The sequence below is a fragment of the Dasypus novemcinctus genome, chromosome 6 (assembly GCF_030445035.2).
Source record: "Dasypus novemcinctus isolate mDasNov1 chromosome 6, mDasNov1.1.hap2, whole genome shotgun sequence".
Classification (NCBI taxonomy): Eukaryota; Metazoa; Chordata; class Mammalia; order Cingulata; family Dasypodidae; genus Dasypus; species Dasypus novemcinctus.
The window spans coordinates 117,962,260-118,105,050 of record NC_080678.1 but is presented as its reverse complement, the minus strand read 5'-3'; the positions used below and the strand labels follow the sequence as shown (position 1 = coordinate 118,105,050).

Sequence of the window (142,791 nt, the reverse complement as noted above, 5' to 3'; positions counted from 1 at the left end):
AGAATAAGTATTCCTTATTCCTGATTTTATAGGGAAAGCATTCCATTTTCATCATTGTCTGTTAGCTGTAGGCATTTTGTGAATGCCTTTTTGCATTGCTGCAAGTTTTATAAAGTGTGGCTGTTGAATTTTGTCAAATGCTTTTTTCTGTATCTATTGACATGATCATATATATTGACATGGTGATTTACTTTGATTTCAAATGTTGATACCCCACTTGGTCTTCAAAGATTACTATCATTTTTACATATTGCATGGCTTGACTTGCTAGTATTTGTTGAGGATTTTTGCATTTTTGATCATAATGGCTGTTGATCTGTAGTCTTCTTGTTTTTGTTAATATCTTTGCATTTTTTGTCAGGGTAATGTTGCCTCATAAAATTATTTGGGAAGTGTTCCTCCTATCTTCTGGAAGAGTTTGTATTATATTGAAATTATTTTTCCCTTAAATGTTTGGTAGAATTCACCAGTGAAGCCTTCTGGGTCTGGAGTTTGCTTGTGAGAAGAATTTAAAATACATATTCAGATGTATGCCTGTGGGTGTATAGATGTACATACTTATATATGTAAAGGCATGTTTATATATACACTTGTATTAATAAAATCTCCTATGGGTTCTGTTTCTCTGGAGAACTGTGGCTATACATTATGTGATTACCGTCTTCTTCACAACATGCCAAGGTAATACATGATGTTAGAAGTTAGCACAGAGGTTAACCATGATGTGTGTAGCAACTCAAGGGAATTATGAGGGGAGGGGCTTTTAGGGTACAAGTTATATATTGTTTTTTGATCTGGGTGCAGAATTGGTGAAAATTCATCAATGTATACACTTATGTGTACTTTTCAAGTTTATTTATTTAGACAAATAAAATGTTTTTTTAAAATAAAAATTGCAGATTCAGTGTCTTTAATTCATATAGGACTATTCAAGTTATCTCTTCTTTAATGAGCTTTGCCAGTATACATCTTTACTTGAATTTTCTTATTAATGAAAGTTTTCAAATTTATGGGCATAGAACTGTTCATAATATTCCCTTGTTAATCTTTTAATTTCTGTAAGATCTGCATTCATGCTCTCTCTTTCATTCCTGACTTGGTAAAATATATCTTCTGTTTCTTGATTAATCTGGCTAGAGATTTATCACTTTTATTGATCTTTTCCAATTTTAGCTTCATTTATTTTTTTCTATTGTTTCAACTTTTTTGATTTCTGCACTTATTTTTATGATTTTCTTCCTTCTTACTTTGGGTTATATTTACTCTTTTCTTAATTTCTTAAGGTGAAAGCTTAGATCATTGATTCGAGTTCTTTCTTCTTTACTAACATAAGCATTTAATACAATGTCTTCCTCTAAGCACTCTTACCTGCAGCATCCTACAGATGTTGATGTTTTATTTTCATTCAATTAAAAATCTTTTCACACTTGCAATGATCAAAGTCAGAACAGTGTGAGCAACAAATTAAAGTAGTAGTGGATATTTATATAATAAGTATCCATGAATCCATAGTAATTAAGTAAATGACAGAATAAATTGATAAATGAAAAGACATATCTCCCATGCAGAAGAATTCCAAATAAATGATGTAGATACTCCACCATGGGAGGACAGATAGCATAACCCCCTTCCCTTAAGGGTGGGCTGTGCATGAAGACTTCCTCTCAGAGCACGTGTGAATGGGGGAGTGATGGAAACAAGAAAATGGTACTTCAAGCCAGGTGTTCAAGGTCAGCTCGACTGTCATAAATCATGCTGATAGTACATGCCCTGGATGTGATGTCTTGAAAATGGACTTTTTAACTCTGCAGTCTTCCTCTCCACAACCCATAATTCTAGTCTAATCATAAGAAAATCATCAGACAAATTCCATAGAGGGCCATCCTGCGATAAAACTGACCGGGACTCATCAGAACTGTCAAGGTTGTCGAAAACAAGGAAAGTCTGAGAAATTGTCAAAACCGAGAGGAGCCTATGGAGACACCAAAACTAAATGTAATGTTGGATCCTGGGTGGGATTCTGGGACAGATAAAAGGTAGTTGGTATAAAACTTAAGGAAATCTGAATAAAGAATGGATGTTAGTTAATAATAATGTGTCAGTGTTGGTTGACTAATTGTAACAAATATACCATACTAATGTAAGGTGTTCATTATAGTAGAAACCATGTGCATGTATGTGGTGGGACTCTCTGTACTGTGTGCTTAATTTTTCTGTATATGTAAAACTGTTCTAAAAAATAAAGTATGAATTTTAAAAATCTGTGTCTAATTCCTCTTGTGACTTTCTCTTTGATCCATGGGTTACTGAGAAGTATGTTTTTGCTTTCTGAATGCTTGAGGATTTTCTTTCAGTTATTGATTTTTATCTTAATTCCATATTGCCCGGGACCGTACTACGTTGCTACGGTTTGCTCGGTCGGTAGAGGTGGGGTCTGGCTGTGGACGAGGGGTCGGTCCAGCTTGGGACGAGGGGTCGGTCCCGCTTGGGATGAGGGGTCAGTCCCACTTGGGACGAGGGGTTGGCCCGGCAGCAGACGAGGGGTCGGTCTCACAGGGGTTGCGTGGTTCGGCTGATAGGGTCGCCTGGCGAAGCCGGCAACGAGGGGGTCGCCCGGCGAAGCCGGCGACGAACTGGGGACAAGGGAGGCCAGGCCCTTGTCGGGGGCTCTCAGGACTGGAGGGCGCACCGCAGAAGAACTACCGCGGAGACAAGGTAAACACGCAAGTCCACTTTATTGAGGGAGAGGCAACAGTTTTATAGGGGCTGGGGAAGGCTGATTGGTCGAAGCCATGCCCTGTTCTGATTGGTTGCCAGAGAAAGGTCAGTGGGCGGTACTGGATTGGGGAGGGGTGGTGATTAGGGATTGGCTGTTGCTGTTGCTGGGGGAAGTGGCAGGGTTTAGTGATTGGTGGCTGCTGTTGCTGGGGTAGAGGGCAGACTGGAGTTTCCCACCCACGCCTGGCTGTTGCTGCTGTCGGGGGGAGGGAAAAGGGCAGACTGGAATTTTCCGCCCTGTGCCTGTGCAGGGAGAAAGAAGAAGAAGGGTGCTGCCCCACAAGGCATCGTGTGGCGCCATCTGGGAGGAGGGGTGGCCGTGGAAGCATGGCTGCCGAGAAGGGGAGACCTGAGGGCACTCTGCGCCCATGCCGAGCTTCCTTCAGGGGTGGCGGTGGGCCTGACCAATCACCCTATTATGGGGGCAGCGGTTTGGAATAGGCCTACCGTGGCCGCCGCCCCTCGCCAGGCCAGCAAACCACACTTCAGCCCGAGGGGTGACCGCACTACGTGTTATTCTAGTACTTTCCAATTTGTTAAGGTTTGATTTTTGGCCAGAATATGGTCTATCTTGGTGATGGTTCTACATACACTTGTAAAAGAAATGTTATTCTACTGTTTTTGGAAGCAGTATTTTATAAGGATCAATTTATTCAAGTTGTTTGATAGTGTTGCTTAGTTGTTCTATATTCTTACTGATTTTCTTTGTACTTCTATTGGTTCCTGAAAGAAGAATATTGAAATCTTTAATTACAATTGTGTATTTTTTTGTTTCCTCTTTCAGATCTGTTTTTTGCTTCTGCATTTTCACACTCTGTTGCATGCTTACTCATTTAGGTTTGCTACATCTTTTTGTAACTTGATCTCTTTATCAGTATATAATGACCCTTTTATCCTCTTAATGTTCTTGTTCTGAAGTCTGCTTTTTCAGATATTAATGTAGCCACTCTGCTTTGGATTAATGTTAGCATGCTATATAGTCCCCGTCTCCTTCCCGCCCAGTATTGGCACCCGGTGCTGCCCCTCCTTCTCCCCTTCTCCGTCTTCCGCCTAGCCGTTATCTAGACAGCCCACACTTTCCCCTTCCCCTCCCTTGCTCCTAACCCCTTAGCCAGCTTACTGTCCAGTAACCGCCTACTGTCCAGTAACCGCCTACTGTCCAGTAACCGTCTACGCAAGCAACAGCACCCGCCGGCACCAATCAAGTCCCTTTACGTATCCCTAGACCCTATAAAACCATGTCCCCTTCTACAATAAAGACAGACTTGTGCCCAGACCTTGTCTCCGTGGTGTTCTTGCTTGCACCGCGCGTCCTCCGTGCCTGAGTGGAGAGAGCGAGGGCCCAACGGCTTTGTGCCGACCCCCCTCCTCTCCTTTGACCGTGAGGCAGCCCCCGTCCGGAGAGCCTGCCCGGCCATCCACGTCGACCCTCCCGGAGGCCCGCTGCTGCCCACATTTGGCACCCAACGTGGGTGGGGCCCACTCTGACGCCTACCCCCCACCCTTCGCTTAAGGTAGGGACTCTTCGGCGCCTTCCATTCAAACCAGAATGGGTGCTTCGCTCTCCTCCCATCAGGTCCCACAGGTTCGGGCCCTGGCTGCCCTCCTGGAAACTAACCAGGTTAGAGTTTCCGTCCACCAGCTTCAGCGCTACTGGGACTTACTTCTCCCGTTCAATCCCTGGCTCATCACCTGCCCGCTCTGGAGTCCTCAGACTTATGCCCGGCTAATCGAACGAGTAGCCTCAGCCATGGAACATGAGGGCCGGGTCTTTCCCCCCGGCCTCCTCCCTGCTCTTGTGGCCATTCGCGCTTGTTTGCAAGGCGTGCCCGCTCCCGAGGCCAAGGCCTTCCCGTGCGATACTGTGGATGAGTCAGGGGAAGGGCGCGGCCACCAAGACGGCGCTCCCGGTAACAACTCCGATGCCGAATTGCTCTCGGCTCAGTTGGAGGCCGTGCTTGAGCTTGACCCCCCTTGCGCCGCTGATTCTGACTCCGACCAGGATGGCGCACTTCCGCCTTCTTCCTCACAAAACAAAGAAAAGCCCACCCAAGAGGGCGCGCTCCCTCCTTCTTCCTCCCAAAAGAGGAAGAAGCCGCACTCCCCGCCCCTTCCTGCTTCTTCACGGAAGGACTATCCGCCGTTGTACCCTCCCTTTCCTGCCTCGGTGCCATCTTGCCCCTACCCGGAACCGGCATCATCTTGCCCTTACCCGGAACCGGAAGCGCTTCATCCGCCATCTTCTGATGACGACCTAGATGATGCGTACGAGCGCCCGCCATCTTATGTGCCGCCGAATAGACACCCCCTCCCGCGCTCTAATAATCTTCTCTTCGAGTGCCCCACTGCTCCAATCACTGATATGCATCCGCTAAATCCCAATCGTTCTCGAGCGAACCCCCAAATATGGGTTCCCTTCTCCCCAAAAGACGTGCAAACCCTCTGCAGCGCTATCCGAGAGGATGGTCTCACCAGCCCCCATGCTCAAGACCTCCTTGAACGTATGACCTTTGCCCGCTGTCTCCCCAATGACTGGATATCCCTCGCGAGAGGCATACTTCCCTCAGGGTAGTTTATTGACTGGTGCACACATTTCGCTGCCGAGAACGAAAAACAAATCGCCGAGAACGCCCGCGACAGCACCCGATATCCTGCCAACGCGTTCCTCGGACTGGGGCGCTACGCCATGCCACAGAGCTACGTCACCCTCCCTCAAGGCTTCTACATCCAGCTAAGGCAGTGTGCCCTCCGTGCCTTCTGCAACTGTGCCACCTCCACGCCCGAGCCACTCACCAGACTTTTCCAGAAACCAGAGGAACCATTCTCCGACTTCATGGTGTGTGTCCAGGCTGCGGCCGAGCGCAAGGTCGTCGGCACGCAGGCCCAGACCTCCTTCATCAAGGACATTGTTCAGGAGGGCACAAACCCAATTTGCAAGGCGATCATCAGGCCGCTGAGAGACAAGTCCCTCCACGACTGGGTCCTCGCCTGCTCCGGAGTCAATGCCCAGGCCTCCGCCATGGCCCAGGCTGTCCTCGCTGCCGTCTCGGCCTCCAACGAATGCTTCCACTGTGGCAAACTCGGCCACATCGCTCGAGACTGCCCCAACAAGCCACGGCCGCCGCCGGACGTGCCCAACATAGGCCATCCACCACGGCCTCCTTCCACTCCGTGCCCGCGGTGCGGAAAAGGATACCACTGGGCCCGTGACTGCCGCGTCCCTAACTCCAGCCGCAAGCCTTTAAACGGCCATGGGGGCAGGCCTCAAGCCCGCAACAAAGAGGCCGCAATGACTCAGCACCCCTGCCCATGAAAGTACTCTGGTCTATTCCCATCGCACCCTCCACCAGGCCTCTTCTCTCTATTCAAGTCTCCGGCTGCTGGCTCACAGGGCTACTCGACACAGGAGCAGAAATTTCCTGCATCCCACTCGACCAGGCTGGGCACCTCCCTCTGACCAATGGCCCCCTAGTGGTGGGAGCCACCGGCCAAGCGCCCTCCCAGCAAGTTGCCCAGGACGTCGTCTGGAGAGACGCAGAAGGTCGACAGGGAACCTTCCGCCCCCTCGTTCTGAAGGAAATCTCGCAAGTTCTTTGGGGCCGTGATATCCTGCATCAGTCGGGAGCCATTCTCACTGCCACGCCACCGCAGCTGCCCCCCCAATAGTTTTGGCCATTGCTCACAATCAACCTCCAGCACCCGTTCCTCTGCAATGGGATACAGAGGAGCCCATTTGGGTGGAGCAATGGCCTTTCCCAATCCCTAAACTGGACATTCTTAAGGGGCTTGTCGATGAGCAGCTTCACGCGGGCCACATCGAGCCCTCCACCAGCCCATACAACTCGCCAATTTTCTTCATTCAAAAGAAGAACGGGAAGTCCCGTCTACTTCAAGACTTAAGAGAAATCAACAAACACATCAAGCCTATGGGATCGCCACAGCCCGGCCTCCCCCACCCTACCGCGGTTTGTTGCACCCTACCACCGGCATTGGTTTGTTGCAGTGAGAGATATTAAAGACTGCTTTTTCTCCATCCCGTTGCACCCGGACGACCGACCGAAATTCGCCTTCACGGTTCCTCAGACCAACCATCGGGAACCGGCACTGCGATACCACTGGCGCGTTCTGCCTCAGGGCATGCGAAACAGCCCTGCCATTTGCCAGATGTATGTACGCGAAGCCATCCAGCCACTCGTGAAGTACGCTAACATCATCCACTATATGGACGACTTGCTCGTGGCCCATCCCTCAGAGTCAGGCTTGCATGCAGTCCTGGAGCAACTGCTGCGCCACCTTCGAGACCTAGATCTCAAAGTCAATACACAGAAGCTAACGGTTCATCCACCCTACCAGTTCCTAGGGTTCTCCATCACTTCCACCGTTGCGCCCCAAACGCCACACATCAGAATTCCTGACCTGCTTACACTGCTCGAATTACAACTCTGCGGACAGATCAATTGGTTGCGCCCAGCGCTGCCGCTTACCACAGAGCAACTCCAGCCCCTGTACCGGCTACTCTGCTCCAACGCTCCGCCATCATCCGCACCCAGAAAGAGGATTTGCCTCACCAACGAGGCCAAAAATGCCCTGGCCCGGGTAAATAGAGCCATCGAACAGTGCCAACTCCAGCAACATGAGCCTGGGAAACCGTTGTTAGGCCTAGTCTTACCTACTCGGGGAACACCTACTGGCCTTCTTTGGCAAGACAGACCGCTCCTCTGGGTCCATATGGCAAAGAGCAAGCTCCGAAAGATTGGACCTCAAACCACCCTACTCGTTCAGCTCGCCACCGCCCTAGTCACACAAGCCACCCATCATTATGGGTGCCCACTTGACACCATTGTGTGGCCCTTCACTGCCGGGCAAGTCACCACCCTGCTACGCAGCTCCATTGATATGCAGACTCTTATGGAGCTTTATCATGGCAACTTCGATAACCACTTTCCACAGCATCGGTTACTGCAGGGCCTTCCCCTGCTAGAAATCACCGCCCCCGGCCATTTCCCTTTTCCGTCCAGCAAGCCTCTTCCAGATACCACCATCATCTTCACAGATGCCTCCAAGACTAAGTTTGCCGCCGTTGTCTTCGCACCCAGCGAGCACCAGCCACGTTCACATGTGCGCCTCCATCAATCCTCTGTGCAAGTGGCCGAACTGCGTGCTGTCATCTTAGCACTCCAAACCCATCCCCACTGTCCACTGAACATCTTTACAGACAGCCTCTACTGCCTACAAGTCTGCCAAGTCATCGCCTTTTCTGCGTTTTTTCCGCCCGACAACTCAGCGAGTGAAAGCATCAACGTCGCTCTCCTGGAACTTCAAGAGCTCATAGAGAACCGCCGACAGCCTTGGTTCATCGCTCACATCCACAGCCATTCCAGCCTTCCCGGGCCCCTGGCCCATGGCAACCACCTTGCTGATCAGGCCGTTCACCTGCTTCCAGCCGAGACCACCGTCGCAGTCGGAGACCTCATCAATCAGGCCAAGCTGCTGCACGCCAGATTTCACTTCTCAGCAGCTGGCCTCCACAAACTCTTTCCAGACCTCCCAATCCATACCTGCAAACACCTTGTGCGGTCATGCCGAACATGCGCTCCATTGCTGCCCTTGGGGCCGCTCCAACCGCAGGGAGTTAACCCTCGTGGGCTCCGCCCCAATTCCAGATGGCAACTGGACGTCACTCATGTCCCCCAGTTTGGCCGATGGAAATACCTCCACGTGGCCATCGACACCTTCTCCCATCTCTGCTACGCAACCGCGCTCACCGGAGAAACGGCCAAGCATGCCATCCAAGCGCTCAGAGAATCTATTCTTTTCATGGGCGTTCCATAGGACATCAAGACAGACAACGGACCTGCCTACCGGAGCGCCTCCTTTGCCGAATTCCTCAAACTCTACGACATCACCCATCACTTCGGCATTCCCTACAACCCGCAGGGACAAGGCCTAGTAGAGCGTGCTCACCAGTCTCTCAAAACCCTCATTCTCAAGACATCTGCCGACCAGCCGCGTCGCACCCCTCGCGACGTCGTCACAGAGGCCCTGATCCGACACAACCTGATGAACTTCAATGCCCAAGGCTTTTCACCGGTCCACATGCACTGGGGGCCTATCTTCTGGCCCACCCCTGCACCGCTTGTCCTCTGGCATGACCCACAGAACACCCAATGGCATGGACCTGCCCCTCTCTTAGCCCAAGGACGGGGATTCGCCTGCGTTTTCCCTGAATCAGAGCCGCAGCCCATCTGGGTCCCAGGATGTCTCATCAAGCCCCACACCACCAAGGCTTCCGCTAACGCTGACACCAATGATCCTCCTAAGGAGTTGCCTACCTAACTTGCCTCCTTCCCATCGCTGTTTTCTTTGTAGTTTTCTCTCTCTCTTTTGTCTCCACAGATGATTCGCCGCAACGCGGGTAGTTCCATTCTTCCCATTGCTCTCATCGTCATGCTTCCCTTCATCTCCCCGGCCATTGTCAACTCGGCCCATCAATGCTCCAATTGGACCCTCCAGCGCTGGCAAGAGGAAGCCTTCCTCATCATCAGAAAACTACTGCCCATGCCTGAATCCCCACCCCTCGCCGTTGGCCCCAATAAAGTCCTCAATCCCCCCGCCTTCCCCCCCTTCTAGCGGCACCCCCCCCTCATCCATCACTCCCCAGCTATGGCCCCCCCTACCAAGTATTCCAGTCCCCTTCTCCCGTTAATCTATGCATCCTACTTATCTCTAAATACTTCTCAACCCAACCTCACCAAGAACTGTTGGCTCTGCCTCTCCCCCTCCCTTCCTATCTATGAGCCTGTCGCCGTTAACTTCACGTTCAACGAATCCACTTCAGTAGCCCCAGCCGAGTGCAACTGGAACACTTCCTCCGTCCCCCTAACCCTTCAATCTGTTTCCTCCACAGGACGCTGTGTTCATTCTCGTCAAGGTTCCCACCCCTCCCTTAGTGCTTGCTCTAACTACTACTCTCCCAGCGCTTGGGCCAAGTTCTTAATCCCCCTTAACACCTCCCAATGGCTTTGCACCTCCACCGGGCTAACCCCCTGCCTCAATGTCGCCACCCTCAATGCTACCCATGAGACTTGCCTGCTCATCCTTCTCGCTCCTCGAGTCGTTTACCATTCTGACCACGAATTTTTCCGCTGCGTGCTGAGCAGACAAACCTCCCTCCACTTACAAAGGAGAGAGCCTGTCACCGCAGTCCTGACAGTCGCTACCCTTCTAGGTCTTACAGGGGCAGGCACAGGTATCGCCGCCCTCGCCACACAGTCCTCTGCCCTCTCCTCTCTCAGACAGGCCGTCGATGAAGATATCACCTACCTTCAAAATGCTGTAAAACATCTAAAAAAATTCTCTCAATTCTCTCTCTGAGGTAGTCCTCCAGAACCGCCGTGGCCTCGACCTCCTCCTCCTTAAGGAACGGGGTCTCTGTGCCGCCCTTGGAGAGGAGTGCTGCGTATACGCCAACTCCACCGGCTTAGTCAAGGACAACCTGAGAAAGGTCCAGGAGGGATTGTATAAGTGCCGCAAAGAGCGAGAAAATGCGAACTATTTTTCCAGTGTTCTCCATACCCTCCTCCCATACCTCCTTCCATTTTTAGGCCCACTCATCATCATCATCTTAGCCCTCACTGTAGGACCCTGGGCCGTCAAAAAAATAGTCCGCCTCGCCAAAGACCAAGCCAACGCAGTATTCAGCTCCTTTGTGCAGGTTCATTATCAACGCCTCGCCACTAAAGAGCCACCACCAAGCCACCCACCGTGCTCCTCCTGCCCCCACTGCAAACACCGAACCGCATGCCTGTAACCTCCTGTCTCCCTTTCCTCACTCATCTCCCTCCTTCTCCCCCAATCTGGCGAGGGGTTCAGGAACATCACGACCCTGTTTTGCTGGCAGAGCTCGGCGCGCGCCAGGCGCCGGCGTGCGCCGACCCCAGCAGCAGGCACATGCGTCCTGGCCAGACGCTGTGTCCTCTGCAGCTGAGAGCAGCTGGGAGGGCCCTCTGCTTCTCGCCGCCAGCCGGTCCTCGTGGTCTCCCTCCTCCCCTCGTCTTACCCCAGTACCCCGCCCCATACTGCCCCTGCTGCCACCAGTTCACCTCCCCCGAAGCACATACTTTTAAACAAAAGGGAGCAATTGTCCCCGTCTCCTTCCCTCCCAGTATTGGCAGCCAGCGCTGCCCCTCCTTCTCCCCTTCTCCGTCTTCCACCTAGCCGTTATCTAGACAGCCCACACTTTCCCCTTCCCCTCCCTTGCTCCTAACCCCTTAGCCAGCTTACTGTCCAGTAACTGCCTACTGTCCAGTAACCGTCTAGGCAAGCAACAGCACCCGCCGGCACCAATCAAGTCCCTTTACGTATCCCTAGACCCTATAAAACCATGTCCCCTTCTACAATAAAGCAGACTTGTGCCCAGACCTTGTCTCCGTGGTGTTCTTGCTTGCACCGCGTGTCCCCCGTGCCTGAGCGGAGAGAGCGAGGGCCCAACGGCTTCATGCCGAACCCCCTCCTCTCCTTCAACCGTGAGGCAGCCCCTGTCCGGAGAGCCCGCCCGGCCATCCGCGTCGACCCTCCCAGAGGCCCGCCGCTGCCCACAGTTTATTTTCTGATTTTAGTATAGCCACCCTAACTCTCTTGGTTACTATATACATGGATTTTTTTTTCATCCTTTTATGTTCAACTTATTTGTGTCTTTGAAATTTAAGGTGTATTTCTTCTAAACAACATATAGTTCTATCTTGCTCTTGTATCCATTCTGCTAATCTCTGTTGACTGGAGAGTTTAATCCATTTGCATTCAAAGTAATGGCTGATAATGCAGGATGTAGTAAAGCCATTTTGTCATTTTTTTCTTGTACATCTTATACCTTTTTTGTCCCTCATTTCCCTGCTTCCTCTTTTGTGTATAGTTGATCTTTTGTATTGAAACTGCTTTTGTGTTGAAATTCTCTTCACATTACCTTTTTTGTATATTTAAAAAATATTTTCTTAGTGGTTACTATGAGTTTTATATTTACCATCCTAAGAATATAACAATGTAGTTTGAACTGATAAAAACTTCAAAACCATATGCAATCTCTGCTTCTCTACCCCTCTGTTCCCTCTTTTTAGTTCTTTTCACAAATTAGCTCTTTATATTATGTATTTCCAGTAACCTGAAATAGGATTATTTTTATGCCTTTGTAGTTTAGATTATGTGAGAGAAAAAAAAGTAGAGTTACATAGCAAGAGTGTAGTAATCCATTATTGTTACCTTTGCTGGAGAACCTTTATTGGAGAACTTCGTTTCTTCCTAAGGCTTCAAGCTACTGCCTACCTTTCCTTTCAACCTGAAGACCTCCTTTTAAGATTTTTGCAGAGCAGATTTAGTAGTTTTTGAAATTCCTCAGCTTTTGTTTATCTGGGAATGTCTTACAGTAAGACTCATTTTTAAAGGTCAGTTTTGCTGGATATACATTTTGGGGCTTTATTTTTTTCTTTCAGCACTTCAAATCCTGCTTGCTCTTTCCCCTCATTTCTGATGGGAATTAGGTGCTAAATCTTATTGAGGATTCCCATGTATGTGATGAGTCACACCTCTCTTGCTACTTTCTGGATTTTCTCTTTCTCTTTGCCCTTGGACAGTTTAATAATAATGGGTCTCTGTGTGGATCTCTTTAAGTTTACCCTATTTGGAATTTATTGGTCTACTTGGATGTGTATATTCATGTCTTTCATCAAATTTGAGAAGCTTTTGGTTATTGTATTAGTTAGCCAAAGGGGTGCTTGCGGCGGCTTGCTCGGTCGGCAGAGGTGGGGTCTGGCTGCGGACGAGGGGTCGGTCCAGCTCTGGATGAGGGGTCGGTCCCGCTTGGGACGAGGGGTCGGTCAGGCAGGAGATGAGGGATCGGTCTCACAGGGGTCGCGCGGCTCGGCCGACGGGGTCGCCCGGCGAACCCGGCGACAAAGGGGTCACCCAGAGAAGCAGGCGACGAAGGGGTCGCCCGGAGAAGCAGGCGACGAACCGGGGACAAGGGAGGCCAGGCCCCGCCGGGGGCCCCCAGGACTGGAGGGCGCACGGCAGAAAAACCACCGCGGAGACAAGGCAAACACGCAAGTCCAACTTTATTGAGGGAAAGGCAACAGTTTTATAGGGGCTGGGGAAGGCTGATTGGTCGAAGCCACGCCCTGTTCTGATTGGTTGCCGGTGAAAGGTCAGTGGGCGGTACTGGATGGGGGAGGGGTGGTGGTTGGGGATTGGCTGTTGCTATTGCTGGGGGAAGGGGCAGGGTTTAGGGAATGGTGGCTGCTGTTGCTGGGGTGGAGGGCAGACTTGAGTTTCCCGCCCACGCCTGACTGTTGCTGCTGTCGGGGGAAGGGAAAAGGGCAGACTGGATTTTTCCACCCACACCTGGCTGTTGCTGCTGTCGGGGGGAGGGAAAAGGGCAGACTGGATTTTTCCACCCACGCCTGGCTGTTGCTGCTGTCGGGGGAGGGGAAAAGGGCAGACTGGAATTTTCCGCCCTGCGCCTGCGCAGGGAGAAAGAAGAAGAAGGGTGCTGCCCCACAGGCATCGTGTGGCGCCATCCGGGAGGAGGGGCAGCCGTGGAAGCATGGCTGCCGAGAAGGGGAGACCCGAGGGCACTCTGCGCCCATGCCGAGCTCCCTTCAGGGGTGGCGGTGAGTCCGACCAGCCACCCTATTATGGGGGCAGCGGCTTGGCCTGCCGCGGCTGCTCCCACGCCAGGCCAGCAAACCACACTTCAGCCCGAGGGGTGACCGCACCCAGGCAACAGAGGCACAAACCCACTTGCCTCTGACTCCCTCCCCACCACTGTCCAGGTTGAAGGCGTCCAGGGATGTGCAGGGCCGGCCTCCCTCGGCATCTTCGAGCCGTTTTACTTTGTTTTACTTTGTTTTACTTTGTTCCTCTCAATGGACCATCTCTTCTGTTTCTTTGTATGCTTTGTGATCTTTTGTCAAAGTCTGGGCTTTTAATTCCTTTGGCTTCTTGACTCTGGAATTCTACCAGATGTTAGGGTATATTGGCTGTGTGTTGAGATTCTTCTTCAATATCCAGCCCAGTTTATACTGAATCTACAGATCAGCTTATGGTGAAAAGTTAGATTCTTCACAGGGTTTCTAAGCATGCATCTTGCCCTGGCATGTTTGGGACCTTTCAAGAATTTTTCAGTATGTGCAACTGTTTTCTCTCTACAAAAGGATTTTCTCTTCTCCGGTTCTCCTCTTTGGGCCCTGGATTGTGCTGTTTGTATCAATTACAGTCTTTCACCCCAGGCACTGCAGTCATCTCAGCTCTGTTCCCCTGCTCTGCTCCTCCTTTCTGCACTGTTTCTCCATCCTTGGCAAATTCCATGTTAGGCAAAACAAACATGTGCTTTAAGTCAGTCTTCGAAGAAGCAGATTGGAGCTGATGTACAAAGACATATAATGTGTGTGTTTGGGTAAGAGAATCACCAGGCATCAGGGACCAGAACTTCAAGATGTGCAGGCTGCCAAACCATCAAGCCTAAGATGCTGGGCCAAGCCAACAGCTGGGGAGGGGCTCACAAGTGAAGGTGTTCTGCAGCTTTCCAACCAATTTTAGGCTTTCTTTTTCCTGATTCATTGTTTATTGAAAAGTTATCTATTGCCAGTCAATTTCCAGAATTCTGGGAAAGTTGTTTCTGACAGAGTCTGCCAGGTTTCCACTATTCTAGGAAGAGCCATTCACCAGGAACATCTTATTCCATTTTGCTGATGTCACCACCTCAAGTTTTGGGTTCTTATAAATAATTACTTTTTTTAAAGTTTATTATTATCTTTAATAATTTGGCATATTTCATGGATCTGACTCTACAGTTGATATTCAAAAGGATTTGGCAGTTGATAAATCATGCAGAAGTGAACAAAAATTTGATATTGTAGAGGAGCATCGTAGCGTGTTGAAAAAAAGAATTTTTTCACTCTAGCTCAAAGAATGTCAGAAGAAATCATAGTTTTATATGAGGAGCTTTGATTTAGGAGACTTATTTTTTTGGATTGAAGAGTTAAATTGCCTTTTAAATCATTAACCAATTTATCATAATATTGGGGGGTGAAATGCATGCTTTCAAAGGATCTAGAATTGTCATGTCTGCTTTGTTTAACAGAATATTTCCTCAGAAATACCAGAGGTGGCATTAAAAACAGGTAATCAGACCAATATTTAAATATAAACCTAATTCTTGAGCTGCAATGCTTTTAAACTTCTCTTCCTTCACTAAGTAGGTTATGTCTCTTTTTAGAGCATAGTGTCCTTCTTTCTAGTAGATGAGGCCATTGTTGGCCTGTGGGAGGGTCTGGCTGAGTAGACTGATGTATGAACCCTGGACTTTCCCTTGCCAGCATGCGCAATTAAGGAACCCATGCTCCCATCAGTAAGAGGAGGCTGGAGGGACACACTGGGTATGCCTATGACCAGAACCACATGCATGCTGTCCATTCCCTTTCATTTATGGTTCCATAAGCATTTAGATGTCACTTTCAGGAGATAAGTTCAATAATATTGCAAAATGCAGATAAAATGAGGATGAGATTAGTTTTTGATTCAGAGAGATATTCAAAACAGGAATTACAAATAGACGCAGGTCTCCTGAGTAGGGGGTCCTACACCTGAGCCATCCAATATGGGAGCCTCGAGCCACGTGTGGCTGCTGAGCACATGGCTGGCCCAAACTGAACTGTGAGTGCAAAGAATACACTGGGTAGGAAGGTTTGGTATGAACAAAACAATATAAACATCCCATTCACTTTTATATTGACTGTGTGGTGGTTTGCAGCTGTCTGTACACCCGGAAACATGTTCTTAAATCTGACCACGTGGGTGTGGACCCAGTGTAATAGGGCTCTTTGATGAGGCTTCTTCAGTTGAGGTGTGGCCCAGCTCCCTCAGGACAGTCCTTAATCCTATTACTGGAGTTCAGAGAGGGAGCAAGAAGCTGAAATCAATGAAACCCAGAAGAGATGGGTGCCACCATGTGCCTTGCCATGTGACAGAGGTGCCAAGGATCACGGGCAGCTGGTCTTTTGGCGAAGAAAGTTTCACCCTGATGAGCCTTGGGTTGGACATCATCTTGGCTTCAAAACCATGAAGCAAAAATTCCCATTGTTCAAACTATGAGCCACTTCTTGAAATTTGCTTTGAGCAGCATAGGAAACTAAGACTGCATTTTGAAGGGAACGTATTTTGGACACAGTGGGTTAAATAAAACATTATTAAAAGTAATATCTGTTACTTTTAATAATAGAAAACTTAAATGCTGTGGCGGCTTGCATACGTGGCTCACATTCTATTACTGTTGGGTCATATGCAGTCCTGGGGGGTTGCAGACCCCCAGGGTGTCCCCACCACCCAGGCTGCCCTCCCCTCGAGTACCCCACCCTTTTGACATGCTGGATCCAATCACAGCCACCACCCACACTGCGCTGCATTTGCCATGCTTCTCACCGACCTTCTCCACCTGCCAAACACCCATGTGCTCCCAGGCTCAGAGGCCACGTGCTTGGGGAAGCCCCCAGCTCCATCTGGCCCCTCCCTGAGCCCTTTTTGACCCCCGCTGAATCACGCCTGACACCTCCTGACCTCTCACCTCCTCCCTGGCCTCTGTCCCCTCCTGACCTCTCAGCTCTTCCCTATCCTCAGGCACCCCATTCCTCTCTCCACATTATCAGCCCCACCTCCTCCCAGTCCTCAGGGGTGGACACTGTCCTGGGCATGTCCCCTTCCATCCCCAACCCCTGCCGGGCACACAGGACAGGGGACGGCTCAGCTCAGACAGCCTGAGGGAAGGCAGGGCCCAGTTCCCAGGAAGGGCGAGGCTGAGGGGGATTTGCCTGGCCCTCTGGAGGGCTGCAGGGAGTGAGGCTCAGCAGGATTGCAGGAGCCTGAGGCCTCCCTGTCCAGGTGGGCAGGGACAGGGGTCCCGGGAGGCCCGGCTGGGGCGTGGGTGGGAGCATGGAAGATGAAGGGACTGGAAAGGCCCCGAGTGCTCGGGCCTCACCCAGGCAGGGCCTCAGCCGGCTGTCTGGGCAGGGCCCTCAGGGGTCCATCCTGGGACCGCAGGATGGAGGAGGGGTCTGGGGAATGAGGGGCCATCTCCCCAGAGGTCGTCCCCAGGGAAGGGGAGGAGCAGGGGGGCTGCAGAGAGGACCCAGGGACATGTGAGACAGAGGAGAGCCAGGCCCTGCACCAGGATACTGCGGGCAAGGGCAGGGTGACCAGACGGCGACGACCACCCGGGACCCGGGTGTGACGGGTCTGGGACTGGGGCTGGGCGCTGAGCCGCATCCAGGGAGTCTCCGTGGGGAACAGGCCACGTCTCTGCTGGACAGCGCATGGACAGAAGGACAGAGCACCTCACCTTCAGGGCCTGGGGGCTCAGCCCAGCCCCGAGGCAGGGGGCCTGGAGAGCTGGGGAGCGCAGCACCCAGAAAGGCCATGATGTCCCCGGCACCTGCACCCCACCTCGCCCGGGGTGCGCTGCGGGAGGAGCCCGTGGGCCCCCAGCCCTGCTCCCCTCCTGCTGGGCGCACCTCTGCAGCCGCCTCCCGTGGGCCCGGGCCCAGGACGGCCGGGTCAGCTGTGGTGAGGTCCCCGCTGCCCACGCGGCCTCAGGCCCGAGAGGAGTGGCCGAGGGGAGGCGCGCGGCCCCGCAAGCTCCTGGGGAAACCTGCCCCCGCACGCCCCCCGCCTGGGCTGCCCTGGTGGGAGCCCCTGGCCACGGCCCTGAAGGCAGAGCCTCCTCCAGGCAGCCAGGGCAGCGGGGCGAGGCCCACGGCGTCCTGCCGGGTGACTCGGGGGGGAGCGGAAGGCAGGCGTCGCCTCGTCCCTGCTCCTCCCACCCGCCCTGCCCCCTGTCGGGGCGTTTCCAGTCCTCTCTGCTCAGAGCTGCGCCAGCTCAAACATCGGAGAAGGAGGTTTTCAAGGAAAGGGTTCCTCTAGGGATTTTGCATCTTGCTGCATGGTCTTTAGGCCTCCCAGCCTGCATCCTGAAAACTGAACCAAAATTACGCGAGTCACCCATCACCTCCCCTCCTGGAGAAGCAGCCTGCAGGGGGCCTGCCGCCCCCGGGGGTGCCGCCATTTCCAAGGCCAGGGAGGTCCCGGGCGCCCTGGGAAGGGCCTTGCTGATGCCTCACCCCTAAGCCGGGTCTCCTGCGCCCGGGGGAGCACGGTGCTCTGCGCGAGTTCAGAAGCCCCCGGCGCAGCTGGGCCTGCTGAAGGCTAGGGCAGAACAGAGTTGGGGTCCATGCCCTCCCCCAGCAGTCCACAGCCGCCTCCCCCTAAAGGCCTCATTTCCGGCCTCCCCCAGCCTGCCATCTGCCGGTGCCGGGAGCTGCTGCCCCGTCTCCCAGGACACGGCACAGGCGCCAAGGGCCCACCCCCAAGCAGGGGGCTCCTCGCACCTTCACCAACCTGTGGGATAGTCGTCTGGTGGTCAGAACCCCGGCCGGAAGGTTCTGGAATTGGCAGGTAGTCAAAATCTGGAATCCTGGCCTCGTGGTGTTTTATTTCTCTCCCACATAAAGATGGAAAGAAAGCCAGTTCTTGACTAAAATGGATCACTAAAATTCATCTGAAATCAAAATGTCTTATTCTAGTCTCATTGGCTCATTGTGGCAAATTTCAACATCTTAATTTAGCCGCTCATGCTGGAAGATAACTTATTGAGATGTGATTTCATTTTTCCAGGTACATATTTTCCCTCCTCTGTTCTGTGAAGTGAGCCACGCCCTCAGTTCTGCTCAGTACAGGCCTGCAGACAGCTTTGCAGAGACCACCACCACCAAGGCCTCGACCCTCTGGGAGGTGGAGGGGCAGGACAGAGGGCTCTGGGGACAGGGACAAAGAAGAGGAAGCCCAGGAGCTGCCTGCAGGTAGGAGAGTGTATTAGTCAGCCCAAGAGGTGCTGCCGCAAAATACCAGAAATGGGTTGGTTTATATAAAGGGTATTTATTTGGGGTAGGAGCTTGCAGATACCAGGCCATAAAGCCTAAGTTACTTCCCTCACCAAAGTCTATTTCCATGTGTGGGAGCAAGATGGCTGCCGACGTCTGCGAGGGCTCAGGCTTCCTGGGTTCCTCTGGGCTCAGCTCTTCTGTTTTCTCCACAAGGTCAGCTGTAGACCACGAGGCTCTCTAGACTTTGCCTCTCTCCACAAGGTCAGCTGTAGACTCTCAGGAAAATAGCTCAGTCTCTCTCCCTGGGGCTCCAGCTTCAGCATCAAACTCCAACATCAAAACTCCAATATTAAAAGGCCCCCCAACTCTGTCCTTTGCCACACCTTTTATCTGTGAGTCTCCACCCACCAAGGTTGCGGAGACTCAACACCCTAAAGACATGGCAAAATTAAAGCCCTAATCAAAACCCAATCATGCCCAAGTACAGATCAGACTACAAACGTAATCCAATATCTATTTTCAGAATTCATGACCATATCAAAGTGCTACAGAGAGGATGGGGTGGGGGGCTGCCTGAGGGTAGCAGAGGATGGGGAGTCCATCCGAGGCTCAGAGTTAGGTTAAATCCTTGGGGTGGGGCTGCTGGAGAACTTTCCAGGCACCAGAGAGACAGGGAAAAATTCAGTGATGATATGGTCCCACTGGAACCATAGGATTGGGATTCAGAGTGATTCAATTGGATAGAAGGGATTTATGGGATGTGAGCAGCGTATCCCAGAATTGGATTACAATTCACGCCTGCTGACGCGAGGCTTTGTGACAGTCTCACCTGCCGTCACTTAGCTGGGTGTGAAGGTGGCAAGGGCCCTCTGGTGCCGACAGGAGGGCAGGAGCCCCAGGCCCAGCGCCTGGTCCATAGCCACGGGGTGTGGGCATCGGTCACCCACAGTCTCCACAGCACCACGGGGCTGTCGCTGGCTGAGCAGCGTGGCCTGATTGTCCTCACGTGATGGTCACGGGGAGCAAACCCAGGCTTTGGCCGAGGGATGGGAGGGGGAGCAGGTGCCGTGGAAGGTGGAGGATGTGGGTTCCAGGCGTGAGGCAGGCACTCCGGAGGGTGTCGTGGGGGGACGTGGGCTGTGAGGAGAGCATGGGGGAGCTGGTTGGGAAAGGGGGACTGCGGGGACAGGGGAACAGGAAAGCAGAGAACCCGAGGGCTTGGGCGATGACGGGACCAGCTGGCCTGTGCGGCTTCCAGGACTCAGCTCCGCACGTCGCCTGTGGTCCTGCATGTCCCTGGAACTAGGGTGGCTGCAGGGGGCTTGGGAGCGGGGGCTGTGGCCTGGGGCTGCTTCCCATGGCCTGTGCGGTGAGCTCATGTGTGAGGAGCCTCACGAGGGAGCCTGGGGTTCAGCAAAGAATGTGGAGTCAGGCCCTGGGTCCCCAGGCAGGCACTGACCCCCTGGCCTGACCTTGGGCATGGGGACCTGCAGAGGGGCTGGGCCCACCTGGGGGCTCAGGGTCGGGCTTGCTGATCCCAGCAGAGGCTGAGCTTTGGCAAAGGGGCGCCATAAGCCTGGCGCCTGCCTGCAGAAAGGGGAAAATCAGCCTAACCATGGAAACGTGGTGAAATGTGTGACACGACGGTCAGGAAACCACCTCTAGGTGAGACAGAAGTCCTAGTCCTGTGTGTCCCCTGACTGCAAACACTGCGGTTTTGAGGTTTTGAGATCTGCTCTTTAAAAGGGCAAGGGATGACTGCAAGCCATGAGCGCCATCTTCTGGAGCCAACTGCACATCACAGGGGACTCCCCAACCCCCAGCCCCCACCTGGGCACCTGGGCATCTGGTGCTGAGGCAGGAAGGCGCTGGGGGGTGACCCTCAGCCCCAGGCCTTCTGGCCCTGCACCCTGGCTCAGGCTTCCCAGGCAATCTCTGAGACAACCCCCATCCAGGGCAGGGTCCCCCATCCCCAGTCTCCTGCCTCTTGTTGGTTTCCGGGTCCCAGGGAACACCTCCCAGGGCCGGTGCTACAGGAGCCAGAATCGGCTTCCTGTGGAGGCCCCACCCAGTGGGGTGGTGAGGTGGGGGGGCCAGTGGGGGGGTCCCAGACACAAGGAATCCTGTCCCTCGGGCTTGAGGGCCCCAGGTCACCTTTGGGCTCAGGAGCTGCCCTGCTGGTCATTCTTCCACAGGACGTCACTGGGGCCCCACCCCATCCCACCCACTCTCCTGCTCCCACCTGAGCCACCTGAGCCACCTGAGCTGAGCAGCGGGGTCCCCGTCCAGCCCCGCCCCCGGGCCCCTCATCTGGGGGTTGCTGGGAGCTGTGCAGAGCCTCGTCCACCCTCAGGACCACCGGGCTCCACTCCCCCCTCCTGGTGGTGGCTGCACAACGTGCCTGGGGCCACGGGGTCAAGCCTTACCGTTGCCAAAGCTCGGGGGTCTTTTCAGAGGTCACCTTTACCCCCAGTACCTCCCACTTCCTGAGGGGCTCCTGAGGTGTGGGCTGAGCGCTGACCCCCACTTCCTGCACGTGAGGGACAAACCGCCCTCGCCTCCCAGGCAGCACAGCCCTGTGGAGGCTGGGGCAGCAGGGGGGACTGCGGGGGGGCAGGTGCTGGGCAGGGGGCAGAGAGGAGCTCAGCGTGACCCCAGGGCTCAGCTTGCCATGAGGAGGCGCAGCTGTGGGAAGAGAAGCAGGAGGGGGAAGGGCACCCCAAGAGGACAGAGGCAGAGGCTCCCCAACATGTGCAGAGAACTCCGGGAGCGCCTGACAGTCCCCGGCGCCCCCTCCTAACTGCCCCTCCGCCTGTCTGGGCCCTGACAGCAGCTCTGTTGGAGTCACGTGACCAACGGGTCACCAGGAGGGACCCTGATGAGTAGGGGCACCGGGCAGCTGCCTGGGAGCCCCTCAGTCCTCCGTGCAGGGGCTGTGGTGGGGGGAAAGGGGTGCGGGCAGCACCCAGAGGGCAAGAGCCTGCAGGAGGAAACGCTGCTGGTTCCCAAGGCTTTCCAGCTTCTGGAGCCCTGGGCCTGGCTGCTGCCACGGCCTGGCCCTCAGGCCCCAGGCCTTCAGCCCCCAGGCCCTGCTGCCGGTCTCCGCCTGGCCCCCCAGGTCCCGCCCTTCAGCTCCACCCAGGACCCGCCCCCAGGCCAGAGACCCTGCCCCAGGCCCCGCCCCTCGGTTCAGTTCTAGGCCCGCCTAGGCCCCACCTCCAGTTCACTCCAGGCCACGCCCCTCGGTTCAGCCCCAGGCCCCGCCCCCTCAGCCCTGTCCTCTGCTCTGGGGTCGCTGCCTCTGTGCAGCCTGAGGCAGGTCAGGCCTGTGCTGCTAGAAGCGGCCTTTGGCAGGGCTGCTTTGATGTTTCCATGGAAACGCCCCTTGGACAGAGGCACTGAGGGACACCGCAGGCTGGGGGCATCTGGAAGTGGCCTGTGGAAAGTTGTGCAGGTTTCATGGTTCCCTGGAAGCTTCCATGTTAGGCGATAGAAACCCCCACATTCAAGATGCAGCCTTCCAAGCTCCTGAAGCCCCCCTCCCATGATGGGGGTTCCCCCTCCCCAGGCTGGTGTCAAAGTCCAGAGGGGCCTGGCCCTGCTCCCGTCCTTGGGGCTGCCCGGCTCACCTGGTTGTGGCCTGCTTGGGCCTCAGGCCCTGGGGCCTCTGGGAGGGCAAGTCCTGGTCACCACACAGCCCTGGGACCAGTGACCTGCTCAGGGTTCAGCCCTGGAGCCTCAGGCTGGTTCCCTCTGACACCTGACCTTGACCTCTGCCCTCTGTCCCTGTTGACCCTGCCCGTGTTTAGAGACACAGTGTCCCTTGGGATGAGCATCAACCTTGGTCCATGCTGGGAGGGGATGCTGACCCTAGGCCTCTCATTCCCCTGCCAGCCTGGGCCACCTGCCTGTCCCATGGATCAGAAGACAGAGGACAGCAGTGGCCCAGCTGCCACTGCCTCGCCTGGCCCAGGCTGCCCAGCATGGCACAGGCAGAAGCATCTGTGCACATTTGAGAAAAGCAGTTTCCTCTGCGAGTCCTGACCCCCACTCCATCTCCATTCTGGGCTAGGCCTCGATTTGGACATTTTCTCAGCCTCAAGCTGTAAGCTGACAAACTTCCATTGTCTAGGCCACCTGATTTCATGGTATCTGCTTTTTAGCAGCCTAGGAACCCAGAACAGATGTGGGTACCAGGAGAGAGGGGTGCCTCTATTGCAAATGCAAAAGAGTGGAAAGGGCTTTGGAATTGGGTTGGGCAGAGGTTGCAGGAATTGTGAGGTGCTTGAAAGATAAGCCTTAAATTTATTTGAAGAGCCTGTTGGTAGGAATATGAATGCAAAAGGTATTTCTGATGAGTCCTTAGAAAGAATGCATGTGTTATTGAAAATTGGAAGAAAGGTAGTTGTAGCAGTTTGATATGTTTATGAATTCCAATAATAGATATTGGATTATGTTTGTAATCTGGTCTGTACCTGGGTGTTATTGAGTTATGATAAGGGCTTTGATTGGGCCATGTCATTAGGGCTTTGTGTCCCCACCCATTGGTGGGTGGGGACTCACAGATAAAAGGCATGGCAAAGGACAGAGTTGAAGTTTTGATGTTAGAGTTTGATGCTGAAATCTTAAGCTGGAGTCCCAGGGAAAGAGACAGAACCCTCCACTTGATATTCTGCAGTTGACCTTGTGGAGAAAACAGAGGAGCTGAGCCCAGAGGAACCCAGGAAGCCTGAGCCCTCGCAGACATCGGCAGCCATCTTGCTCCCACATGTGGAAATAGACTTTGGTGAGGGAAGTAACTTATGCTTTATGGCCTGGTATCTGTAAGCTCCTACCCCAAATAAATATCCTTTATAAAAACCAACCAATTTCTTGTATTTTGCATCAGCAGCCCTTTGGCTGACTAATACAGCAGTCTTTGTTTTAAAATGGGAGAGAACTTGGCAATATTGAGTCCTGATGACAGACGGGAGAACTTAAGAGCTATGAACTTGAGGATATTTCCAAGCTAAGTGTGGGTGGAAGGTGCAGCCTGCTTCTCCTTGAACCTTATAATAAAACGTGAGAGGAAAGGGATAACTGGAAACTGAACTCTTGGGTACAGGAAAAAAAAAAAGAAATTGATGATTGGGAAAATTCTGAGCTTTGAGAAAGCAAGTCCCAGAAAATAGCGCTCCCTGTGAGGGTTTAGCTGAGCATGGAACCGGGCAGTGGTTTCCTTCCAAGTCAGGACTGGAAATGCGGCTCTCCAGGTCGGAGCTGGGAACGCCCTGCTGCCTGATGGCTGGGACCCCTGTGCAGCACGTGAAAACCAACAAGCTTCTGTGAGATCCCTATGAAAGGAACCCCTGCCAGCCTGGGCTGGAAGGGACAGAAAAGGACAGATGGAAGGAAAACCCCTTCAAGGGCAGAACATGGGAGGCTGAGGTCTGGACCACAGGCATCCACTGGGGCCCAGAGAAGGGGCCACCTGTGCATGTGGGAAGGGCGAGTGTGCCCACAGCTGGAGGCTGCGCCTTCCCCCCGTCGCTCAACCAGCGCTGCTGCCCCCAGTTGCTCAACCAGTGCTGCTCCTCTCTCCTGAGTGGGCGGAGCCCCCACCCAGGATTGCGGAGGGTCTGGCCCCCAGCCCAGGGCTTGAGGGGGGGGACAGTGAATGGGCACTGCAGGAGCCCGGCCAGGCCAGCGCCTGAAGAGGAGGAGGCAGTCGGCGAGCCCGAGGCCCTGGCTCTGGAAGGCGGGGGTTCTCAGGGTGCAGGGGACCCCGGGCTGCGAGGCCAGTGGGGCCCATGGCTCCAACCCCATCACCGCCCCTCCCTGGGCTGGTCTCGCCCCTGCCTGTGGAGGCCTCAGCAGGGAAGGCCCTGCGGGTAGGGTGGGCGTGGGTGGGGGACCCTCAGGACTCACCTTGCCACCAAGCCCTCAGGTTCCAATCCCCTGCTGCCCTCCCCATGGGGGCTGTTGGGCTGACAGGTGCAGTGCAGGGCCCAGGAGAAGCCCCTTCATCCGCGTTTCCACACAGGGCAGCCCCCGTCCCCCACCACCCCTTCCCTGGCAGGTGATTTGGGACGACAGCCACGTCACATCCTGCCGCCACCTCTCCACGGGGTCTGGCTCCAACTGTGCCTCCCCTCAGCATTGTTCCCAGAGCACATCCTGACACACTAATCACCCCCTGGCCTGCCTGCATCCCCGGGTCTCCTCTAGCTCAGGTAAGCCACCTGGAAGAGGTCAGCTAGCACAGGTGTGCTGACCTGGTCCACCAGGCCCCGTGGGTGTCACTGCCATAGCCCCTCCGCGTGGATGCCAGGGTGACACCAGGAGGCCGGCTCTGAGGTCCTCCTGCTCATGAGGGGTCTGTGCCAGAGCCTGGGGACTCTCCACGTGTCCCTCCTCCCTACCTGGGCTCACGGCTGGACTGAACCCCAGGGCCTGTGGTCAGGTGGGGCCACATCTGAGCTCACGTCAGGGCACATGGCCAGGCAGGCCCCTGCCAGCCTCTCCAGCTCTTCCCCCTCCTGGGTGACGTTCCAATTGGCAGGGCCGCCACTGTCATTGGCCTCGAGTGATCGTGTGGCGGCTCAGCACCCACCGTGGCCAGGAGCCCCTCTGTCCTGTCGGGGTGAGGGAGTCCTCCCACATGGCATTTCATGAGTGGGGCTATTTGTTCCCACACCCATTCCAGCTCATTCTGACTCTGCAGGGTCTGCTTCATTTCTGCCTCTTGGGAAATGTGCGTTTATTGCTCTGATTTAAAATAAGGAGGAAGAATTCCCCAGGAGAGTCCCCCTTTCACTCCTCTCAGACGTGGGCAGCTCAGAGGGAGGGCTTGGTTTCTCCAGCCCCGAGGACTCAGGCAGGGGGGGTCACAGAGGGCTGCACCCCTCCTCCCCCCACTAGGGTTGAGGGGCCCCCAATCAAGGCCCCAGCCAAGGGTCAGCTGAGGGGAGGGAGGGTGGGAGAGGGCCAGGGAGGGACTGTCCATGAAATCCTATTTTTCTGAAGCCTCATGTTCAGTTCTCAGCAGAAGCCGAGGTCTGAAGTCCCAGGTGTGGCCATCAGGGGGCCCGGTGACCTCACAGATGACCTCTGACCTAAGCCTGATGCTGCCGCTGTGTCCTCGTGTGCAGGGACAGGGAAGGCATGAGGGGCCACACCAAGCTCGTGTTGGTTATACTAAGAGCGCCCTCAGCCTCCACTGTAGGAGGACGTGGTGGCTTCAGCGGGACTGCGTGGAGTCTTTAGGAGGGACAGATCCATTTCTCCAGAGTCCAGAGCTCCAGGCATGGGCAGGGGTCTGCTCGGTTCACACAGGGTCAGGGGAGCACAGCAGCCAGCTGAGGCACACCAAGCCTTCGGGCACAGCCAGCTGAGGCACACCGAGCCTCGGGGACAGCCAGCTGAGGCACACCGAGCCTCGGGGCACAGCGAGCTCTGAGGCACACTGAGCCTTGGGGCACAGCCAGCACTGAGGCACACCGAGCCTCGGGGCACAGCCAGCTGAGGCACACTGAGCCTCAGGGCACCAATTATGGTCGATCCAATGTGTCTGCCAGAGAAGGAAGAGAGGTCTCTACGCTTCCAGGTGATTGCAACCCCCTTGCTATACTTTTCTTTTTTCAGTGCAAGTAGTTTGGGGGCTGATCCCAGGAACCACCTCAGGAAGGGGGGGTGGAGACGGGGATGAGAAGGAGGCAGAGAGCACAAGGCAGTGGGTCTCAGCGGATGACTGCTGTGGGTAGGACTGAGCCCAGGGGCTCTTAGGAGACAGTGTAGACCACTCGACCGAGTTTTCCCTGCAGAAGTGGATAGGACTGGGGCAGTGGCCCACCAGCTCCTGTGTCCCGTGTGTCTCACTGCAAGGGGCACTGACTCCCTGACATTTCCAGCACGCCCAGTGTGTGGACAGGGCAGGCTCAGGTGACTTGAAAAGCCCCCAGGTGAGACCTGCAGGTGCTGGCAGGTGGAAGTCTTGTTTTGGGGTTTGGGTACACAGTGGGGTGCTGAGGGGACATGGGGGGCAAAGCTACAGCATCTGCCACATCTTTACTGAGTGCTTACTGTGCGACGAGGCATCATCACGGTATAGCTCCCAATCCAGAAGATTAGAACCTAGTAAATTAGAGGCAGCGGGACACCCAGTGAAGCAGGAAGGGGACAGTTTAGTTACAGCGGGTTAGAGCAGGCTTCCGGAGGAAATGGCATCTGAATCTGAATGTTGAGAAGATCCAAAATCCAGACAACTTGGGGAGCAGCATTTTAGGTGCAGGACAACCAGCAAGGAAGGCCTGAGAGGACGGAGGCAATTGTAAAGATGAAAGGAGCTGATACCTTAGAGGACTCTCGGCTTTCCATACTTTTGATCCTAGTTCTGCCCCAGTCCCCCAGAGCCATAAATCCAAAGTCAGTCCTTGAGAGGCATCTGGAAGGGTTTGGACTCCCCCATCCAATTACCCCCACTCCTCAGAAGCCCTTTCACCTTAGACAAGGCCTTCAGCTCCGAGCCTTATTTTCCTCCTCTGCAAAATGGCAGGGACAACTGTGTCTACCTTGTAGGATTGGGATGCAGGTTGGGAGGCTCCCTTTCTCCCAGGCAGAGGAGAAGGGTTCCCAGTGCATGTTACTCTTGTACCCAGGTTGTTGAATTTGTTATTGGCTCTATTACTTTTTTTGTGAATTCTTTGGGATTGTCTATACAAAGGATCCTGTCATCTTGAACAGAGTTTTACTTCTTCCTTTTCTATTTGGATGACTTTTATTTCTTATTCTTGTCTAATTGCTCTGGCTAGAACTTCCAGTACAATGTTGAAGAACAGTAATGAATGCAGAAACCATTATCTTATTCCTGATCTCAGAGGGAAAGCTTTCTGTCTTTCATCATTGAGTAAGATATTAGCTATGGCATTTTCATAAATGCCCTTTAGAATGCCAAGGAAGTTCCCCTCTCTTATTTTTTTCTGAATGTCTTCATCACAAGCAGGTGTTGGATATTTTCAAATGTCTTTACTGTGTCAATTGAGATGACTGTGTATGTTTTTTTCTTTCATTCTATTAATGTGGTGAATTTGTTTGATTGTCTTCTGTTGAACTAGCCTTGTATTCCTGGGATAAATCCTACTTGGTCTTGGTGCAAAATAATTTTAATATGCTATTGGATTCATTTACTAATGTTTTGTTGATGGTTTTTGCATCCACATAAGGAAAATTAGCTCAGGGTGCCCCCACCTCCCACCTACTCCCCAGGCACTGAAGCCCCTCCCCGATGCTTCACGCTGCAGGCTGCAGGGACAGAGCACAGGACGCAGGCGCTGTGACCAAGGGCTGGCTCCACTGAAGCTCTCACCGGGTTAACTACTCCCCCCAGAACCTGGGTCCCTCCAAGTTCAGCCCCACAGTCTCGGGGTGGAGGCAGGACCCAGAGCCCTGATGGAAATTCAAGCTCCAGCTCCCACTCGTTAGCCCCCCAGCTCCCAGAGACAAGGCCAGACACCCCCAAATCCACCGTTGCCAGGCCTCGAGCCAGACCTGGCAGGGGGTGTTGGGGTCCTGGGTTGAAGGCAAAACCGCTGCTCCCACTCCCGTGCCTGAGCTCCGCTGCACCCGTGTGAGCCCCCGCCCTGCTGCCACCGGCCCTGCCGCCTGCTGAGCCCCCACGCTGCCCCTTGCAGGTGCCAGCTGTTGCGAGGGGAAGCCTGCTGCCCTTTCTCTCCAGCAGCTTCCAGGTGACAGGCCTGGCGACGGGAGGGGCCCCCACACTCGCAGACCCACCACCAAAAGTCACTGCCGAGCAGGTCCCCGCTGGCCGCGCTCAGCAGGGGCCCACGGAGGTGGCCGGGGAGAGGGCTCCTGCCCAGTTCCCGGGTGGGCGCAGGGCTCAGGATTCCACCTCGGGGAGGAGGCAGCTGCCAGCTGATGAGCGGGCACACCTGCCAGGCTGGGAGGCCCTTCTCCCCCTGCGCTGAGCTGGGGCATCTGGACGTCGGGCTTGGCCATGTCTTTCCTCCACGCCTGAGCCATGCTTGTCGGGCTCCCCGTCCTCTGACGCTGTGACTTGCTGGTTTCAAATGGCCGCTCAGTTTTTTTTTTTTTTTTTTTTGAACTTTCTCTTTTTTTTTTTTTAATATTTATTTATTATTATTTTTTTAATTACATTAAAAAAAATATATGAGGTCCCATTCAACCCCACCGCCCCCGCCCCCCACTCCCCCCACAGCAACACTCTCTCCCATCATCGTGATACATCCATTGCACCTGGTAAGTTCATCTCTGAGCATCACTGCACCCCATAGTCAATGGTCCACATCATAGCCCAGACTCTCTCACGTTCCATCCAGTGGGCCCTGGGGAGATGAGATGTGGAGGCGTTTTCGGGACGTGGAGTTGTCCTGGATAGTGCTTCACGGACAATTATGGCCGCTCAGTTTTGCGCGGCGGGGATGATGGCTAATTGCTTCTGTGTGACTTCCGTCTCGTGTGTTCCTGTAGTCCTCCCAGAGGTACCTGGCACAGAGTAAGGGCCATATAACTGTTATTATCCCTGCTGCTTCCTCAGGCCTCAGAGCTCTGCAGCCTCTCTCTTGCAACTCGAGAATCTCTGATGACGTGCTGTGCTTCAGCACCTGAAGACCAGAGACGCCCCTCCCCTCCCTTCATCCTCTTTTTTTTTTTTAATTAATTTTTTTATTGACTTTGTAATAATGTTACATTAAAAATTTATATGTGAGGTCCCATTCATCCCCATCCCCCCACCCCCCCTCTCCCCCCTCCAACAACACTCGTTCCCATCATCATGACACATCCATTGGATTTGGTAAGTACATCTTTGGGCACCTCTGCACCTCATAGACAATGGTCCACATCATGGCCCATACTCTCCTCCATTCCCTCCAGTGGGCCCTGTGAGGATTTACAATGTCCGGTGATTACCTCTGAAGCACCATCCAGGGCAGCTCCATGTCCCAAAGACGCCTCCACCTCTCATCTCCTCCTGCCCTTCCCCATACCCATCGTCCACCATGTCCACTTTTCCCAATTCCGTGCCACCTCTTCTATGTGGACATTGGATTGGTTGTGTCCATTGCACCTCTATGTCAAGAGGAGGCTCAGATTCCACATGGATGCTGGATGCAGTCCTCCCATTTTCAGTTGTAATCACTCTAGGCTCCATGGTGTGGTGATTGTCCTTCTTCAACTCCATCTTAGCTGAGTGTGGTAAGTCCAATAAATCAGATTGTAGGTGCTGGAGTCTGTTGAGGCTCAGGACCTGGCTATCACATTGTCGGTCCAGAGATTCAAATCCCCTAAATATATCTTAAACCCCAACGTTAACTGCACCTCCAGCACATTAGCATGAAAGACTTATGAAGGGAGATCCCATCTGAGTCCAGATTCATCACACATAAACACCATTTCCAAAGAGGGGCCATCTGCCCTGATAGTTAACCCCATCGGCCATGACCATAACTCTCATGGGTCTCTTTAGCCTTCAAAGGAACCATTATCTGGGGGTTGTATCTGCTTTATCTATCCTTTAAACCCATCGCTATATGCCATTCCCTAGTAAGGGACCATGACATTATATTGGGCCTCAAATTTCGGGGAGTTCTGGATCACAGAGTGTTTCAACAATGGCAAAGGAGGAATACTGGTATGGGATACCAATTACAGGTGATATATGGCTGACAGGGAGCTATGCAGAACATATGTCCAGGGTGCATGGTAATGATTGGATATACTCATGGTGGCAACAATTGGAAACCACAGCAGGGGGGGTACTGGGTTCCTGGCCAGTGGTGCTCTGTTGTGGTCCCTAGGGGAGCAGCGACAGTCTCCCAGGTACAGCGGTGGGGACCGGGAGGGAGTGAGGGTTCAACGGTGAGCCCCTGATGCTAATGACTATGCTTGTGAGCTGATAAACCTAAAATAAGAACAAGGCCTAGAGCAACATTGTGCCTGGGAATTTCCTCCTGTCAGCCTTCATGTTACTCAAATGTGGCCAGTCTCGAAGCCAAACTCAGCATGTAAATGCAATGCCTTCCCTCCAGCGTGGGACATGACACCCGTGGATGAGCCTCCCTGGCAACGAGGGACCACTATCAAATACCAACTGATGATGCAACTGGAAAAGGACCTTATACGGAAGGTTCAATGCGGATCAGCAGAATATCCATGTCTACATAAAATACCATGACTTTAAAATGCTGTTTGACCTAAAGTAAGGGGGAAATGGAAAGGAGAAATGAGTTTATATGGCTACGAGTTTCTAAAAAAGAGTCTGGAGGCTGGCAGAAGGATTGCCCTCATGCACAACTGAGCAGAGTCAGAGAGACAGATAAAGCAGATACAACCCTTCATCCTCTTGTTTGCGCTGGGGTGAAAAGGTGGCGAGGGATGGGGGGCTGTGTCCTCTGGCCTCGAGAGGCTCAGGCTGGCCCTACGAACCCCGCAGGCCCCCTGGAAGTCGGGGAGGCAGGGAGACAACTTCTAAACAGATGCAGAAGCCCCTCGAGGGGCTCTGAGTCCTTGGGCCAACTCCCTTGGTCTCTGTAAGTCTCATTTTTTTTATCCCTACCTCGGAAGGCTGGAAGCATATAATCTCCCGTTTTCATCCCTTTAAGCTCTCACATTTTAGGATCTGCCTTATGCTGAAAGGTCTCTGAGTAACCTGTGGATTTTAGAATCCACAGAACCTAAATTCAGGGACTGTGGAAGATACCCGATAGATATGGGTTACTGTGGGAAGGCAAAATCTGAGTTAATCAAAATCAGCATCATAAAAGGGCTGGTTTTCCAGATAGCTAACCTTCACTTTTCTAAAGCACCAAAACTTGGAACTCATTACAAAGGAAGACAGCTTGAATGTTTTCAGCATCTACTCTCTCTCATCTAAACCCCCCTTAAGGGAAATTTTCAGAAAAACCAAGTTACAAACTGAATTTTAAAAAGCTGTAAGTGGAGAGAGAATACTGAGGTGCATATGGAAGGGGCTTGTGCGGGGCTGCTTGACACAACCCTGGGTACCCTGGTGCGGTCACCCCTCGGGCTGAAGAGTGGTTTGCTGGCCCGGCGGGGGAGCGGCCGTGGCAGGCCAAGCCGCTGCCCCCATAATAGGGTGGCTGGTCGGACCCACCGCCACCCCTGAAGGAAGCTCGGCATGGGCGCAGAGTGCCCTCAGGTCTCCCCTTCTCGGCAGCCATGCTTCCCCGGCCGCCCCTCCTCCCGGATGGCGCCACACGATGCCTGTGGGGCAGCACCCTTCTTCTTCTTTCTCCCTGCGCAGGCGCAGGGCAGAAAATTCCAGTCTGCCCTTTTCCCCTCCCCCGACAGCAGCAACAGCCAGGCGTGGGCGGGAAACTCCAGTCTGCCCTCTACCCCAGCAACAGCAGCCACCAATCCCTAAACCCTGCCCCTTCCCCCAGCAACAGCGACAGCCAATCCCTAATCACCACCCCTCCCCCGTCCAGTACCGCCCACTGACCTTTCTCCAGCAACCAATCAGAACAGGGCGTGGCTTCGACCAATCAGCCTTCCCCAGCCCCTATAAAACTGTTGCCTCTCCCTCAATAAAGGGGACTTGCATGTTTACCTTGTCTCTGCGGTAGTTCTTCTGCCGTGCGCCCTCCAGTCCTGAGAGCCCCCGACAAGGGCCTGGCCTCCCTTGCCCCCAGTTCATCGCCTGCTTCCCCGGACGACCCCTTTGTCGCTGGCTTCGCCGGGCGACCCCGTCAGCCGAACCGCGCAACCCCTTGTGAGACCGATCCCTCGTCTGCTGCCGGACCGACCCCTCGTCCCAAGTGGGACCGACCCCTCGTCCCAAGCGGGACCGACCCCTTGTCCAGAGCTGAGCCGACCCCTCGTCCGCAGCCAGACCCCACTTCTACCGACCGAGCAAACCGTTGCAGCCTGGTATGCTCACTTCATGATTTATTGGTTGTACAGTTGTATTCCCTCCACCTCCATGGTTCCTTCATCTGTCTGCTCGCTGTGCCTGCTTTTGTCTGTTCTTTTTTTTTTTTGTCCCTGCTCCATGTGCCCACTTATCTTCTTTAGGAGACACTGGGAACTGAACCCGGGACCTCCCATGTGGGAGGCAGGTGCCCAACTGTTTGAGCCACATCCGCTCCCTACAGTTGTATTTCTATACATTACTATGCATATAATTCTTCCCAGTTATTAAAAGACTCAAAAGAGCAGCAAATAGGTTACTTGGGCAGTTTTGATAGCCATTGTTTGGTATAAAATACTTGGTGTGTGCAAAGTAGCACTGCTTGAAAGCCACTGACCTGGCCCCACCCTCGTTTAGCCAGCATGTCGTGGTGGACAGGCCTTCTTCAAGAGCACAGATGGACAGCCCCCAGCTCCTGCCCCAGTTGTGTCCAGGCAATGACTGGGCACTCGGAGGTAGCAGCACCGGCCGCTTCCTGCCGGACACCAGACTCTTCTAAAGAGCTATTTGTGCTCGTGGCCTCCCCATTGGCCTGGGTGCCATTTTCTCAGAACTGCGCTGCAATCGAGGCTCTTCCTAGTCCGTCTGTCCTTCCCTCTCTCTCCCTTTGCAGGAGCCTGATGTGGCTCCAGTGTCAAGCCTTCCTGGCTGTCTCTACCATTCACAGGCCATGCTCCCAATAAACCTCTCATATGTCTAATCCCATCTTGGCATCTTCTTCTCAGAGGACCTGAATGGACTCCTTTGTGAATATCAAGGTTTTTTCCTTATGCATATTTTTTTAAATTGAGACCATCCTGGTGTGTATTTTCATATAACATTTTGAGCATTTTCCATACTATTAAACATTCTTCAATATAGGCTTATAAAACTGGCTTAATATATGTTATGAATGCACCATTATTTATTCTTCCTATTTGGGACATTTAGATTTGTGGTGTACACATGTGCTTGAAGCTGCCCAGCATCCTCTGAACATGTTCCTCCATTTGGGAAGTTTCCCAAATTAACAGGCCTTGCCTCCCTACCTAGCAGCCCAAATTTGCTTTCCCAGACTCCCTTGCAGCTAGAGTGCAGAAACACGACTCTGCCAGACATGCCTGCAGGGACCCTGAGTAAGAAGGAGAGCAGTGAGCTGGGAGTGGGGTGGGGGTGGCTTTTGTTGATGATGGCAAACAGAGATGCGTGGCTTTCCAGGGCAGCAGTCCCTGTTTGTTCTTCATCCTTCAAAGTCACCATCTTATTGGTTGTCAGAAAGTAGCAGCCCCCTTTATAAAAAAAGAAAGTAAAATTTGAGGAGATAATTAAGGGTTCAAAGTGACCCAACCATTGTGAGCGAATCCAAACCAGTACTGAAGTCCTCTGACTCCTGACCAAGTGTCCTAAAATTATACACAAGGTGACTGATTAGTCTCTGGGAGGCTAAAAAGGCCAAAGAGGGGACACTAGAGGAGGCATCGGGTTTATGAGAATGGTTTGGCAACATGGTATTAAAAAAAAAGATCCCAGGGTTCTAGAAGCAACACGGTGCAGGCTTCAGACCTGTCTCTTCTCTTGGCTGTCTTTGGTCGAGGCACTGGCTCAGTTCCCTTTACCACCTCTCCATGGTTTCTTTGAGAATAAAATTAGATTATGCTTCTCATAGCAGAAAAGCTAAAAACCAACCAACCAACAAAAGCTAAGTCATTAATATAGAACTGACTAATGACAAATTCATCCAAACAAGAACCGTGCACAGTTGTTTAAAAGAAAGAGGTAGAGCCACATGCTCTGACACAGGAAAACCTCCATGGCTTTGGGTGGGGACGAAATTATCAAGTAGGTTAACTATGATTTTGGTAGGCAAAAATATGGGGGGAGGCGTTACACAAGTTTGTTTTTTCCCTTGCGTAGGCATAAAACTATAACAGTGATTACTTCACAATTGGAGCACAATAGACTCTTCCCTGAGCTTTACTATAAAACAGTCTAGTCTGATATTTTTTTGAAATGGAAACCTAGATCGAAAACTGACATTTTGCCAAGTCATATTTCCATTTTTGGCTGACCCATTTCAAAGGAAATGGCATTAGCCAGTCCATCTCTGAAGAGTTGAGCATGCATCACCACAACGTATTCCCCTACACAATTCCATAAGCACCCGAACATAGCAACCCCCTAGTATAACACCTAGTGTAGTACATAGTCAACTTCCCCCTCTTGTCCCCCGAACATCCTCTGCAACTTTTCTCTTGTATTTGGTTATTAGTCTTTCAGGACTTTTCCAGTCAGGTGCCACTGGTGAAGAGCTTGCGCCTGCACCCGCGTGCCCTCCAAGGGCCCACTGCATTCTGGGCGGGTCTCAGGAGGCAAGGAGACAGCTGCACTCGTGGCACCCTGCACACGGGGCAAAAGCTTCCTTCCACTCGACACACTCCATTTTTTTTATCCATACCACTGAAGAGACCAGGTCACTGGTTTGTAGAACCTGTATTTTAGATTTGCCTGATTGTTTCTTCATGGCATCTGTAGTATCCTGTTCTTCTATTTCCTTAATTTCCTGTAAACTGGCAGTTGGACTTAAAGGTCTGGTGAGGGCCAGGTGATGGATTTTTTGCGGGAACACATTGCCTCATCTGATGCCACCCCCCCCCCCCAGTGATTTCGTTATTACTGATGCGGGATGATCACAGGCAGGTGGAAAGCGCCAGACCGCTCACATTGTCAAAGATTAGGGCCTCCTTTACTTTTCATTTCAAACTCTGCTATACTGTTTGTGTTTTTGCCATGTGCCTATATTAATATTTGCCGTAAAAGGATGATTTCCTTTTTAATCAGAAGTTATTTTAATCTAGAATTTATTTTAACCTGAAATAAGTGCTCCCAAGGATGTAATTTTAAGTCGCGTTTTGAATACCTGGCTTGATAGATCAAAACAACCTTGTTTTAAAATGACAAGGTTTGGCCTTCTTCTCATTGTTCATTACATTTTGGTTGAATAAAAGAATAGTATAAATGAATACTGATCATTAAAAAATTTTTTAACCATGGGGAGATTTCTAGTATATGAAAGTCACCTAGTATGTGGCACACAGTAGGCGTCTTACAAACTAGAGTCCATTCTCTTGGCAGTGCATACCCCACAAGACGGCCACTCAGGTTACATTTGGTTACGACCAGGTGTCCTAACGCCACCCCCCCCCACACACACAGCCGTGGCGTTGCTGAGCTGCCGTCAACTTGTCCCAGTCCTCGGTGGCATCGGCGCCACCATCGTCCTCCTTTTGCGGCCATCATACAGCCTTTCCCTTTGAGAAGGAACACTTGGCGTCCCTTTCTCCAAGCCTCTTCCTGTCTCGAGGTCTCTCTGGCAGCTCCAGGTGCCAGCACAGCAGTGAACACAATGCTGGGGCAAAAGCCACCCCCAATATTTTGGGATTTTGTGTTATTGTGAAAAAATTAAAACACAGAACACCGAATGCTACCTCCGGGGTGGGAATTCATATTTGACTTGGCTTTGTACACACCAAGCAGCAAGAGGAGTGAAGAAACTGATTTTAAAATGTGTAACTTTCTGGGCTGCAGGGTGGAAGAGAATCCTCTTTCACTGCTCATTTTTCCACATCTTTTTTCACTTTTGCCGCAACCTCTGCCCCTTCCCCCACCTACCCCCCCCAAACCCTTCAGGGAGGTCTGACCACGAAATCCTTCCAGAGAGAGGTGTCCTAAGCCAAGGCGCAAGCCCCTCTCAGCTTGCCTGCTGAAATCGTGAGGGCCTCGATTCACCTCGCCACCGCCCCCCCTGCCCGTGGCCGAGGGTGAAGAGAGACAGGACGGAGAAGGCCGCCCGCGTGCCTGGGCCTGGGGAACCAGCGAGGCCTGCCGTGGAGAAGCCATGACAAAGAACTCCAGAAGCCTTTCCTCCCAGCACCTCCCACAGGGGCCACGGGCTCCCCCGCGGCCCCCACAAGGGGACACGCACCTCCCCGCGGTCCCCTCCAGCTCTCCCTCATCTCTGCATTTTTAAGGACCAATTTCCCGAAGTAAGGAACCTGGCTTCTCATCTTCGAGGGTAGGCGCAAGAACACATACCTTCTAGATTCAACTCTGAGCGTTCTGGTTTAAAACAAATGAAGAGCCCCTCAAGCAGCAGCCTGCTGGAGGGTCCTGGGCATGGCCCGCGCAGTCCAAAGATTTAATACACTCACGGGAAAGTTACAAAAAAATGCAATTTTCAGGGAAAGTTACAAAAAATGCAATTTTCAAAAACGCACTGGTTTTATGAACAAGGAAATTGTTCAGAAGGCATCAACTATGTTGGTGAAAGTAAATGGTTAATATATACTTCAAACACAAAAATGTAAAACCATGTCACTGAACCTCAAGTTAAATAAATGTAAACTGGGGCAGAGGACTTGGCCCAGCAGTTAGGGCGTCCGTCTACCACATGGGAGGTCCGCGGTTCAAACCCCGGGCCTCCTTGACCCATGTGGAGCTGGCCCATGCGCAGTGCTGATGTGCAGGGGTGTCCCCCACGTAGGGGAGACCCACATGCAAGGAATGTGCCCCATAAGGAGAGCCGCCAGCACGAAAGAAAGTGCAGCCCCCCCAGGAATGGCGCCGCCCACACGGAGAGCTGACACAACAAGATGATGCAACAAAAAGCAACACAGATTCCTGGTGCCACTGATAAGGATAGAAGTGGTCACAGAGGCACACACGGCGAATGGACAAGGAGAACAGACAACCGGGGTGAGGGGGGGAAGGGGAGAGAAATAAATAAATCTTAAAAAAAAAATGTAAGCTTGCAAAATGCAAAAGTTAAACAATATTCTCTTTGTTCTAATTATTGAAGGTAATTTTCCAAAAAAGTTAGTTAAAAAACACACTGTCCCTTCCAGTCAAACATCTGACAATTTTAGTTTTATCATTTTTATATTTCCGTGGAGAACCAATACCAGCACACATTGTTGCTCAACTCAAAGCCGCTCTGGTTCTGTTCTTTAAAGAAAAAAAACTAAAAAGATCATTCCATGCTCAGAGGGGCAGATGGACGTCAGCCGTGACTCCAGATGTGCTGGGGGAAGGAGGGACCCGGGCCCTTCATCCCACTGCTTGACGGCAGTCACAGAGTTCCCAGCATCTCTGTGCACCTTTACTTGTCTTAAATGGTGTGCATAAAAATAGCTAAGGTGGTTTACTTCCTCAGAGCAGCTGATGACTGCTGCTACGATTTTCTTGCAAGGATCAGCATCTGAGAGGGGCCAAAGAGGCCCACTCCAAAGCAAGCACATGTTTTCTCTCCTCCCTAAAGGTGCCAGGACATCACGAAAAGGGCTTAGGCAATCTACCCTGACTGCTCAAAGCCTTGGCGTGCTTGTCTGTGAACTCCTCACAGAAGCTTCTATGAGGATAAATTTAAATAAGTCCATCAACACAAAAACCACTTGATCCCAGTGCCTGTTTGTTGGGAACAGTGAAGTTGTTAAACCCAGGTGATGGCTGCTGGACATGGGCCTTGCCAGGATCCAGTGCCCAGGTCCTCAGGCGCCACGCTAGGGGGTGGTGGGGAGGCGCTGCGCAGTGTCGCTGGAGCCCCTCATCAGCAGACTCGGGGTAAGCGAGCATCCTGGATAACCTCGGTGAGCCCGATGCAACCAGGCAAAAGGCCTTCCACGCAGCAGAGGGATCCCCGGGAGGAAGAAATTCCACCCGGGGACAACGGCCTCGGCTGTGCTTGTGGGGCCCCACGTGGCTTGTGATCTTCCTTTTCTGACATCCTGCAGACAACAGCTTCGGCCAGCGCCCGAGAGCGCCACCCTGCCCGTGACCCTCCTCGCCTTGCCCGCCAACCCTCGGGGCTTAGGAGCAGCTTAGCCAGCACCCGCACTCACGCAGGCCAAGTCCTCGCAAGAAATCCACACGCATAGCTTATCTATGCTGTACAGGCTCTTACTGGTTCTCCTCCTCTGGTTGAACCTGACAGACACACCTTCCAACTGCAACAGGATGCTGCTGTTAAAAGAATGAGGCGTGCCTTCCAGCTCTGTCCAAGACCCCAGTAAACGATGAGCAAAGTAAATAATAAAGGAATATAAAGAAATACAAAACTTACTTCTGGGTTAAGGAAGCAGATTGATACATAAACTTAATTTTGTGCCTCCTAAAACTCTAAGAAAACACAGAAATACAGTAAAAGAACTGCTTTTAAAAAGACAAACCTAGAAATATGAAGACGGCTGGGGAGGCAATGACTGCAAAATCATTTCAGAAACTGAAAAGTAGATGGGCCAGTGATGAATTACTCAGCAGATCGGAGAATGCCAAATCCCAAGTCTGCAGAGGGCAAGGAACTGTTGCGTGGTTACTTCTAGAACTTGGGGGAAGAAATGAGGAAGAGCTGGGTGGGAAACAGACCCAGATTCCAAGCTACAGGGCTCCTGGCTCCCCCTCAACTGAGCAGAAGCATGGAGGGTTCTCCTTGGAGTGAGAGAGGCTTTCTGCAGTAGGGCGCCAGGCACAGCTGGCAGCGTGGGTACCACACTGAACAACAGGACTGTGACCACATGCGCCCCACTGAGTGCTGAATGCAAAGCGCCCACTGGGCTCACAGAACGCTGCCAGCCTTATCCTCCAGTCAGGAGCGGAAAGACTCCTCTAGGGAATCTGACAAACTCCAGAAGAAAAACCTAGAAAGACCTTCACTGAGATTCCCCAACAAACAGTGCAGCCAGGTCCTTAGCGTGAAAGGCAGAGATGACAATCCTACCGTGCGTTCTGGAGCTTCCCTCTCTCATGCTTATCAACCAAGGCAACCCAGGAGTACCAGATACCTGAGGTTAAAGCTTCTAATAAAGAAACGAGCAATTAAGAAAGAAAACAACCTCGGAGGAATTAGAAATATGGTGGGAAGAGGAAGGAAACTAAACTATGCTCAGATGAGAACACGTCATAATTGAAACAATTACAAGATGCTAGAAAAATGGATATTCAGAAAATGAAAGAGTTCTTGGAAAATAAAAACGATAGCAAAACCAAAAAACCAACTGAAGGATTCAAAAGATGAAAAGTTGAGGGAATCTCTCTGAAAGAATACCGTAAAGACAAAACCTAGGGGACGGGAAAATGCGGGGACCAGTCCAGGGTCTCCAACACGAGCAATCAAAGCTCCAGATCCAGGGGCAGCTCCCCAGGGGTCGGTACCGAGGCCCTCGGGAGCCTGGGGGGGCCTGTGCATCCTCTCCAGGGCTTCCCAATGCCCACGTACATATGTAGGCAATGGGAAACACTCGGCGCTGCCTTCTTCTCGGCCCAGAGCTTTCCCAGAAAACAGTCCTGGGAGTAATCACCTTTCCGTGGAGAAGGAATTTGGATCTGCGTTAACCTTTTGTCTTCACACATGATGCAGGCAACAGGAGTGTGACAAAGAAGAGCAAGAAGGGAAAATCAGAAATAGATGGTGAAAATTCCCAGTAAATTCTCAGGAAGTGGGGAGAAGTACCAGGCTGACAGCTGGCACCAAACCCGGAAGACAAACTAGCCAGTTTGGGGCAGGGCCTCAAGCCAGGATGTCCCGAGCTGCCTGCACCGTGGCCCCTGCAGCCTGGGTGTCTGCTTAGCACCAACGGTGAGGCGGTCGCAGCCCAGTTCTGGACTTCTATCACGTTGGCCTTGACAATGGGCTGATGAACTCCCTGCTCTCTAAATAAATCAGCTGCAGGTCCTCCTCTCCTCCCACAGGAGAAACCTACAGGGCAGTTGTAGCGGGTGTAAAAACAAACAAAAGCAGCCCACTCCCTCTGACCATCTTTCTGCCAGACAACCAGTACCTGGTCTGGGGACTGTGCTGGTACCCGCCCCAACAGTGGTGGCCTTTTGTTCCCAGGGCCCACTCAATCCCCCGCTCACTGACTTCTCCGTTAGCAGCTCTTGTCAATTACCAGGGAAGCTGAAGTCCACTGTGACCCCGAGATCCCCTCGCCTTCTCTGGCAGACTTCATCCAATGGTGCCAACTAGGGCATTGTCCCCACATAGCTGGGTTTGTGCCTGAAGCTCAGTTTTCAAAACTGAGCAATATACTGTTCCAAGATAGCTCCACAGGGGCGTAGATGATACCCCTAAGTCAGGGCGGGGCTTGCTTTGGTGGAGAAGGCGGGAGGGCTCCCGAGGCAGTGACAGTGTTCCACCCCCTCACCTAAGGTGTTGGGTGCCCCGTTTGTTTCCTTCTTCGTGCAACTGCCCATTTGGATTGTAAATGCTCTTCTGCACGCATGAGAATATCATTTGGGGGGGGTTCAGATCAAAAGGCATAGACCCATACTAGCAAGAACTGAAGGGGAAGGTCTGACAGCAAGAGGCCAGAGAGGAAATCCCAGAGGGTGCGAGCAGGTGAGCGAGCACGTGGACTAAATACGCTGAGGAAACCCGCGGCAGGGGAGCCAGGGCCAGCAAGCAGCAACACGGGTCCACCCTGCTCCCAGGATCCTCTTCGCATGCCCCTGCCCCGAGAGGACCGTCATTCCAGCGCCAGGCCCTGCTCCGACTTTGAATCCATGCTTGCTCTGGCCCCACCCTGCCCTGCCTACCTCTCTCCAGCCTTGACTCCCCTGGCCCAGGTGGCCCCCTGCCCTGTCAACCCCCAAGGAGGCGCAGCTCGGCTTCCCAGTGCCGATCTCCGGGCTGGTCGGTTGCCGTTTGGCCTCAGTCAGGCCTTCATCTTAGTGGCCGCTCCTCAGCGTTAGGTATGTGGGCGTCTCCTCCACCTCACAAGAAAAAGTCAGGTGAGTCAAGGCTGCCGGGGTTTTCCTCAGCCTCTGCAAGTCCACTGCTGCCTCCCCGTACCACAGAGTCATAGGTGTCTGCTCTGATCAGCAGAAGGCAGAGATGCGGAGGCGCCGTTCGTCCAAGGCCTCGTGGTTAGAGCCGATCATCAGCTCTGCCTCTCCGACTTCTTGGCTGGGCCCTTCTAGAATGATCTAGAATGACGGTGTTCACATGAGACACACACCAACTTGGGGCAGGGCCCATCTGGCTGTGGAACCAGCACCCACCAAGTGCAGTGTCTGGGGGGTTCAGAGACGAGCCTCTCACATGGGTGAGGCGAACCCCTCCTCTCAGCACTACCCGGCAGGGCCCCCGGCAAGGCCTCAGCGGGCCCAGGTGAACGACCTGTGATCTCAGTGATGTAACGGGCCCTCCATTTTAAACAGCTGAGCATCTTTCCCCTTGCAATTATAAAATAAAACCAAGTTCACTGCAGAAAATTTGGAAAATACAGAAGTCTAAAGAAAATAAAATCTCATCCGCTGCTAAGGTTTTGGCATGTAACCGAGCCCTTCCTAAACAAGTAGCCATGCCCCCTCCCCCTGCACTACCCCCCACCCCCTAGCCCCATTTGCTGGTGGGGGGGGCTTAAAATCCGTGGAGCAGCTGCCCGCTCTGAGGTTGGCCCTGGGTCATGGCAGTGCAGGGCCAGGCCCCACGGCCGAGGACACCCGGGCAAATGCAGGGGCTGAGGATTTGCCCCAGCTCCCACCCACTCAAGAGCAGAGCCCAGCTCAGTTCTGTAGCTCCCGTAGCCCCCAGGGGGCCAAGGCTGCAGGTCCACAGCGGAGGGAGGGACGAGGGAGGTGCCAAAACCAAATCTTCCCCCATGGGCCCAGCCACCATGCCAGCAGTTGGTTTTTCTAGAACATTCTGCCCTCAAGCCCCTCCAAGCCCAAAGAGCAGGGAAGGCGGCCTCTGCTCTGCCTCAGGCCTCTGTCCATCTGAGGCCAGTGCTGGCCTCCCAGGGGCCTCCCCACCACCCCGGCGCAGGGGCTTTTGGGGCCAGGCGGCTGGAAGCCCTGCTGACCCTGCCTGGCAGGCTGGGCGTGGCCTGGGCCTGGTCCCCTGCAGATGAAGCGCTGACTGGACAGCAGGACCTTGGCATCCTGCAGGGCCCCCGAGCACTCAGCTTCACTGCCCCCTTTCCATTTTGCCCCCCCCCGCCCCCCCAAGCCCACACCTGCAGGCCAGAGGGCAGGCTCTAAGGCCCCAAATCCGCTGCCTGGGGCAACGGTGGCCTCGGCCACCATGCCTATTCAATGCTGGACAGAGGGGAAGGATGACACAGGCTGAGGACGCAGGTCCGAGGGCCTCCTGATCGTCCTGAGCTGGGAAGAACGTCGCCCAGCAGCCACGCTCTGCAGAGGAAGGAAGCTGTGGCAAGTTTTAGGAAACCGGCGAAGCTGAGGGCGCAGGAAGGCACGAAACCAAGGGAAACACAGGTGTCTGCACACACAAGTTATAGAAATTGACCTTTATTTGTCGTACTAAAGTCTGTTTAACTTTTGATACAAAGTAACATTTTAGTACAGAAAATCCCAGTCTGCCAGAACAGTACCTGTCTGCTCCCGCGTACCACCCTCAGCCCGAGGCAGCCCGAGGCTCCGAGAAACCACCCCCGAGGGGCCTGAAGGTAACACGGCGAGACCTAGTCTACAGTTTTTCTTAATTGTGTGAGCTAGAAAACTTGTACCTATAAAACAAAGGACAGCATTGAGGACTGAAACTTCTTTTTGAACAACTGTGCAAGAAAATATATCCCTTTAAAAAAAAAAAGTCAGTAATGGTTAAACTACAATCTAATGTCTAGAATTACAAAGAATAAAATGAAATCGGATTTCTTGCTAGGAAAATGAAATGTTAGGAACAGGATGAAAAGGCAGGGCACGCTCCCACAGAGCCCCGTACAGTACCTGGGAAAAGGACGCACAGCTTTAGGAGGACACCTCAACCCTTCCACCAGAGACGCCCGGCATGGGCAGTGCAAGCCAGCCCCAAATGGAGACACCTCCATGGGGCCCGGTGCAGGCAGGGACGGCTGCCACCTAGACTGGAGAGGCCCTTGTTTCAGTTTTAGTTTCAGCATAGAATGCGCCAATGCACTCGCCACACTCTAGAATGTAATAGCTTACGAGGCACCCCGCAAAATCTCCACTGGTCAAGGCTGTCGCCAACTACAGAACCTAAAAAGGACCCTGCGGTCACCCCTCGGGCTGAAGTGTGCTTTGCTGGTCTGGCAGGGGAGCGGCCGTGGCAGGCCAAGCCGCTGCCACCATAATAGGGTGGCTGGTCGGACCCACCGCCACCCCTGAAGGGAGCTCGGCATGGGCGCAGAGTGCCCTCAGGTCTCCCCTTCTCGGCAGCCATGCTTCCGCGGCCGCCCCTCCTCCCGGATGGCGCCACATGATGCCTGTGGGGCGGCACCCTTCTTCTTCCTTCTCCCTGCGCAGGCGCAGGGCAGAAAATTCCAGTCTGCCCTTTTCCCCTCCCCCGACAGCAGCAACAGCCAGGCGTGGGCGGAGAAATCCAGTCTGCCCTTTTCCCCTCCCCCGACAGCAGCAACAGCCAGGTGTGGGCGGAAAAATCCAGCCCGCCCTTTTCCCCTCCCCCGACAGCAGCAACAGCCAGGCGTGGGTGGAGAAATCCAGTCTGCCCTCCACCCCAGCAACAGCAGCCACCAATCCCTAAACCCTGCCCCTTCCCCCAGCAACAGCGACAGCCAATCCCTAACCACCAGCCCTCCCCCGTCCAGTACCGCCCACTGACCTTTCGCCGGCAACCAATCAGAACAGGGCGTGGCTTCGACCAATCAGCCTTCCCCAGCCCCTATAAAACTGTTGCCTCTCCCTCAGTAAAGTGGACTTGCGTGTTTACCTTGTCTCCGTGGTGGTTCTTCTGCCGTGCGCCCTCCAGTCCTGAGAGCCCCCGACAAGGGCCTGGCCTCCCTTGTCCCCAGTTCGTCGCCTGCTTCTCCGGGCGACCCCTTCGTCGCCGGCTTCGCCGGGCGACCCCTTCGTCGCCGGCTTCGCCGGGCGACCCCGTCAGCCGAACCGCGCAACCCCTTGTGAGACCGATCCCTCGTCTGCTGCCGGACCGACCCCTCGTCCCAAGTGGGACTGACCCCTCGTCCAGAGCTGGACCGACCCCTCGTCCGCAGCCAGACCCCACCTCTACCGACCGAGCAAGCCGCCGCAGGACCCAACGGTACACAGTGGCCCTAGCTGAACAGAACCTGTCACCGGGAGTCTACGAAGCTCCAAGGGACCAAATGCTTAAAGGATAAACCCAGATGGAGGAAAAAACGAGAGGCTGTGGAAGGCAGGAGAGGAGGAGAGAGGCGAGTTTACTGGACTGCTAAAGCAGTCTTCCCTCCCCAGGGGGGGACGCTGCCGCTGGCGAGGCGACTCCACAAAGGCACTGGATCTGCCACCTCAAATGGCCTGAGCACCTGCGGTCACGGGGCCCTCCCTGGACAGGAGGAAGGCTGCCACAGCTCTGGTCCCACCGAGAACCTCCCGGAGCAAAGCAGCCGCTAGTGAGGTTCCAGAGTCGTTTCGCTGAAAGCAGGAAAAGAAACAGATGGGGCAGAAAGATGGAGGGGAGGCGGGGCAGGGGCTTGGCACCAACAACGTGAAGCCGTTCAAGTAAACAGAAACCGCCAAATACTTAGAAAAGGCTTGTAAACTTGTGATCTGGAAGGTTCCCTTTGCAGCATCTCTGATTGGCTGGAGAAAGAAAGGTTGGTGTTGAACCCCTCTGTCGAAAGTCTTTTGTGTGTTTTTGTTCAGTCGAGTCTTAAGCACACAGGTGCGAGGAGCGCGGTCCGCTGCCCAGGCCTGGATCCATTTGGCCGCCACCCTCCGTCACCCGGGCGGGAGCTTCCGGAGCCTGTGCTCGTGGGAGCCTCCCCTTCACGCTCCCGTGCAGTTTTCTGGTTTTAGTCGCTAAAGAGAGCTGAGCCACGGGTTCACGCAGGCAGAACATGTGCAGTCTCTTCACAGGACGAGGTTTCCCTACAACGGGCAGGCTGGGATCCACAGGACTTTATTTTGTTCTTGATTGACCGTTGCCAGGATTTGCGTGCAGATGCTTGAGAGGGCTCCTCCCTGGACGACCCCTGCAAAAGAGCCCCCCAAACACACATTCAGCTCAGAGGGAGGGCCTGGGGTCTTAAGGCCCCTTTTGCTGCCTGCTCTGAGCTTCTGTGGCACCCCTGCCCCCCGCCCACCCCACTCTCCTCCACCAGGCAAGAAGGTGGGGAGGAGAAAGAATCATGAAAAAATAAATAAAAAGATAGAAGACAAAAAATAGAAGAGTGGAGCGCACATCAGTTCCGCATCCCCCCTGTCCCTCCAGCGGCATCTGGTCGGCTCTTCAGCAGGTGGCTGGAAACACAGGCTCCAACAAGGCTGGGCTGGGCCCCGGTTTATCCTGCAACCCAGGCGGCCAGGGCCTGGCCCCGCGCACACACTGCCCACCGTCCCAATAACTCCCCGGGCTGGGGGATCCCAGCACATGGAAAGCCGCTTAGGGGAGGAAGGGTGGGTGTTGTGTGGCCCAGTCGGTAGAGGGATTCTAAAGGGAACTAGGATGAGTTTAAGGGGTCAGGCTTCCAGGCCCAGAGAAGATTCCAGCAAAGCCAATGAAATGCATTCCACTCTGGCCCAGCTCTGCCCTGCAGGCTTCAACCACAGGTTCGGTGGACGTGGATCGGGGCGACGCACCTCCAAGCTGCGCAGAACAGCGCTGGCCACAAGCAGGCCCCGGCTGCCAGAGGTGAGAGTGGAAGCAGACAGTGTGCAGAAGCCGCCAGAGACGGGCAGGATAACTTTGTGTCAGTTGAATGCAATAAAAAAGAGAGCTCGCATTTTCCAAGTCTGGGGGATTTTTAAGGTTTGTCTCTAGTAATTTGCTTTTAACGTGTTTGACAAAAGGACTGGTCTGTGATGGACTATGGACTGGAAATTAAAACACACGGATGCACCCCTGACCACGGGGGGGCAAAAGAAGGAAGCCCTGTTCTAGATCACAACCCACTCCACGATTCAAGTTCACTGCCCCTTTCTTCCCACGACCAAAACGTTAACCCCCTACGAGTGTCTGATTTTACTGAAGAGGCTGAAAACCAGGAAGGAAAAAGGCAGCAGGTAAGTTGGAGCCATGGTTTTTTTGTTTTGTTTCAGAGCCCAGAGATGGGTTTTCTTCACACAACCCCGTGGCCGAAACTGACCACTGGGGGGACAGACGACCACGGCGCACACGCTGCCTGCTCGCCAGGGAGTGCTCGGATCCGGGGCCGCAGGGACCCAGGAGCTGCGCTACGTGGTTCCCAGGCCCCGAGACGGACCCACGGCTGCCCACTAAGAAGGTGGGTGAGAAAGACCAGCTGGCGACCAGGTGCGCAGCTCAGAGAACTTTACATTTCCATCTTAAAACGCCCAGTGTCGCCCAGCGACGGAAACTCCAACACCTCAGCTGCGGTGAGAGGTGCCTGCAACCAGGCCCGGGAGGCGGCCCGTGAGCCCGGACTCCTCCTGCTCTCAGGAAAGACGCCCTGGAAGCCTCCGGCTCCTCCTCGCCGTGCCTGGCACCTACCTGTGAAGTACCTGCCATACTCCTGCTCGATCTTCTGCGCCGTCTCAAACTGCTCTTTGGAATGCCTCTGAGTCACCTTGTCCCTCAGGTAGATGGGGTCCCTCTGCTCCCTGGTGGGACACTCAGCATAGGCTGAGCCTCTCCCCTCCAAGGCCCTCTTTTTCCTCTCCTCGTCCAGGGGAAGGGGCATCCCCCAGGCTGTGGGGCGCCCCAGGAGCACCTCAGAAAGCAGAGCAACAGCCCGCGGGTCCTGTCGGGGCTCTAGGCAGAGGGAACAGTGGGGGGCCCAGTGTGTGCACAGAGAGTGACAGCCAGCTGGCCCCCAATGCGTGGGAGCCCAGGAAGGTAAAAGGAGAAGCAGCCTTGGCGGGCTGAGGACACCCCGAGGAAACGGCACCTCAGCGAGAGCAGAGCTGGCCTGAGGCCGATCCGGGTCGGCCTGGCTCTGCCGGCCCTTTGTGTCCTCTGAGCCCCAAAGTGAGCAGAAGAGGAAAGGGGGGCGGAGAGGTGGGAAGGGGCTGTGCAGACAAAGCTGGGTGTGCGAAGGAACCGTGTGGCCCCTGAGCAGGGCTGAGGGGCTGCCTGGAGGAGGGGACACAGTTAAAGCGGCCTGGCTGAAATGGAACAGGGCCCACGAGGGGCACGGCCCCTCCCTTCCTCCTCCAAGCACCTCCTGCCTCTCCTTCGCTGCCCCCCGCAACCAGGGCCACCGGCCCCCAGCCCTCACCGTCCAGGCCGAGCCCTGGGGCAGCGGCACCTACTTGATCTGCTTTGCGCTCTTGTAGTGGGTGAAGATGACGATGGGGTAGATGTGCATGTTGTGCAGCCGCTCGATGGCGTGGGGCGCGACGTCCAGGAGGCAGTGCCAGTTCTGGGGGAGGAGGGAGCGTGAGTGCCACAGGCAGGGGCGAGGAGAGGGCGGCGCAGCCCAAATCCAGACTTCCTTCCCTGCCTTCGCCCAGGTGTGGGGAACTTCTGGGATCCCAACCACACCCCCAGCCCGGAGGCCTTATTTCTGCCAGACCCAACAAATGAAGAGCTGGAGCGTCCTGGAGGGGAGTGTGGCTTTGCGTGGTGGCTGTGACTGACATACGTTCCCTGGGTCCCCTGAGCCTCCAGGCTGAATGGGGGACAATGAAAGGCCACAGGCTTGTGCCTGGGCCGCCCGCCCCAAACACCCCTGAAGCTGCACCAAACACCCCTGAAGCTGCACCGGGGAGTCCCTTCTTCCGCCCCCACAGGGCAGTGTGCACTTAGAGCCGCAAGAGGCCAACTCCTTCAACAGGAGGAACCAACCCAAAGAGGTGGACTGGCCAGCCCCAGTCGCAGAGACTGAGAAGGACAAGTCCTAAGGGGACCCCGAGTCCCCTGCTCTGCCGGGGTCTTTCCAACACGCCTTGCAGAGCCACCAGTCTTTTTCTCGGGCTTCCCGACAAATGGACCTGAGGGCGTTCAAATGCATACAGAGCTAGATAGCAACGGTATGGAGGCAGGGCCCCCCAGGCGGCCGTGCTGGAAGCTGCGCACCGGCCTCCAGACGAGGCACACAAACCTAAGAGTCTGCTCACAGGTTCAGCAGAATCTGTTTCAGAATTCCCTGCAGGAGGCTCTTCCCTGGAGTTCAAAGCTCTCATCTACCTCCTCGGAGGGGGAGCGGCCACAAGCTTGCCCTGGCGCCAAGAGCCAACGAGGGCAGGCCGCAGGCAGGTGGATTCTGCCAGAGAGCATGTGGATGAGCTCCGTGAAGCTGTGGGAAGAGCTGGGGTTGGGGGCTCTAGAGACACGCAGGGCAGGGATGCACAGGCAAAGGGCCCTGACGCAGCCAGGGGCGCCCAATCCCGACACACAGTCGGGCCTCTTCCCCGCGGCCTAACGCGGGGGATACCTTTTCTGTGATTTCTTTTATTGAAGCCACCGTGGTGACGTCGAAATGCCCGCTTCTCCGCTTGTAGTCGACAAACAGGCAGTCTTTGACGCCCCGCTCGATGGCCTGCTGGGAGGCCTTCATCACCTCTGCAAGGCAGGCACGTGGCATCAGGACTCTGCACCCCAAGGCCCCTTCCAGGTACTGGGCACTGTTAGCCCTCACAGCCTCCCCCGGAACGAAGCCCGCTGTGCACCAGCGCTTCAGGGACACGCCACTGCCCTCGCCCCGGGGGAGGCAGGGCCGGGGCCGCACACTGATCTGACCCAGTCTGTGGTCGCCTGTCCTCTAGGGAAGGCTCCGGAACAGCCTGCTCTGGCTGACTCAGGGACAGACGTGCCCGGCAGGTGAGGGGGCACCCCTTACCAAGGGGGCATCTGCAGAACTTACTGGGCGCCTCGTTCACCAGCATCTCCTTCACCACGTCCAGCAGAGGCCCCAGAACCAGGACGGGCCGCAGGGATGTGCACTCGACCTTCTGCACCCGCTGATAGGCCAGGCTGCTCGCCGGATCTGAAGGAGAGAAGGCGGGGGCATCACCAGGCTCCGTCACTCCCCGATGGATCTGTGGGGTCCGTCACACGGATCCACAGCCCGGCTGGGGACCAACTCGTCCCTGCTGCCTGGGACTCTCCTGCAGGCAGGGGCAATGGGGCCCCTCTGTTGTTCCTGGAGACCAACACAGTTCTCTCCCCCACATGAACAGCCAAGTGTCCCCCAGTCCTTCAGCTCTCACATGCTTCCTTGTGTGCCCCGTGCCTGCTTTCCTTCCACCCAGTATCCAAGCTCCTCTTGAGATAAAGTCTGAGCTTAGCCAGGCCTGGTCATCGGGGTGTGAGCAGCTGCAGCTGCCACTTCCCAGCTCCCTCCCCATCGGCTGGGATGAAGGGTGCTGGAGCCAGCCCTGGCCAGAGCCAGCCCTGACCACCAAGGTGAAGACAGGCCTTTGGAAACAGCCGCAAGACAGAAGGGAACTGGGCCCCTGGACGGACCCCACAACACAGCGCCTCCCCCAGGCAACCCACCAGCTTGGACAGTTAGAGGTGACAGAAACAAGCTTCTCATCAAGTTTAAGACACGGTTGTTCGGTCTCAGTGAAGGCAGTTGAAGCAGCATGCACTGCACCCTGCGTCCCACATAATGGACATAAAAGCCCTGGCAGGAGAATACTGTGCCTCAAAACCTGCAAGCATCTTCTTTGCATCCAGCTGGTTCAAGTCACCGCGTTGGCATCTCAGAAGTACAAAGAGTGCACAATAGAAAGCTCAGACTCTGCCTGGCACCAGGAGATAACCGATGTGAAGAGACAACACAAGAGCTGCTTAACAACACTAGGCAGCGGAACAAGGGCCTCCAGATAGCAGCAGGGGGTGGAACAAACGCTAGGGGTTGGAGTAGGGGATGAAGAGGCCACCAGAAGGCCCGGGAGTGGGCGGGATGACAGCTGGGCCCGAGGCGGAGCATGGAGGGATGTGCAGGGCGCCAGGTGAGGGCGAGGGCCAGCGCCAGGCTGAGCAGCAGGCAGGCCTGAGGGCGAGGCTGAGCAGGTCTCCCCGCTCCCTCAACCTGCCCCAAGCGCGGCTTTTTTGACTGCCAGTTGTCCACGCCCATCCATGTGGCTCTCTAAACAACCTAGTGTTCCACAGAAGGCCAGAGTCACAAGACAATCTGTTTTAAAAAAAAGTGAGGGAGGATGTGGTGGTCAAATAAGCTTGGGAAACGCCACACACATCACATTCACCACCTGAGAACCTCCACGCATTTGGGAAAATATCTAAGGAGTCCCCGGAAAAAGATCTTCCTCCAAGAAGAGACGAACATCTTCTTGCGTAAAGAAAAAAAAAATTACAGATAAAGCTAAAGTCCTCTTTGATGCCCATTTCCCAATCCTGGTCCCCTACTGGCCTCTTCAGAGGTGACTAATATTATGGGATGGAAGCATATCCTTCCAGTCATTTTGTTATTCTCAAACGTTGATTTTTATATATTCATAAAACTATATATTGCTATTGCATGTGTTTGACAAAAATAGCATGATAATATATTCTGCAACTCTTTGACTTAGTGTTCTGTTTCTGGAATGCACCCAAGCTGATTCAGACATATCTCATTTACTCCTTTTGAGCTTCACGAATATGCATCCATTCCCCCGTTTCTGGACATTAAATCAGTATTTCCCTTAACTTACTTGAACAAGAACCATATTCTCTTAACTACTGTTAACACCCATTTAACAGATGCACGTTCCTCCCTGACTAATCCCCATCAGAAGTCCTCACAATTACAGAATCGTAGGGCTAGAGAGCATCTTTCCTATCACTGAATCTAACCAGGTAAGTTAGAGGCCCAAAGAACTGTGGGTGTTCCGAGGTCACAGCTAACCAGGGCAGAGCAGAGGGGTGGTCTCAGGGGCTCCGTCTGTACCGTAATGACCTCTTGAAAAGGAAGCACCAGTGCTCAGTGCATAGCCCTGAGACATGCCTGCACAGGTCCCTAAGGGGTCAGGGACAAGGCCAGCCCGTCCTCCGTGGCGGTGGACAGCCCATGATGGTGGGTGTGCAATCACGAGGAGGAGGCCTTCTGGGGACACACGCGGCAGCTGGAACCAATGAACTAAAGCAGGAATTCAAATGCCACATAAAAGAAGAAACACCTTTCTGGAGGCATCACAGAGCTGTTGAAGCAACCAGGAATTGAGATGCAAGATCCTGGGGAGAAGGGAACCCCGAAACAGTAAGCCTCCCTCCAACACAGCATTTGCAGTTTTTGGAGTATAAGCGAGAGGCAAAGAAGCCAGCAGAGCTGTTGGCAACCACCAAGCAGGTGAGATGAAATATAGTTTAGGATTGCCAAGGCAGCCAGGGCTTGAGGGGCCAGGATTCCAGAGAGAAGGGAGAGGCAAAGAACTAAGCCTGATATTCACCCGTTTTTTCTTAAAGTCATTTGCCAAATTCCTAAGCAGAGAAAAGAAGCTGAGAGTTTAAGAAAGTCACTAAATTGCAGAACTGAGGTCCCTGCAGTCTCATGGTGCTGAGGAGACAGAGTCAGGGAGTCAAGGACAGCTAGCAAGGAGGGGCCTAAATGACACCCCAGGCTCAGACGGGACCACTGAAGGGCCATGCCTAGATTTCAGGATGAACCTCCAACTGCACAAAAGCTGCAGCTCAGCCTCAGGTCCGTTCAGTGCCTGCCTGCAGCAAGGTGACCCGCCACTGCTCTGGAGGACAGGGCCCCAACAATTTCCTAAATGCTGACATTTCAGCCAAAGATGACCAGGTATTCCAGGAGAAAAAAGAAAGACAATAGGAGACTCACAGATAACCAGGAAGAATGATGACCCAGTCTTTAAAATTAATGTGATTGATACGTTTAAGAAAACAGATAACAAGAAGGAAAATTTCACCAGGGAATTAAAATCTACTAATGAAGAAGCAAATGAAAACGCTAGAATTAAAAGATGCAATTTATGAAATTAAGAACATACTGGACACAACAGAAGAGGAGATTAAGGAACTAAGAAAAAAGGCCAGTAGAAAACATACATACTGGAACATAGAGAGAAGAAAAGAGACAGAAAACGGAGAAAAAAACATGTCAAAGATAAACGGGCATGGTCAAAAGCACAAAGGAACAGGAGTAGAGCAGAAAGGTAGATAGTGGTTAAAGAACCATGATTTTATTTTATTTTTTTTAATGGTGGAAATAATTGAAAAGCCTAAAACCTAGGGCCATTCAAATAACCAACAATTATTTGAGTGACATTCTGCCAGGCACTGTCAGGGAGACCAACCTAGATCCTCATGACGTGAAATTAGGAAGCTCTGATGCTTATGAATGTGGGAAAGCACTGATGAAAACAGTAAATATTAAAAAGGATATTGAATTGTACACACATGTATATATGTAGTTATGTATGTATGTACAAGTGTGTTTAATACATTACAATAACTATGCAAAAAAAAAAAAAAAACCTATGGAAAGAAGACACCACAGTAAGATATACGAAAATATTACAGATTTAAAAACAAAAAAGAAACAATGGCCAGAATTTTCCAAAACTGACCAAAGTGTCAAGCTACGGTATTCAAGAAAATGTTAAGAACTCCCCAAGCAGGATAATCATAAAGAAAACTGAAGACAAATCTTAAAAGCAATGGGGGGTTGGGGAGCAAAATATTACCTTCAACAATAAGGGTATGAAAAATGACTTCTCTCCAGAAACCAGAAACAGCAGGCTCTTCAAAACCATATTCAGGTCCTAATCCCCAGAACTTGTTACTATTACCTTATATGGCAAAAGAGGTGACGCAGTTAAGGATAGCAAGAGGAGGAGCTTACCTGGGTGAGCCCTAAATGCAATCACGGGTGTCCTTGTAAGCGGCAGATACACATGGCAGAGAAGATGGAGCAGAGGGAGAAAGATGCAGGTGCTGTGGTCACAGGCCAGGGAAGGCCAGCTGGCACCAGACCTGGAAGAGGCAAGGAAGGACCCGCCCCAGAGCCTCAGAGGGAGCCTGACTCTCCTAACACCGGATTTCAGTCCAGAGATGCTGAGTGGGACTTCTGGCCTCCGGGCTCTGAGAAAAGTGTGTATTGTTTTCAGCCACATGGTTTGTGGTAATTTTGTTATGATGGCCCAAGGGAAATGAATGTATCATGAAAGCCAGGAGACAGTCAATAACACCTTTAAACTGATTAAATAAAACACCTGTCCATCTAAAACTCTATACTGTCCCCAGTGAAAATCATCTTCAGAAATGATGGCAAAACGGACATTTTCAGACAAACTGAGAGACTTTATCAACAACAACAAACCTGTTCTAAAAGACATACTGAAGGGAGGTGTTCAGCAGAAAGAAAACAAAATCAGAAGTAAACACGTAACTGCAAGAAGGAATGAAGGGGGAAATGGACCTGGCCCAGTGGTTAGGGTGTCCATCTACCACATGGGAGGTCCGTGGTTCAAACACCAGGCCTCCTTGATCCATGTGGAGCTGGCCCATGCGCAGCGCTGATGAGCGCAAGGAGTGCCGCACCACGCAGGGGTGTGCCCCACGTAGGGGAGCCCCATGCACAAGGAGTGCGCCCCCTAAGGAGAGCCACCCAGCACGAAAAGAAAGTGCAGCCTGCCCAGGAATGGCACCACCCACACTTCCCCATGACGCTGACGACAACAGAAGGGGACAAAGAAACAAGACGCAGCAAATGGACACAGAGAACAGACAACAGGAGGGGGGGGATTAAATAAATAAATAAATCTTTAAAAAAAAAGAAGGAATGAAGGGTAATGGAAAGAGTAAGTATAAGTGAACAGTTGGCCGGCAAATCAATAATACTCTCTTGTGTTTAAAGTATACATAGAATTAAAATGCTAATATAAAAGGTGGGAAAGAGGTAAATGAAATTACAGTATTCTGATGATCTAGAATCTTTCCTTATAACTTATATCAGTAGTAAGTCAGTGATGCATGTTGTGTAGTCTACTGTAACCCCACAAAGGAATAAAATGAAAATGAATAACTTTAAAAACTAAGAGATGAGGAAAGGGGTGGGATGAAATAGCAAATATACTTGATTAATACAAAAAAAAAATAAGAAGGGAAAACAGGCAGGAAAAATAGAAAACAAATAGACAATAAATGTAAATCCAAATATATCAGTAATTACATTTCATGTAATGGATGAAATACTCTTATTGAGTGACCAGAACAATTACATGTATGTTCAGGCTGTGAAAACTCTCTATGTTGTTCATGTCTCAGTAAATGTATGTGCCCTTTTCTGTACATATATTTCAGTAGAATTTTTTAAAAAGATATATGGTCACAGTGGATTAAAAAAAAAATCCACATGCTACTTATAAGAGATATTTAAATATGAAGAGACAGGAAGAATTCAAAGTAAAAGGATGGGAAAAGATGACCCAGAAGAAAACTTGTATAACTGAATCAGACAAAATAGATTTCAATGCAAGAAACATGACAGACCTAAAGACATTTCATAATGATAAAAGGGTCAATTTACCAGAAAGATATGTATTAATTTAAAATGTACTTAATGACAATTTCAAAAATTATCATGCAAAACTGAAGGACTAAAAGGAAGATTTGACAAATGGCTGTTTTTCAAAGATATATACATATCTAGGACATACCCCAAATGCACTGGAGACGGTGCCTGCGAGAGGGAAGAAGGGGACAGGGGAGAGCAGGCAGCGAGGAATGAAGGAAAACCCAAATGAGGGAGAAGCGTAGCCCTAGCCCTAACTGAGGCGCTGGCAAACTTTTCCTGTGAAGGGCACGGGAGTATGCATTTCAGACAAACGGCAAAGCTGAGCGAGACTGGGGTAACAGTCCCTTTCACATTTTATATTTAAAAACATAAAAACCACCCTTAGCTCGCAGGCCGCGGAAAAACAGGCAGGCAGACCTGGCCCCCGGGCTCTAGTCTTAACGGAGAGTAATGGGGAGCCCGGGACCCAGGGTGTGGGTAACTCCACTCTCTGAGCCCCAGGCCTCCATTTTAAACACAGAGGAGAAGGGACAGGAAAGGGAGGGAGGAAGGAAACCACCCCCCCTTCTGTTCCCGCCGGCCCCTGCACGCCTTTCCCCTGCCCGTTGTGCCCGCCCTGAGCCATGCCCACCATGCCCCATGCCCGTCCTGCCCCTGCCCGCCCTGCCCAGCTGGCACACATCCTAGGGCTACAGGCCAAAACCAGAGCAGCCTTGGGAAGGGCCTGCTTTACAGGACAAATGCACCCTACCCTCGAGGCCATCTGCCAGGGTCCACCTGACCTTCCCTGGTACTTGATGCCAAGGACCTGTGGAGATGGGTGGCCCTGGGTCACCACCAAGCAGCCTGAAATGCAGCCATTCTGGAAGGAACATCCCTGAGCAGAGACTGCTTTTGGCCTCCCCACTGCCCATCTTTGTCTCTCCCTTACTAATAGGGCTTCCTGTAACATTGAGGCCACAATGCACCCAGCCAAATCCCTCTTTCCCCATGTCCCTGGCAGATGAGAGTGGTCAGTGAGACACAAGTGGAAGCCACAGCATGGGGCTGTGATTTAAAGAGAGTTGTCAAGCAGAGGTCCAGCCTCCTTTCTGCCACCTGAAACAAAGACATGATGACTAGAGCTGCAAGGACACACATGGTGACCACAGGGAAGCCCCAAGACGGGAGCCACACACTATGGGTGGCAAGCAAAATGATCATAGACTCTGAAAACTGCAGCGCCACCCAACCAACCCAGATGCCTGCCGCCAGCCTTCTTGCATTTGAAAGAAAAATAGACCCTGTGTTGCTTAAGCCACTGTCTTGAGGCTTAAGTGATAAACCTCAATCCAAATCCTGAGAGTCCACTGGAAAACCAAGTTTAGCCACTTGCCTTCAAAGAGTGGAATGGAGTCATTGGAAAAGGCGTCCAAGGCCAGAAGATCCCTCCCTTCTTTGGACCCACTGCGCTTGTGCTTATGTTTCCTTCAAAAGAAGGACCTGAGTGTGGTGGCTGACAGCGTCTTTGCAGCGTTGTTATCATCTTTGACTTCGGACATGCTGAGCCTCCTGGAGAATCCTTGGTCCATCCTGTGGCCACAGAGAATGGCAGCGCTGGGCAAGGCCACTGGGACCGTCTCCCTGCCCACACTGCTCAATGAGGAAGGTGAGAGCCGACACAGGACCAGGGCCTCTTCCAGGGCTCCCCTTTGCAGGTTTCATAGATACTTCACCCAGCCCACCACCGAGGACCCCTTCACGCACCTTTGCAGGGGGTTGCACAAACACCAGTGCTAGGGGCCAGCTCTTAGGAATTTCTACCACTTTCTACTCAGATCAGTGTCAAAGGAACTGCCACGAAAGCCCTCGCTTAATAGCATTTTCTTGAGCCTGTTTTTCTTCTTTTCTTTTTTTTTTCAGAAGGTACTAGGGATTGAACCTGGGACCTTGTACATGGGAAGCAGGTGCTCAAACCTCTATGCTACAGCTGCTCCCCAGCTTAACAGCGTTTAAAGTTATGCTTCCTGAGTCACCACTGTCTCTCTGCACAATTCTGATTTATGCCAGGGGCAGTTCCTTAGATAATTGATCTTGGCCAACCAGAGGTGGGAACGAGCAGCTTAGCCCTCCCCGCAGCCCAGGCCCCTGCCCTTCATCCCTGGGACAGCTCCATGGCTGGCAGCCCACTCTGCCCCTGCCCGAACCCCCGGCCCGGGGCTGGAGAAGACGTACACATATTTGCTGGGAATCTGCCCGCGCTGGATCTTCTGGGCGTTCTCGTCCATCTGCCAGGCCATCCAGTAGCCAAACGTGCCCTGGGGCAAGGTGTCATCAATATAGAGGATGTCATCCTTCTTAAAGCTCAGCTCATGCTCCACCTCTGCCAGCCGGTCGTACAGGGCCCTGGGTGGGTTGAGGACGCAATCAGGGGGAGCTGCACCCTGAAGGAGCCGCCCCCCAAGACTGCTCTCCTGCACTGTGCTTCCCCCAGACCAAAAAGTCATTCCAGAAACTGGAGCTGGGCCTTCCCACTCTGCAGCGGCTCCCCGAAGGCGGGCGCCCGTGCTCTGCACAGGAGGACGAAGGTGGTGCCTTGCCCTAGAACTAGGGCAGCACCATCTCCCTCAGACTGAGAACTTCTGGCCAAGACCTGAGTCCCTACCCTCCCCTTCCAAATGGGTCTTCTTGCATGCCTTCCCTCCTGAAGGCAAGGGCCACGGTTCCTACAGACTAGAGACCCCGCAAGATGGAAATAGGCCATGGAGACAGGGAAATGCACCACATGGTACTTCACGATCAGTGGTTCTTAATTTTGGGGGGGCTCTCAGATCTGAGGGATCATGAAGAAAGCTAAAAGTCCCTCCCAGGAAATGCTTAATCCTGTGCCTGCACCCACACCATGTCACAAGGCACCCCAACGTCCACATGCACACTGCTGGGCAAGACAGGAAGAGGAGTGCAGACCAGAGGGAAAGGGGGATCTGTGGCCTCCAAACCCCCCAGGCCCTAAACCCCAAATAAGGAAGCCCACCTGCTCCTCAAAGCCCGCAAGGGTGTTTCGAAGTCACGAGCACCGTGCTGTGACTTGCAGATCAGGCGGTCAAGTAACAGCTAACACGGCCCTACCCTTAGGAGGCAGGAAGCACAGGGGCACTGACGAGGAACGGAGCGCCACTGGAGGCCCCTCCACTGGCCCCGACCCCCCAGGCCCAGCACCTGATGTAGAAGCTGTCGCCAGGCAGGCCCTTGATCCTGGTGAACTCCTCGGGCCGGTACTGCACCTTCAGGTGGACGCTGTCCTTGGGCTTCAGCATCTCCATGTAGACCTCCTCCACCGTCTTGCTCCGGATGTCCAGGGAGCCGTACTGCCCGGGGATGAGGGGGATTGGGGTCAGAAGGGCAGAAACCAGGGGGCGGCCTGGACAGCCGGGAAAGGCCAGTGTGGCGAAGAGGCAGAGAACCCACATCCCCCTACCTGGGAGCCCCCCTGCCTCCCCTCTGGAGGAAGGGCTGAATCCTTGGGGTCTCCCCCAGTGCCCAGGAAAAGCCACGTTCAAGTCCCCGTGCAAGTATGAGATATTCAAAATACAGCACTCCCTCTCGTATGCACTTGAACCTTTAAATATCTATGCACCAACTCTCCCATCAAAAGGGGACCCTGTGCAGGGGAGGTACAACTCTCCCCGTCAAATCAGAGGCTGCTGCGCACAAGAGCAGATCATCTTCCCCTGGACCCCCGCAGCCAGGCTGGGGGGCTCTGCCCACAGCTTCGCAGAGGCCTCCCCGGCTTCCCAGGGGTCTACCCAGAGGGTCTATGCAGCACCCTGGGTTTATGAGGGTTTAAAATAAAATCACCCAGGGGTCACCCGGCATCAAGTCTGCACTGTCTGTCCCCGGGGCCATCTGAGACAGACCCCCAGGGTGCAGCTAAGGACTCACCTCGAGGAGGAGGTCCCCTGGCACGAGGCCGTCGGGAACCCTGGCAGGGCTGTCATCCTCCACCTCGGCCACGAACACCCCGTGCAGGTTCCCGCCACATAAGTGCACCCCGAGCTCCAGCTGGGACTTTTTGATGAAGATGACTCGCAGCTCTGGGGTCTTCTTGTTGGCATCTCCCACCATCCTTTTGGGAAGAAAATCAAAGTTGCTCGATCATGCACAGACGGGGAGGCGGGCACGGGCAAGTCAGAACTGCGGCTGATCCGGACCCGGGCTCTACTTGCCTCACGGTCTCCTGCCTCCCCCTGCCACCCTCCTGTAGCCTTTCAACTGCGCCACTGAGCCTGTGCCCAGTACCACCGCCCTCTAAACCAGGCACTCCCTGGGGGTGAAACTGCTCTGACGGCCCCAACCCCGAGCCTGATAAACAAGTGAGGGATAAAAGGAAAAGAGAGAGGAGAGGTGGGGCAGAGAGGGAGTCAATGGGAAAATGAGAAAAAAGAAGGGGGGGAGGAAAAGAGCAGCTATGGCATGCACCTCCCCGCCCCTACCAACACCAAAGACCCGGTGTGCGGCTGGGGTGGCTGGGGTGGCTGGCAGCCGGTGGGGACGCAGCAGCTGGGGGGTGGGGAGGGCTGGCAGCAGCCCCCATGCCCATGCGCTCAGAGGAAGAGCTGGGGCTCACAAGGACCCCCCGCCTGGCTGCCCGCACAAAGGGAGGGCTCCCAGCCCGTGCCGGCTGGCTGACCTGGAGCTGGGCGCACTCTGCTTGCACGGGGGCGTGCCAGGGCCCTCGTTCTGCTCCATCAGGGGATCGATGGCAGAGGCGTGCTCCGGGGTGGTGGCACCGTTTCCCTGGAGCGCGGAGTGGGTGCTCGCAGGGTCCAGGTGGGAACTGGAGCGAGGAGGGGCAGGGAGAATGAGGGGCAGCCGCCCAGAGCCACACCCCTCCAGTGACAACGCGGGTCCTAAGGGGGGACGGGGTCCACGTGGGTCCTACCCCGAAGCCCAAGGAGATGCAGGTGCCTCGTAGCTTGGACGCGCATGGCCGGTCCCCTGCAGGAGGTGCCGGTCCACCTCTCCCCTACCTGTCCAGGGCCCGCTATGTCCTCAACCCCGAGGTCCTCTCAGACAACTTCTGGACTGATGCCTGTGGCACCCTGGTGACACATGAATTCTCTGTCCCTTTTCCTTGGCTCATGTCTCGACCCCCCACTAAGCTGCAACGTGCTAGGCTACTGGAACCCTGTCTCCCCCTTCTCTCACCTGCCCCATGGCCCACAGCCCGGGGTAAGACACAGGCAGGGGTGCAGGGTCTGCTCAGGACAGAGTGTGCCTGAGAATCCGGCCCTGGGCTTCAGCCTCTGGCTACCCAGCGCGACCCTGGCCCACAGTTAACTCGCCCAGTGTCAGGAGGAGACAAGTCCCTTTAAATGTCTCTCTCATCCAAAATCTAGGCTGGTCAACTCTCCTCCTCCCAGGAGCGGGAGGCCCAGGAGATGCAGCTGGTAGCCCTGCTCTCCAGCAGCTCGCCGTCCCGCCCACTCCCCAGCCCACAGTCCAGGGCCTCCGGCCTCACCTGGAGCGTGAGTGGCTGCCCAGCTGGTGCATGTGTGGGTTGTACTGGGCCAGGATGGTGACAGTGTCACACTGCTGCCCAATGATGAGCCGGGTCTGCTGCTCCGTGGCACTCTGCAGGTTTATGCCATTGAACTGGGGAGACACCCACAAAGGGCTGGGGACGGGATGTGGGGGGTGGGCTGGGCAACAGGGACGTGGGGGGTGAGCTGGGGGATGGGCACATGGACGTGGGGGGAGAGCTGGGGGACAGGCACATGGGGGGCGGGCTGGGGGACGGGCACTTGGGGTGCAGGCTGGGGGATGGGGATGGGGATAGGGACGTGGATGTGGGGTGCAGGCTGGAGGATGGGGACAGGGATGTGGGGGGTGGGCTGGCAGATGGGGAGGAGAGGAGGCCGAGGAGGAAAGGAGGGTGAGGAGGAGAGGAGGCCGAGGAGGAGAGGAGGGTGAGGAGGAGGAGAATGCTGCCACGAACATGCTATGGAGGGCAGCCCTCTCTCACCTCAAGTAACTGATCTCCGTACTCCAGGCCGGCCTGGTGGGCGATGCTTCCCCCGGTCACCTTGGAGACGTAGATCCTGCCCTTCTCACCACTCACGATGGAGACCCCCAGAGGCTCCAGGCCCTTGTGCACCTTGACGTGGCGTGGCTCCTCCACGTAAGGCCTTGGAAGAGAGCCAGCAGTTTGGGGGACTCAGATCCAAAGAGTTCTGGGGAAGGGTCTGTGCTCAGGCATGCAACTGGGCTATGCAGAAGAGGCCAGGGAGCGCGGGTGCTCCTGGGGTGACACAGCCGGGTGGAGGAGTGGCTACTCCAACTCTCTCATGACAAATGATGCACGTTCCTGCTACCTCATGTAATGTGAACATGGCAGCAATGGACACCAAAGCACCCCATCCCAGAGACACGAGAACGGTCCATGTGAACTATAAACACTGATACGTGCAGGGGAAAACCCTGAGATTCTCCACGTGAGCCGAGCTGCCTCACACAGCATGCAATTTACAAACTCCAGCAGGGTCCCAAGAACCCCCTCCTGGGAAAAGAGATGGCTTCTGGGGTGACATTCCCTTGAGGAAAGACAGTATAAAATATCAGTTTTTATATTTATTGGCTACCCAGGGTGATGCAAATTGATCATGGCCCCCTTTGGACGGCTTGGGTTTGCAGCGGCAGTCGGCATGGAAGCCATGGAAAGACCATGCACTTGCTGCGCCCCCGGGGAGCCGCCCCCCGCGCCACGGGCCACGGGGGAGAAGGACCTGGGCCCGGCAGCCACAGGCAGTCTCAGAAGAGGTCTGTGGTGGTACAGACATTTGGAAGGCACAAAAGGTTGACAGAGAACAGAAGGAACGCTCCGAGGAGGAAGCTGGCACTGCCGCCCAGCGAGAAAAGACGACCGTGTGGGGCTGACCGCTCCCCCAGGACCGGGACCGCACACAGCCGAGGCTCCACTCTCCAGGGCCTGGAAACCCCTCTCCTCCTCTTCCCAGGACAAGCTGAGGCAGGCAGCAGGCCTGACCCCCTCTTTGGAGCCCCTCTAGAGCACAAGGTTGGAGACCCTGAGCCCCCCCAACTCCACGAGCTCAGCGGGCTCAGGTGGGTCCCCGCCGCCCACAGCCAAGCCCTCGCAGGAGAGCTGAGATTACACCTCTGCCGGCACGGCCCTTCCCCTGGCGCCCTGCAGCGCTTCCCTCGGCCTCCCCAGCTCAGACCAGGCCTGGTCCATGGCCAGGTCCTCTCCATGACTCAACCTGCATCCAAACGCAGACGGTTTAGAGGTGCAAGACCTCAGAGAGCAGGTGCCCCCAAGAGGAGGTGCTCCAGCCGGGGACGCCACAGTCCTCCCTTAACACGCCGCCCTCTGTGCCACTTCTAACCAGTACCCTTTCCTCAAAAGAGAAAAGGACAACTGTAAAATAACAGCCATTCAACAGAAGCCATGGAGCCATCACAACTGACGTATCGATCACAACAACTCCTCTGGAAAGACAAACAGGACACACTGGGAAACGAGAAGGCAGGTCCGTACAGCACAATTCCACTTCCACAAATGTGCACGTGCAAACTTACATGTATGCACACGCATGACGACATCACAGAAGACCACCGACATGTTAACAAAGTGGACCTCTAAGTGAGGGCATGTGTGGTGATTTTGCTTGTTAATTTTCTGATTTTAATTTTTTAACATAAGCACAATTAATTTTTCTCAGGATAATGAGGTTGCATTTTTGTGAGCGGTTAAAACACTATTTCCTTGAAATCTTGTTCAATTTTTTAAGGTTCCTTTTAAATAGGTTTATGAAGTATACTTCATGTGACAAGGAGCTTAGAGTAAGTAAAAGATGTGACTATATATAACAAATAAATAATGAAACAGGAATAAAATACACAGACATACACATCACAAACAGTTAGCAGTTATCAAATCTCTGGTTGATGAGATTAGTTTTTTCCTTCTCTCAGGAAAAAAAGGATTATTTTAAATAAGTAAAGTGTTCTCTACTCTGATGACTTGTGTTTTTGTCCAGTTTTCTATGAGTAGTTATATGACAGTATGCTTCAAAATCAGGGGTAAAAAGGATTTTTTTAGGAGGTACCAGAGACTGAACCCAGGACCTTACACATGGGAAGCGGGTGAGCTACATCCGCTCCCCAGGATTATTTTTCACACGTGTTGTCTGTTCTGGTTGCTCGTGTTATCACATTTCTCTGATGAGGCCGTAAGCTCACAACACTTGTGTCCTTCCCAGTGGAGTCCCCAGCTCTCTGCACGGCACAGGGAGCGAAGGGATTACTGGACTGCGACATGACGAAACCCCCTCTACTTCTAAGGACGCACTGACTTCAGGGGAAGGTCTTGGTCTCGCAATGACCAGAGCCGGGGTCGAGAACCTCCAGCCCCGCCCCACGCCTGCAGGCCGTGTCCCTGTGTGCACACATGGGAAATCCCCGTGGGTGAGGACCGGCCCTCCCCGTGGACTCACACTGTCCCCTAACGGGCCAGGCGCTGGTGAACGGGGACACACCCCTCTCCCAGGCTCTCGGGCTGTTTGACAAGGTCACGCTTTCAAGTCAAACACGAGATTTTCTTAACGGAGCCGCCCTCCCCGACCCTGCCGGCAAAGGTCACTTTTGAGGCTCACGGCTACGGAGGGTCTTCAGCTTTTTGGTCTCGCCTGGACAAGGGCAGCTGTGTTCTTTTTTACGTGATTAAATAAAGGCAAGTTCAAGTTTAATGAGATGGCCTAAAGACCCACACTCTGGACAGGACCTTCTAAATGTAAACACGATCCACCAAATCCCATTTGGAGGAACGACAGAGGGGGACGAGGTGTGTGTGGGCAGCGTGTCTGGAGGGGAGTACGGACTCATAGACGGGGTGGCCTCGGACAGACATGAGGCCTACAGTGAACCTAAGAGCGAAGCAGGGACTGGCCTGCACTTAAAATTGAAACCACGCTGGCTTAGCTGTACATTTAGGCTTTATATTCTTTCTTTGCCCCTTTATGTATATTTCACAATAAAAGGTAGAAATAATAATAACCAAGAGCTATAGCTGTTCTGGGACCAAAGAACAAGGCAAAGAGTGAATCCCAACGCCCACTGCTAAGACGTGACACAGACAAAACACTACAACTTCCCAGCCTCAGTTTTCTCATTTGCAAAATGGGGCTAATGACAATCATAACAACGTCACTCACACTGGGGTTAGTCTGAGGCTCTCACGACTTAATGCACTCACGGTGTTTACACAGAGCGACAGCCGCGGCCGTGGAGCCACCCTCAGGCTTGTGTCCAGCACCCTCCCCGCAGGCCCACCGCGCCCCGCGGCACTCCGTGGAAGGAGCCCACCCTGTTCCTTGCCTTGTCACCTACACGTGCCCACCCCTGGGGGCACAGCAGGCTGGGCTACGGCTCCCACATCCCAAGGCCCCGTGGGTGGCACTAGGGACGCACCAGAGCAAGACACGACCGAGCACCAGCGGAACCCAAACCCAGGTGGCCCAGTCCTGGGATCAAATAACAACGGACCCCGCCAACCCCTGCTGTGTGCGCCCACGAGCCCCCGTTGTGGGATGCACCACCCACCAGTGTGGCCATGACACGGAGCCCAGGCAGTCCTCACCGGTCCTTCCTGCGCTCCCCAAGGGATGCGGGGTTGACTGTGATCCTTGGCAGCGTGGAGGCCGAGGCCTGGGACTGGCTGCAAGAGGACAGGGTGTCAATGTTCAGGGGCGACCGAGGCGGCGTGCTGCACTCAGAATGTGACAGGGAACCTGCAAGAGAGCGTGGGAGCTCGTGGGCCACCATCATCTCCGGGGGCCCCGGCTGCCACGGCCAGGAGGAGGACGTGTCCCCGCCGCTGTGCCCCGCGGGGCCTGACTGCACCACGGGGCCTCCGCAGGGCCTGACTGCGCCGCAGGGCCTGGGTCCATCCCAAGTCGCCAAGCCCAGGGCTGACTCGGCAAACACTGATCAACGGAAGCAGGTGCAAGTTATCAGCTGTACCCAGACACTCAACAGTGAGGAGAAAGGGAAAGAGCAGGGCTGGCAAGGACGGGGCTGCGAGAGGCGCTTACCTCGATCAGAGCCCATGACAGACCGGGGGTATCGGGGCGTCGACGGGATTTTAATGCGTTCCGCCTTGTACTGCAAGTTACTCGAAGACCCTAGAGTTCCAAGGGGACGAAACTTTAGTCCTACGATTAAACACCAGCCCTCACCACCAATTTGGAAGACCAGAGAGATGTACAATCACAACAAAAACTCTGAGCTGAGCCTTGCCATTCACCCCCTAGAGGTCTAAACAAGAGGAGATGGAGAAAGATAGGCGCTGAGCCCCTGTCCTTGAACAAGCCACACAGCCGACGGCCACTCCAGACAGGACCGCACAGGCAGGGACAGTGACCCAAGCCATGCAGCGGCCGCTCCGTCTTCTCTCCCCAACACCGTGAACCACCCCCTCAGGGTGTCTAGGGGGGACCTGCGAGACCCTACGTGGGGCTACGGTCCCCACAAGTGGACAGCAGAATGCCTCCCCCAGGTTGCGTGCAAGCTTGGGTGCCCAGAGCGAGGCTCCCTAGCCACGGGATTCCTCTGGAGCTACTGCAGCAGGAAGGCAGCAGGGTCACTGAAGGAAGCGAAGAGACACGGGGAGCGGCTCTGAGCGGGGCGGGGTGGGACCGGCCCGCAGGGCTGCGTGGAATTGAGCCGGCCTCCACGGGGGGCGGGCGGAGGCAGCAGGGAGCAGGCCACCAGGAGGCTCTGCCCACAGGGAAGGGGGAGGTAAGCGAGGGTGGGGGCCAGGCGACCGCGGCCGGCGCGGTTACTGAGGCGGGCGCTGGAGGGCAGCGAGTTGGAGCCGTGGGAGGCCCTCATCTCAGGGTCGTCGCTGCAGACCCAGGGGCTCAGGTCCAGGCTCAGACGTCCTTGGTGCTGGACACTGGAGAGAACGAGAGGGGCGAGGGGGCTCAGGGAGGAAGACCTGAGCGGGGCGCCCGGGGAAGACGTGCGCGCGACGGGCGTCACCGACACCCCCTGGGCTGGCAGAGGGCGGCCCGCGGCCCTGGGACTCTGCTGCTCACGGGCAAACTGCTCCCGGGCAGAGGGCCCCTCAAGCAGCACAGAGGGCCACACAGCCGGAGCCGCCAGCCAAGTGCACTTCAGCCAGGGCTCCCGTGAAAAAGGGACTTCCGTATGGGAAAAGAGGGGCTCCCGAAGCCGGTGGGCTCAGGCGGCTGGAACCACTCCTCCGAGGATGTGGGCCAGGAGAGGCTGGCCCGGAGAGGGGGCTCTGTGCCTTGTTCAGAGGGCATGGCAGGTCACAGAAGGGGGGCTGGCCTGAGCGCAACCCAGGGACGGCTTCTTCCAGCTGTGCAGAGAGGACGCCTCTTGCTTATGCCCTCCCTCCCACAGACCCCACCGGACTCGGGACAAAATCCAAACCTTTGCTTTCAGGCCCCTATGACCTGTGACCCCCTCCTGAGCCACTGTCCCCCACCACACTCCAATCACTCTGCCCCCCAAGCCAGTGCACTGCCTGCTACCCCCCACCCTCAGCCCAGGCACCTACCTCTCTGCTCCCCTGGGGCGCTCCCCAGTCTTGGGACAGCCAGCCTCCCCTCCCGCCTCGCAGTCACTGCAGCACCCCCCCATCAGGCGGCCCACCCTGCCTTCGAGTCACAGTCCAGCCTGTTGCCATGTTTTCCCGTCTCCAGAGCCACCACCCTGCCTGCCTCCCCACACGTGAACACAGAGCACTGCCGGGCCAGCAAGCTCATCCTTCAGTGCCCCGCTGCATCCCCTTGAAACTAGAACAGTCTGTGGCATCTAGGAGGTGCTCAGTAAATACTTGTCAAATAACTAGATGAATGAGCCCAAGAGTGGCCTCCACCCAGCCCCCTCCTATGCGGCCATCTCCTCCTCCACGACAGGGTCAGTGCTGGCACTTAGGGCACAAACACGCTGTGGACACAAAGCCAGACCTGTAGGGAGGTCTGGGCCTCTGTGGGGTTCAAGAGCTTTACAGACCCTGTGCTGGTGGAGGGAGGGGCCACCTTTAAAGCTCACCTTCCAGGGGACCCCAGGCTGCTCTAAGCCCCTTCCTGGCCAAACTGCCCACGAGCTCTGGGTGCCCGGCAGCCCGGGTAGGCTTGGACAGCAGGGGAGCCAGGGAGGCATGGGGGGTTCGCATACCTGGGGTGCAAACCCTGGGGGCCCAGCTCTCTGGGGACGGGGAGCTGCAGGGGCCGAGCCTGTGGCTGTGCACGGTGTAGATGGGGTTCCTCAGGATGGAGCTCACAGCGGTGCTCGGTGTCACGCTCCGGGGGATGGTGCCTGGAAAGGGTCTGGGTGAGAACCACTGCCCCAGAGCCTCCCATCGGCCCCGTACCCGGCCCCTGGCCCTGAGCACCACCAAGAAGCTGCAGAGTAATTTGGGGAAAGGACTCACAAGTCCAAAAGGGCGCCAGCTGCCAATCCGCTACCCAGCAAAGAGCTACCTGCCTTTCTCCACCAGTAAAACGGACAAACCCACTTTAATGCTTCCACATCCCGGCTCGGATGGGGGATAAAGTGCCTTGAGAAACGACTGTCACCGATGCCAGACAAAACATCACAGGCAGGGACCACCTCCAGTTCTTCAGGCTGTAAGCCAACGCCCCCCACCCTCCCAAGTCTGGGCAGACCCATGCGACCACATGGACCTCTGCCCCCACCCGCCTCATCAGCTCACCCACAGACACCCTGCTGGGGTAGAGCAGGGGGTTGCCGTGCCGACCGGAATGGCCTGGAGAGTAAGGGGACCACTCCGGGAGCTCCGGGGAGAGGTCACCACCTGCCGGGACACACTTCTGATCCTGAGGAAACAAAGGCAAGAGGCGACTGCTGGAAGCAGGCAGCGACGTGGGCGCGCCTGAAAGCTGACGTCTGCTCGGGAGCTCCTCCCGACACCAAGGCGCTGCTCGTTCACGTTGTGCAGACATTAGCGGAAAGGCAAGAGCTTCCCTTAAAACCAATTCAGAAGAAAACCAGAGACAGAATCCCTGTTCTTTCAAATAAAGAGGGCTTATGTGTAGAAATGGTGAGAACACGGGTGCTTCCAACACACAGTCACAACCCGGCTTGCACCGTGTCGTGCTTCCTGTCCGCCAGGAGCGGCACAGCTTCCCTGAATGCTGCCCGCCACCTGTGGCATTCTCTTCCTTCTGGAAACGACTACAGCACACACCAAAACAACCACACTATCCCAGGCTGGCTGAACAGGTACGCCAGCCTGTCTCCCTAAACCTTTCAAGGCAAGTCTGCGCCACCGTGTTTTCTCGCAGATGCTCAAAAGCTGTTTGAATAAGCAAATCAAATGCTACTCCTAAGAAAGGGCTCCTCTTTTAGCTCCGCATTCCCACCTCCCATTGGGGCTGCTTCCCCCCTCCACCTCCTCCACTCCTTTCCCTCCCCTCGGGCGAAGGAGCCAGGGCTAAGCAAGCTTGGGGACCTGGTGCAGGACGCCTTGGTGTGGCTCTCGACTGCTATGACCCCCCATTCCCACCAGGCCCCACTCCCAGGCAGAGCTCTACCTCCAGGAACGGAGCGGGAATGACCACCGGGGCAAGTTTGGGCCAAAAACTGGGAGCAGACTTGGGTCTGTGGCGCTTCTGGCCCAGCTCGTCAGCCTTCTGGGAGGTGAGGTCCTCGTCACAGGACTTCTTGGCCGGCAGGTAGGAGGAGTCCCCGTCACCTTCAGGGTAGTAGCTGGAGGCGATGCGGACCTTCGCCTTACGAGGGGGCGAAGTGCACGTGGGCTCCCCGGGGTCCGCGCCAGGGGGCAGGGCCGCCGGGAGGCTGGTGGATGGGGAGCTGCCCACCAGAGTGGCCTCTGACTCGGAGCTGGTCTCCAGTCTGTGCTGAAACTTCATGGAGTCGCTCCTCCTGGGAGGTTTTGGGGGTGTCAGGGGCCCCACTCTCTTGGAGGCCTGGGGAGAGTGAGCAGGGACGGGGAGAAGGCAGTCTATCTTGGGGGGTGTCTGGGGGCATTTGAACGTGTTCGGGTCAAAGATGAACTTTCTTTGCTTTGGCTTCTTGTACACAGAGAGCTTCTCGGGCTCCACCACGGAGCTGAGCATGGCCTTGGGCCACGTCCCGCCACTGTTGGAGCTCTTGGACTGTGCCTTATCCAGGGGGGCCTCGGACATCCCACAAGGGCCCGCCTCTGTCTCAAAGGGCAGCAGGGGCCGCCAGCTGCACACATCCACCAGCCCATAGCCACGCTCCCCGGAGAGGTCCGAGCGGAAGGAACTGGGGCTACGCTCCGCGGTGCCTGGGCAGGCCTGCGGGGAGCCCGGGAAGGGCCCCCCAGGGAACGGCTTGTGCAGGAAGGAGCCGCTGCCCCCAGGGGGGCCTGGCTCCTTCCTGTCCTCCAGCCTGTCCACGGAGAAGATATCTGTCTGTGTGGAGTTGTTGTGCTGCATCAAGTTCTGTTTATTGTAAGCCTGGACCTCGGGGCCCTGCGCTTGGAAACTCAACATCTTATCCGAGTCCTTGATATTTTCAAAGATGTTCTGGCCGTTCCATGAGGAGCTCTGAGGGAACACCTAAAGCAGAGGAGTGAGAGCAAGGGAGATGAGACTGCAGGACCTGAAATGGGCCATCCAAAGACCTAGAGGGGCTGATGCACACACCTGTATACACACTCACACACCCCTGTCTCCCTCTGGCAGGTGCGGCTTGCACCTGCAGTTCTCAGTCCTGGCCCCTTGGAACTCACATGAGCCACATGGTTCCTTTGAATCTGAGCACTTTCTGAATTTACCTGTACAACATCCTACACATTTTTTAAAAAATTATTAAACATAAAAGCAAAATTGCAGTGTTAAAAATACATAGCTCTTATCGAAACAGACAAGTAATTTTGTTCTATTATAAATTTTGCCAACTATGTAGAAAAATTAATAGGAAAGTACAATGAGCACCCATAAACCTACCATCTGGATTCAACATTTTACCAAGTTGTTTTTTCCTGTCTGAAAGGAAGTTGCAGATATGACATTTTACTCCAAACAACTTCAGCACATACCTCTCAAAATAAGGCTATTCCCTTACACAAGAAAATAATTCACTATTATCATCTGAATAACTAGATATTATTATATGATAACATCATATTAGATGGTATTCAAATATACCCTACTGCCCCCAAAATATACTTTTGTATATAAATATACAGTTATAGCTGCTTTTTGTTTTAAGCCAGGATCCCATCAGGGCTCACGCACGCCCTACATGTTGTGAAACAAGCTTCCGGCAATGCTGAGAAGTAGAGCTGGGGTCCGCAGAGCTGAGGCTTTGTCTGTGTCCCAGACAATGAGAGCAGAGCCAGGCACAGGGAGGGAGCCTCACCTTTAGGAGAGAGAGGGTCAAGGAGTCCTGGCAGCTCCGCAGCAGAGATTCACATTCGTTCAGAGACTTGTTGTCCAGTGCAATGCCATTGATCTAGGACCAAACAGAGAGCCCATCAAGCTCACCCGCAGGGCGGCCCCGGGCAGACCCCAGGCAGGGGCATGGCCCGGCTGCCATCCTAGGGGAGCAGGCCTGGTTCTGTAAGGCCACACCTTCTGGAGTGGGCAGATGAGAGAAAGCCGCTCAGTGGTAAGACACAAGGAGCCAGGCACAAGGAGCCAGGCAAAGGCTTCTGAGGCCAGTGAAACACACACCCTTAAAGTTACTCCAGGGAAAAATGCCTGTCCATCTGGGGCCAGAGCCCCAAAGACCTTAGGGGGTCATTTCTGTCCCACCACTTCCTGCTGCATGATGCTGGATGCAGCTCAGAGCTTCCAAGTCCCATTCCTTCATATTAAAAAATGGAAAATAAACTCAAACCCCTCCCAGAGGCAGTGAGGAGACTGGAAACACGGTTGCAAAAGACTTTGTAAACCGAAAGGAGCCACGTGAAATGAAGGCTCATCTCTCAACCCTTGTCCCTGAATCTCTGCCAACAGCCCTCCAGGCATGTCCAGACCTATTTTTTTTTTTTTTTTGAGGTCCTGGAGCTGGGGATTGAACTCAGGACCTCAGGTGTGGGAAGCCGGTGCCTAACCACCGAACCAGACTGGTTCTCCTGAGTGCTTTGTTTGTTATTTTGCCCAGGGACCAAGCCCAGGACCTCCCTGGGCTTGTATGAGAAGCAGGTGCTCAACTGCTTGAGCCACATCCACTCCCCTGATCTTTTTAAAAAGGGCATGTACAATGTGTGAATGGTTAAACAAACCGTGGTACTTTCATGCCATCAATTAACACTCGGCAATAAAAAGGAACAAACAGCCGATACACAGAGTACCCTGGATGGCTCTCAAAGGCATGAGCCTGAGCGGAAGGAGCCAATCTCAGAAGGTCACATACTGCAGTTCAACTGTACAACATTTTCAAAATGGCAAAATCACAGAGATGGAAACCAGATGAGTGGTTGCCAGGTTTAGGAATGGTGGGAGGGGAGGGCTGGCTGTTACTACAAAGGGTCAACTCGAGGGCGAGCTTTGTGCAGATGAACAGTTGTGTGTCTTGACTACACTCGTGGTTCCATGCAACCACACGTGCTGGAACGGCACAGAACCACACATACACATCGTACAGCTGTCCACTCCCTGGTCGAGATGTTCTAGTTGTGTAAGATGTAGCCCTGGAGGGAGAATGGGTAAAGGATACATGGGAGCTCTCTAGGTTCTCTTTGCAATTTCCTGTGACTCTATAATTATTTCAAAATCAAGTTAAAAAAAAGTATATGGAGGGTGATTATCAAAGTGGAGGATTAATTTGGTTATTGCTCTCCTTGTAACTTTTCCACGACTTAACATTTTTCACAATGGTCGTTTTAATATGCTTTTAAACCCCAGCTCAAAAGAAAATCTGAGAAAAACTGGCAAAGATGTGAAGCAGGGAGCTCTCTCATATACTGCAGGTGGGACTGAAAAGGCCAGGAGTGAGAAGATCCTATCAACTGCTAAATGCACAGGGCTCCTGGCCGAGCAGTAACACCAGGAATTTACCCCATCGTACACTTTCCAGGACAGCCTGGAGCCCTCTCCAGCAGTACTTGTAAAGACAAAGATGTCTTCAAAGGAATGCAGAGTGCTGCAGGCACTATAGAAAACAGTGAAGAAATTCCTCAAAGAGTTAAACAATGAATTACCATGACTACAACTGCTCTCCTAGGTATACACCTAAAAGACCTGACAACAGGGACACAAACAGATATTTAGACACATGTTCACAGCAGCATTACTCATTGTTAGCCAAAAGGTAGAAGCAATGCAAGTATCCATCAGCAGAGCAATGGGTAAACAAATGTGGTCTAGACATACAATGGAATATCCTTCAGCCATAAAAAGGAATGAAGTTCTGACTCATGCTACAACATGGGTGAACCTTGAAGACATCATGTTGAGTGAAATAAGCCAGACACAAAAGGACAGATATTGTAGGATTCCTCTTAAATGAAATATCTAGAATAAGCAAATTCTGAGGAACAGAAAGTAGATTACAGGTCACCAGGGCTGAGGTGAGGGGGTGGGGAGTTGTCTCAAGCGGGCACAGAGTTTCTGTTTGGGGTGAGGGGGGAAAAGTCTTGGTAGTGATGGTGGTGATGTCAGCATAACATTGTGAATATGATTAATGCCACTGACATGTACTTAAAAATATTAAAATGGGAAATCTTATATATGTTACCAACATATATATTTAATTTTTAGGGAAAAAAATGTCCTAATGACCATCAGGAAGAGACTGGTTCCACAGCTTGTGCTGCTGCCGTCAAGGAACACCATGAAGTTAGCAAAACGGGGAGGCAGACCGGGACATGCAAGTGTGCAAGGACCTCCAAGCCACGCCGCTAGAAACTAAAAGCAAGGCTGACACCTGAGCATGCTCTGATCCCATCTGGATGAAAAGGCAGAGTAGGAAATACCCATGTTTTAAATATTTCTGCAAGAAAACCCAATCAACTGTTAACAGTGGCTGCCGTGGGAGGTTGCCGAGGGAGGTTGGTAGATGCAGAGTCTGGAACTGGAGGAAGAGTTATTTTCACTGCCAGCACTATGACTGGAATTTTGTGGGTATATCATGAAAAAGTTTAAGACATTTTCAAGTTCAGAAAGTGAGTTTAAAATATTAAATGTGCATGCCCTATGACTCAGAGTAGAGTCGCCAGAGAGAGAATCATGTACCCAAAGCAGCTATGCACACAGGTGACGTTTGGTGTAGAACTGTGCGCAATTGCAAAAACTGGAAATGATGCCTATGTCACCGGCAAGGGAGGGGGCTTTACATTACACATAATCCAACAGAACATCACTGAGGGGATAGAAATGAGACTCGATATGGAAAGACAGCCACAATGTAGAGGGCAAATTGTAGAGTAACACAGTATGAGCTCACGTACTCAGAAAGAAACACACACCCACCAGAGCCCTGTACGTGCACACGTGGGTTTGTATAAGCACTTAGGGTCTGGGGGCACATCCAGCAAGTGGGGGCAGAGATTAGCTCTGGGAGCAGGACTGAAGGAAAGAGCCGGACCACTTTTCACTGTATGCATGTATCTATCACTTGAAGATTTTACAGCAAGTCTTACTTTGACAATAAAAAAATGAAAGAAATAAAGGATATAATGTTTAGTATGAAAGATCCAAAAAGTTACACACCAATGACATCAACTTGTGAAAAAAAAGTTCTCCTAAATGTACATTCATGCATAGAATACAGGCTGCAGGGAAATTCATAAAAATGTTAAGGAAGCTTTTCTACAGGTGGTAGCTATACAAGTGACTTTTATTTCCTCCGTTTTCTGTATTTCTTAAGTTTCTAAAATAAATAGAAACACATCATCAAGACATCAGGATCAAAAATCTTTTTTTTTTAGAGGTACTGGGGATTGAACCTGGGACCATGGCAAGCAGGAGCTCAAACCACTGAGCTATACCCGCTCCCCCCAAAATTATTTTTAAATGTTCACACAGAGCAATGCCCAAGAACATTTCTTTCTCAAACCTTCCAACTGTAATTCAACTGTCTGTCTGCAGCGGGTCACCCTGGCCCTAACCTCGTCCCAGCAAGACTTGCCACCACAATCCTGTCTCCCACTGCAAGAGACCCTTCCTTGGCAGCAGGGCTCCCAGGTACCACGGCGGCGGCGTACACTCCATTCTCCAGGCTGACACCGCTGTCTGCAAGCACAAGGCAGACCGCGGTCACCGCCTGGCCCGGCCAGTCATGGTCCTGCCTCATCTTTGCTAACCAGACATCAAAAAGGGGGGTGCTGTCCGACTGCACCCTGCCCGAGCCGGCACCCTGCCCAGGTCAGGCCCCGGATGCAATGCACATCTGGTGAACTGAATCAAGCATGCAAAGGGAGACCAGCAAGACCAGAAGGGGAAGGCGCGTGGGCAGCGCTGGAATGACATCCACGCCTTGCCCCTGCAATGAGACCCATCACCTGCCTGAAAGGAGGTGGCACCCTGCCCCCTCTGCCGGCCCCTGTACCTTCGTGTCCACTTATGTTGATGTGCAGTGGCGTGACCACCTTCCCACCCAGGGACTTATGCCACCGCACCACCATGTTGATGGCCCCCCCTCCGTTGAGGAGCGCCTTGACCGCCTGCTTCTTGTCCTTGTTGATGAGATCCACATCGTTAATTCGCAGCAGCCAGTCATTGACCCTGAGGAGGGGCAAAGCCAGGTCAGCAACTTCGCTCACGCCGGACCAGCTGTGCCTGTTTGGAAAGCGGGGACCCCCTGTACGTCCAGAAAGATTTCCTCTTCCCAGCACGTAATGGCTAAACTATTAGGTTGGTGCAAAAGTAATTGCAATTTTGCATTGCTGAAATTTGCCATTTGATACTGGAATACATTCTTAAGTAACTGTGGTTATGTTATACATCATTTTAATGTACATTTCTAGTTTTATGGTTTTTTGCTAATGACATTACTTGCTGTTTATTTTGTATTTATTTTGACTATGGAAATGATGTTAGAAAAAAAAATTCAAGTGATTTTCTTACTTGAGTTCAGAATTGGTTGTAAGGCAGCAAAGACAACTCACAACATGAACACCACACTTGGCCCAGCAACTGCTAACGAACATACAGTGCAGTGTTGGTTCAAGAAGTTTTGCAAAGGAGATGAGAACCTTGAAGATGAGGAGCATAGTGGCTGGCCACTGGAAGTTGACAACAACCATTTGAAGGCAATCGTCAAAGCTGATCCTCTTACAACTATAAGAGAAGTTGCCAAAGAACTCAATGTTGACCGTTCTATAGTTGTTCAGCATTTGAAGCAAATTGGAAAGGTGAAAAAGCTTGATAAGTGGTGCCTCAAGAGCTAACCGAAATTCAAAAAAATCATCAAAGTGTCATCTTCTCCTTTTCTACGCAACAATAAGGAACCATTTCTCGATGGGATTGTGATGTGCAACGAAACGTGGATTATATATGACAACCAGGAATGACCAGCTCAGTGGTTGGACCAAGAAGCTCCAAAGCACTTCCCAAAGCCTAATTTGCACCACAAAAGGTCATGGTCACTGTTGGTTGGTCTGCTGCCGGTCTATCAACCACAGCTTTCTGAATCCCAGCGAAACCATAACATCTGAGAAGTATGCTCAGCAAATCGATGAGATGCACTAAGACTGCAATGCCTACAGCCAGCACTGGTCAACAGAAAGGGCCCAAGTCTTCTCCATGACAATACCCAACCACACGTCGCACAGCCAATGCTTCAAAAGGGAAAGAACTGGGCTACTAAGTTTTGCCTCGTCCGCCATATTCATCTGACCTCTCACCAACTGACCACCACTTCTTGAAGCATCTTGACAACTTTTTGCAGGGAAAATGCTTCCACAACCAGCAGGATGCAGAAAATGCTTTCCAAGAGTTCATCAAATCCCGAAGTAAGGATTTTTATGCTACAGGAATAAACAAACTTATTTCTCATTGGCAAAAAAGTGTTGATTGTAATGGTTCCTATTTTGAGTAATAAAGATGTGTTTGAACCTAGTTATAATGATTTAAAATTCATGGTCTGAATCACAATTACTTTTGCACCAACCTAACAGCAGACTTAGAGCTGGGCTGCCTGGACTGAGTTCCACCCAACCTTGAGTGACCTTCCGCAAGTGACGTAGGCCCTCTGTGCCTCAGTGTCCTCATCTGTAAAAGGGGAGTAATAAAGCATCTTCCTCATAGGATGGTAAAGATTAATGAATTTATTTATATACATGGAGCAAACAGTAAGGACTGTGGAAGCACACAGTATTTTCAGTCATTCCTATTCCAAGGCATGAGCAGGCATGCCCTACGCTTTTACTCATTCCACCGAGACCTTTCCTAGTCAGAGGAGCAAGCGGCAGCACCTTGGTGACAGGGGGAAAGCAGAGGCAGAGGCAACTGAGAGGCAGGGAGGTTCCTATAAGAACAAAATTAGCAGCCGCGCCTGCAGGCCTTGGACGGACGCCCCGCAGGCACACGGGTTTAGTCGCTGTCTGGCGCTCTCGGGGCCCGCTGGGAGATGGCCCCTTGCATTGGGTTGGAGGGGACCCCTTCCCTCCAGGGCCTGGGGCTCCTCGGCTCTTACCTTAACCTGCCATCAGCACCACTCCCTTTGTCCACTTTAGTGACAAATATGCCGCAGTCCCCCGGGAAGCAGGGCTCGTTCACGCCTCCTGCCATTTCAAACCCGAGTGCCTTCAAATCCACATCCTCCTGTCAAAGCAGCAGCAGCACACTTGACCGAGCACCAAGGAGGAAGGTTTGGCTCTCAAACCCCCAAGTCCCCTCACCGTGCCTGACGGAGCCCGGGCCCCCGGCTGGAAACCTGCGAACAGCTGCCCCGCCTGTCAGCCACTGCAGACAGACACACGTCCTCGTGGCGCCACCTCCCCCCTACTCTCTGCTCCTCTCTCTGCCTTCCGCGTGCATGCTGGCATCTGCCATGTGACACAGGGGACCGACGTGCTGCCACCCAGCTTGGGGGTCACACTCACACTCCCCAAAGGCAACTCACCGTCTCCCTCTCAAACTCTACCACTTCCGTTTCCCACTCCATGGAATCCGTGTCGATGGCCGAGTCGTGGGAGCTGTGGGCCATCAGCTGTCGGAACCGGGCCTCCTTCTCTAACTGGGATTCCATCTGCTCCCTGCGGAGAGGGTCATGGGGAAGCTCTCTGGGCGGGGAAGCACCCAGCCTGTCCCAGCTCCCAGCCCAAACCGAATGCACTCCTTTCCCCCTCCCCTCACACTGGCTTCCCAATCAATCTGGAGGGTCAGTCATGGCCCCTTCAGTCTCAGTGGGTTTTCACGGTGGTTGGTTACTGTGTTTTTTTAAGGAAGACTCAAATCCTTTACAAATTGATCTATACATTCGATGCATTTCCTACCAAAATTCCACCAAGATTTTTTCTTGTAGACATGAATGAGACTATCTAATATTTATACAGAAGAGAAAAGGAACTAAAATAACCAAAACAATTTTGAAAAGTGTGGCAGTTTGATATTACTGAGGAATTCCAAAAAGAAATACTGATTATGTTTGTAAACTGGTCTGTTCCTCTGGGCTAGTGATACCCTTAAATTGTGTTGAATTTAGGTTTCACTTTTACTTGATTAAATTATGATTAGGGCTTGGATTGGGCCAGTAGGATGTGGGGGCAGACTCACAGAAAACAACAAGGCAGAGGAGGCAGTTAAGAGTTTTGGATGCTGGAGCCCTGGGAAGTAAACACACAGGAGAGGAACAGAGAGGAATAGATACGGTAGAGACCCCAGGAAGAGAGAGAGCCTGACGGTCCATAGCTGACCTTGTGGAAGGAAGAGAGCAGCTGAGACTGGAGAGAGAGATGGGACTTATACCAGCGATACTGGAGGAAACTGGGACATGGAGCCTTGATGGGGGGAAGGAGGTGGAACTCGAAGACGAGGCAGCCATCGTGCTCCACCATGTGGCAACTTTGGTGAGGGAAGTACCTTACGCTTTATGGCCTGGTGACTGTAAGCTTCTACCCCAAATAAATACCCTTTTAAAAGCCAATATATTTCTGGTACTTTGTCTCAACACCACTTTGGCTAATACAAAAAGGAAGAATAAATTGCGGACTCACTACCTGACTTCAAAACATATTATATACTACATTGATTGGGACTGTGTGGTACTGACACAGATCAATGGTATGAAATAGAGAGCCTAGAAACAGACCCTCGCAAGCAAAGGGCAACGGATTTTTAACAATGTGGATGAAACCAACGCCAGTAGTGGAAGGATGGTCCGTTCAACAAACAGTGCTGGAGCACCTGAACACCACAGGCAAAAAAGTAATGATCTAAACCTCAAAACTTCTACGAATTAACTCAAAATGGATCATGGGTTCAATTTTTAATTTAATTTTGTAGATTTAAATGTAAAATTTAAAACCACAAAACTCTGAGAAGGACATATAGGAGAAAATTTTCAAGACTTGGGCTAGGGGAAGATAAAAAGGACTTTCGTGAAATTAAAAACTTCAGCTCTGCAAAAAGCCATGAAAAAGATGACAAAAGACTCAATATCCTGATGACTTGCATGTGATGCCCCTTCTTCCTAAAACCCAAACCCCCTTTCCGGGTTCATCGGTGTGACCCTTCAGCCCCAGGGACGCTCTTTTGTAACCTGCTCGATTCCTGCTCAAGTGTGCCCTCCCCCAAGCCCACAGCTCTGGCCGGCCCGAGGTCTTTCTGGCCATCTCCAAAGGCTGCTTGGCCTTCCTGGGACACCGCCAGTCCCCACCCCAGACCAGGTGAAGGGTGCTTCCACCAAGGTCCCACAGCCCTCGGCCAGCGCTCTGCATTTAATGCGTGCTGCACTCGCCCCCGCTGTCATCTGATCGGGTGCACACCTGTGCTCCCACAGGCTGGGGGCTTCCTTGGGAACAGCACTGACCCCTCGTCAGCATCACGGGTTAGAGAACTTAGGAGCTTAGCAGAGAGAAGGTACAAATCCAAGTATGCCAAAGGAACAAATGGAAGATGCTTGAAAGTTCCCGGCATCTCTGGTGCAATTAAAATGCAAAACCTTCTCCCAGGTTCAAGCTCCAGAGGTTCCAGGATTTAACTTAATTTAGATCCATTGCTCATGAGAGCCAAGGCGGGCACCTGGCAGGGGGAGTTGGACACTTAGGTTCCAAATGCCTGAGACTTTTCTTAGAGCACTCAAACCCTGGAGATTCTGGTTTGATTTTTCAAAATAAATATTAGGTTTTACTGAATGGAGGAGGAAGCACTGTCAACTCCCTCAAAGGCCACCACTCAAGTGTGTGCAGGCTTGTACACTCACACAACACACCAGCTCTTACCTCCCCTTCCCCACACTATCAGCATAGGAAAACTTCCAATGTACAGAGAACCACTGCTTCTCAAGTTCAAGTTCTCTATTACACTGATGGGTATCGGGCTCTGCCACTTTCTACGGTTAAAGTGTGATCTTTCTTTTATCAACCACTGCTAAAGGCCACCATGCCTTAAATGGCTCTCCTGGGAGCAAGCTGGAACCACAGGGAGGATGTCTGATACCCCAAAGATTCTCCTCTAAATGGACAGCCTCATAACACAAGCAGAGTGGATGGATGAGCCTGAGATATGCTGCCTTGGAAACACTGACTCACAGTCATGACTATTTTCATTGTTGACATATTTGTTTCTCTAACGGCCCCATCTGTCCAGCTCCTCCTAGGGACTTTGCTGGCTCAGCACTGTCTGCCCACGGCTGTCCAGAGGGCCTGGCCCATACCGAGGACATCCTCAACCAACATCACAGAATGAATGAATGGCTGGCAAGTCCCCAGGCAGACTGCCCGGACAGACTACATTGCAAGGCTTTCCTCCTTTGTGCCTTCACACATGGATCCTGCTGATGGAGGGGTTGGGGACACGTTCCGCAGCACTCTAAAGAATTTCTAGTGAGGGACGCAGATGTGGCTCAAGCAACTGAGCTCCTGTCTACCGCATGGGAGGTCCCTGGTTCGGTTCCTGGTGACTCCTAAAGAAGACAAGCTGAAGTGATGGGTAGGTGCAACAGGGTGACACAACAAGGGACACAAGAAGAAAAACACAATGAGAGAGACACAACAAAGCAGGGAACAGAGGTGGCTCAAGCGATGAGGTGCCACCCTCCCACACCGGAGGTCCTGGGTTCAGTTCCCAGTGCCTCCTGAAGAAACAAGGAAGACAAATGGACACAGCGAGTGCAAACAATGAGGGGATGGGGAGCAATAAATCTTTTTAAAAAAAGGCGGCACTTAGACCTGCCCTACGGACTGACGGAGCGGGGCAGAGAGAAGAACATGGTGCCCAGGCTGCATGCGGGGAAAAGCCCTTGCCTCATCCCCAAGGCGCCCACCCCAGCGTACTTGAGCTCCTTGAGCTCCCAGCTGATGTCATTCTTCTGCTTGCGCGTGTCGTCCAGGCTGCGCAGGGCCTCGGCCAGCTCGCTCACCGCCTGGTCCCGCTCCCGCCGCAGGTTGTCACACAGCATCCTGGCAGAGAGGGGGCAGCGGGCAAGGTCAGCACAAGAGGCATGGAAAGCTTGAGGGCCTGCGATGGACACTCCTAGATGCACAGAAGGAGGCTGGGGAGCCAGGGGGTGATCATCCAGGCCGGGCCCATCATGAGACAGAGGGGACAGGGAGGACCCCCGAGCAAGCAGCATCAGGTTCCAGGCTCTTCCCACTGTTTCCCCCTCAACGTGCCTGGAGTTACAGACCACCCTCCTCCCCGCCCCACCCTCCTGCAGATGCTCACTCCCACCTGGCTCAAGACCCACCTGGGAGGTCTCTTCCATGAGCCCCCCTGCCCACCTGGCAGCCTGTGCTGCAGAGCCCATGTGTCTAGGAGCTTTCTGGAGCCACCCCCCAACCCACAGCCAGGTGGGAGCCCCAGGCTCACACCTCTGCAGGTCTGAGCCCCTCCAGGGCACAGGCCAGGCATGGCATGGCTCTACTAAAGCAAACTGTGGCTTTGAGGACCCTAGGACTACCTCAGCTGTTCCAGAGAGGAGGTGGGCATGGGCAGCCTTGGCAACATGGGAGCCTGGGCTCTGTGCCACTTCTGGAACCGCCTGATGCTGCTGTGCCCAGGGGCTGGTCCCCACCTTTCCATGGCCCCAAACCCCACACCCGGGCCCTGAGCAAGGACTGCACCCGGAGAAACCACGGAGAGGGTCAGAGCAGGGTCAGAGCGGGAGCAGACAGGGAGCCCACCACCCCTTCCCCACCCCCGCCGGGGCCTCCCTGGCCACACCCTCCAGCCCACACTGCGCACTAAGGGGCTCCCAACCGGCAGGGTCCCCGGGGGGGGGCGGTGCCTACTGGATGCTGTCGTGCTCTGCCACGATCTTGTCTTGCTCCTGGAAGGCCCAGTCCCGCCGGCACTTGGCCACATCTGCCTCCTGGAGGGCTTCCTTCAGCTCCTGGCACAGAGCCTTGCACTGCTTTCGAAGGATTTCAACCTCGTTGGCTCTCCTGGCATCCATTGTCACTGTGTCTTTGATCTGGGGGAGGTGAGGGGACAAGCAGAGGGGACTTTTGTGGGGCTTTCTGGCTCCTACCAGGATCAGGGCTGGAGCCGAAGCTCTAGGTTTGGGGGAGGCGCGGATCACAGCCACAGCCAAAGCCAACAGCCGCTCCTTCTCCTGGGCCCGCAACCCCCATGTCCACAGCCACGGCTCGGGCTCCCGATGAGGGGCCCAGTCCACGCCCGGCTCAGCGGAGGCCCCGGCTGAGGGCTTTGTCAGAGGCCCTGGCCAGCCCCTAACTGGCTTCTATCTGCAAGAGCGTGCTACATCTCTCTAAAGGGCTGGCAACAAAACATCATGGGGCGAGGCTGCACTGCCCACATGCTCCAGGCAGGAAAAGAATGCTTGCCCCACCTTCTGTGTCTGCCATACTGGTTTTTATAATCTGGCAGACTGCATTATTTTTAAAGGCTAAAACTCCAGGAATTTTTGCTGAAGAACTGTTTATCTCAGCTTGCTTAAAAAGCTGAAATATGAAGCATCTGCATCTTGGCACCTCCTCAAAGAATTGCATGCTCTACTAAAATCTCAAATTGAACTTTTATAAGCACTCATGTAGAAAGCTCTCTCTATGCTTCTACAAACCTTAAGAAGGGGAAAAGGTGAAATGACAAAGCAAGTGTCTAGTGCAAAAACCATCTCTGCTTCGAGCTCAACGGCAAGCCGCGTATGACCATGACATTCATTTCCACATGGGCCATCTCCACCTCTGCATAAGGCCAAGGAAGACAAATGAAGAGCGTACCCAGCTACCTCTCCATGGAAGAGAAGAGAACCGCCTCTGCTGAAAACAAATTCAAAAAGACCTCGGGTCCTCACCAAGACACCAGGACGAAGGAGACAGGGGAAGATCCTAGGCGTCACCCTGGAGCTGCCCCCACCTCTCAAGCAGCATCGGAAAGGGCTGGGGCAACTGCACCACAAATACGCCGGAAATCAGCAAGGCCTCTGACCCACTCTGCTCAGACCTCACATTTCACAAGATCAATTTCAATCACTTTACTTTCCATTTTCCGCAGTTCTCTTCACTCTTATGCAGTGTTCAGTTTGCTATTTTGAAAGGAAACCCTTATTTGTATTACTCTTATGTCAAGTGTTATAATAAGCAACACGTTCAGCAATCACACTCTTAAAACCTGCCGTTTTACTCAATGCTCAGGATTCATCGAGTTCAGGATCTGAGAGGTCTTAGTACCTAGTTCCACTCTGGTACGGAGCCATCTCACTTTGCCGTCCAGAGGTGGAGACCCCAAGGGGAGGTGGCTTTCCCCCTTCCCCTCTCCCTCCCCCTGGGCCCCTCAGCCCTGTGGGTCCCAGAAGTGAATTCACCCAAAAAGACTATTTCCTTGTAAGCAGCACAGCAGCTCTGCACCTGGGTCTGTGGAGGGGGGCACGAAGGCGGTAACTCATAAGGAGCGCTGCAATTCGGGAGCTGAGAGGCCCCGAGAGGGCCCTCTGTGGGAGCCTGGTTTGCTGCCGAGGAACCTCAGGATCCGAGAGGCCCCCAAGGCCCCCGCTGGTGGGAGCGCTGAGCCCGGACCCCGGCCTTCCAACTCTCACTCCAGAGTTCCTCCCTCTACACCATGCACCCCCCAAGGTCTCTCCCCACAGCCCCTGGGCGGGGCTGGGGCCCCAGGTTGGGGAAGAACATGCTGGCTTTCCCACCACTCGTGGGGCCCAGGCCTGAGGCCAATTCAAAAGGCCCCCGGGCTGCAGCCCAGCCCCCCAGACGCTCCTCTCAGAGTCCCGTCTCCTGCTGCCTTCCCTGCCCCTGAATAGCTCCAAAACTCCTTCCTGCTCCTTTCCTCTCCCGCACTGCTCAGGCTCTCTCCACCACAGCTGAGCTCCGCTCCTAAAGGGGCACTGCGGTTGCCCGGGCGATGGGGGGGCAGGGACGCAGCAGCCACTGTGCCAGGCAGCCACGCCATCCTTTCTGTGAGCTGGGGGCTCGGTCAGAGGGGCCTGACCTGGGAAGCGACCCAGCACCTGGGGAGAACTTGTGACCAATGGCAGTGCCCACCCCACCCCCCACTGCCCCAGGCAGCACCTTGGTCCACCAGAGGGCCACAAGCCCCAACTGGACCAGGTCAGCTGATGGCCAGAGGCTGGGGGCATGGTCCAGGACAGGCCCACGCAGCAGCTGGGAAGCAGAAGGGAAGGCAGAGGGATCTGGTGTCCAGAGCTGACCCGACACCCAGAGCAGACCCAGATTCTGGAGAGGACCTGGCGTCCACAATGGGCCTGGCGCCCAGAGCAGAGCTGGTCCCAGGGCTGGGCAAAGGCCTTGACTGGTCTCCGGACCTCCCGGGCCCCTCCTGCCCATTCAAGAGAAAGGCATGGGAAGGGGAGTGGACCAAGGGAAGGAAAGCAGAAGGGAAGGAGGGAAGAGAGGTGCAGAGAGAAGGGCAGAGACTGCCAGGGAAGCCTGAATCGCACCAGAGACAAAAAGCAGCTGATTCTGAGATCTGGGGGGCAGGTCACCATGGCGGAGGTCCTGGACAGGGCACTGTGGTGAGGCATGGAAAGCAGGGAGGTGTGCCCAGGGAGAGGGTCAGACCCAGGACGGCCCAGGCCACAGGGTGAAGTGGCGCATCTGGAGGCCAGGCAAAGTGCAGAAGGGAGCCGAGCATTTCAGCCCTGGAAGCCCTTGGCTGCGGGGGAAGGGAGAGGCTCTCCTCTCCCGCCTGCCGATTTGGAACAGAGCCTAGAAAAGATTCCAGCTCAGCTGGCCGGCAGGCTCCATGCTCAGCCAAGACCCCCCCCCACAGTCCTGGAAGCGCACTCTGTTCTCGAGTGCACTGGGCAAGCAGCCGGCGGCAGTGAGCTCGTTCCTGGAGCTAGCACCCAGGGCAAGGCGGGCATTGATCTGCCCACACTCCCTGTGCTTTCAGACTTCCTCAAAGGGCACAACTCCTCCAGCGGCAGGCGCCCCCCAGGCAGCCCCGCCGCCCCACTGTGCGTCACCTGCGCGATCCACTTTTCTGCGTCTGCTCTTCCTTGACCCTTTTGTTTACTTACTGACTCAGTCATTTTCAGTTTTCTTCCTAGTCATTTTGTTTCCCTTTCTGATATGGACAATATCCACTCACCCCCACCCCCAAAATTAAGTACTTAAATCCCAGAAGGGGAAAATGAGTTGATAGTTTTCCTGGGACCATTACTGAGTTCTAATGCATTAACTTTGCTTATTAGAAATTCCTTCAACATCTTTTCAAAAAATCCATCAACATAAAAGGTATACCCTATTGTGTTTCAACCACCAGCTAGAGAAGTCTCAGTCCTTTTGAATGAAATTGCCATTATGTGACCCTCTTTTACCTACAAAAACATGATTTCCTATGGTTCAACCTGATATACACAGGGCAGTAAGCTTCCGATGAGAATAATACTAACCTTAATAATAAAAGTAGAGTCAAGTTGTTCCTAAGTCTCATGGGGCCCACTCTACGTGCTTTTTCTACATTCAACCATTTGATCGTCACAGCCCTGGGAGGCAGCTGCCACTGTCTTCCCCACTTGGCAGGTGAAGAAGCCGAAGCATAGAGCGGCCCCCGGCTGCGGAGGTCCCCTGCAAGCACAAGGCTGTGTCCCTCGCATGCCCGCGGTCCCTGGCACCCCTGGCATCCCCGGCACAGGAAGAAAGCCTCGCGGGGCCCTGGACGCCTCTCAGGCACCAGCCCTGCGCCATGCTTGGTAGAGGGGAGGGGTCTGGCTGTGACCACCCAGTGCCCACCTCCCCCTGCCAAGCTGCCCCACCCATAACACCTTGCTTCTTGTTTCTCACAGACCAACCTTAAAACCTACATTCTGACTGAGCTGCCAAGGAAAGCAGCAACGTGGAGAGGCATAAACAGATGGTTTTGATGGGGAGAACATTCACTACGATCAAGTTCAGCAGCACACAGCAGAGCTGAAAGATGTAAAAGGGAAGCTCAAATACGGGGGGAGCTCCTGCTGGACACAGATGGCCTTGGGGTCAGCAGTGACCATGAGGAAGGCCTGGGGTGACCAGGTAGGAAGTCTTCAAAAACTCCACACTGAAGGCACAGGATTCCAGCAGAGTGGCCCAATGCTGGTGCTAATGAGCAAGCCTTCCCTTGACCCTGGAGGTAAGGCCCCCAGGGAGCAAGGCTTGAGGAGAAGGGTCTTGGGGTCAACCCAGGATAACATCTTCCCGGAAGAACGCTGACCACCCCTTTAATAAGCAAATGCCCACGACTGAGGGAACACTTCCAGACCCATCGACAGCTTTGGGGACTTGGTTGGCATCTTTCTCCTTCACGAGCAAGCCCTTGCTCTAGCCCCTGACTTTTCAAGATTATCTACTACTGCTTCACCATGGGTCTGGGAGTGAGGGTGCCTGGGCAGCGTCCGAAACTCAGCCAGCGTTTCGGGCGAAAATGAGCAGGCCTTCGTGCCAACTCGGAAGGCGGCTTCTGACCGGCCACTGTGCCCACTGCAGCCCCCTCCTCCCTGGCTGCTTTAGAAGATGCTGGACGGCCACCGTCCCCCTGCCTACCTGTCACAGTGCCTCCATCTCCTCGCTGGCCGCCTTCTTCTCAGATGTGCTGCTCTTGAGCTTGGACTCGGCCAGCTCCACCTCGGTCTGCAGCTTGTCCAGCTCAGAGATGACCTGGTCCCGCTCGCTCATGATGAGCTTGTACTCACTGTACACTGCATCCCGCTCCTCCTTGTACTTCTCCGACTCCTTGGCGGTCTTTGCCTGCGTGGTCCGCAGCTCCACCAGCTCTGACTGCAGCAGCTCCATCTCCCACTGCAGGTCCTTGTTCTGGGTCGTGGCCTTGTTCAGCTCGTGGTGGATTGCCTTGAACCTAGGGGAGTGGTGCCCAGGGCACCGGAGAGGGGCGGGGGGCCTGCCCAGGCAGCTGCTAGGCCGAGGCCACTGTGCTGGACCGCCTTTCTCCCACACCCCCGACAAAGGAAAGTTATGGAGTCCTGGTGTCCGTGAACCTAGAATCTTTCTCAGCCTTTAACAAATACCAGAAGCTGAGCTGAGGATTTTACGCCTCCCGTTTTACTAGAAATAACACCTTATATCTTCCACAGCCAAGCCATGTTCTTTAAAAAATAAAAATAAAGGCTGCAGCAGCCCAGCACACGGGAGCTCAAAGCAGCTTGGATCTAAGTTGAGTCTGACCACCACGTTTTCACAGACACTAAGGCCTCAAGTCAGTCAGCACAGAGACCACAGCTCCAGCCAGCCCCGTGCAAGGCAGCCCTGCAAGTCAGGGCCTGCAGCGCGAGACTGGCATTCTCAAAGGCTGTTCCTCGAAACCCCAATCCTGCACAGGGTCCCACTAAACATGCTGGGTGCTCTGGAGGCTTATGTTTGGGAACACTGCATCCTGTGCCCCACTCTTGGCAAGTCACATTGCGCAATACCAGAGTAAAAGGCCCCAAGAGGTCCTGATGTAAAGAAACCTGTCTGCAATTCAATCCAGCAATTTCCAAACCTATTTATCAAGAGAAAACGTCTACTTAAGAAGCCCAGGAAGACTGCTGAGAATTGGCGTTGTGCAGGAACGTTCCTTACGAAACACTATTTGGAGGAAGGGAGCACACCCCTGAAGAAGATCATATTCCTTAATTTAAAAATAAAACTTTGGAAGGAACAATGCCTAAGACAAGTCGCTGTCCTATTTTCTGGGTGGGTAACTGACACAGATGGAAACGCTTGTGGTGAAACCTGGATGAACTGCATGCTTTGTTGATATGTATCAATAAAATAGATTTGCTTTTTTTTTAAAAAAAAGATTTACCAGCATTAGAAGAAAGAAAGAGAGAGAGAGAAGGGAGGGAGGGAGGAAGGGAAGAAAAGGAAAGAAAAGGAAAAAAGCAAGCTCAGAGCACTCGGAGCTACTCAGGGGAGAGGAAGGAGCCACAATTCATGAGACTTACTGGGTGTCAAAAACAATGCTTCCTGGAGACCAGGAGCCTGTGCTGGTTTTAATCCCGGAAGGCGCTGGGAGCCTCGCAGATAACCACCAGCCCAGAGGTTAGCCCCCTTCCCCCCCACGCCCAGGGGAGTTCAAGCAGCTCCCCCGCCCTTCTCAGAGAAGGTGGGGTGGGTGCAGGCTCTGCCCGCCCGTGCCCCGCTCCCAGCCCCCCGGCTCCTACCTCCTCAAGGAGAGGGCGCACTGGTGCTGCAGCTGGATGGCGGTGTCCCTCTGCTGGGTCAGCATGTCCGTCTGCTTCAGCAGCTGCTGGTTCTCCCCCTCCAGCTGCTCCAGGAGGTTCAGTTCTGAGCTGTGGATGGCCACCTTCTCACTGAACCTCTTCCGCAGGGCGTCGTAGTCCTTCTTGACCCCCTCCAGCTTGTCCATGGCCATGTTGTACAGCTTGTTGAGAATCTCCAAGGACCTGCTGTGCTTCAGCACCTGGAGACAGAGACTGCCGGGCTCACCCAGGGCCTGTGGAGGCTGGGGGGCTGTGCCCAGAGCACAGCACACCCACACTTCTATCTGGGAGGGGAGGCCCCACCCTCTAGCCTGGGGGAATCTGGCTGTCTCATTCACAGGCCCTGCCATCACATGAGGCTGATTCATTCAGATTTATTCATTCACAAATCTCTATTAAGTACTGTGCAGAAAACCATAAACATTGCAGACCTAAGCCTGTGTTTAAGGACAGAAATCCAGAAAAAGGCCTGTTTGCAAGGCTGGCCCTTGGCTGGTATCTAGGAACTTGAAGGGTAAACAGTTCCCTGCAGTGACATAAAACCTTCCCTAAATGATCAAATTGGCTCATGGTGCCTAAACTGTACAAATAACATGTTACACTCTGAGCACCTGCTCTTCTTCTGGGAGTCACATACTTAGTCAACAGAAAGCCCTCATGACTTTTAGATCAAGCAACACCTTGTACCCAGGTCTGGCAAAGTTCCAGTAACTACAAAGTATTGCCCTTATTCATGGGAAATAACTCAAAACTTCGAAAAGAAAGACTTCAAATATTCAATTACCAAACATTCCCTAAACCAGGTGAGAACCCGATTAGCTCCAATCTGGTTTACTGTGCAGCCCCGGCACTGCAGTTATTCCCAAAGTAGCCCACAAGGGGGCAGTCCTTTGCAGACCAGCCAAATGCTCTCCAGATTTGTCTCACAAGCTTCACTGAGAAAATGATTTAAAAGCCATCTGGAGGTGAATGAACACAAACCTGGTAGAGCCCAATTTCACATGTCTGGGACAGAATTTGGAGTCTATATGATGGTTTGGCATCTCTGCATTGTAAGTCCTTCAAATACCCCAGCCTTGAATTTAAACACTGACAGTCCAGGGACAATTCAGGGCCGAGTAAATCACAAGTTCACAGTGAGCAAGGGCACGCAGGGACAAGCCCAGGGATAAGGAGATGACAGAATCTCAGGGTCACAGGGGACCCCGAGGGGCCACTTCCACCAGTGTTATAACCACGCTCACGCACAGGCAGACTGCACAAGAACGCCTGGCTTACTCTGAGCTGAAATCCACCTCCTCTAACTTCAAAGCCTGTTCTTCTACCCCTGGAATCATATAGAACAAACCTCTCTCCACAGGACAGTAGCCGAAGAGGTGCTCGCGTGCCCACACGCTCTGCAACCTCTTGCCATAGGCAGGTGCGCCGGGGCCGCCTCTGCGCATCACCATCGACAGCCTCTGGAGAAATCGGGGGAATCACCGCCTCAGCGCAGACCAGGAAATTTGAAAATTTGAAAAGCTATCCTAGTAGTCCAGACTTTTTCCTTTACACCGTTAGAAGACAGTCTTCTTAGGAGCTAGTTTCCCACACACTGAGTCGCAGTCAACGGTGAGACGTACATAAACGCACACACAACTGCAGCCAAACATTCAGCCTGCCAGCCCAAGGGCGGTGGAGGTCCGAGGGAGAGCATTTACACCCAGCCTGGGATCCTACCGTCCTTCTCGTCCCAGGCAGGCAGCGGTCTCCAGAGATGACTCCCCAGGCCCGAGCTCCCGACAGTCTGCCTGGGAGGACGGGGTGGGAGTGGCGGGAGGGAAGGACCAAGCCCCGCGTTCCGCTCTATCCACGCCGCACGACAGCCGTGGCAGGAGCGGCTCCAGAAGGCAAGCAGAGCAAGAAGAGAACGCACCTGGGGCTGCACTCAAGGCGGGTCAAAACGCTCATTATCTGCGCTTCTCCCCAGACGTGTCCTTCAGGGACCAAGAAACCCCTTTGCCCCTCCCTCTGGGCCCATGACAGGGCATTAGCCTGTGGTTCCTGGGAAAAGATAGTCAACTTTCAGGAATTACAGAAGAAAAATACTGTATTTTAAAGACAGGGGCCAGGGCAAGAAACAGAAGAGAGAAGGCTCCAGGGGCCTTATGAATTTCTCAAATAAACTGGCAGAGCCTATAAAAAGAGAAAATGTGCTTTGCCTTGAACCCAGCAATTTTATCTCTAAGAGTCAAACCTAAGAAAATGTGGAAAAAAGAATGAGGGCAGACGTAAGCATGTCCCGGGAAAGATTATTTGTAACAGGATGAAAGTGCAAACAACCAAGGTGCTTAACACACGGAGAACAGGGTTAGGCCATCCCTGACAACGAAGCCACGGAACACTTGGCTGGGAGTTCCGAACTGAAAGAAAACTACAAGGAAACCCACGGTATATTGTTGGGTTAGGAGAAAAGGCAGGTTGCAGGAAATGAAAATAAATGCTGTGCATATGTTAAGTATGACACAGAAAAGTATCTACGAAATTAGATGTCAGGGGTGACCGGAGGAGTCCCCTTTCAGGAGGGAACCTGGGGCTGCAGTAGGGGTTGGTAACTGCATGGCTGTTGAACAGGGTGTTGGTTATTTCGTTCATGGCCTGTTTGACCAAAGAAGACGTACAATTTCAGTAAAGAAAACAGACAGGCACACATCCTGTACCTGCTTCCCCAGCCAAGGCTCGGCAGCCCCTGCCCTGGTCACTGGGGCATCCCCAAGACAGCCAAGAAGAACCCAAAATGCCGCAGTCCCCTGTCCACATCTGGGCCGCGGCCCTCCCCGTCCCCTCCACACACTCAGAGGGCAAAGCGCCCATCTGCCCAAGAGGGAACGGGCCCGGACCCAGGCCCACGAAGCCCCACCCACCAGGGCAGCCTCACTTCCTGTGAGATAAACCATACCGAGGGCAGGAGGGCCCCACAAATCCCTCGAGTAAACACACAAGTCAAACAGCACCTTCTACCCAGCAAGGGCCTCTTCACGTTGACAAGGCGTGGGAGGAGGCGAGCCACAAAACCGCCTTGTCCCTGGAGACCGACCTTTGCCCCCCAGGCCCCGCAGGGCACAAACCTGGGGCCTGCTGCCCTGGCGGAGGGGGCACGGGCAGCCCCGGCAGCTGGACACAGTCCCCGCAGTGGCCAGGCCACTCCTCCCCCAGCTGCCAAGGTGGCGGCACTTGCCCGGTGACAGCCAGTGCCATGAAGGACCTGCGGAGCCTGGAGCACGGGCATTTAGTCCTGCCCCGCGGGACAAGCCTTCAGGAAAAAGAAACCAGGGGATGGGCAAAGGGGCCGACAGAAAACACCCCCACTTTATTTGGGAGGAGGGGGACAGGACAGGGAAGGAGGCGAAGAGAATGGAGATGCAACTCTCAGTCTGGCTGCCTGTCAAAGCCGTGTACCTCCGGAAGAAAGAGTCAGATTTGGAGGCAAAGAAGTTTTATGCTTCATGAGGGCAGATTTTTTTGTGTGTGTGATGGAGTCTTTCTGAGATCTAATTCACCCTTTTAATGTAAAACTTCAGTTGGTGTTTAGTATCTTTATGAGGTTGTGCAATCACCACTGCCACACAATTCCAGAATATTTCCATCACCGCAAAAATAAATCCTGTACCCATGAAGCAGGGGCTCTGTGGTCCTCCTCCCCTCAGCTCCTGGAAACCGCTCATCTGTGTTGAGTCTCGACGGATTTACCTCTTCTGGACATTTCATGGAAAGGAATCCTGCAATACGTGACCGTCTGTGTCTGGTGGCTTTCATTCAAAATAATGGTTTCCAGGCTCATGCACATTGCAGCGTGCACCAGAACGTCATTCTGTTTCTGGCTGAATAGTACGCTGTTGTACGGGTAGACCACATTCTCCTCATCCATCCATCCGTCAGTGGAAGTTTGTGTTGTTTCCACCCTGCGGCTACAGTGACCGATGCTGCCATGAACGTTTGTTCACAGTTTTGTGTGGACAAGTTCTCGGTTACCTTGGTTTTATACCTAGGAGTGGGTCGCTGCGTCACCAGGTAACACCCATGCTAACTTTCTTTTTTTAAAGATTTATTTTATTTATTTATTTCTCTCCCCTTCCCCCCCACCCTGTTTGTCTGTTCTCTTTGTCTATTTGCTGCATGTTCTTTGTCCGCTTCTGTTATTGTCTATTGTCTATTTGCTGCGTGTTCTTTGTCCGCTTCTGTTATTGACGGGAATCTGTGTTTCTTTTTGTTGCTTCATCTTGTTGTGTCAGCTCTCCGTGTGTGGCTCTATTCCTGGGCAGGCTGCACTTTCTTTCGCGCTGGGTGGCTCTCCTTACGGGGTGCACTCCTTGCACGTGGGGCTCCCCTACATGGGGGACACCCCTGCGTGGCAGGGCACTCCTTGCGCACATCAGCACTGCACATTGCCCAGCTCCACACGGGTCAAGGAGGCCTGGGGTTTGAACCGCGGACCTCCCATGTGGCAGACGGACGCCCTAACCACTGGGCCAAGTCCGCCACCCCATGCTAACTTTTTGAGGACATGCCAAACTGCCATCTAATGGTCCCACTAGCAATGTATAAGGGTTCCAATTTCTCCACATCCAGATCTGAAAGGCCCAGGATAATAACAGCAAACATCACCGAGCGCTTCAGACATGCCAGGCCCCTGGTGCTGTGCTCTGCATGCAGGCCTCCTTTAATCTCCTCAGCAACCATGAGATGAACTCAGCCAAAAGCCCACTCTGCCACTTCCCAGCAAGGCTAGAAAGGTAGAGCTGCAAACTCTCTCGAAATGATGAATCCCCCAAAGAAAAGGCAAAAGGTTATCTGATAATTAAGGTAAGCAAACTCACAGAGACAGACTCTAGATGTAAGTTATGAGGGGACGGGGTACGGTAAGAAAATGAGGAGTGAATGCTTAGATTGCCCTGAAGTTCTGTTTGGATTGATGGTAAAGTTTTGGTAATAGACAGTGGTGCTGGTAGCACAATGCTGTGAACATAATTAACAGCCCTGAAATATATATTTGAAGGTGGCTAAAAGAGGATTTTTTAGGTTGTATACACGGAACTAGAATAAAAATTGAGAGAAAAAAAAAAAAAAAAAGATGACCTGAGCCAAGGTCAGAGCAGGCAATGGCCAGGAAAAAAGGAGAAGCAAAGGGTGAAGTCAGGGAGGGCCGCCCACCCCTCAGACCAGGAGTCGCCCCTCACAGTAGAGAGAGGCACGAGGCCTCGGCTGGGGCTCCGTGACCGACTGCCAGGCAGCTCCCGCTCACACCGGGAGCACGGGGGCAGGCCGGCCCGGATCGGCCAGAGCTTCCGACAGGTGAGGCCCACAGTCCTACATGGCTGCTCCGGGAAGCTCGGTGCACAGGCAGGGCAGGCGCACGGGCGCTGGCCTCAAGGCGGCACTTCCTGTCAGCGGCACCTGCCTCCTCTCATCCTTGCAGCAATGCTCCAGGAGCATCGCCCCTCCCTCCTGGGACTTTTACCAGGACAGGGGAAAGGAAGGCGAGGGTGCTGCGGAAGCCACTCTGGGGTCATGTGTCGGGTCAGCCATGGAGGTGGCATGGGGACCACGTGGTCCATGGCGCTCCCCATGGGGCCCGGGGCCTCTGGCTGCTGTCCTGGCCTGCACCAAACTCCACTTCCTGGGAGCCTTTCCTCTTGCCAAGAACCAGCCAAGGCCTACAGCTAAGTACCAGCCCCCACCCCAGACTCAGGCCTGACCCTGGCCGGCCATATCCCCCAGCAGGGAGCTCATGGGAGGGATGCAGGGGCATCTCACAGCAAGGCCCTCCCAGGGCCCATCAGCCAGCCTGTCCCATATGCCACACAGGACCTCAGGAGTTATCAGCCAAACAAAATAAACCACGGAAGCAAATTTTTAAATAGAATATAGCGTATAATGGGAAAATACTGAAAATAGCCCTAGGTGTAGTCAATAGGAGACTGGCTGAATCATTTAAGTACTTCCATGGAATGCAATACTCTATATAGAAGTTAAAAACAATGAGGTAGCCTTGTACCAAAATAGAAAGAAGTACATGACCTATTAAGCAAAGAAAAAAAAATTCTGGCCAGAAATTGTATCGTATGATGCCATTTCTGTAAAATAAATGGAGACAGAAGGGGTTGTGTGTGTGTGCAGATAAAAGTCTCAAACCTTCCACTGGTAGTAGGCTAAGGACACAAATGGCAGTTATTTCTGTGTAGTGAGAATATGGGAAGAATTCTGCTTTTAATTTTTGACATTCCTATATCACCTGATTCTTTCATTATTCAGTACAAAATGTTTATTAATTTTGCAATTGGAAAAAATAACCATAGCATAAAAAAAGAAAAAAGCCCCGAGCCCCGCTTTCTGAAGAATTGGACCTGAAAGCCATTAGGTGTGGCAGAGCAAGGCAGGCACCCTGGAGGGGAGGCGCCCTGAGGGGGCTCAGGGCCTTAGTGGGATGGGGAGGGGTCCCCGTGGAGGTGAGGCCCGGAGCAGGAGGGCCCAAGAAGGGCAAGATGGGCCTGGCATGGGGGAGGGGACAGAGGGGCTGGAGACAGGTTACAGAGGTGGACACTGATCAAAGTTAATAGCTCAAAGAATAACAGGCACCAGGTTTCTCATCATGTGAGGACCGGGGTAAAAAAAAAAGGGGGGGGGGAAATGGGAGAAACCAGGCCAACCCCGTGGTGTCAGTGTAAACTCATGGTGATAATCAATCGAGATGCAAATGTGTGTGCATACACATGTATGCATATACAGATATTCCCTACTTCTATCCACTGAGAAGGCCTAGGAGCAGTGACACCCCAATACCTATGAGCATAGCTGGCATTCAGATCTTGCCCCTAACTACCGTTCTCCACTAAAAGGAATGAAGGCTCCTTGGAGAAATGGCTAATTTCCAGGGCTAGGGCAGGAGATGTATAAAACAAGCCTGGAGCATCTTGTACCAGAGAGCAAGGAAGTGCTCAAATAATGATAGAAAATGTCAAAAAAAAAAAAAAAAAGACATAAGTGCAAGGCCAAAGGGGGGGGTTCCCACTGGCCTCAACAGATTATAGCCTAGTGACTAAAACAGGAAACCAGAGATGGATAGGTAAATGGATACACAGATGGAGGGATGGAGGACAGGTAATTGAAAATCTGATGACAAATGGGATATCTGCAGTTTCAATGGACAGCCCTAAAAACACTTCTGAATCACGAAGAGGAACTTTACAGTGGAGAAGCTTGGAGACATCGCCGCAGTCAAGTGATTCTAGTGACCAGTATGAGGAGCGGATCAGAGGGCAGCATTTCCCACCGGCAGGATACAAGAGAAGAAGGCAGGATCCCTTCTGTGACACTCCTACCAAAAATACACTAACCGATTCTAACCATGAGGATCAGAGAACTCTACATTGAGAGCCACCCTACAAAATAACTGGCCTCACGCCTGGGTCAAGAGGATGGGGTGAGGCATGCCAGGGCTCCACCCCGACACAAACTCTGAATAACCTACAAGAACTGGCAGAAACATCTTTCTCAAACAAAGCTCAAGAAAACGGTTAGACAACAGTACCAGGACGAGAACCGAATCAAGAAAAAAAGCTACCTACAAAGTGTTGGCTCTCATGGCACCCTGGCCGGCCCCTCACCCACCCCTCATGGCTGGGCACGGGGTCAGCAGCGCTCCCAGGGTGGGTCCCTGACCCTGGATGCAGAGGGAGCAAAAGAACCCTCGTGCATATCCTGGCAGCATGCACGTCCGGCCCAGCCTGCCTGGCGGTGGCCTGAGGGACTCGCTGCCCCAGAGCGTGCCCTGCCATGGAGGGCAGCTTGCCCAGCTCTCCTGCAAAAGGCAGAAGGCAGCCGGGGGGTGGCAGGCTGTCAAGCCATGCTGCCTGGGGCAAGGGATTGCTGGCTGGAGGACACAGAGGGCCGTGCTGTGAGGAAACTGCCTCCTAGGAAAGAGGGACATTCCTATGTGTGTAAACGGGAATTCCTGGGGCCACAGAGCAAGCCCAGGGAAGACCTAACCTGCAGAAAGGGCTCTGAAGGAGAGCACAGGTCAATTTGCAAAGACTGGGAACAGTGCATTCTTTCTCCTTTTTTAGCTCTTAGGCTAGCTGTTTACTAGCTTAAGGAACAAACACCTCAGACTCTAAATTCCAGCGATAACACATTTAAAAAAATCATTTAAAATATTGAAACATCCAGCTTTTAATGAAAGATTACAAAACATACAAAGAAAAGGAAGTGATGGGCCAGGCAAAGGAGATGATTAAAGCATTTGAAATTACCCAGGAGGAGGGGCCAGACCTGGGACATAACAAAGACTCAAAAAAAAAAAAAAAAAACTCTAAATATGTTGAAAGAGCTAAAGGAAAACATGGACAACAAACTAAAGGAAATCAGGGAAATGACAGATGAATGCAGAATAGCAAGAGATGGAAAATATGAAGGGAGTGGATGTGGCTCCAGCGGTTAAGCACCCACCTCACACCCAGGTTCGGTTCAGGTGTCTCCTAAAAAAAAAAACAAGCAAAACAAACGGAAAAGTCAACCCAGGGAAGCCAATATGGCTCAGTGGGTGGACACCCACTTCCCATATACAGGGTCCTGGGATCAATCCCCAGCCCCCATATCTTTAAAAAAAAAAATTATGAAAAGGAATGAAACAGAGCTGAAGACAAGAGTAACAGAAAAATTTAAATTCCTTTAGGTTCGGTTCAACAACAGATAGGGGCTAGGAAGAATCAGGTAAACTTGAAGATAAGACAGTTGAAATCATCCAGTCTGAGGAAAGACAAAAGAATGAAGAAAAGTGAACAGAGCCAGAGGGAACCTGTGAGACACCATCAAGCACTGTGGGAGTCCCAGGAGAAGAAGGAAAGAAAGGGGCAAAGAGAAAATTCAAAGAAATGATAGCTGAAAACTTCCCAAATTTAACAAAAGACATGAATAACATAACAGCAATATAACAAAAGATATCCAAGATGCTCAAGGAACCCAAAATAGGATAAACCCAAATAGACACACAGTACAGTACCTTTTAATCAAACAGTGCAATACCAAAGATTAAGAGAGAATTCTAAAAGCCCTGAAAAAATGTGTCTCATAAAGAAGCGTCAGTAAGATTAAGTGCCTATTTCTCATGGAAAACCATGGAGGCAAGAAGGCAGTGAGGTAACATATTTAAAGTGCTGAATGCAAACAATTATCAACCAAATTAAAACATTTCCAAATAAACAAAAGCTGAGGGAGTTTGTCTACCACTAGACCAGCCCTACAAGAGAGACTAAAAGAGTTTTGAAGGTAGAAAGGAAAGGACACTAGACAATAAATCGAAGCCACATGAAAAGCATCTCCAGTTAGGGTAATAGCTGGAGTATATATAAATACTAGCACCCTTGTGTTTTTGGTTTGTAACTCCACTTCTCACTTCCTACAGAATCTAAAAGTCAGATGCATAAAATGTCATGAGAAATCAGTGATTTTTTATAAACAAAGTATATAAACCTGTAATTTACAAGAACTACCTGAAATAGTTGGTACATACCATTGAAGTTAAGTTGGTCTCTACACAAACAAGAAAGTTTAGGATAGTGGACTTGGCCCAATGGATAGGGCATCCGCCTACCACATGGGAGGTCCGTGGTTCAAACCCTGGGCCTCCTTGACCCGTGTGGAGCTGGCCCATGCGCAGTGCTGATGTGCGCAAGGAGTGCCGTGCCATGCAGGGGTGTCCCCCGAGTAGGGGAGCCCCACGTGCAAGTAGTGCACTCCATAAGGAGAGCTGCCCAGCATGAAAGAAAGTGCAGCCTGTCCAAGAATGGTGCTGCACACACGGAGAGCTGAAACAACAAGATGATGCAACAAAGAGACACAGATTCCCAGTGCTGCTGATAAGGATAGAAGCCGACACAGAGAGCAGACAACTGGGGGCAGGGTGGGGAGAGAAATAAATAAAAAAATAAATCTACAACAAAAAAAGAAAGTTATAGACTTAAAACTATTTATAGGATGTTTACACTTAAGCTCCATGGTAACTACAAAAAAAAATCAGTGAACCGCAGTCTCACAGAGATGGACATTACAATATGGGTAGTCAGGGGTGGGGAAGGAGGGGACAAGGGGAATGGGGAATTAACACATAACAGGCACAGGGTTTCTGTTTGGGAAGACAGGAATGGCAGGTGGTAAGGGCACCACAACAGGGAAAATGCGAGTAATCCCACTGAGTGGTTGAGATGGAAACATTTGCTATATGTGTGTGTGTGCATATATTCACACACACACACACAAAAAGAGCAACTGAAGAGACAAAGACAATTAAATGCAATACGTGATCTTATACAATAGGAGAAAAGGCTCAAAAGCAAATTTTGGGGACATATGAAAAAATTAGAATATAGACTGTAAGCTTTATATCAATGTTAAATTTCTTGAACTTGAAAACTGCACTTAAGGTGATTACATAAATGAATATTCTTGTTCTTAGGAAATGTGCATGGCACTATTAAGTGTTCAAGCAGCATGATGTATATAAACAATAAACAAATGTTAGAAAATGGACTGATAGATGAGTATAAGATAGACAGACGGACGGGTAAGTTGCTGCATAGATAGAAGGAGAATGATAAAATGTTAAAATTAGTGCACCTGGATATTGGGGCATAGGGTTATTTTGAAATTCTCTATATGGCCTTTATTTTATTTCTGTAACTCTCTTGTATATTTGAAAGTATTTCAAAATTAAAAGTTTAAAAAATAATAATTGGCCTGTAAGCTTCAAAAGTCAAGGTGACAAAGGTCAAGGGAAGCCTGAGGCACCGTTCCCAATTGAAGGAGACTAAAGAGACAGAAGACGTACATTTTATGCTACAGACAATCTGAACTTGACCCTTTTCCCAAAAAAGACAGGACTGAGACAACTGGTAAAACGTGCACAGGGTCTGATGATTGGTGGTACTGATGTATCGTGCTAACTTCCTGGGGCTCGTGGTTGTGTTGCTGTCACACGGGAGAATACCCCTGTCTGCAGGCAACACGCGGTAGAACCTGTGGAGGGGATCCTACTCTTGAATGAGGCAGGGGCAAAAAAGGTTCTTTGAACCATACCTGCAAATACTCTGTAAGTCTATAATAGCTTCAAAATTTAAATGTAAAATATGTTCACATGAAAAGAAAGCAAAGAATACAATGTCATACTAAATTATTGGACGAGTTCTGACTGTTACCCATTAGTTTATAAGCAAAACCCAACAGCCCTGCTTTAACTCTCGAGGGTCCACAAATGCCCTCTGGTGGGGACGGGGCGCTCTGCTGCACCGCATCCTGGGTTGCGGTGCTCAGAGCCTCTGCCTCGCCTGGGGAACGCCTTCCGACCCCAAACATCCACAGCATCTACAGACCCACAGCACGTCATGGGCCCTGTCCAGATAGCTGGGCAGCTGCAGACTGTGCGCTAGGAGAGGAAGACCCCGCCCAATGCCACTCATGGCAAGCCCATGTTCTGACGGGCCTGCCGCTCATGCCGGCCCATCGGAGTGAATCAAGAGCTGAACTGAGGGAGGGAACTGGCTGGGACTGGAGAGAGCCCCAGAGCAGAGGCCACACTCCCAGCCACAATAACGACAACAACCGCTCCACCTCATATCCGTGCAGTATTAAAATTTCCAAGCTCCTTTCCATCCATAATCTCACCTGATCCATACAAAGGAAATAAGATACAGAAACCCGACCCCCCAGATTAAGTCAAGCCCATGTTAGGCCACATCACACCATACACCTCCTGCTCAGCAGCCCCTGCAACACCCGGTGTGTGTTATGAGATTCATACTCCTCCTCTCCCCCCGCTGGATGGCAGCCTCCAGGAGAGCGTGGGCTGTTTGCTCACGGATATCCCAGGACCTCACAGGAGGCACACACCCCGGGGGCACTGGGGAGAGGGAGGGAGGGAGCCAGCCCTGCTCTGCCCCCCACCACCCGGCCCGGCGCTACCTGCTGCTGCTGGGCCCGGGGGTCGCCGTTCTCCTTCTGGTCCTCTTCGTGGAGCCGCTTCATGTCCTCCCACGACTGCTGCAGCAGGTTCCACTCACGCAGCAGCTGCCCGTTCTCCCTCCTCAGCATGTCCATGTCGTCCTTCAGCTGCATCTGGTCACTCAGGAGCCGGCTGTGGAGTATGCTGAAAAGCCCACGCAGTGAGCCCCAGCCGGCCTCCTACCCCATCCCGAGGCCTTGCCCCTCCAGGTCCCAACACTCCCAAAACACCCAATGGGAGCCGGCACGGCCAGGCCAGCAGCGCTTGGAGGCAGACCCAAGCCCAGTACCGGCCACGTTCCAGGAAGACCCAAACCACTTGTTGAAAACCCGACATCAGAAATGGCAAATGTACAAAGACCAAGGAAAGGAGATAAGCCCTTAGCTGGTACGGACCCAGCACCTCCCAGTTCTGAGGTCCGGGAAAACATCAGGAGGGGGAGGGCAAATACCCTCAAAGGGGCGCCAGGAGCCAAAGAAGTCCGTGCCACGTGCCCATCTGCCCGTCCTGCAGCCACATGCTGCGGCAAAGCCCGGGCAGCAACTGGACGGGGTCTGCCTGGCCCACTGTCTAAGGCAGGTCCAAGGGCACACGTCCACTCACTGAAGGCAGGATGCTTGCTAAGTGGGAGAAGAGGACCAGGACCAGAACCCCAGCTCCACATCCAGAGACCGGCGGGAGCCCCGGCCGGGCAGGTCCACTCACTGGTAGAAGTCGGTCTCCTTGGCCACCTCCTCGCACCTCTTCAAGGCGTTGGTGTGCTGGTTCTGGAGGCTCTGCAGGTCCGACATGGCCCGCACACACTGGATCTTCAGCCTCTCGTAGTCGGGATTCAGCCTGTGGTAGGGCCTGGCCCAGACCAAACAGCCCAATGAACAGAGTCCCTGAGATTTGCACTGACAATGAAGGTCTCTCAGCCGGGAGGCATGTGGACTCCTACATGAAGCTCTCCTGGATTACCCCAGTCCAGTGGTCCCCAAATACTGGTCTCCTATGTACCAGCATCCCCTGGGGGCTTGAGAGACCCAGAGGTCTCAGCCTCCCCCAGATCAACAAAATCAGAATCCCTAGGATGGAGGGAGCCTCGGTTGTCTGAGCTCCCTGCATGTGTCTGAGAAGGTGGCGCCTCGTCCCCTAGGAGCTTGCAGCAGACCATGCAACCAGCCAGTATGCACAGTGGGTCCATCTGGAAACCTGGGAGGGGACCCTTGCATTCCCACGATGGGGTGAAGTTTCCTCCTTTTAACCAGTGTGTTTCAATCTCGGATACTCATTAAAATACCAATGCCCAGGCCGATGGCATCGGCATATCTGAGGCTGGACCCAGGGGTCAAGAGCTTTTTAAAGCTCCCCAGGTGATTCCAACATGCAGCCAAAGTTGAGAACTATGGCCAGGTGCAGAGGTGCTAAAAGTGTGCTTCCCAGGGCGTCAGCATCCGGACCTCCTGGGGACTCCTTAGAGATGTGAAGTATCAGGCCCAGCCCTGGACCTAAGGATCAGTGGCTCTGGGGGAGGGCGTGGGAAGAGGATGACTAGACCAGAAGCCCATGAGTCATCAACAAACCCTCGGTGATTGTGCTGCATGCTCAGGTTTGAAAACCCCTGCTCTAGAAAGTCAACTAACTTTTCCTGTAAAGGTGCAGAAGTTAAATATTTTAGGCTTTGTGAGCCATACAGTCTCTGCTGCAGCTACTCAGCTCTGCCTTCGCAGCATGAAAGCAGCCGGAGACATTACACCAACAAATGAGTGTGGCTGTCTTCCAATAAAACTCTTTAAAAAGCCCAGGCAGTGGGCCTGATTCGTCCTGCAGGCCATAGTCTGCCTGCTCCTGCTCTAGAGCATCCTTAACTTCACTCATCCTGCCTTTGTGACAGCTGACATAGGGGCATATTCTCATAAAAAACAGTTTCAAGAACCAGGCTTTGTAGCCCTGACATCATCCCAGAGGAACCTCCCTTGGGAGGAGGCACACACCTGTGATGGTCCTAAAGGAAAGCAGTTAAATCACTCCCTCTGTCCTCAAGACTCCTGCCAGCCACTCTGGACCCGTGTTCCTTCCCCTCCTCCTCCACGAAGCCCTCCTGGATCATGCAGGTGCATAAGGACACTTCCTCTGCCCTGCTCTGTGGCCGCCCTTCCCTCGATCTACCTCTGGTCCCAAAGAAAGAGGGGGATGAGGATTTTCTTCCAAACAAGAAACCAGGTGGAATACACCCTTCCTAACACCACGCATGGCAACGGGACGATAAACGTGCTCACAAGTCACACAGCGAGCCACTCGACGTGAGGCCAGCTGGGGTCTTCTGGGAGGCAGCAGCACACACAGACACACAGACAGACGGACCCACCAAGGGTGGGTGGCAATGGCCGACTGTGCCTACGAGGGCAGGGGCTTCACGCAGCCCCTGAGGGATACACAGGGGACGCACTCTCTCGGGGCGGGAAGGCAGAACCAGAGAGCAGAGTGGGGAGCCCAGGGCCATGCAACAGACAGCAGGGCCACCAAGCGAGCACCACGAGGGACAGGAGGGGGCTGAGGGCTGTGCCCCAGCACTCCTGTCACCACACACACATCCACAGCCATTGGGGCCTCTCCACGCATATGACAGGATGGACAGATGGACACGGTAAGCACAGCCATTGGGGCCTCTCCACACATATGACAGGAGGACAGATGGACACGGTAAGCACAGCCATCGGGGCCTCTCCACGCATATGACAGGATGGACATATGGACACAATAAGCACAGCCATCAGGGCCTCTCCACGTGCAAGACAGGACGGACAGATGGACACAATAAGCACGGTCATCAGGGGCCTCTCCGCGTGCATGACAGGACAGATGGATGCATGTGTGTACACACAAGCACACCTCTCACACAAATGCACCCCCGTAAGGGGTCTCTCCAAACGTGGCAGGACAGACAGACAGACAGCTGGATCCGTGCCCTCCCCTGGATTCCTGAGTGTCGGCTTAGATTTGGAGGAAGCCTGCATCCCCTGGGCCTGCAGGCAGCACCTCTGGGTGACTCTCCAGATGTGAGGTGGGGCCCGGGGACGCCAGGAGCACAGCCAGACCCTGGGAGCTGGCTAAGCGCTTGGGGACAACGGCACCTGCGTCAGGACGGCAACCCTCGCGCATTGGGCCTGAAGAGGAGACCAGTCGCAACTACCTTTTGTCACAGGTGGTCCCGTGGGAGGCAAAAGCCAGGCGCTTCCGCAGCTCGTTCCTCTCTCGGGTCATGAGGCGCAGTTGAATAGAGAGGTTTTCCACCTTCTCGTTGGCTTGCCGGTCGGCGAGGAGCGGTGGGGATGGCGCCTTCCCAGTGGTGCCTGGGGGAGGGCAGCGATAAGGGCAACTCGTATTTAGACTGTGCTCCCCAAGTGCTGGGCAGGGTTCTGAGCTCCTGCTCCTGCTCAGCCAACCCGGCAGGGCGGGCACTCCAGGTCCCCTTCACAGACGCGAACGCTGAGCCTCGAGCCCGGGCAGACGGGCTCCACCACCCACACACCCACCCACATCTGCTCCTACACTCTTATAGGACCAGGGCCTTGGCTCAGGACCCTGACAACACCCCTCAACCCCCAACCTGGCTTTGAGCCTTCCAGGGGGATGCTGGCTTGCCCCCATCCCTGGATCCTTACCTGGTCTGGAAACACCAGCTGTCATCCACCCCTGCCCACGGATTTAGCCCGGCAGGAGAAACTGCACAGGCCTCGGACCCAGCCCGAAGACAAAGGCGCCCAGGGCCCCGCAAAGCCCCCACAGACTGGGGCAGCTTCCTCCCCCACCAGTGCTGGACACCATGCCCTACACAAGCTCCCTTTTCCAATCCTTCCAGCTGCCTGCTGGACCTGTCCAACTGGCCACAGGTGTGCAGGCTGGGAGGAGGCAGCCAGGGAGAGCAGCCCACAGTCCAGGTAAGTGGGTGAGGCAGGAAAGCCCTGGGGCCTCCAGCTCTCCAGCCCACAACAGGTCCTGATAAGCTGCCCCCAGGACCAAAAATGTCCTGAAGGGAGTCCCACGCCTCACGCTCTTACTAAGGAACAGCAGCCAACACCAGCACATCTCACAAGCTACAACTCTGGTTCTAGGAGGAAAGCAATCCATCCATCCAGGAAGAAAGCGCCTCACGCAAATGTCCTAGAGAAGTGAGACAGCACAGCGGGTTATTCTCAGCTCTGTAAAGCACGTTCTCCTGATATCAGCCATCCCGTTTTATGGCTGTGATCCATGGCTGACTCACCCCACGGGAGACAACATTTGTCCCCCTGGTGGAGCTGCAGAGCGGGCAAAGGGCAATCACTGCATCTTCCAACTCTCTGTGCCGTCCTGAATCACACGTCCCCTTCCCCCTCACCTGCCTAATCCCTTGGAGGTCAAAAAATCCTCAGCTGATCGGTTGTCCACCTTCAGGAGCTCCCGGGAGGGAGCGAGTTCAACGCTGGGGTTGGGTCAGCTGGGTACGAGATGGGGGCCTCAAGCTCCCAGCTCAGTGCTTTTCAAAACTGGATCCCGTGCGTCCTGAAAGGTCTGTTATTTTAACCCCGACACACCCTAACCACCAGGATTCCTGCTGTCCAGCACAGACCTCTCTCAAAGTGGGGTCCAGAATCAGCATTTTTCGTAAGCACGGCCCTTCTCCAACGTGGTTCTACTCTACAGCTTGAGAAGCCCGCCCTTGCTTCTCCCCTCAAAGACCCTGGCTCCATACCCCTGTCCCCAGCAGAGGTAACAGGCTAGTTACAGCTCTGAGGGGGCTGCAGAGCTGCCTCCCCTTCTAGCAAATGAAATCACTGTGGTGGGCGTGAGCCAGGGCCAGTGCCCCCGCCAAGTCTTCTGGTTTGCAGCAACTTGCTTGACTTTCGGACAAACAGGGCTTTCTTTGGACACGTCTGAGGCCCCTGCTAGAGGTGCTTACTATTCACCCTCTAGCCAATTCGGGGCAGTGGTGGGGGCGGATCATCAATGGAGGATCGACAAACCCAAGACAATGGGCTGGAAAGACTCTCAACGAGCACCCAGCAAAAGGGAGCTTCCACGTCCAGTCATGGCTAGCCCCCCAGAACAGCCCAGAGAGATGACTTCTCCTGAGTGCTTACTATGTCCCTGGCATTAATTGGATCTTCACAATAGGTAGGTGCTATTGTCATCATTCCCATTTCGCAGGTGAGAAAACTGAGGCACTACAAGGTTAGGTAGACAGAGCCAGTGGGGGCACTGGGAGGTGAGCTGAGGCACCCTGGATTCAGGGCACATGCTCCTCAGTCATCGATAACATTTCATGCCCAGCCGTTTCTGAAGTGCTCTTCACACATTATGCCATTTAATCCCCATGAAGTAGAGGCCGCTGTTATCTCCATTTTATAGATAAGGAAACAAAACCTTACCAGGGTACAGAGCCATGGCAGAGTTGGGATTTGAAGCCCTCTCTGTCTGACCCCAGAGCCCAAGATTAATCTAAAAGTTTGCAAACTTTTTGACCCTAGGACCTCTTTACGCTCCTAAAAATCAAGGAGGACTCAAAGAACCTTGGTTCATAAGGGTTCAATCTATCCATATACACCAGATTAGAAATTAAAACTAAGAAAAAAAACTTCTAAATTTATTAATTTTAAAATAACAAAAAAGTATTAATATTGTTAGGAAAAATGAAATACATTTTCCATAACAAAACAAAAACCGTAGTAAGGCGTGACATATTCCATTTTCATTGAGTTCTTTACTAGGGGACGGCTGGATTCTGCCAGGGCCGCACCATCACACAGCGCGCTGTAACCTGTGAACGCGCCACTCCACCTTCGTGGGAGGACAGCGGGAAGAGCAAACGCCGTCCCAGCGTCATCGTGAAAACAATTTTGACCTCACAGACTCCCTGAAGGCGCCTCAGGGACGCAAGGTCAAAAACCAGGAAACATGAACCCTCCAGCCTCACAACTGAAAAGGACCAGCTGCCCGCAGCCTGCCCGGGGAGCTGAGCGTGTGATCCCCGCTGTACAAAGGAGCGACAGGAAGGAAGCCAGGGCGAAGGCGGGACCGCGACGCCCTCCCAGGGCGCGGGGGCGAGGCGGCGTGCTCTGCGGCTGCGCGGACCCCCGGTGGGGGTGCGGACCGCGAAGAACGCGGCTGCAGCTTATGGCCGGAGGGACCGCGTGAGCTGAAGGCACGCAGCGTGGGCGCATCACCCCCAACACCCACGCCAGGGCGTGCTACGGTCACCCCTTGAGGAACCATTACACAGCCGGGAAAACAGCAGGCCGCGCAGGCTCGGGGCCAAGGGCTCCACCAACTGCCCACCCAGCGGCGTGGGGTCCTGGGGGCTTCACCCAGCAAGCGGCCCTCTCGACTCAGCCGACGGCGCTTCCTCCTGTCCTTTCACAATAATGGGGAGAGAGAGGGCAGACGAGGGGCACGAGGAAACTTCGAGAAGAATCCCAGAATGAGGCAAGCCAGGAAGTTCCAAAATAACAGCAAGTGTTGCGGGAAACCCTCTCCATTCCCATTCAAATTAAAAAAAAAAAAAAAAAAAAAAAAAAAAGCTTTTGGCTTTTTACTTCCATTTCAGAGTTCAAAGACATTTTGAAATCGGCACAGTCTTTGCATCATCCCCCATGTGGCCACTGAGACCCTTGGAAAACGCTAATGCAAAGTGTTAATAATGGTGGGGGAAGGTGTCTACAGGAACCCTCTTTTCTGCATGACTTTTCTGTAAAACCTACAACTTCTCTAACTAAAAAAGAAATTTATGTTTAAAAAAAAAAAAAAGACCGACCTCCAGAATGAGGGGCTTACTATCACAGCAAAGTCCATTCTCTCTCTCCCTGTCTTAGTTTTCTAGGGCTTTCGTAAGCACTTCCCACAAACTGCATGGCTTAAACAACAGAAAGTTCACGTTTCTAAAGGCTACAAGTCTGAGGTCAAGGTGCCGCAGGGCCAGGCGTCCTCTGAGCTCCGCAGGGCTCTGGTGGTGGCTGTACTGCATGATGCTCTGTGGCTTGTGGTAAAACTCAAATCACCACCTTCATCACACAGCTGTCTTCTCTCCGCATGTTTCCTGTCTGTGGATTACGACCCGCTCTGATCCCGTTTGGCCTCATCTTAAATAACATCTTCAAAGATCTTACTTACAAATAAGTTTACATTCACAAGATCTGGGTAAGACTCAAATGAGTCTATTTGAGGGACACAGTTAAATCCATAACACTCCCCATAAAACGATTCTCTGTACTGACCCACCCTAGTTCTACCCGAGGGTCACAGGGTACATCACAATGCCTCGTCTACAGAGCAGACCTATTGTCCTTTTGAAGACAATGATCATGATCCTATACCAGACACTCTTATCAAAATGGGTAAAATAAAGAAGAGACAACACGAAATGCCGGCAAAAGTGGGAAACGTAGTAAAATTGCGTGTTTAACTTTATAAGCTCATTGTTGGTGAGAAAACAAGATGACACAACCACTTTTGAAAGCAGTTTAGCAAGAGCTTATAAAGTTAAACACGCACTTACTACAGCAAACAGCAATCCTACTTCTGGGTAATTTACGTGAGAGAAATGAAAAGTTATGTTCTCACAAAAACCAGCCTGGGTGGGAAGCGGATGTGGCTCAACTGATACAGCTTCCACCTACCACATGGGAGGACCTGGGTTTGATCTCTGGGGCCTCCTGGTGAAAAAGAAGATGAGAAAGTGTGCCTGCATAGCAAGCCATGCCCACACAAGTGCCTGCATGGTGAGCCAGTGCCCGCACAAATACCCACACGAGTGCCTGCGTGGTGAGCCAGTGCCCGCACAAATACCCACACGAGTGCCTGCGTGGTGAGCCAGTGCCCGGCAAGTGAGTCACGCAGCAAGATGATGATGCATCAAAAGAGAGACAAGAAGAGAGTCAAGGTGAAATGCAGCAGAAACCAGGAACTGAGGTGGCACAATTGACAGGAAACCTCTCTCCCCATCAGAGGTCTCCAGGATTGAATCTCAGTGAATCCTAGGAGAGAAAATGAGAAGACAACACAGACAGCAAAAACAGCAGGGCAGGAAGAGGGGAAGGGGGGTAAATAAATAAATAAATCTTTAAAAACAACAATAACAACAACAAAAACCCAGCCTAGGGGGAGCAAATGTGGCTTGAGCAGTTGAGCACCCACCTCCCACATGGGAGGTCTAGGGTTCAGTTCCCAGTGCCTCCTGGTGGGGAGGGGGAACAAAAAACAAGGGAAACATGTGGCTCAAGCGACTGGGCTCTTGTCTACCATATGGGAGGTCCTGGATTCGATTCCCAGGGCCTCCTGGTGAAGACAAGCTGGCCCACACCATGGACACGGAGAGCTGACGGCCCACACTGTGGAGAGCTGGCACTGCAAGATGATATAACAACAAAAAAAGGGAGACTCAGAGGAAAGACCGAGACACAGCAGACCAGGAAGATTAGGTGGCGCAAGCAACTGAATGCCTCTCAACCACATGGGAGGTCCCAGGATTGGATCCTGGTACCTCCAAAAGAGAAAGAGGAGAAGAAAAGCAGACATGGAAGAACACACAGAGGATGGACACAGAGAACAGACAGCGAACACAAACAACAATGGGGGGGGGACACGCACAAACAAACAACAAGCAAAGCAAACAAATGACAAAACGAAAACCAACTCAGAGGAGCCAACGTGGCTCAGTAGTTGAGTGCCGGCTTCCCACATAGGAGGTCTGGGGTTCAATCCCCGACCCCAATACCTCAAAAACAAACAAACAAACAAACAAAACCAGTCTGCCTTTGGTGATAGCAGCAGTGTATGGACAAACAACTGTGCTATATCCATACAATGGACTTCTACTCAGCAATAAAAAAGGAATGAATTACTAGTATGCACAGCAGTATGGGTGAAACTCGAATGCATTATGGTAAGTGCAAGAAGCCAGACTCCAACAGCTGTGTACTATGTAATACCATTATGACATTCTGGAAAGGCAACAACTATAGGGATGGGAAACTAAAGGAACTGGGTGGAGGGAAGCGCTGACTACAAAGCTGCAGGAGGGAAGTTTTCAGTTGATAGGAGAGTTCTGTATCTTAATTATGTCGGTGGTTACACGACTGTGCATCTGTCAAAACTCACTGAAATTTATTTTTTAAAAGGGTAAATTTTACTGTATTCAATGATACCTCAATAAACCTGGTTTTTTTTTTTTTTAATTAAAAGTAAGACAGCGTGGTGCCCTGGACTGAAGCCATCATCCCAGGAGTGGGGTGACTGGTGAAGAGCTGAGGCTTGTCACCCTCCCTCTGCCAGTGAATGCAGTTACAGTAACCGTTAAAAAAAAAAGCACAGTGAAATAAAAACGAACACCAAGTCAACCGTCAACAAAAACCTCCAATGCCTTTCCCACAGCTCCTCTGTACGATCCTGGTGCAGATCTTCTTTTGGATTCAAATGTAAAACTGTCACCTGTCCCTCATTTAAACCCTTCCTCTTCCTAAGTCAGGAATTCACTCAAGAAGGCAGATTTTACTTTTCCTTGGAATGTCCACGACAGGATTCAGAAGGTAGGGGCTTGGACTGCAGAGGCCTGAAAAGGGGTGCTGGGAGCCGGCACAGCCCCTGGACTGTGGACCAGGGGCAGAGGAGCAGAGGCCCTGCGCCCATCACTGGACCTCTCCTCTGGCCACTCTGTGATGCAGCTCCCCACTGATGCCAAGGCCCAGGCTCGGGCTCTCTGTCCTTGGTCCCCTGGTCACCACTCTCCAGCCTCCTTGGTCTTATTGACAGCTGGGCAGGTCCCAACTTTGCTTCAGAACCCTGTGGGCCTGTGGTGCTAGGAACCGGGGAGAACACTGTCACAGGCGCTCAGGCTGGTGCAGGGGAAGCTTCTGGACCTCCGCCAGGCACTGGCTATCAGGGAGAAGCAAAACAGCCCCACAACTGGTCATCAGAGGCACCACGGAGCCGAGCCAACCCACCCTCACCTGCAGCCGGGAGAGCCAGCGCCACCCGAGGCCTAGGCCCGATTCCTGCAGCGAGGTCAGCTCCGCTCAGAGAACTTCCAGGACCTCCCTCAGACCTACTGAACCCGAAACCCTGGGGCAGAGCCTGGTGGCGGGGGCGGGGCGGGGGGGCCTGGCAAGCCCTCCAGGGAGTCTGGCTTCTGATGCCCGCTAAATTTTGGAACCGTGTCTGTAGCCAGGGTGCATTTAACGGCCAGCGTGGGCTTTGCTTTCCCTTGTTTTACCAGCTGTCCAGTAGCCACACCTGAAGGAAACCCCAGGGACGAAATGCAGGGCTATCCTCCAACCCCCCAACTACAGAAATGGAAGGGGGCTTCCTCCTTTGCCAGTACACAACTCTAGCTCAGCTTCCTCCTGGGACTCAGAAAGACAGGAGCCAAGGCGAAGGAGGTGACAATTCCAACACAGCAGCTGCAGCTGTGCCTAGCTCTCAGTGGTCCTTCCAGACACAGTACTTGTTCTAGAATCCTTGCTTCAGGGTCTGCTTCTGCAGCAGTGGCCTATTGCTTCCCCATCACTCCCTCATCTAGAGCACCATCCCTGAAAGGCCCAATTCAAGTGCCAGCTCCTCCACAAAGGTCTCTGATTCAGAACAAACGACTCCACCCCCTGGGCTATTTCCTTCTGTTTTACACAGGGCAGAATGGCCACTTATCTCTCTGCCTCCCTGGCTGGATGTGAAGAGTAGGGACCATGCTAAGGAATGAAGAGAAAGCAGGCTTTCCAGAAGGGGGAAGGAAGGGCAAGAGGGCACAGAGAGCCAGAGAGCAGCCCCTGTCCCCTGATGATTTATCGCTACCTTCCCCTACCAACCAGAAGCCACACTTTCAAGGAATCTCCACAGGGACACAAGGGCAATCCTCCGCTCCTTCTCTTGCCAACCAGCCAGGAGATCTCTGTTTAATAAAACATCTCTCCCATTACCTCCATTTGCATGGAATTTAAGGCGTGCTTTACAAATGCTGCCCAAGAATGTCTCTTCTTAAAACCTCCCCGGTCATCGAAGAAGAGAAATGAAAGGCAACTCAGAAAATTAGGTCAGGATGAATAGGGAGAAAGAAATACCAATTGCCTGAAACGAGCGTGCATTCCCTGGGCAGACTGCACCAGCTACCCACACGGCAGGGTTGGAGCCAGGCTACAATAATGGGCCAGATGGCATGGGGGAAGCCACGTGCTGAGCGGAAGAATGTCTGAAAAGACCTCAGCAGGGAGACACTGCAACCTCCCAGGCTGTTAGCAAAGGTGTGAGGAGTCGGTAGTGGAGTCCACGTGGAGAAGCGAAACAGGAGAGAGTACCTGACGACCTAACGCCAAGCAGGTGGACTTACCAGGTGTGAGTTATGGGGGGAAACGCTACACCCCAGGCTCCCCCTACCAATACTCTCCTATGCCGAGTATAATCTGCCAGACTTTTCCCAAATGTTCTTTTTAGAGAGATGAAAGTGGGAAAGTAGAGGTGGTCTTATTTTAGAAACTTGCTCCTGCCTTTATTTTCACAGAGACCAAGCACATGGAAACAACCAGGCTCCATCTAAATGCTCCGTGCCCTCCTGCCAAGGGTGGTGGCGGGCTCCCAAAGGCTGGCAAGGGAAGAGCTGTCTCCTCTCACCGAGGTGGGCTGAGCCAGGAGGAATTTCCCAGGAGGTGCTGGAGCCCATCACCCATTCTGCCCCAAGCCCACCGCCAGCATCCGGGACCTTGCCAGGGCTGGGTGAGGCCAGAGCGAGCCTCGGCATCATGTGGAGGGCTCCGAGAGCAGCCCCGGCCAGGCCCCACCCTGAGTTTCCGACCCAGCAGGTGTGGGGTGAAGCTGAATGGCTGGTTTTCTCATGAGCGCCTGCACGGTCCAGGGGCCACACTCTGTGAGCCACCGGCTTGGGCACAGTGGGAAGAGAGGCACATCTGTGCAACGGGCCTTCTGGGGAAGGAGACCCCAGAGGACACAGCCATCTTCTTCCTAGGGACCGTCTGTGCTGGGGAAGAGAGTCTATGTCCGTGCTAAGACAGTCGCCACTAGCCACAGGCGGCTACTGAACACTGGAAATGTGGCTGGGAGATGTGACTTCATTTTAATCAATTTAAATTTGAATAGCCACGTCTTTCAGCTCTGAACAGGATGCTGGAGCTGCTGCCGCAGACACCCTGCCATCAGCGTGACGCTCCCACGAAGGAGAGGGCAGAGCCAAGAGGGCCACGTGCCGCAGCGGGCCCACCTTGGGGCTGCACCTCTCTCGTTTAGGACGTACGTGTGTCCCTGTTGCAGCCACGGGCCTCCTGGCCAATACAGCCGAGAGCGCCTTTAAGGCAGCCTGTGGAGAGACGTTGCTGCACACCCAGAGGACAAGGGCAACGGGAAAGAGAAGAGCGAGGAAACCAAAACGTGGCTCCCTGGGAACCTAAGAGCGTTTGTTCCGGCTGGAAGGGGTGACGAGTGCTTTCTGCGTTAAAGGCCTGGGCACAGGCGGGGAAGCTGCCCCTGCTCCAGAGGGTCCATCAGAGGGTTGCACCCTGCCTGCCTGTGGCCGGTGGCATCGCTGACCCCTCCACCCCAGGCGCGGAGCCAGCATCACACGGGATAACACCGGCCAGCGGACTGCCCACACGAGGCCTCTCCCAGGGCATGCAAAGGGCCAGCCACACAGAAAACATCTTCCCACTCATGCCTCAAATTCCCCCATTAGTAATAATTGCTACGGGTTAAGCAATTCCTCTGTCTGGAAGCCTTTTTTAAATTTCAAAGGCTCCTAGGAAAGGTAATACTTTAAACCTTAAATGTCGAGGGGAATGAATTTGTCAGATCATTGTTACTCGTTCCCAAGGGAGAAATGAGGCACCATAAATTCACAGGTTTTTTTGTTTATTATTATTATTATTGAAAAAATGAAAATGCTCTAATGATGATTGAAGTGATGAGTGCACAACTATGTGATTATACTAAATACTGCAGATGGTACACTTTGGATAAACTCTATGCTTTATTAATATATATCAATAGAATTGATTAGGTTACAAAAAAAAAAAAACCACAGGGAGCCGAGCAGAGGTGAGGCAAGAGGGTTTACCCAGTTCAATTTTCTAGAAGCCCCCACCTTACCCTCTGTTGACCCTGATGCCCCACCCCCATGCCCTTCCTCAAGGGGCAGTCCCATGTTCAAAATGCCAACCACCCCACATTCACTCGATGAGTCTAAAGACATCCAAAGCAGGCAGAACAACAAAAATGAGCATGCCACGGCCGAGAACAGGCCCCTGGCTGCTCAACAGGATGAGAGCACCCTGTTGGTCCTCTCTTCCCCTCACCACAATGGCCCCACTTACTGTAATCACTAATTAACCATCTCCCCCATGCACCCCAAGATCTATGTGTGCAATGAGGGACCAGTCCTTCCCATTCTCCACCAAACTCCAGAGCCTACTCTGGCTCATGGGAGGTCTTCAGTAAATAGGGGTCAGATTCACCTATGAAAGCTCTGCCTGTGGCTAATTCTGGAATCTCAGGCATGAGGCTTCCCTGCCCTGGATGTCAACTTCCGCCTCTGTCGATATAAGGAGGAAAGAAATAATTGGACCATGACCTCTGCAAGCCCTTCTGGCTCCACAACTCCAGCACTCACCACTGAGGCGGCACCCAGCAGACTGGAGCCACAGAACCCACGCTGGGGGTGCTAGAGGATGTCACCCAGGAACCCTATTGCAGAGGTGGTGTGAAAGACAAGAAAAGAGACACCGCCTTCCTGCCCATGTGTCGGTAGTGATGCGAGAGCACGGCCGACCTCACCTTAGGGGTCTCTGAAACCCAGGATCAGAAAGACACATCCAGTTCAGCATGGATGGCTGTCCCTGGCCCCAAGGTCACACGCTGTCCAGGGGGCTGCTACTGCTTACAGTGGAGTCTCAAAAGGCAAACAGTCTCACGGATACTGGTTGCTGAGGGAAACAGGCTCCCTGAGAGGGTCAACATCCTGAAGGGTGCGGCGGCTTGCTCGGTCGGTAGAGGTGGGGTCTGGCTGCAGACGAGGGGTCGGTCCGGTTCTGGATGAGGGGTCGGTCCCGCTTGGGACGAGGGGTCGGTCCCACCTGGGACGAGGGGTCGGTCCGGCAGCAGACGAGGGATCGGTCTCACAAGGGGTTGCACGGTTCGGCTGACGGGGTCGCCCGGCAAAGCCGGCGACGAAGGGGTCGCCCGGCGAAGCCGGCGACAAAGGGGTCGCCCGGAGAAGCAGGCGACGAAGGGGTCGCCCGGAGAAGCAGGTGATGAACTGAGGACAAGGGAGGCCAGGCCCTTGTCGGGGGCTCTCAGGACTGGAGGGCGCACGGCAGAAGAACCACCGTGGAGACAAGGTAAACACGCAAGTCCAACTTTATTGAGGGAGAGGCAACAGTTTTATAGGGGCTGGGGAAGGCTGATTGGTCGAAGCCACGCCCTGTTCTGATTGGTCGCCAGCGAAAGGTCAGTGGGCGGTACTGGACGGGGGAGGGGTGGTGGTTAGGGATTGGTTGTCGCTGTTGCTGGGGGAAGGGGCAGGGTTTAGGGATTGGTGGCTGCTGTTGCTGGGGTGGAGGGCAGACTGGATTTTTCTGCCCAGGCCTGGCTGTTGCTGCTGTCGGGGGAGGGGAAAAGGGCGGGCTGGATTTTTCCACCCACGCCTGGCTGTTACTGCTGTCGGGGGAGGGGAAAAGGGCAGACTGGAAGGGCAGGGAGAAAGAAGAAGAAGGGTGCCGCCCTACAGGCATCGTGTGGCGCCATCCGGGAGGAGGGGCAGCCGCGGAAGCATGGCTGCCGAGAAGGGGAAACCCGAGGGCACTCTGCGCCCATGCCGAGCTCCCTTCAGGGGTGGCGGTGAGTCCGACCAGCCACCCTATTATGGGGGCAGTGGCTTGGCCTGCCGCGGCTGCTCCCCCGCCAGGCCAGCAAACCACACTTCAGCCCGAGGGGTGACCACATTTCCCCCTTCTTTTCAAATAAGGACCAGGATGGCAGCAGCAACAAGTAGCTGAGGCCCAAGAGGCAGTAAGCAATGAGAGAAGCGGGGCTGAAGAGGGAGGTGAGTATGACGGGGATATAAATGTACAATTTAGGGGGTGGTATCTTGCCGTTGCAAGCAAGGGTGGCCAATGTCCAATTCTTGTTGATCTCGGCGGCTATAAGATCCATCTGTTGTTAAAAGTCCAGGATGACAGTGCGTTACAGGGAGTTGATCTCTTCTTGGCGGCGAAGAGCGGTAGAGGCAGACTGTGTGATGGTCTGGAGGATCGCAGCAGTGAGGACAAGTCGCATCAGGGCACCAGCGACGGTGGTGGCGGCAGCGTCGGGAGTGGTGGAGACGTAGGCGAGGACAACAAGAAGGCCAAAGTCTTCACGGGCGCGAGAGAGGCCGATGTTAATGGGGCGGGCCGACATGGGGCGGCCCAATCTGCAATGCAGTAGGGGTTCAAGCGAAAAAAGGAGGGGGGCGGGGGACGAGAAAGGATGCTTTGGATGGCTGAGAAGAGGAGTGAGGTCGAGACAGGAGGAAGCTCCGCAGAAGTATGGGGAGGCAAAAGCAGAAACGTTATTAGATGTTAGAAAGCAGGCCGCAGGCCGGGGAAAGTGGGTTGCGGGCCGTTTAGCGGGGCTGGAGCTGCTTGAGAGCGATGGCGGCATGGGGGGCCACGGTTACAGAAGACTTGGGGCTGTTTCAGAGAGATCTTACACCGGTGAGTGTCTAGGAGACCAGCGAGGGCCCGAACTTGTGGGGCTTGCTTAGCAGATAGGATGTTACCCATTGCTAATGGCCTTTTGGAGCCGATAAGAAAAGGGGCCCTTACCTTGAGAGTGTGGCAATGGGAGCCGAGGTGCGCGGTGAGACGAGGGGTCGGAGCCGGTGGGGCTCCGACGGTGGTCGCAGGCCAAGAGAAGGCCCCGACGAGGGGAGGGCGGGACGACGAGCAGTGGAGCAAGGCAAAGGGGAGCAAGCGTGGAGGGGAGGAGGCAGAGGTGAAGGCAGGGGTGGAGGTGCTCAGGCACGCGCTCCTGAGAGTTTTATTGGCGCCTCTTAATCATAGCGGGTCGGTATAAGCCCCCGACATGGAAGGAGAAAGCCATCCAGCGATTCTCCCAGACCGCCGTGGATCATATGAGGTCACCAAGGTTCAGGAGCAGCAATGCAGAGCGAAAAGATAGGGGTGAGAAGAGAGGAGGGCGTAGAGCTGTGGTAGGGTTACTTCAGACGTGCAAGCGCGTGCTCCCGAGAAATCTAAGGCTCCTCTTAATCATAGCGGGTCGGTATAAGCCCCCGACATGGAAGGAGAAAGCCATCCAGCGATTCTCTCAGACCGCCGTGGATCATATGAGGTAGCCAAGGCTCAGGTAGCAGCAATGTTGCACGAGAGAAGTCCCAAGGTGAGAAGAGAGGAGGGGGTAGGGCTGTGGTAGGATTACTTCAGACGTGCAAGCGCACGCTCCCGAGAAATCCAAGGCTCCTCTTAATCATAGCGGGTCGGTATAAGCCCCCGACATGGAAGGAGAAAGCCATCCAGCGATTCTCCCAGACCGCCGTGGATCATATGAGGTAGCCAAGGCTCAGGTAGCAGCAATGTTGCACGAGAGAAGTCCCAAGGTGAGAAGAGAGGAGGGGGGGGCCGCCAGGTTATGGAGTGAGGCTGTGGTGGAGTTGCCTTGCCCCACGTTGTGCTGTGGTGGGGTTGCTTTGCCCCACGTTGGGCGCCAACTGCGGCGGCTTGCTCGGTCGGTAGAGGTGGGGTCTGGCTGCGGACGAGGGGTCGGTCCAGCTCTGGACGAGGGGTCGGTCCCGCTTGGGACGAGGGGTCGGTCCCACTTGGGACGAGGGGTCGGTCCGGCAGCAGACGAGGGATCGGTCTCACAAGGGGTTGCGCGGTTCGGCTGACGGGGTCGCCCGGCGAAGCCGGCGACGAAGGGGTCGCCCGGAGAAGCAGGCGACGAAGGGGTCGCCCGGAGAAGCAGGCGACGAAAGGGTCGCCCGGAGAAGCAGGCGATGAACTGGGGACAAGGGAGGCCAGGCTCTTGTCGGGGGCTCTCAAGACTGGAGGGCGCACGGCAGAAGAACCACCGCGGAGACATGGTAAACACGCAAGTCCAACTTTATTGAGGGAGAGGCAACAGTTTTATAGGGGCTGGGGAAGGCTGATTGGTCGAAGCCACGCCCTGTTCTGATTGGTCGCCGGCTAAAAGTCAGTGGGCGGTACTAGTTGGGGGAGGGGTGGTAGTTAGGGATTAGTTGTCGCTGTTGCTGGGGGAAGGGGCAGGGTTTAGGGATTAGTGGCTGCTGTTGCTGGGGTGGAGGGCAGACTGGATTTTTCCGCCCAGGCCTGGCTGTTGCTGCTGTCGGGGGAGGGGAAAAGGGCGGGCTAGATTTTTCCACCCACGCCTGGCTGTTGCTGCTGTCGAGGGAGGGGGAAAAGGCAGACTAGAATTTTCCGCCCTGCGCCTGCGCAGGGAGAAAGAAGAAGAAAAGTGCCGCCCCACAGGCATCGTGTGGCGCCATCCGGGAAGAGGGGCGGCTGCGGAAGCATGGCTGCCGAGAAGGGGAGACCCGAGGGCACTCTGCGCCCATGCCGAGCTCCCTTCAGGGGTGGCGGTGAGTCCGACCAGCCACCCTATTATGGGGGCAGCGGCTTGGCCTGCCGCAGCTGCTCCCCCGCCAGGCCAGCAAATCACACTTCAGCCCGAGGAGTGACCACAGAAGGGGTGGGGGGGGTAATGGCAACACACGTGCCTCCCCCTGCACCCCCTTCCTTTCTAACACCTGAACCAGAGTCCTGCCCTTCTCCATGATATGGCAGCGACAGATGCAGGGCATTAAATATCCTGCCATAACCACTGGGAGGACTGGGAGTGTGTGAACTGCAATGTACACTGAAGTCCATGCAGTGTAGCAGGGCTCCAAAATGTAATCAAGGGCAGAGAAGGTGCCGTGCTGATGGGAGAGGTTCTGATGTGGGAGGAGTGGGGGGGGTAATATGGGAACCTCTTACATTTTTTAATTTAACATTTGTGTGATCTATGTATCTTTAAAAAAGAAAAGATTAAAAAAAAAAGAGGACTAAGTGCTGATAGGAGGAAGAGAATGGAAATGATGGGAGAGGATAGTCCTGAGGGATGTGACAAGTGAGGGCCAGAATCCAGCCCAGGAGCCGGGGGCTCTAGCCCACACCCAGACCCCACCCGCCTGGCCACCTCCCGGCGGGGTACTCACCCACACTGCTGAGGGAGCTGCTGCTCTCCGAGTCCGAAGGCATGATGGACAGGATGCTGTAGGTGGAGCCTGAGGGCAGAAGGAAGACAGATGGTTACCAGCCCCGGAGGAGCTGCTCGCCTCACCCAGACAGAACTGCCAGACCAACTGGGCCTCAGTCAACACCAGGCCATGACGACCAACGCCGGGACTAGAACTCAGGAACCAAGAGCCAGGCAGGGGGAAGCGGGTGTGGCTCAAGAGGCTGGGTGCCCGCCTACCACATGGGAAGTCCCGGGTTCGGTTCCCAGTGCCTCCTAAAGAAGACACAGAGCAGACAACAAGTGCAAATGATGGGGTTGGGGGGTGGGGAGAAATATATAAGTAAAATAAATCTTAAAAGAAAATAAAAATAAAGAGCCGGGCAGAGAAGGGGCAGTCCACCTAGCCCTCCACTGCACCTCTCTGCAACATTCTGGCTCAGGGGAGCAGCTCAAGGGCAGAGTGGCAACTGGGAGTCACTGCACTGGCTTCCTGCTGGGACATCTGGGGAAAGGCTTAGCCAGGGTACAACAGGCCCCAGGGATTTCCTGCAGATTGTTATCAACGTGATTCTGGCAGAGGCAGCAGGGCATCAATTAAGCATCAACCGAACTATTTGTTCTGCTATGTCCTAGCTGTCCTTAATAATTTAGTCAGTGTCTTCTTCCTGATTAAACATTACTCATAAACTTATGAGCAATTACACCATCACCAAAGCCAGGGAGTAACACAGGCTTTCCTTTTTCCTTTTTTTAAGTCTTGGTTGACAATGTTAACTCCTGATCTTTGGACACAATTAATTTGAATTCAGATATTTTCAAAGCCAAGATGTTGTCCTCCTGGCATCTGGGGGAAAAACAAACCTTGGATCTGGAATCCCCATTTCTGAACCCACAACTCAAGTCTACCTAAAGAAGCTAAGTCAGGCCCAGCAAGTCACTTCAGTTTTCTGGGACTCTAATTATTAATGATTTTAGAAACAAATGGTGTGCTTTGCTTATCAAGACTACAAATGTGGGAAGCAGATTTCGCTCAACTGATAGAGCGTCCGCCTACCATATGGGAGGTCCAGGGTTCAAACCCAGGGCCTCCTGACCTGTGTGGTGAGCTGGCCCATGCACAGTGCTGATGTGCACAAGGAGTGCCATGCCATAAGGGAGCCCCACACACAAGGAGTGCACCCTGCAAGGAGAGCCACCCCACATGAGAAAAGCGCAGCCTGCCCAGAACTGGTGCCATGCACACGGAGAGCTGATGCAACAAGATGACACAACAAAAGAGACACAGAAGAACACACAGTGAATGGACACAGAGAGCAGATTGGGGGGGGAGGGGGAGAGAAATAAATAAAAATACATCTTAAAAAAAAAAGACTGCCAGTGACAGAAAATTAAGAGGGAGGGAAAATCAACTCCAATTCTTAACTGGGAGTTGGGGGTGGAGCACAACATGCAGAGATTATGGATCAAATAAAATAGGCTGATGAGAGGAATGCAGTGTTTTATACTTGGAATCAAAAGAACTATGCAGTGAAGAGTTGTGCACCATGGCACTGGGAGGGCAAGCCAGAGGTGGCTTTTTGCAGTGGAGTCTTTGAACAAGCCTTAGGGTATTGGTAACAAAAAGCTGCCAAGAAGGAATAAATTCTTGGGCTCAGGAACAGAAACGTGGAGGCCAGATTTAAGGGGTTCTCTTCCACCTCCACTCTGGACTAGCCACCCTACACCTGGACATCCTCAGAAGGGGAGGAAGATGCTGAGGAGATGGGGCAGAAATAGCCAGGGGGACTCAAAGACTTGTACAGGGGGGCAGGAGACCCCAAGGGGGGAATGGAAAGACCACACGTGTAAGCCGAGTGGGAGGGGCACCTGAACATAAAGGTGTGCAGGTGAGCGGGCACGTGTGCCCATCAGAAAAAGAGACGAAAGGGGAGGGAAAAAGAGAAAGCAAGGAAAAAGAAGGATTTGGGCAATGGGGAGAACAAGGACAGTGGCCAGGAATGACCGCAGCCTCTTTAGCACACTTTCTGGGTTTAAGCTCTGAAGAACCTGAGGGTGTTTAGACTGGGTGGAAGGGAACAGGGAGGTGTTCTAATCCAAACAGGACTGTCGGAAGTGATTAAATGCATCCTATATGGCCTTCAGCAACAGAACTGGGAACAGCGGTTGATGCTGGAGGAAGCTGCAGCTCTCCACAAGCTGGGACACGCACCGACACGCTTCCTGCTCCAGGGGCCTCCAGTTTCTTGGGGTGAAATCCCCTCAGGCACCCGTGTTCGCAGCAGGCCCGGCGCTCACTGGGCTTGTGCTTATCACCCAGGATGTGTCCAGCTCCAAAGGGAGATGGACCCAGAAAACCCTGATCCATCCCGAACTTCTACGATCTCACTGAAAACTGAATGAGGGGAGCCGACGTGGCTCAAGCAGCCGAGCACCTGCTTCCACATGGGCGGTCCCGGATTCGCTTCCAGTGCCTCCTAAAAACAGCAACCAAACGAAAAACCAACTCAGGGGATGGGATGTGGCTCGGTGGCTGAGCACCCTCTTCCCACAGACGAGGTCCTGGGCTCAGTCCCTAGCCCCAGGACCTCAAAAAACAAAACAAAACCGTATTCAAGGCTCAGCCTCCCACATTTAAAGTCAACCCACCCGCTACAGCTTTCCTGCCCATTCACACCTCCACATTTTGGTCTCAGCAAAACAATGCGCAACATGATGTTTTCCAAAGTCTCTCTCTTCCCATTCCATAAATATTAATTGTTGCTTACAGATCTGTGAAACCAAGTCAAATTTCATGTTAGGCAAATCCACTGGTATCTTTCAAGATCAAGAACCCAATGCAAGGTCTATCTCCTAAACTCAATCGCCATTTTTAAATTTTTACTTCTTAAGCAGTACTGGGGATTGAACCTTGGAACTCCTGCATGGGAAGCAGGCACTCAACCACTGAGCCACATCTGCTCCCCAGTTTTTTCTTTTAATGGGAGTAAGGGAGGCTAGCTGGGTGGCTTTTTTTTTTTTTTTTTTCGGTAAAACGCCTCCTAAGAAAAGCCGGCACAGATGGGCGCAAACATTCTGCTCGGAGGCCTCTGCTATGCCCAATCCTCCTTGTGACGCTGCGGCCTGCTCTCCACTCATTTTCAAGGTTGGCATCAACAGCGCCCCACCTTCCACTCAGGTGCCCTCCTGTTCACCCCCCCATGGTGCATTCCACTGTTAATTAACATGGCAGATGCCGCCTCCCTTGGCGGGGGGAGTCCCCCGGCCAACCCCGACATGTTCTGTCCCTCTGCCCGGTCCCCCAGTCCTGACCCGGGGAAGGGTGACATCTCTCTGCATCTCTGGGCATCACCTCCCCCCCCAAGTCAGCTGGCAGGGCTCCTAGGAGCCGGGGGCGGGGGGCAGGAGCGATTGTAATTGGAAAGAGCCCAGATTTTACAATGTTCTCAGCGCCTCGGACGTCATGAGGGTGGGGGGAGCCCGAAGACGCTGTTGTCTTGGTCACACCTTGTCTCTGCCCCTATTGTTGTCTTAAAAGCCTGTGTGGTCAGGGCTGTCGGGAACAGGCAAAGACAGACCCTCCTGGAGTCACGCCGCGTCCTTCCAGGCTGGTGTCCCGGGAATTTCACAATCAAATCCGGAGGCCGATGCGAGTCCCGTCCACTCCCACGCTTCCCTGCCCAGTGGCCCTCAGGGTCCGCCACTGCCCAGTCCAGTCTCCACCCCAACCCACCCTATAACCTGAGGCAGCTCCAGACGTGGGCCGCAGGGAGAAACGGGAGATGATGAGCACTCCCCAGCGCACGGAGAGGCCCGGGCTAACCAGGAAGCAGAAGCAGCCCCCTCCCGTCCCCCACCCCCCCACAGAGCCCGGACGGGTTCAGGAGGCTCAGAGGCTCCTGCAGCGCCCCAAGCCCAAGCCTGTGCAGAAGTCCCCAGGGGACCCAGAGAAATCAGTAGGATGAGAGCGATCTGGAAGCATTTCCAGAAAAGAAAAGGCTGAGGCCACGCTTCAGTGGGTCAGAGTGATAGATCTGCAAGTTTGCCATCAGAGGACTTATCCCGGGACCTCGTCAAAGGACAGTTTCCCACTCCAATGGGGGTGGGGCCTGAGGGTCTGCACTTCTAACAGGCTCCCAGGAGATGTGGTCTGGACAGGGGCCCTCGCACTTGCAGGAGATGGGCAGATGGGGTGCCAGTGCGAGTGGTGGCAGAGCCCTGGGGGGGAGGCCGACTGGGTCTGGGGACCCCCAGGACTACAGGCCTGGCCCCTGGGCAGTGTCTGCATCCTTCCCAAGGCCCGGCCTGGCCTCTGCGAATTCTGTTTACTCTGTGACTCAGGCCCTCAGGTCACAGGGACCACTTCAAAAGCACTTCCAGTAAAATCATCCGAGCGAAAAAAGAGAACACCCCAGCCCTAGGGCCCGAGCCTGCAGGGCCCAAGAGAGTTGGGGGTGCCCTCTATGCAACCCTTCATTCACCTGCAGCTTGCAAAGGTGGGGGGTGACGGACGACACACCACGACGACCACGACACACTCTTCTTCCACCCGGCAATGAAGCCCTTCACCCGGGACTCGTCCGCCTCAGCCTTGAACACCAGGCGGAGCTCTTCCCGTTCTGCCTTCCCAGCCTTCCAAGGAAAGGCTCACTGGCCGCGGGACCCCGCCCACTCCGTCCCCCTCCCCAGCACCTCGGGACAGGGGAAGCGGTGCTCCCGGGGGCTCTGGGCTCCCTGAAGGCAGAGCAGGGGGTGCTGCCCGTGCACTCCCAGGCCCCCCCTTTGCCCACCTCCAGATCACACCCTGAGGGACCCACCACCCCACACTCATGGGTGTCGGTCAGGATCCCGACACACGCCCTGAGCCCTGAGAGGCACCGGGCTAGGTTTCAGTAGAAGACAAGCCCGGGGCCCAGAAGCCTTGGGGGCTACTCGCCTGCTGTGAGACTCTACGGAAATCCCTGCCCCTCTCTGGGTCCGTAAACCGAGGCAGCACACTGCCGTGATGAGAACATGGATGCCAGAGCCAGCCTGCCTGAGGTCACCTCTCAACTCTGCCATTTACCAGCTGTGTGCCCTCAGGTAAAGTGACTTAGCCTCTCTGTGCCCACCATTTGCTTATCTGTAAAATGGGATCATAGCAGGACTTACCTCATGGAGATGTTGTGAGGTCATCTGAGTTAATAAATAAAAGGCGCCTGACACAGCAGCTGGCATGGACAGCAGTCCAAGGGTATGCTCCTGTTTTTATCTTCAAAGGAGACCACTAAGTGCCAGGACTGAGCTGAGCACGTCACATGCACTGTCTCATTTCATTCCCCTAACAATCCTGTGGTTATCATGATCATCATTTTACAAAGGGGGAAACTAAGGGTTAGAAAAATGGAGCCACTTGCTTAATAAGGGTCATGGTACAGCTAATAAGGGGACAACAAGGAAACAAAGCCAGGCAATCTGGCCCCAGTGCCTGTGCTCTTAGCCCCTGTATACAGTACTTCTGCCTGGCTCTAGAAATGCAAATGCAGTCAGGGAGGACTTCCTGGAGGAAGGGGTCTGGAGTGAGTGGTCCCTGGGGGCTGGTGGACTTGGATAAGTACAAGAGAAGCCAGATCAGCTTGAAGCCAGACAAGCAGCAGAACCTGCACCCTGTGCAAGTGAGAAGCCTCCAGGCCCAGGGCCGCCCAGAATAGATGCTCCAGGGGCGGGGGTCCTTGTTGCCTCCCCGCCCTCCTCCCCCCTCTAAGGCATTCTGAGCTGAGCAAGAAATGAGACTGAAAAGGGGAGGGGGGTCAGCCCTCCCTGGAGAATCACTCAACTCAGTGCTGCAGAGATAAGGCGGTGGGAGGGGGAGCTGTCCGCTCATCACCCGGTACAGAGCCCCCTTTCTGCTTCCGAGGTCCCCGAGGTGCTGGGAGGGCGCCTTCAGCTGCTAAGAAGCCTCCCTGCAGGCCTGTGCCCAGGGCCCTGCGGCTCCCCTGGGGGCCTCAGACTCCCGCACTGTAACAGCTCAGTCAAGGCTGCGGGCCCCGAGACCCAGACTTGAAGGCTGCCAGCCCCCAGCATTCCAGGAGAGGTGACCGAGGGATGGGGGACCGAGGGATGGGGGACTGAGGCCCCGCGAGCGGCTGCACTGCACATGCACGTGCCCACCTTGGGTGGGGGGGAAACACTGTTCTCCTGACATGCCCCGAAGAAGTGGGTAACAGAGGACCCTGGCTACCTCTGGGTCAGACAAAGATTCACCCAACCGGGCACCTTTCAAAGTATCAGGTTCATAAGTTAAAGACCTAAAATTGGTTTTCCCCAGCTGAGATGCAGCTGCAGTGTCCTTGACAAAGTTTTAAACAAGAATATTCAGGGAGAAGATGTGGTTCAACCAATTGGGCACCTCCCTCCCACAAGGGAGGTCCCGGGTTCATTTCCTGGTGCCTCCTAAAAAGAACACGAGCACTCAACGAACAGACACAGAGAGCAGACAGCGACGTAGAAACCACTGGAGGTTAGGGGGTGGGTAGAGAAATAAATAAATAAAATAAATCTTTAAAGAAAAAATAATCAAACTGCTGACGTACCCGAGTAATGATGCTCATTTCCCCCTTTTCGAGTCATTGTAAGGACAGCAGTCTGTCTTTCAAGGGTGAATGGGAGTATCCATTTCCCAGGTAACCGGAGAGTTAAAGCTGAGAGCGTGCACAGAAAATCTGCAGGGGGCAGCACGACCAGGAAGCACGCCTGCTGGGCTCCAAGCTCATAGTTTAAACCCTTCTCCCACAACTCTGGGGACCACCTATAAAGTAACAGGCTGAACGAGCAGATTCTGAGAAACTCTCAGCTGTCAATTTTGCCCCCTTACCTGCTCAGAAGGCAAAAATAAGAAAACAGAGGGAAAGCAAAGCATACACAGCCATAAGTAATCATTTGACACTATTAAAATAAAGGCCTTCTCTCACTAACTTTTGTTTCTTTTTTTTTCTGGCATATGAAGAAGGAAAGATGGAAGTCTTGAATTTTGGAAGAAAAAAAATAGCAGTCAGGAAGCTTGCTTTCCCTTGTCAGCTAAGCAAAGGTTCCTGGAGGTTTTTGGAAAGGCCTATGTCTGATGAAAGTCACCTTCCTTGGTTCCTCTCCTTTTTAGAGCCTCGGGATGGAGGCAGGAGAGGGAGAAGGGAACCGGGCAGGGGGGTGAGGGGGGGGGAGGTTTCCAAGACCTTCAACTTGGCCCCAGGGCCTGAGGTGAGAACACCTCTCCATCCTGCCTCTCCATCACTGAACACAAGTCCTGCTTCCTGCTGTCATCTGGCCAGCCACGAGACAGTGTGCCACCCAGGAGGCCCAGCAGGAGGGCCCTCAGCAGGGTCTGGGGAGCTGGGCCACAGCGCACACCCCAGAGGGTGGAGGATGGACTGGGACCAGCTCCAGGAGCCCCCACCACCATGCAAGGATCATCAGGGCACACGGTCATGATCAACGGATGCGGCCCAGCCTGACCTGCACCCCAGAGGTGGGCACAGAGGCACCAGCCACAGCATCTGCAGCAACAGCAGCAGCAAGCTCCCCTCTTCTCTGCCTGCTCCACACAGCGAGTGTCCCCGGCATGAGGACAAAACCGAGAGGGCACAGGGAGCCTGAGCAGCCACTGCCTCTGCCCTGGAATAAACCTCTGAGAGCATGAGAGGACACGCGGGCAGGAAGCAACTCCTGGAAAGGCACAGCACTGGCTCCCTCCAGCTCCAGCGCCCCAGCAGTGCTCCATGTCCCCTTCTCAGCAAGACACAGAAGAGGCAGCTGCCTCCCTCGCACACTGCACCGCCCCGCGTCCCCCACAGAGCACACCAACCACCTCGGGCACAGGCACAGGCTCCGGGGCCAGATGGCCCAGCTCAAACCCGCCACCTTCCAGCTGTGCAACTGGGGCAAGGTGCTTCAGCGTTCTGGCTGTTTCCTCATCTGTACAAAAGGAAGGAGAGCGGTGGGCTCTGGGGACTCAGTTATGCCGCAACAAGGAGAGACAGGAAGAGCCTTAGATTGGGCACGAGGCAAAAGGGCCATAAAGCCTGCCTCTCCCCGGTAACCTGGCTCTCCTGGCCACCTAGGTATGGCAGGGCACAGCCTCGCCTCTGCGGTGTAGACTGTGAGCTGCTACTAGCTAGTCTTGGCAGATGACCACCAGCCTTCCCTAGAACATGGGGCAGCTTTATGGCTCAAGCTGCTTGAGCCCCTGAGGTGCCTCCTATTACCCCACCCCCAGGACCTGACGGCTCTCCTCCAAATGGGTGTCCCCCCCGCTGCACACCAGCCTCTCGATGTCTGAGTGCAGCCCTGTGCCTCTGCTTTCTTCTCCTTTAGGGAAAGGGGGCCCCCGCACCCCTGCCACCATTCCGCCAGCCGTGGCCAATTCCCAGCCATCCCCCTTCTCCCCTCTTGAGCTCCCAATTCCACCATTCCATCAGAACAAATACGGGTGTCCACCATGAGCTTGGCATCGCACCAGGCCCTGCATCTGCTTTCTCACCCAGTCCTCACAGCCATGTGCACGTGGCCTCAGGCAAGGAGCCGGAGGCACCAGAAGAAGTGCCCGTGCTCTGGACAGGACACTGCCCCCGGGACTCAGATGCCCCCGAGTATTGACCAGATGCTCACTGAACACCATTCCAGGTACTCGGGATGCAGCAAAGAACAAGACGGACAAAGTCTCCGCCCTCATGGAGCTCACGTTGGCGGGAGGCGGGTGGTCAGCAAAGTAAACCAATCAACAAATATAAACTGTATCAGGTGATAATTGCTATGGAGAAAAATGCAGCAGGGTGCCTGCTGTAGGGAGGAGAGGTGGCTGTTTTGTCCAAGGGTCAGGGAAGCCGCTCTAAGAAAGCCACATTTAAGCAGAGACCTTAGGAAAATGCGGAGTAGGAAGCAGATGTGGCTAAAGTGATTGGGTTCCGTCTATCAAACAGAAGGTCCAGGGTTCGAGTCCCAGGTCCTCCCGGTGAAGGTGAGCTCGCCTGAGTGGAGTGCTGGCCCATGTGGGGGGCTGGTGCAGCAAGATGACACAACAAAAAGAGAGACAGAGAAGAGACAGTAAGAGATGCACAGACCAGGGAGCTGAGGTGGCACAAGAGACAGAGCACCTCTCTCTCACTGCAGAAGGTCCCTGGATCGGTTCCCAGTGCCATCTAAAGAGAAGACAAGCAGACACAGAAGAACACACAGTGAATGGACACAGAAAGCAAATGCAAGCACAAAACAATGAAGGGGGGCGGGGTATAGAAATAAATAAATAAATCTTAAGGGGAAAAAAGAAAATGCAGAATGCTGGAGAAATGTCCTTTCAGGCAGAGGGAAAGCAAGTGCAAAGTCTGGGGCAAGACTGTGCTTGATGAGTTCCAGAAACAGCAAGGAGGCCGGTAGATCTGGGTGGAGTGCAGAAGTGAGAGGGGCAGCAGAAGCTGGCTCCTGCAGGGCCTGTCCACCCCAGGGAGGATACTGGGTTTTATCCCAAATGAGATGGGAAACCTTGGGAAGGTCCTGAGTGGAAGACAGACACAGTCTGCCTTACATTACCTTAAGATCACCAGACACTGCGCTGAACACCGTCCACAGGTCGGGCAGGTGGAAACCAGTTAGGGAGCAACTGCAGCATCCAGGAGAGCGACACTGGTGCTCAGACCAGGCTGGCAGGAGTGAGCTGGAGCAAAGTGGCTGGTGGGCAGGGATATTCTGGACGGGGAATAAATGGGGAAACCTGTCAGAGAACAGGCAGGAGGGGCAAAAACAAGGCGCTAGCGTGTGGCCAGGCTGCGTCTGAGATGTCTACAGACTCACGAGCGGAGCCACGAGGGAGGCCCTGGGATGGACCAGTCTGAAGTTCAGGGGAGGGGTGAGCATCAGAGAAATAAGCTGGGAATTATGTCAGAATACGCTTAGTATATGAAAGTGATTAAAATGGGGAATTTAGGTTGTGTGTATGTTAACAGAGTAAATAAATAAATAAATAAATAAAAGAACTGTATAGCACAAAGAGTGAACCCTAATGTAAACCATGGACTATAATTAACAGTAGCATTGTAATAATATTGATTTACCAGTTGTAACAAAGGTACCACACTCATGCAAAATATTAATGAGAGGGACAGGCATGATTATATGGAAACTTGGAACTTTGTGCATGATTCTTCTGTAAACCTATAACTGCTTTAATTGAAAAAAAAAGAGTGAAAAAAAGAAAGAAAAAGGCAACAAGAGTTGATGGGATCACCTAAGGAGGATAGAGGAGGATAGAGGAGAGGTCCAAGGACCAAAGCCTCAACATTTGAGGGTGGGGGATAAGAGGAACCAACAAAGACGACAGAGGAGGAGTGGACAGTGGCGTAGGAGGAAAGTCACAAGTCCAAGTAAAGACACTGAACACAACAGCATGTACTCTTGATGCTTAGAGTGACCTGCTATGCCCAGGCTGCTTAATAGCGAAGGTGCGAAAGATAAGCCACTCACTCCTGACCCAAACTGTACCTGCACTCCACCTATCTCCTGAATTTGCATAGCAAGGAGACTGGTGGAGGTGAATCAGAGACCTCTTTAGGGAGAGCCTACAAGGTACACTGGGCATCTTACATGTTATGGCTCAAGGCTTGAAGTTACACTCCCAACTCCTAGTAGCTGCTAACACTGAGTACTTATTGCAGAAAAGGCACTATTTATATGGATAATTTCAGTGAATCCTACCAGACACATACTATTATCAGCAAATCTTCTAGATGGTGAAATGTAGGCTCAGGGGGAATAAACAACTTGCCCCATGGCCACAAAGCTAGTAAGTGAGTCCAGATTCAAACATGACCCATCCACTGACCCTATCCTAACTCACCAGTCCCCTGCCCCAGTGGACAGCACAGGACGAGAGCAGCCATCCCCCTGCTCCATGAGGACACTCAGGAGAGCACCTGAGAGCTACCAACTGCTGGATCACTGACAAGGGGGGTGCTGCCAGGAAGTGGCCTGGGGGCCATCTTTCAACTCTGCAGCCAAGGTTATCCTTTCCAACAGTGGGAAGGAAGGAAGAAGCAGGAGAAATGGGTTTCTGACTCCCTGCTGCACATCCTCAGCCGCAAGCCTTCTCCTCTGGTCCTGGCTTTGGTCCCCACTGCTTGACCCTGTCACTCATCCCACCATCAACTTCTCCAGGGCCACCCAGGAAAGACCAGTCCAATCTCTGAAACAAGCTAGAGAAATATCTCTGGGTTAGAAGGCAGCAGGCAATGGAATGGGCCAATGGGGTTTCGAGAACCTGTTCATGACACCAGTGCCTGGACTAGAAGGCAAAAGAAGTGCAAGAGGCCTCTGTGGAAGACGGTTTGGTGGTACCTCAAGAAGGTGAATATAGAGCTGCCATATGATCCAGCAATCTTGTTACTAGGAGGATATTCAGAAGAACTGAAAGCAAGGACACAAACTGACATTTGTACACCTATGTTCAGAGCAGCATTATTCACAATTGTTTAAATATGGAAACAAACTGAGTGTCCATCAAGCAGTGAATGAATAAACAAAATGTGTATATACATACAATGGAATACTATTCAGCTGTAGGAAGAAACAAAGTTGGGATGCATATGGCAACATGCATGAACCTAGAGGATGTTAAGTTGAGTGAAATAAGCCAGACACAAAAGGACCAATATTGCATGGTCTCACTAACATGAACTAAATACAATGAGTAAACTCATAGAGGTGAACTCTAGAGTATGGGTTATAGGAAACAGAAGATGGGTTTAGAATGGGAGCTGATGCTTAATGTATGCAGCATTATTAAAATGAACAGAATTGATGGCAACACTTAACAGAGAGTTTAACTACCACGGCTGATTTATAAATGTGATTGGGGCTGAAAGGGGTACTATGTGGAAGTAAATGCCAATTGAATAGAAACCAGACAGTAATCCAGGGCATGTATAACAGTGATTTCAGTGGTAGATGAAGATTGTGTTTGACAGCATAAATATAAAAATGCTCTTCTTTTATATAGTGCTAAGAATATGGTGAAATGCTGGAAAATTACAACTAATGTAATTTGTGGACAATAGTTAACAGTAATATAATATTTTGCAGCAACGGCAAGAAGATATTTCAATACTAAGGGACACAATAGGGGGAGATAAGAGGCTATGAGATTTTTCCTTTTGGAGTAATGAAAATGTTCTAAAATTGACTGAAGTGGTGACAGCACAGTTCTGATGAAAACGAGAGCCACTGAGTGTGCACTTTGAATGGACTGTACAGAGTATGGGACTGTATCACACAGTGAATTCTGTGGTAGATGACAGACCTTGATTAACAGGACAAATATGAGAACATTTTCTCCTGAATGATTAACAAATATAATATTAATACAGGGTGTTGATAATTGATTAGGATGGAGGGAAAATATACCAAGTGTAAGATAGGGGCTATATTAGCAGTAATATTTTGACGATGCTCTTTCACAGTCTATAACGAATGTTTCACAGCAATGCAAAGTGCTGGGGGTGAGGAGATGCAAAGGAGCCTTGTATGAGGACATGCATGTTTGTTTTGTCAATTCACAAATGCTACTGTGCATTTATGGTTTATGTGTGTTCATATATAAATGATATACTTAAATACATTTTATTTTAAAAACTGCAAAAGGTGACTCTCCCCACTGTCTCCTTAATGCCACACCACCCCTCCAAGTGGTCATTTTCCATTCATCTCAGTTCAGGGGAAGCCAGGGAGCAGCTGGAGGGAATGGAGACCCTGGGAACAGCTCAAGTCCCAAGGCCTGAGCTGGAAGGTGGGGGCAGGACATGACACGCCAGGTGCAGTCAAAGGTCAGGGTTCATTCAAGGAGGTGCCAAAAGGTCACTCATGGGTGATTTCAGTCCACAAAGGTGGAGGAGGGGGAGATACAAAGGAAAGGTCGTGTCTTCATCAGCAACCCTTCTTATCCCAATACCGGCAACGCCAGCGATGGGCTGCTCGGTTCCTTGCCACCTTCCTCGTAGACTTTGTGGGGCACCTTGAAAAGTCCTCCAAGCCTGGGCCCCCAGGAGCAGCAAGGCCTGGCAAATCCCTCCCCTACCACAGTATTCCTGCTGAATTTGAACATTTCAGGACCCCTGCACCAGGTGGGGGAGGCACAAAGTAACTGTACAGTGGTGACAGGACAGGCCAGGGGACAGATGCACCTGGGCTCTCCCTGGCTTAGCCACCTACCAATCCGGGGACCACGGACATGAGCGTCAGTTTCCTCATCTCTCCACGGAGGCTAAACAGTCTTTTTTTTTTTTAATTTTTATTTTATTGACTTTGTAATAATATTACATTAAAAATATACATGTGAGGTCCCATTCAACCCCACCCCCTCACCCCACCTCTCCCCCCCCCAGCAACACTCCCTCTCATCATCATGACACATCCATTGGATTTAAACAGTCTTTATCTGCATTTCAGGGGGGTTGTGCCCAGGAAATGTGATAACAGATGCCACAGTGCTTTGTGACTGGAAAGGAACTCCTGACGAATGTTACAGCTAACATGTGCAGGTGTCCCGAGTATCACCCTCTCCCAGAGGGCACTGTGTGCCTTTTCCAGTCCCTTTGCTCCTCTACTTTCACCATTAGCCAATTTGCTTCCAGAAGCTACTCCTCATTTCCTCTACTCATATTTAAAACACACACACAAACAAGAAGGAAAATAAACACAAAAACAAGAGTTTTACATCCTCTCTCTCTCTGTTACCTACTGCTCATTCCAAATCCTTGAGCCCTGAGGGTACCTCAAGCCCCACCCAGTTTTGCACAATCCTACGGTGAATTTGCTTCCTACAGGCCAGTGCCCCAGCTCCTCAGTCTTGGAATTCAAGAATGCCAGAGGCTTTTGAGCACAGGACGGAGCCAGCAGGGGTGACCTCCAGCAGCCAGGAGCTGAAAAGACTGCTCTCTGCTTCCACAGGAACAGGGGAACAGTTGGGATGTTCTGGCAAGAGCTCCCCTGAATCCCCGGTCTCGGGGGAGTTGAGGAGGGAAGGCACAAGAGATTGTGCAGAGGTGGGGGAGTGAGGTCACGGAGACACTGGGTGGGGAGTACAGGAGGGTGCTGGGGTTTCTGGTTGGGGCGTCCACTTCATAGGGGCAGGGCACCCAAAAGGGAAGAGCTACCTAGGCAAGAGGAGAGAGTGTGAGACACGCCAGGTGGCAGGCGCTGAAGAACGCCTCCACGAGGGCGGTCAGCTGACGCAGGAACTGGAGGCTGGGCCGGGGAGGGCGTCCCCAGCCAGCACAGCCTATTTGGGGGTCATCCCAGGGAGCCTGCAGGGTGAGTGGCAAGCCCAGAGCCATGGCCTGACCACGTGAAGTCCTTGGATAAAGAGTGTGGAGGGGAGAAGTGGGAGGGGAGGGGAGGAATGGAGGAGGGGGAGGGAGGGAAGGGCCTGCTCCAGGACTTAGGAAACACTCGTGAGAGAAGTGCGGTTCTAGGCATACACAGGGCAGAACCTGGGAAATATCACCTATGAGGACAGGAGAAGCAAGAAGGCTTTCTGGAAAAGACACAAAGGAGACACAAATTGGACACTCAGGGAGGCAGGAGCGGTGTTCCACAGGGGGAAGGAGGCACTGGCCTGCCACGGGGAATGTGGAGGGTGGATGTGAAAAGAAAGGAAACCAAGTCTTTGATTTGGTCGTTTGGGGGCCAGGCAGCAGCAGTAAATACAGAGCAGGAGGCCACACTGAGGCCCTGCGGGGAAGGGGCCCCCAGTGGATGGATTCATTCCTGAGGTCTGCTCTGGGCCAGAAGAGGAAGCTCCTGGGCCCACCACGGGGGGTTCGAAGAGCAGATATGCCTCCCAGAGCTCCACTTCACAGGGCTTACTTCTTAGCAGGCTTACTAATACCAACTGCTGACGTGCATTAAACTCCAAAACCCAATCTGCTTCTCTAACATTCTTGAAGTGGCTGGGATTGGAAGAGCCTTCAGGGAAAACTGAAAGGACCATTCTCCTCCTCCATCTAGTCTTTCTTTAAGGCCCCTGGGTCTTTCCGGGAGGCCTAAGGCAGATGGCTTTCCAACCCAAGAGGAGTCTTAGGATACTAGAGAGGGTCCGCTCCCGAAACCACGGGCATCTGTCACGTTTTCCAAAAAGGACAGCTGCACACACGCACATGCAGAAACCCACTTCCATATGAAATGTACACCAAAAGCAGGGCTGAGGAGTTCCTAGAGTGGACTCTGGCCTGCAGACCCATGGCACCAGCCCACTCAATGAGGCAGTGTTCATGCGGGTAACCTGCTGGCCGGGTCCTCCCCGCACCAAAGAAAGATGAACCACCACGAGTATTCTCCTCGGTCAAATCCAGGAACAAAGCTCTCTGTCGTGTTCCGGTTTACAGCTACATTTCCGTGAGTCCAAGCACTCACATTTACCTTCAACTTGACTGCAATTTTATATTCACTCCAATGCTCAGAAAACAGACCCACTATCACTCTTGTCTGAGCTGCAGAGAGGAGCCCCTCCCCAAGGCAAAATCTGGGCACGCACTGCAGTCTCTCAATTGCCACAAGTCAACCACAGGAAATGGGGGAGGAGATCAGAGAAGTGTTTCACATGTACAAAAGGATGTGGGTTATCCTTCACACTGGCCTCCCTCAAGAGAAAACGTTGATTTGAGTAAAAAGAGAAAATATTTCACTATTTTGTGCATAGGGCATAAACCAAAATTTCTTATCCCCCCAAAACCAAGGAGTACACCAAATGACAGCAAAATGCACCAACCCCAAAGATGTGAGCTTCCTTTTTCCCCACCCCCCCCACTATACCGAGTGCAGATGCCCTGCCTGGCTCACTGCTGGATCACTGTGCTTGCTCTCTCTAGCTACTGCACCAGCTCAGTAAGGAGTGCAGAGGAAGTTTGGATCCAGGCTTTCTTTTTTTTTTTTTAAAGATTTATTTTTTATTCATTTCTCCCTGCCACTCCCATCCCCAGTTGTCTGCTCTCTGTGTCCATTCACTGTGTGCTCTTCTGTGACTGCTTCTATCCTTATCAGCAGCACCCGGAATCTGTCTCTTTTTGTTGCATCATCTTGCTGAGTCAGCTCTCCCTTGTGTGTGACGCCATTCCTGGGCAGGCTGCACTTTCTGTCGCACTGGGCGGCTCTCCCTATGGGGTGCACTCCCTGCACATGGGGCTCCCCTATGTGGGGGACACCCCTGCATGGCAGGGCACTCCTTGTGTGCATCAGCACTGCACATGGGCCAGCTCCACATGGGTCAAGGAGGCCAGACCTCCCATGTGGTAGGCAGATGCCCCATCCACTGGGCCAAGTCTGCCTCCCCAGGCTTTCTTTTAAACTTCAGCCTCCTTAGAGCTTAAGGAGGTCCATATCCCTGACATTTCACAGATGTCCAGAGGAGGACAACTTAAGCTAGGTCACACAGCAAAGGTGGTGACAGCACCAAGAACTCCCAGTCCACAAGCCAACCTACAATTCTGCCGGAAGGGGCTGAAGGCAGAAGACGCCAGCACCTGCAGTTAAAGCAGCTGTGCAGCGTGGCCCAAAGCAGCCCGAGGGCGTCCTCACTAAGCTTTCTCTGCCTGCTGTGGGACTCGAGGGGGAGGGACAGTCAGTCAGTTTGGCTTCTGGCCATCAGCCCCCAAACCTGGCCCCTCATCAGAATCATCCAACTGCTCTTTGAAAATGCCAAGTCCGGGGCCCTTTCCTACATCCAAGAATCAGCACATCCAGGAGTGCAGCCCGGGAATCCGGCTTCTGAAGGTGCTCTCCAGGCGATGCTGATGGGCCACCCAGTTTGGGAGTCCCCGTCCTGGCTGCACATGCCCCACAGCTACCCATGACCTCAGGGCCTCCTAAAACCCTACACTGCCCCTGGGTCCCCCAAGACCACCCTCAGAGGCCACCCATGCCACAACTCGGGCCCTGTATCCGATGAAAACCAATCCAGACTTTGCCCACAGTGAGAGCAGGAGACTCTAGCCATGAAAATCATTAACTTACTTAAAACTCCCAGCACTCCGGCACAGGAAATATTGAGAGTACCCTTTTTACAGACACAAACCTGAGGTTCAGAGACCTTCAGGTAGACTTGAAACAAGATGTATCCACCTCCAGAGCCCAGCACCCTTAAATGCCACTAAGGCCTAACGCCTCCTCCCCGCCATCCTCAACGGCACCTCCTGCCCACAGCACGTAGACTGCTCTGCCTTCCCCATTCTGGAACCCCCGGCAAATAACTGAAGGAACCCCAGGCTTTCTACCATGTATATTTCTGGAATATTTTTCTGTCTTCTCTTTTTTAAATGAACATTGCATTGCTCTGGCAATAAAAATTTAAGAAAAAGTTAACAAGATTATGGGATTCTATAGAATCTCCTTCCCATAGGCAAGTAAATGATTAAAAGGGATATCTTTTAAAAGAATCTTCAGAAGAAAACAGAGGGAAAAAAAATACAGGCAGCCCTTGCCAGTGTACCATCAGCAAAGATGAGATAAGGAGCTCATGGGGCAGAAGAAAGACTGACACAGCCAGTGAGCCCAGCCAAGCCATCTCCAGAAAATATCTATTTTTACAAGGACATTTCAGAAAAGCAAAGAGGAGACCTGAGGGGCAGACCGGCAGGCTCCAAAGTGCTTGAAACAGCAGCAGCAGTGGAGGCAGCCACCCATGGCCGACTGGCCACTTTCATCTGAAAAATCCAGATCTGGTGGTAGACAGACCATCGGCGTCCAGCCCGACAGAGCCCCAACTTTCATACTTACCACAGCCTGCCGGCGGCCTGCTTCCTCACTTAAATGGAAACCATCAGGCGTGGCTTTGTGCAAACATGCAAGTTTTCCTCTGGGGCAAACATTCTGAGTCTACGAACTGTTCTTGCACTTTCCAAGCTTCTCAGTCTTCAGTGACAGCATCAAAGAGGAGAGAGGAGGGTGAGGTGGGCACCAGAGAGCAAAGCAAACACGAAGCACAGGGAGATCCAAATGGGTTTCAGGCAGGAAAATGCAGTAGGAGTCTGCCAGCTCGGCTGCTCCTGGGCGAGGGTCAGCAGCGCCCTCCTCTCCCAGCGCCCCACCGGCCAGTCCCATCTGTAGTAGAGAGACTTCCCTCCATGGGACTGAGAGGTCTGGGAGAGGGAAATGATGGGAAAGTGAGTGCAAAAAAAAATAAAAGTTGTTTCAAGGTGAGAGGAAGGGCAATAAGACACTGATGACCAGAAGTCCGATAGGCAATCTACAGGAATAGGGTTAGAGACGATGGTGGCTAAAAACAGTATTACTATTTCATCAGGCAGAGCTTTTGGACCGTTTTTGGTAATGCCATTGATTCTTCTGGAACCACTTTTAAGGGTCAGCCACTTTTTCATTCTAAGGTCATCCATTTAAGCCTCTTAAAATGGTCTCAAAAGATAGACAGGTACGCGCCCAAATCTGCCTTAACACAGTCACCGCACGTCGAGCAAATGGAAATCCGAGGCAAGGGCCTCTGAGAGACTGTCCCAACCCCTGTTATAATACATACTCCTCTCTAGCTTTACGCATTAAACCTAATCAAACCACGTCGATTATGGAGCTCCTTTGAGGTGGATGGTGTGTGCAACACGTCACGTGTTTTGGGAGTGGGTTTGGGGCTGCTAGGGGTGGGGGCAGTTAAGGAGCGATCCCTCAATTTAACTGAAAAAGAGTAACTTAAACTGAAACATCCCAGTCTCCAAAAGCCTCCGCTGCCTTTGAGACGATGGTGCCCTCTGTTTGCATTTCAAGGGTCAAGATGAAGAACTGGCCGTGAAGACTCCTGCCCAGGGCTGCCCTCCCAGGCCCAGGCCCAGCCCAAGTATCAATTAAGGCTCTTGATTCCAGTCACTGTAAAATCACCAGGAACCTTCCCTGCAGCTCTGTGCTCCCTCCCACGTCTTCAAGAAAAACAGGGTCCGTTCTGGGGCTCGCAGCACAGAGCCGGCTGGCCGGCCTCCGGCCGCCCAGTGGATCCTGGCCGTGTCCCACCTGGGGACGGCGCACCCCACGCTCCGACTCAGCACGAAGGCCACTTGTTTCCCGTGAGTGCCCAGAACAGTGGCTTCCCCAGTGAGTCCAGTTGGGGACCGTGGTCCTGATGGATGGGTGGTGGCAAGGGCTCACTGTGACCCCACAATTAGCAAGGTGGGATCAAGTCACCACGTTCCAGCAGTCACCAGCCTGGTGGGATGGGGTGCTGTGGGGGACTCTGTGGGGGCACCACGGGATCTGGCCTCTGGACAGCTGGGTGGGGGCTGGGCAGGTCCCTCCATCTCTGCCCCGGCCTCTCCATGTGGGACCTGTGGCTGTCACAGGAGTCCAGGACCTGAGGAACCTGAGCGGGTTTTGGGGGAGGGGAGGTAGCACCCCTAGGAGGCGTTTGGCAATGTGTGGGGACATGGTTCAGTGGGCTCGACTGGGTTGGGGCTGGGGGCCAGAGATGGTGACCTTCTTGCAAAGTGAAGGAAGACCCCAAAGCCACCAGCACCTGCTGAGATGCACTGCAAGTCGATCCCACGTACGCCGGCTGCTACAACCGCTCCTGGACCACAACAGCACTAGAGCCACAACCAATTTGGAAGGTAGGAAGTACCAAGAGTTACAAGAGGAAGAAAACTAAAAGATTGGAGGGAGGTAAGCAGATGTGGCTCAACTGATAGAGTGTCCGCCCACCACCTGGGAGGTCCAGGATTCAAACCCAGGGCCTCCTGGCCTGTGTGGTGAGCTGGCCCACGCGCAGTGCTGATGCGTGCAAGGATGGCCCTGCCATGCAGGGGTGCCCCCTGCATAAGGAGTGCACCCCACAAGGAGAGCTGCCCTACACAAAAAAGCACAGCCTGCCCAGGAGTGGCGCCGCACACACTGAGAGCTGATGCAGCAAGGTGACACAACAAAACGAGGCACGGATTCCTGGTGACACAGAGAATGCAAGCAGACACAGAAGAGCATACAGTGAATGGACACAGAGAGCAGACAACAAGGGTGGGCAGGGGGAGGGTGGGGAGAGAGAAATAAATAATTTTTTTTAAAAAAAGATTGGAGAACAAGAGACTAGTTTTTGCATGGTGATCGTGAGGACAAGGGGCAGATTGGGGCTCAAAAGAACAAGAGAAGAGCTGGCAGGATTTACCGAGGGGTAAGGCAAATGGCTTTTCAAAGTGGGGTGCCCCCACCTCTGCTGACTTACCTGAGCCGTGGGAGGACGACCACGCGCCAACCTGCAGGCTGACCTCGGCTGGCAGGAACTCCACCAGGGGACGGATCGATCGCCTGCCTACGCCTGCCTGCCCCACCTCCTCTCCCCTCCACCCTCACGGCTTCCTCTCTACTGCCACCATCCTGGGGACAGCTCTCACTCATCCACTGTTGCAGCCACCTCCCAATTTGCCTCTGGCTTCTAGGACCCCCACTTTGCCCCTTGCCTCCACGGGCAAGCACGTAATACCTCTCTGCACTCTGTTCACCTCTACAGTGACTCACAGAGGACTGAGTGGATAATAGTGTCTCAAGGCAGCCCCGCTTCAAGCCACTGGGATACCGAGGGCCACCTCCAGGGACCCAGCTATGAGCTGTCGCCAAGCCCACAGCAGCCCTGAGTTGTCCTCTGTGGCTTCAGAACTAAACCTGCCTTGACGCTGGTATTCTAGGGTCTTCTTGGATGTAGGATGCCCGGGCCCCCCACTGCCCCCTACCACCACCCAGGCCTCAGGCCAGCCCGTGGGCCGCTCATCACTCCCTGCTCACGCCCACATCTTCCCAGCGGATGCCTTTGCTCCCACATCACCCCCACCGACACCTGAGCCGTCCCTCCAGGCCCAGCCTAAACGGGACTCCTCCAAGAGGACCTCCCAGGCCCTGCTGCACAGTGTCCCCCCAAAATTCACCTCCGCCAGGAACCTCAGAACACGACCCCATTTGGAAATAGGGTCTTCTCTGATAGAGTTAGGACGGGCCTTCAACCCAGTGACTGGTGTCCTGAGATGAAGAGGGAAGGACACACAGAGACACGGAGAAGAAAAGCACGTGAAGACGAGGCGCAGATCGGAGCTGCGCTGCCCCAAGCCAGGAGCAGCCGGGGCTGCCGGGAGCTGGAGGAGGCAAGGAAGGCTGCCCCCCAGACCTTCAGGGGGAGCAGGACTGTGCCCGCACCTGGGTTCCAGGCATCTACCCTCCAGAACCGTGACAGAATACATTCCTGGGGTTCTTCTTAGTTTCACCTTTTTTAGGAGGTACTGGTGCTTGAACCCGGCACCCCATACATGTGAAGCAGGCACTCAACTACTGAGCTAGACCCACTCTGAAAATTCCTGTTGTTTTTTGTTGTCACTGTTTTTTTGCGGTACCGGGAGCCGGGGACTGAACCCGGAACCTCATATGTAGGAAGCCGGTGCTCAACCACTGAGCCTCACTGGCTCCCTCCTGTTGTTGCTTTGTTTATTCCTATCTGGGTGTGTCCACATCTTTTTGGGGTGTTGCAGGGGCCCGCACCTCACCGTGCAGGTCCGGGACACATTTTTTCCTTTGTTTTGACCAGGAGGTCCCGGGGATCAAACCTGGGTCCTCCGTATGGGTAACGGGAGCTCAACTGCTTGAGCCACAGCCGCTTCCCCCTCCTGTTGTTTTAAGCTCCCAGTGTGTGTACTGTGCTATGGGAGCCTGGGAAACCAATACACTGTCCTACCTGGAAGTTACCTGTCCCACTGCCACCCTGCCTGAACATCCCCCTAGGGCTCTGAGTTCCACCAGGCCGGTGCTCACCTGCTGACCACGGGCCGCTTCACGAGGCCCCGCGCTTGGTTTCAGGCTCTGCTGTCACCGTCCTCACATTAATTTATGAGCAAGGAGCTCTGCATTCTCATTTGGCACTGGGCCTGTGCGGGCAGCGGCGGGCCTCCAGGAGGGTCGGTGCAGTTGGCTGGGTGGGCTCTCCGGACGGGGGCTGCCTCGCGGTCGAAGGAGAGGAGGGGGTTCGGCACGAAGCCGTTGGGCCCTCGCTCTCTCCACTCAGGCACGGGGGATGCGCGGTGCAAGCAAGAACACCACGGAGACAAGGTCTAGGCACAAGTCTACTTTATTGTTGAAGGGGACATGGTTTTATAGGGTCTAGGGATACGTAAAGGGACTTGATTGGTGCCGGCAGGTGCTGTTGCTTGCGTAGACGGTTACTGGACAGTAGGCGGTTACTGGACAGTAGGCGGTTACTGGACAGTAAGCTGGCTAAGGGGTTAGGAGCAAGGGAGGGGAAGGGAAAAGTGTGGGCTGTCTAGATAATGGCTAGGCAGAAGACGGAGAAGGGGAGAAGGAGGGGCAGCGCTGGCTGCCAATACTGGGCGGGAAGGAGATGGGGACAGGCTTGCAGATTAGGTAGGTGGTCCTCTGTCACCTTGTCAAGGACAAGGGATTTATCTCTCCATCCCCCAGTATGAAGTAGTGTTTGGTAGAGACCCAATGAGGGACGAAACGAGGCACAACTCTGCATCTCTGCTCTGGGTGGACAGTTAACGTCCCTGCCACCACAGCCCATGTACATGCCAGCGGGCTCGCCTCTCCTTCACACACCCATAAAGGGAAGCAATTCACCTCAGCTCTTTCCTCACTGCACATGACCCCACAGGACACCATGAAAACTGTCCTTGGATTTTAAAAGGCAGCACTGGGGGGCATAGATGTGGCTCAGGCCATTGGGCGCCCACCTCCCACATGGGAGACCCCAGCTTCAGTTCACGGTGCCTCCTCAAGACAAGCAGATGCCACAAGCGCTGGAACCAGCAGATGCTGCAAACAGCAGATGCCACAACTGCTGCAACCAGCAGATGCCATAATGGGAAGGCACTGCAATGAGCAGACACAGCAACAAGCAGACACAGCAAGCAGACAATGAGCAGACAGATGAGGGAGCCACCCCGGGGGGTAGGGGTAAATAAATCTTTTTAAAAAGGCAGCGTTGGGGATTGAAACCTGTGCCCTCTGTTCAAGTCCTAATCCCCAGTTCTGTGGGTCGGAACTCATTTGCCAATGGGATTTTTGAAGCTCCTATACTAAGATGAAGTCAGGGAAGGGGATGTGGCTCAATCGACTGGGCTCCCGTCTACCATATGTGAAGGCAAGCTGGCCCCATGCCTGCGGAGAGCTGATGGCCCACACCCGCAGAATGGGTGGGGCAGACCCTGTGCCTTCAGGGGCCACCTGCAGCCCCCAGCCTCATGTCCCACAGTGGCCCAGGGCCGTGGGGAGGGGTCCTCCTTCAGCAGACACTCGCCAAGGCCCAAACCAGGCAACGCTGCGGCCCCAGGGGGAATCAGAACATGGGGAGAGGCCAAGGTCAGAGGTCAGGCCTGGGGAGGGTGGGGGGGGCCCTGCAGAGGAGGTGACAGCCGAAACTTGTCGCCAAGTGGAGTGGAGGCTGGAGGCCAGCACCCAGGGAAAGGTCCACCAATGGGTGCAGGTGTCCTGAGCCCAGCCCACCGTGCCAAGGGAATTGCCGCCTCTGCTCCCAAGTTGGATGACCTTCCTGTGACCTTCTCTCTCTTCTCTGACCTAGAGGGGAGGTGCCTCACCTTCACCCCAGTGAGATCTCCATGCATGCCGGTGGTCTGTGACCCAGCCCTGTGCGCCCCACCCTGTTGTGAGTGGGTCCCTGTTGCTGTGTGCCTGCAGTACTGCTGTCCCTCCACTGCATACCCCCATCCCTGCTCCCAGGCACTGGCCGACTGCCCTCCACGAGCCCTGCCTGCAAAGTGCTAAGGCTAAAGCACCAAAGGGCCAGGATTGTTGACTTGCTGAGGTGGACACATAGTTTTGGTTTTACAGTCAAAAAGATGTTGGCATTTGTTGCTGATGATTAAAAGAGTTTATTACATGGTGAGTTTCTGTCCTCTCTGAGATGCATGTACGCTCCACCTGCTAGAATAAGGCACCCCGGAGCCCCGTGGGGGATGACATGGATTGTGCCTCTCACAGCACCTCTTCTTAATCCATCTGCCAAATTCCGCTCCATGAAAAAGCCCAAAGAGCCTGTTTCATGTGAATCCAGTCCTGTGTCTCCCTCCCTAACTTCATGCAAAGAGAAGCCTTTGAATTTCTCCTCTCCTTTCTCCATGTCCCTGGTCTCCCACTTTGGAGTCCCACATTCTGAATGTGTCATAGAAGGTGGTGAGGAGCCCCCAGGGTCACTAGCTGGAAGCACGACTTCTCCGTCCAGGTGCCCCAAAATGTGTCCAAGCCCAGAAGGATTCCACTGAACCGTGTCCTCTCCACTAGAGAAGAAAAACAACTCCCCATCTGGTTCCATCTGCCCCTGCTGGAGAATCCACGCCCAAGAAGGATGAGTTTTAGTGAGCAGCATCCTCCCACCAGGCGTAGCCCACGGTCTCTCTGTGTCTGTGAAATCACCAGGCCCATGGGCCCCCGGAACCTGGCATGGGGTCCCCGAGCACCTCAGGAGGGTCTACAAGGGCAGCTGTGACTGAGGGCACCCAGGCATTCACTTCATTAGGGAACTAGGCTGCTCTCCACCTCAATCCCGTCTTCCTGAATGCTACATTTCTGCCTTTCAATTGAGTGCACGGCAAGAATGGGGGGAAAGATGGCAGGTTTTGGAGTTTAATATCGATTGAGTTAGATGGCTAGTGAGGGAAATAGCCATAATTTCTCCCATGTTTAAAAAAATTTCTCTGGAGGGGCCCGTTTCTGCGTATGCAGGTGTGTGTG

The 142,791-nt window shown here is 53.4% G+C and overlaps 1 protein-coding gene across 1 annotated transcript; it reads right to left on the bottom strand.

Annotated features, from left to right (window-relative positions):
- Positions 1–44,776: 44,776 nt before the first annotated feature.
- Positions 44,777–135,846, bottom strand: LOC131278825 (disks large homolog 5-like). Its single transcript, XM_058299296.2, is given in 34 exon segments — positions 44,777–45,569; positions 47,048–47,157; positions 47,809–47,918; positions 48,933–49,060; positions 49,338–49,484; positions 56,359–56,555; positions 57,198–57,368; positions 58,182–58,330; positions 58,905–59,088; positions 59,653–59,799; positions 60,484–60,617; positions 60,988–61,150; positions 64,618–64,768; positions 65,072–65,161; positions 65,822–65,934; positions 67,188–67,224; positions 67,227–67,328; positions 67,726–67,849; positions 68,567–69,580; positions 70,386–70,478; positions 74,100–74,203; positions 74,520–74,695; positions 76,608–76,735; positions 77,037–77,169; positions 80,410–80,535; positions 81,367–81,548; positions 86,092–86,404; positions 87,711–87,970; positions 99,762–99,945; positions 100,507–100,650; positions 102,977–103,136; positions 118,025–118,093; positions 127,603–127,758; positions 135,832–135,846. Coding segments are annotated over 32 exon segments (5,421 nt in total). The 5' UTR covers positions 118,068–118,093; positions 127,603–127,758; positions 135,832–135,846; the 3' UTR covers positions 44,777–45,465.
- Between the last annotated feature and the right edge of the window lie 6,945 nt (positions 135,847–142,791).